Source organism: Ahaetulla prasina, chromosome 1 (assembly GCF_028640845.1).
Source record: "Ahaetulla prasina isolate Xishuangbanna chromosome 1, ASM2864084v1, whole genome shotgun sequence".
NCBI lineage: Eukaryota > Metazoa > Chordata > Lepidosauria > Squamata > Colubridae > Ahaetulla > Ahaetulla prasina.
This window is the reverse complement of record NC_080539.1, coordinates 375,512,022-375,652,097: the sequence shown is the minus strand read 5'-3', so window position 1 is coordinate 375,652,097 and position 140,076 is coordinate 375,512,022. Positions and strand designations below refer to the sequence as shown.

The following is a 140,076-nucleotide window of genomic DNA, read 5'->3' as shown; positions in this document are numbered from 1 at the left end:
CTCACCCGCAGGTCACAACTACCAGTTCACCCGAACTGGTCTGAACCAGCTGAATCCCACCCCTGACCGTGACTCGGACGATTGAGAATCTCCGTAGACAATGCATTGCAATAATCTTTCTGGGAGATGGACCTGAGGCAATTCCTCAAGTTTTGAAGAATTCAGATCTTCCCAGAAAGGTTAAAAACTATAAGGACGCCTCCAAATTGAAAAGCAGAAGAGACATTTTCTCTGAGAGAAGTGAAGCTGGTGCAATCTGTCAAATCCTCCTCTCTGTTCCTAGCCTCCCCTTCACCTTTGTCATCCTTTAGATAAGAAATTGAAAATGAACAAGAAAACGGTTGAGCTTCGATCTTTTAACTTGGACTCCTGTGAAAATGCTCTGAAGGAATCCATTTCCACAAGGCCTGCCTTTTTCTTTGGTGTCACCCACCTTCCTGAATGGAGATGGTCCCCTCCGGACAAGGAATGCAGTCGTAGCAGCAAACTGGCTCTCCTTCTCGAGCCCTCTTGACAAATCCAGGCTGACAGTTTTCCACACATTTGGACTGAGGCAGAGACTAAGCAGAAAAGAAGGAATGCCGAAGTAAAACCTCAGAACTCACCATCCATGGAAAAGGGAGGTAGACATAAACCTTAGGGAAGTAAGTAGTCTCTGGCCTTCGGTTAAATAAATATGAAATATTACCTGGATCTCATCTGTCAAAGAAAGGTGTTGGTGAGGTGCAGGAGAAGAGCTTGATCTCCTGTGGCCCACACCCTCCGGAATATTCTACCCTTGGAGGTGGGGAAGGTCCCCACAACACTGACCTCCTGGAAGAACCTTAAAACCTGACTTTGCTGGCTAGCATGGCTAGCCTGGGGCCTCCGTGCTGTTCTTAGGGTGGGCTGTTGTGGGCTGTTCATAATATTGATCGTATTGATAGACATGATTGTATTAACTTTTTAATCTTTCTATCATTTTGTAAGGTGTCCAGAGTTGCTGCAATAATGAGATAGGTGGCATATAAATTTAATAAATAAATAAATAAATGTCTCACTTGCTCCAAAGGGTTGTAGGAGATACAATTACTGGCAGATTTTTTTCATTTATTCCCTTCCTTTTGCTTCTGGCACATTACATTGAAACAAACTTTAGAAAAAGTTCAGAGAAGAGCAACTAAGAGGATCAAAGGCCTGGAGACTAAAACATAGGAAGGGTTTGGGCAGTCTAGAGAAAAGGAGGACCAAGAGTGACATAATTGCAGGATTCCAGTATTTGAGGGGCTGCCACAAAGAAGAGGAGGGGTCAAGCTATTCTCCAGAGCACCAAAGAGAAGGACAAGAAGCAACGGATGGAAACTAATCAAGGAGAGAAGCAACCGGGAATCAAGGAGAAACTTCCTAACAGTGAGGACAATTAACCAGTGGAAAAGCTTCCCTTCAGTAAAACTGGAGCTTTTTAAGAAGAGACTGGACAGTCACTTATCTGAAATGGCAAACATTTTCTAGCTTGCGCATGGGGCTGGACTAGAAGACCTTCAAGATCCCTTCCAGCTCATTCTATTCTAATCTATCCTATCCTTTCCCATCCCATCCCATCCCATCCCATCCCATCCCATCCCATCCTATTCTATTCTTTATTCTATTCTAAATTTCATTCCATTCCATTCCATTCCATAATTCCATTCCATTCTTTAATTCTATATCCTATCCTATCCTAAAGGTCTTTTCTACCTGATAAAGTCTGGAGTGATGGAACTGAGAAAAGATTTTTTAAAAATTCAGTGACAGACAAGGGGCTTCCTCCTATGGCCATATTAATATGGATTCCTCCATTCTTCTTATAGCCATGATTTTCAAGGATGATGGTCTATCCATTAAATTCTATAATAAAATTTATTCTAAAGGCTTTATTAATTTTTGTTTTATTAGGTTTTCTTTAAAAAAAATAAGTAGAACAAAACAGTGATGAAGAAAGGAAGTTCTGCCCAGCAGGATACTAAATTGCAGAAGGGACACACAAGGGCCATGATCTATCTCATAAAGTTTAGTCACCCAGCGTCCCATGTTGGACACAGCTGAATCAGCTGAAAACAGTGTTCTGTACTAGAGCATCTGAAGGACACCTTGGTCAATAGCATTGAAGCTTTCTAAGCCACCTAACAAAATTATAAAAGGACCACTCCCCACATTCAATTCTCCATCTTGGGGACTAGGCTTAGCCCACGTGAAATGGGTTCTAGGGCTTTGGACACCAGAGAAAAGTCTCCAATATTTTCCCCACCTTGTTGAGCGACTTTAGCCTTGACAGAGCATCTTGGTTGATAATTACTCTCTCTCTTTCTAAGCTCCCAAGTTTCAGTTGAATGGGATCCTCCTCGGAGAGAATCAACAAGCACACAAAATCCAGATCTGCTGTTACATCTCCATTTTCGTCCAAGTAGAGTTTAAAGTGGGAAAAATTCCAAAATTCATTCTTCTCAAGGAAAGGGTGGAACTGGAAGGAATTCATTCCCATATTTTAATAATAGAACTTTTTTTATCCCATGTGATCTTTTAACATTTGAATCTTTCTTCAAGTTACAAATATGGTCGGGGGAACAGTGTTACCATTATCTTCAAAAGTTAAAAGAAGGTTCAGCAACATTTGTCAACCACATATTGAGAAAATACAGATTGAGAAAATAAATAAAGTTTGTCAATTACATGGAACATTCTTGAGCAGCTCACAAATGAATTAGCAAACGAAGAGATTATGTATACATTCCCTGAAAACAACAGGATGATTACAAGAAAGCAGGGATTTGTCAAGAAGAAAATTGCCAATCTAAATTTCTCTTTGATAGTTGACAGAAAAGACACATCCTGGTGAGCTAATTCTGCATTATTGAAAAGCTACATTAATAGAAACTTGCAAGTCTGAAATTACAAATCTCCAACCATCAGTTTTGATTGCCTGAAAAGTTCGGGATGGTCATTTCTGAATTCCTTTATTTTTGCCTGTTATTCAGATGTTGGCTGCCCCTACTTATCTGATTGTTCTGAGGAAATCTTCCCCATCATTCCTTAAGATCATTCTGACATGTCATTGCATTTCTTTAACGAAATGTGGGGATGGCAGTAATAAAACATGATTTTAGCAAAGTACTAACAAATTACTTCCTGCGTTATGATTCAGTAGCTACTCACGTAAGATCTGAATTGTGATCATTAAGTGGACAAAAACTGTCTCGAGATCAAAGGAGCTGCTCTAGCCATGAAGAAAGACAACAAGGGAAAGAACTATGTTGGTTTCTGGCAGCTGAAAATCAGAAGATGCTTCTAGGAGCACCAGTTTCTCTTTGATGGAGAAGGGAAGATGGAAGATCTTCCAAGTACTAAAAAAATGTAACATAGAAGATTAAGCGCTGGCTGTTTATTGTGATTCCATAGTTTATAGATATGGAAAAATGAACTCAGTCACAAGATTGAGGAGATTCTGGCTGAATAAGAAGAAAAATGTCATAAAAGGAGGAGCAGTTTTAGCGCTGAGAAATTCAGTCTCCTCTTGTCTTAATGCAAAGACTGAGCAGATATAGGCCAAAGAAGCTTCGGCTGGGATTCATGCAGAAAGGAGAGGTTAGGCTAGATGGCCTCAAGGTCGCCATTAAATTTATAAAGGTAAAATTCTACAATGCTAATCACAAACCACATACCTACAGAAAATTATTTAAAACTGTAAGCATTCTTTTAAAATTAGCAGTGTTTAATATCAAATATTATTAAATATTAATATTTATCTACCATGGTAGCTCTTTGGAATATTAACCCCAATTAGATTGGCCAAAAGTATTGGACTTTTGTAGCATAATTTATTTTATTTATTTATTTTATTTATTTATTTATTAGATTTTTATACCGCCCTTCTCCCGAAGGACTCAGGGCGGTGTACAGCCAATATAAAACAATAACAATGTACAATTAAAACAGAAAATTAAAAAACTTATTATATAATTGGCCAAAATTTAAAATGTTTAAATCTAAAACCCTTAAAATTCGTATAAATTACAACCCCAGTTAAAATTAATATTTAAAATTTAAAAATTAAGAGTTTAAAAAGTTTAAGCCAATCCCGCTAGAATAAATAAATACATTTTCAGCTCGCGGCGAAAGGTCCGAAGGTCAGGCAATTGACGCAAATTAGGGGGGAGTTCGTTCCAGAGGGTAGGAGCCCCCACAGAGAAGGATCTTCCCCTGGGGGCCGCCAACCGGCATTGCTTGGCGGACGGCACCCTGAGAAGTCCCTCTCTGTGCGAGCGTACGGGTCGGTGGGAGGCTTGAGGTAACAGCAGGCGGTCCCGTAAGTACCCGGGCCCTAAGCCATGGAGCGCTTTAAAGGTAGTAACCAAAACCTTAAAGTGCACCCGAAAGACCACAGGCAGCCAGTGCAGTCTGCACAGGAGCGGTGTTACATGGGAGCCGTGTGCGGCTCCCTCTATCACCCACGCAGCTGCATTCTGAACTAACTGAAGCCTCCGAGTGCACTTCAAGGGGAGCCCCATGTAGAGAGCATTGCAATAATCCAAGCGAGAGGTGACAAGAGCATGAGTGACCGTGCATAAGGCATCCTGGTCAAGGAAGGGGCGCAACTAATTAGGTTGAGATGGTTCCCCTCTTTCTCCATTAGACGTTTTCTCAAACAGAACTGAGATGAGGGGACTGGAGATTAAAACCTATGAAGAACGGTTGTAGGAACTGGGCATGGCTAGTCTAGTGAAGAGAAGGACCAAGGGAGACACGATAGCTGTCTTCAAATATTTGGGAGACTGCCACAGAGAGGAGTGGGTCAAACTATTTTCCAAGGCAACTGAAGGCCAGACAAAGAATTATGGAGGGAAACTGACCAAGGAGAGATTAAACATGGAAATAAGGAGAAATTTTCTGACAGTAAGAACAATCAACCCATGGAAGAGAAGTTTCCTTTGGAAGGAATTTGTGGGAGTTTCATCATTGGAGGCTTTCAAGGGGAGATTGGACTGCTGTTTGTCGGGAATGGTGTAAGGTTTCCTGCTTGGGCTGGGGGTTGGACTAGATGATCTACAAGGTCCCTTCCAACTCTGTTAATCTAATCTAATTAATGGATAATAGATACTTAGCAGAGCCCCATACCTGCCATGGTTGTAGCCTTGGAGCTCCCAAACTCTCTTTGCCCTCCTTCCTTCTCCTCCTGTATCTGGAGGAATATGCAGCATTCAAGACATGCACCAGACTCTTAACGATACTGTAAACATGTTTGTTATTTGAGATCCGTAAAGTGTTCCTTCCCTGTTGGGTCTCCATTGATGCTTTCTGGGTGCATCTTCTCCGACCATTGGCAGAAGAGACACGGTTTGAAAAAGAACAGCGAAAATACTGATCTTCATACTGGACATCTACAAACAAGTAGGGCTCAAACCCATCTTCTTTTGGCCATTGTTTCCTCTGAAAACTAGGGGACCAAATACTATGAACATGTTTGAAACGTCTGTTTTTTCTCAATGAATATGTTCCCAAATTTGTGGTGATCCAGACTTTCCCTTCAATGGGTCCTGGAAAACCTTGAAGTGTTTCATGGAAAGGAAGGATTCTGTCTGAAATGGAAACATATTCTAAGAAGTGAACAAAGACGTTGACTTGTCTCCACTTAGAGAGAACCTTTCTGAGGAGGGCTGGAGGTCTAGTCATCGAGAATCGTTGTGATATAACCACACAAATTCCATTCCTGACAAACATAGGAGGGAAAGTCCTCATGAAATTCTCTCCCTTCTCTGTGTCTGAAGCGAAGAGGCCAATCAAGGTCCATCTGAAATGGAGAAGCAGATGGACAATTGCTGGGTCCTGGATCCCTCCATTGGGGAGCATCCGGTGGTAAAAAGGGAATTGAGTTTTATCACTCAGAGCCTCTGAAGCAGTTTGATAACTGATCTGAAAAGATAATGAAGAATACTTATATTTGGGTTCAGATCAAGTCTGAAACATCAGCTTTTAATAAATCCAACTTCATTCTCTTGAACATGTTAGAATAGTTTATGGTTGATTAGTCTTGAGGCCTACAAAAATACAGAATATAAAACACAGAACATTAAGAACACAATATATAAACACAGAATAAAAAACGTAAGGAAGCAAGAATATGAATAAAGAATGAAAATCATACTTCTGTATCACCCTTATAATTTCCCACAATCCCAGATATACAGATTTTAGGTGAAGCTTTTTGTTCCAATAAAGTGCCATATTATATGTAATTTTTGAATTTTCATAGCATAGGAAATAAGTTGTTCTAATATAAGGATCACAAGAGGTTGTTTTTATAATGTGCAGTCCAAGCTACTGAATGCTTTCTTTCATATGTAATAGAGATTGAAACGATGAACGTATTATGTCTCTCTGGAGCTCTGGAGTTGGGACTTGGTTAAATCTTCCATATTTAACCATTGTGTCCAGCACACTCACACTAAAATAAATATTACCCTAAGGCATTTTGCATTTAAATTCTTGCTTTTTAATGGAATTTTTACCTGTTAAAAAAGACAGAATTTTGAAAATTAGGGCCTCTTGTGGCTCAACAGGCTAATGCAGTCTGTTATTAACACAGCTGCCTGCGATTACAATTACTGCAGGTTCGAGTCCCACCAGGCCCAAGGTTGACTCAGCCTTCCATCCTTTATAAGGTAGGTAAAATGAGGACCCAGATTGTTGGGGGCAATAAAAGTTGACTTTGTATATAATATACAAATGGATGAGACTATTGCCTTACACAATGTAAGCCGCCCTGAGTCTTCGGAGAAGGGCGGGATATAAATTTTTTATATATATATGTATATGTATATGTATATGTATATGTATATGTATATGTATATGTATATGTATATGTATATGTATATGTATATGTATATGTAGGTCTTTGGTTATTCGGGTTTTCTCCCGCGTAAAATTGGAAATGTCTTGGCAACGTTTCGACGAAGTCTCATTCGTCATCTTCAGGCTTCAGCTTTGTGCTTCTGGGAGCAATGTGTGATTGCAGCTGTTTCTTCCTTTTTAACTGCTAGTGGGGGTTTGAACTGATTGGGTGGGAGCTTGGCTTCTTGATTTTCTAACTCAATTTTGTCTTTGGGGTTTCCTAGGATGGTGGATATTTTTCGGTTTGTGCAGAATGCTGTCTTGATGTTGTGTTTTGTTTAGCAGAGTGACGGCCTTCGGGAAAAAACTGTTCTTGTGTCTAGTTGTTCTGGTGTGTCATTCACTGAATAATAACGGTACAAGTATGCACCCTTCGTGAGTTTTGGTCCTATTTGCTACAAGAGTCCAGCAGAATCCACCAAAGCCATGAAGATGGTGTCATGAGAAGATACAGTTGCCTCCTTCTCAATACGGATCCCAATCCCCAGCCATGAGACCTACAATGGCTATGGTGAAAAACAGCTCCTGAGAATTCCATTGAGAAGATGTATTGATCAGCCACCACCTCTTCACTCACTTTACCAGAGACAGAAACACACACACACACACACACACAAACCTGTGGGACTTTGTAGGTGCCTACTAAAGTTGACATCTGGATGGAGATGTCCCTTCTAGCTGCATCGAGAAGAGTCAAAAGACTGTCCTTCTTCCCACAGCTGTAGTTGGGAACATTGGCTTCTCCGGTAGAGAGCATGTCCAGCAAAGCATCTGAAGTGACACGGGTGCTCAGCGAGTTGTCATGGATGTTGTAGCCAAGTGTGAGATTGTGCAGGAGCTGTGGATTCTTGTTAGCCACGTGAATGGCAAAAATGAATCGGACAATTCTAAACTTATCAGCAGATAACTTACCCGAATGTGCCCACCTGTAGAAAAATAGTCAAAGTATCAACACCACCATCGAAAGCAATAAGAGAATATTGTTTAATGTATATACTCTTTGTCACACAAACCCATTGAATCTTAAGCCAATACTGACCCAAAACTAGAGGCAAAAAGCAAACCATTCAATAAGCATCTATAGATAGTTACAGATACAGATTAACAGAGTTGGAAGGGACCTTGTAGGTCATCTAGTCCAACCCCCCAGCCAAGCAGACCCTACACCATTTCTGACAGATGGCAGTTCAGTCTCTTCTTGAAAGCTTCCAGTGATGGGACTGACACAGGAAACTGCAACCTTTTCAATAATTATTTTAAACAAAAGTCAGTTTTCAAACAGATGAAGTCAGGGCTGGATGGGGAGGAAGAAATAATCTGGAGTTCTTTTAGCTGTTTCTCCATCTTTGGATTTGAGTCTCTTCCAGGAAATTAGGTGGGTCTTGCCCTACAGGAGTAAGTGAAATAAGGAGGAAAAAAAGGAGAATATTACAACTGCAAATGGAAGGAGTGAAAATCCATCATCCTGAATGACTTACGAGATAGACTGACTAGAAGGAGCCATGTTGAAAGGCAATGTTATATTTGAGCTCAGTGTTGCCGTGGTGACCATGCTAACAAGATGGTCTCCTGGCCTGTAATAGCTTGGTGGATTTTTTCCATCCCGGTGCTCCAAATTCATCCGGCACTTCCTCCTCAGCTTTCCAGAGACCGGCTGGAACACCGGCAGCATCAGAAGCACCAGGAGCAAAATCAGGAGGTCCATCATTCATTGGGCTGAATCAACCCCTTTCTAAACACCTGGAAGAGACGGAAGAGTTCCAGGGTCTCCACAAGATGGCAATGCCAGCGGTTCTCCTGGTTCAGACAGAGACAAGCCGAGCTTTATCTGGAAAGGAGAGAAAGTACATTCAAGAGCCGAGCCCCCACCTGTCCCCAACCTTGTGCCACCAAAGAGCCTGCCCTGAGGCATTGATCCCAAACACCCAAAACTAGGTATGCACGCCCCTTACCTCTTCAACACCAATCATATCAGATCTCAAATGCAAATTGATAAATGCAAGAAGCATAGTCAACAAATTACCTGAATTTATCCTCTTATTAAACAGTGGCACATTTGATATCATTTTTGTTTGTGAAACATGGCTGAATTCATCCCTTCCTGACTCCATTATCTCAAACAAAGAATATCAAGTCTATCGATCAGATCGGGAAAACCGAAGAGGTGGTGGAGTGGCTATCTTTTACAAAAAGACACTGAATCTAAAAAATATCCAAGTAGCACATAAACTCTCTCTTCCTGAAACTATAGTATGCGACCTATCCCTTGACACTACTCTTCGATTCTTACTATGCTACAGAGCCCCCGACTATGACATTACCCACGCAAATATGCTAACCTCAATGCTAACATGGACTACCTCTTGCCCATACCCTCTTATCTTCCTGGGTGACTTAAATCTACCTCTCATTAACTGGACAACTAATGAATGTTCAACTGACCCAATCCATACTACACTATACAACGCTGTTACAAACCTAGGTCTTGAACAACTTGTAACTAACAATACAAGACTCAACAACTGCCTTGACCTCATCTTCTGCAACAATCCAAACTCAATTTACGGACTACAAATTAAAGAACCTTTTTCAAACAGTGACCACTGCATGATTGATTTTCGTCTCAATATCGTCCATACTTAAATCGTCATAACACCAGAACTCCCAACTACAACTTCAAGAAAGCCAATTCGACCTTATAAACAACGATCTTTCATTTCTGAACTGGCAAAATCTGTTTGCAACCTGCATAACCGCTGATGACCTCTATAGAGTCTTCCTACTTGAAATCAATAGAGTCATTAAATTATATGTACCACGAATGACTACCATGTCCAAGAAAAACAAACTACCCATATCAATAAAAAAGCTTCAATCAAAAAAAAAATCCCTCTGGAAAAGAAACAAAAAAGGCTATGTTACAAACTTCAGAAACCGCTACAGAAACATATGCAACCAAATAAAAACTGAATGCACAAATTACCACACCAAGCAAGAAGAAAACCTTCTACGCACAAATTCCAATCGTGCCTTTTATAATTTTGTCAACAATAAACTTAAAGATTCAAGATCCATCCCACCACTAAAAGATTCTAACAACAAAGAATGCAATGACGAAACAGTCAAAGCAAACCTCTTCAACATTTTCTTTGGCTCAGTTTTTGTTAACTCCGATAACACATATCCAACATTCCACAAACGAACCAGCAATGACTATGATGATTTAACTCATATAGATTTCACAGAAGACAACGTTGGTAAAGCTCTTCACAACTTAAAACCATCGCTTTCTATTGGACCTGATGGTCTATGTGCATATTTCTTAAAAAAACTTTCCATTAATATAGCTGAACCCCTAAGTATTATCTTTGATAAAGCTTTCACTACCAGTTCTCTTCCCAAACTTTGGTCACTAGCCACAGTCATCCCCATCTTCAAAAAAGGAGACCCCAGCTTAGTCGAAAACTACAGACCGATCTCCCTTTGCTCGTCACCTGCAAAGTCATGGAATCTATCATCAATCAATCCATTACCTCACACTTAGAAACTAACAACCTACTCTCCAACAAACAATTTGGTTTCAGGAAAAAGTTATCATGTAACTTACAACTTCTCCACTGCAAAAACATATGGACTTCAAATCTAGATCAAGGCAAATCAATAGATGCAATCTACATAGACTTCTGCAAAGCTTTTGACTCAGTAGTACACGATAAACTTCTCCTTAAACTAACATCCTATGGCATCTCAGGACCCCTCCACAAATGGATATCTGCTTTTCTGTCTAACAGACAACAAGTGGTCAAAATTGGCAATGCTTTATCAAATCCTGTTCCTGTCAAGAGTGGCGTTCCTCAAGGCAGCGTCCTTGGACCAACACTCTTTATTCTATACATTAATGATCTTTGTGACCATATCTCAAGTAATTGTGTTCTCTTTGCTGACGATGTCAAACTATTTAACACCACAGACAACACTTCTATCATTCAAAACGACCTTGACCATCTAACCGCTTGGTCTAAAAATTGGCAGCTCCAAATTTCAACCAGCAAATGCTCAGTCTTACATATAGGAAAAAAGAACTCTAAAACTAAGTACATACTAGATGGACATTACCTTACAGACGACCCCCATCCCGTTAAAGACCTTGGAGTTTTCATGTCAAATGATCTAAGTGCCAAAGCCCACTGCAACTACATAGCAAAAAAAGCTCTAAGAGTTGTAAACCTAATTTTGCGTAGCTTCTTTTCCAAAAACACCACACTACTAACCAGAGCATATAAAACATTTGCTAGACCAATTCTAGAATACAGCTCGCCTGTCTGGAACCCTCACCACATCTCTGACATCAATACAATTGAACGTGTCCAGAAATATTTTACAAGAAGAGTTCTCCATTCCTCTGAAAACAACAAAATACCTTATCCCACCAGACTTGAAATCCTAGGCTTAGAAAACTTGGAACTCCGTCGCCTTCGACAAGACCTAAGTTTAACTCACAGAATCATCTATTGTAATGTCCTTCCTGTCAAAGACTACTTCAGCTTTAATTGCAATAATACAAGGGCAACCTCTCACCGACCCGTGCGCTCTCATAGAGAGGGACTCCTCAGGGTGCCGTCAGCGAGGCAATGTCGTCTGGCGACGCCCAGGGGAAGGGCCTTCTCTGTGGGGGCTCCCACCCTCTGGAATGAACTGCCCCCAGGACTTCGTCAGCTTCCGGACCTTCGGACCTTCCGCCGCGAGCTTAAAACATACTTATTTAATTGCGCAGGACTGAGCTAGATTTTAATGTATGGGTTTTAACCTGGGTTTTATTTTTTATATTTTTAATTATTAGGCTTTTGAATAAGTTTTTTAATTGTTTTTAGATTGTATTTATTTGCTTTTAAATGCCTGTAAACCGCCCTGAGTCCTTTGGGAGATAGGGCGGTATATAAATATAAACAATAAATAAATAAATAAATAAATAAATAAACCAATAGATTTAAACTTAATGTAAACCGCTTTAATCTAGATTGCAGAAAATATGACTTCTGCAACAGAATTATCAGTGCTTGGAATACTTTACCTGACTCTGTGGTCTCTTCCCATAATCCTAAAAGCTTTAACCAAAAACTTTCTACTATTGACCTCACCCCATTCCTAAGAGGACCATAAGGGGCGTGCATAAGCGCACAAACGTGCCTACCGTTCCTGTCCTATTGTTTTTCTTTTCTTCTTCCTATATATGTTTATATGGTTATATACTATATAATCTTTTTGTATGATGTTGTGACAAAATAAATAAATAAATAAACCAATAGATTTAAACTTAATGTAAACCGCTTTAATCTAGATTGCAGAAAATATGACTTCTGCAACAGAATTATCAGTGCTTGGAATACTTTACCTGACTCTGTGGTCTCTTCCCATAATCCTAAAAGCTTTAACCAAAAACTTTCTACTATTGACCTCACCCCATTCCTAAGAGGACCATAAGGGGCGTGCATAAGAGCACAAACCTGCCTACCGTTCCTGTCCTATTGTTTTTCTTTTCTTCTTCCTATATATGTTTATATGTGTATATACTATATAATCTTTTTGTATGATGTTGTGACAAAATAAATAAATAAATAAATAAATAAATCCTCTTCTGATGCAAGATCCCTTCCACGCACCTTCAGTCCGATGTTTACATCAAGGCAGTCGCTGGAGAAGTGACAGAAGAGGTCACAGAGAAGAGGATGGTGACCATCACACTGTGAAGCAACTTCTCCTCTGGGAACCCTGAAGTTCTACCAGGGCTCCATGGGAGGAGGGATGGCTGGAGAAAAGAATTAAAATCACTCATACACCCCTAGGGACATTATTCTGTAATGGTTGTGGTCCTTCCTGTCTGGACATGCCCAGAAAATGATGCTGGATGAAGGAAATTGACTTCTGCTGTACTTCAACTTGGCATCTTGTCTCCAGAGATCGCTGGGAAAGATTACCATAACTATAGATTGTGGTGCCACTCTGGGTTTGATGACTTAACTCCAATATTGTCTGTCTTCTAATGTCAATACCCTTGAACCCTGACTAATTTTAGAGTAGGGTCTGTTCATCATATATATGTTTTCCTATTAGATCTCCATATGTTAATCCTAAATTGAGCTGATTTTATTTATTTATTTATTTATTTATTTATTTATTTATTTATTTATTTATTTATTTATTTATTTATTTATTTATTTATTTATTTATTTATTTATTGAGATTTTTATACTGCCCTTCTCCCGAAGGACTCAGAATGGTGTACAGCCAAATTATAAAACAATAAAGTATACAATTAAAACAAAGACTTAAAACAAGCATATTCCATAAATGGCCAAAATTTAAAACAATCAAATTTAAAACCCTTAAAATTCATAAATAGTAGCCCCAATTAAAATTATTTAAGATTAAAAATTTAAGCCAGTCCCGCTTGAATAAATAAATGTGTTTTCAGCTCACGGCGAAAGGTCCGAAGGTCAGGTAATTGGCGCAAACCAGGGGGAAGTTCGTTCCAAAGGGTGGGAGCCCCCACAGAGAAGGACCTTCCCCTGGGGGCCGCCAGCCAACATTGCTTGGCGGACGGCACCCTGAGAAGTCCCTCTCTGTGTGAGCGTACGGGTCGGTGGGAGGCGTGAGGTAACAGCAGGCGGTCCCGTAAGTACCTGGGCCCTAAGCCATGGAGCACTTTAAAGGTGGTAACTAAAACCTTAAAGCGCACCCGAAAGACCACAGGAAGCCAGTGCAGACTGCGCAGGAGCGGTGTTACATGGGAGCAACGTATAGCTCCCTCAATCACCCGCGCAGCTGCATTCTGAACTAGCTGAAGCCTCCGGGTGCACTTCAAGGGGAGCCCCATGTAGAGAGCATTGCAATAATCCAAACGAGAGGTGACAAGAGCGTGAGTGACCATGCATAAGGCATCCCGGTCAAGGAAGGGGCGCAACTGGCGGAACAAGCGCACCTGATAAAAAGCTCTCCTGGACATGGCCGCCAAATGATCTTCAAACGACAGCCGTCCATCCAGGGGAACACCCAAGTTGCGCACCCTTTCCATTGGGGCCAATGACTCGCGGTTGCAACTGACTGTACCGGGGTGCCGGCATCCACAGCCACTCCGTCTTGGAGGGATTGAGCTTGAGCCTGTTTCTCCCCATCCAGACCCGTACGGCTTTCAGGCACCGGGACAGCACTTCGACAGCTTCGCTGGGGTGGCCCAGGGTGGAAAAGTACAGCTGCGTGTAATCAGTGTACAGATGGTAACTCACCCCAAAGCCACTGATGACCTCGCCCAGTGGCTTCATATAGATGTTGAACAGAAGAGGCGAGAAAATCGACCCCTGAGGCACCCCACAAGTAAGGTGCCTCGCGGTCGATCTCTGCCCCCCTGTCAACACCGTCTGCAACCAGTCAGAGAGATAGGAGGAGAACCACCGATAAACGGTGCTTCCCACTCCCAAACTCTCCAACTGGTGCAGCAAGATACCATGGTCGATGGTATCAAAAGCCGCTGAGAGATCTAATAGGACCAGGGCAGAGGAACAACCCCTATCCCTGGCCCTCCAGAGGTCATCCACCAACGCGGCCAAAGCTGTCTCCATATTTAAAAATACATATGCCTGAAATGAAATTTCATTTCATGCTTCAACAGTTCATTTGATGTCCTTGTTGTTGTTAGTTGCAAAGTCATGTCTGACCCATCACGACCCTCATGGACAACATTCCTCCAGACCTTCCTATTCTCTACCATCCTCTGGAGTCCATTTAAGCTCACGCCTAATGCTTCAGTGACTCCATCCAGCCACCTCATTCTCTGTCATCCCCTTCTTCTTTTGCCCTCAATCTTTCCCAGCATTTGGCTCTTCTCCAGGGAGTCCTTCCTTCTCATTAGGTATTTCAGTTTCATCTTCAGGCTCTGACCTTCTAAAGAGCAGTCAGGGTTGATCTCCTCTAGGACTGACTGGTTGGATCGCCTTGCAGTCCAAGGGACTCGCAGGAGTCTTCTCCAGCACCAGAGTTCAAAGGCCTCAATTCTTTGGTGCTCAGCCTTTCTTATGGTCCAACTTTCACAGCCATCCATTGCAACTGGGAAAACCAAAGCCTTGATATACACACTTTTGTTGGCAGGGTCCTAGATGTCCTAGTGAGCATTTTTGCAGAATCACTTCAGTTTTTCTCAGAATTAAAGGCACACAATTCAATTCCTTTTAATTTGAATTCTGTTTCTGCGACTTAGCATCCTGTGTGACCTCTTTGTTCAGTTTGCCATTGGTTGTATTGTTCATCTTATTTTATTTATTTATTTATTTTGTCAGGAGTGTATTAGGTAATAAGTATAAGCATGGCTTGGGTACATAAATTAGATACAAATAGGGGAAACATTAGGATAGGGATAGAAGGCACACTGGTGCTCTTATGCACGCCCCTTAAAGACCTCATAGGAATGGGGTGAGGTCAACAGTAGACAGTCTTAGGTTAAAATTTTGGGGGTTTGGGGATGAAACCACAGAGTCAGGTAGTGCATTCCAGGCATTGACCACTCTATTGCTGAAGTCGTGTTTTCTGCAATCGAGTCTGGAGTGGTTTACCTTAAGTTTGTATCTATTGTGTGCTCGTGTGTTGTTGTGGTTGAAGTTGAAGTAGTCATTGACAGGTAGGACATTGTAGAAGATAATTTTATGAGCTACATTTAGGTCATACTGAAGGAGGTATAGTTCTAAGTTTTCTAAGCCCAGAATTTCAAGTCTGGTGGCATAAGGTATTTTGTTGCAAGCAGAGGAGTGGAGGACTCTTCTAGTGAAATATTTCTGGACATGTTCAATTGTATTAATGTCCGATATGCAGTGAGGGTTCCAGACAGATGAGTTGTATTCGAGAATTGGTCTAGCAAATGTTTTATATGCTCTGGTTAGTAGTGTGATATTTCCGGAGAAGAAGCTACCCAAGATTAGTTTTACAACTCTTAATGCCTTTTTGGTGATGTTGTTTTATCTTGTATGAAAGTAGTTTCTGCCAACCCTCCTAGCTCCCGCAGGAGGTCTCAAAGGGGTTCTAATGGGTTCCTGGTCTGAAATCCATCAGACTTTTCTGCATCAAAAGATATATCTTTTGATGCAGAAAATTCATATCCAAATTCATTGGATATGAAGATCTTGGAGTCTTTATATCCAGTGACCTAAGTGCCAAAGCCCACTGCAACTACATCGCAAAAAAGGCATTAAGAGTTGTAAACCTAATCTTTTTATTATTATTATTATTTAATTTTGTCATAACAGTATATATAAACATTGTCATAAGTAAAAAAAATATCATGAAGAATATATATATATATATATAAGTAAAGAATATGCATTAGCTATATTAATTTGATATAATAAAGGGAACAATAGGACAGGAACGGTAGGCACTTTTGTGCTCTTATGCACGCCCCTTATAGTCCTCTTAGGAATGGGGTGAGGTCAATAGTAGACATACATAGCTTCTTCTCCAGAAACACTATACTACTAACCAGAGCTTACAAAACATTTGCTAGACCAATTCTTGAATACAGCTCGCCTGTCTGGAACCCATACCACATTTCAGACGTCAATACAACTGAACGTGTCCAGAAATATTTTACAAGAAGAGTTCTCCACTCCTCTGAATACAATAAAATACCTTATGCCACCAGAATTGAAATCCTGGGTTTAGAAAACTTAGAACTCCGCCGCCTCCGACAGGACCTGTGTTTAACTCATAGAATCATCTATTGCAATGTCCTTCCTGCTGAAGACTACTTCAGCTTCAATCACAAAAATACAAGAGCAAAAAATAGATTTAAACTTAATGTTAACCTCTCCAATCTTGATTGCAGAAAATATGACTTCAGTAACAGAGTTGTTAATGCTTGGAATGCACTACCTGACTCTGCGGTCTCTTCTCAAAGTCCCCAAAGCTTCAACCAAAAACTGTCTACTATTGACCTCACCCCTTTCTAAGAGGTTTATAAGGGGCGTGCATAAGAGCACAAAAATGCCTACCGTTCCTGTCCTACTATTGCTTCATGCTTATGCTTATGTATGCTGTTATGACAAATAAAATAAAATATAAATAAATAAAAAATAAACATTGGATCTCTCTGGACAATGAAGTGACAAACTAGGAGAGCCACTTCCTTCCACATGGATCCACTTGGTTAAATCTTGATCAGATTAAATGAATGGTCTTCAAAATTTAATATTGAAAGAAAAATTTAAAATTGAATTTGTCAAGCTTGTCAAAGAAATTACAATAGATGGGAGTAAGGAAAAGGTAGTAGAAAGGCAGGGTTTGGATAGACACACAGGCAAAAATTATCTGGGTCTTCAGAGTGGGAAAATGAAGAATACAAGCTGTAAAAACAGGTGCAAGAGGAGCTGCAAGACTCTTCGCAACGCAATCTCATCCCGTAGAAGAAACTGAAGCTTTACAAACACCCACCATAACTAACATCTGCTTTTTGAGGAGGGGATGAGAGTCCAAGGAGACACCCACATTATACAGCAGTACTAAGCAAGTCATGCAAGACCAAAGAAGGAAAGTCTTCAGTACTGGAAGCACCAATCATCCACAACTGCTTGATTTTGCTAACATTAAAACTGAAAATCTTCCTCCAAGCAATAGAATTCAGGCACTAGGACAAAACCTCGATCGCGTTCCTTGATCAATTCATGGTTGTATAATTCATCAAGATAAGGATGATACTTGACCTTGAAATGAAAAGGCCTCACTGAGAAAGGTGATTCAGAGGAGATTCAGAGGTTTGAGCTCCATGTCTTTTGAGCTCAATGTCTTTCTTCTAAGCATCACAGAATGGTAAGTTCTTCAGAGAATCGGGAGAATCACTTAACACCATGTTGTGCTACCCTGCTCACACGTACACAGATGTAACTGTGGTTTAGTGCAGGGATATCCAACCTTGGTCCCTTTATTATTATTATTATTATTATTATTATTATTATTATTATTATTATTATTATTATTATTATTATTATTATTATTGTTATTTATTAGATTTTTATACCGCCCTTCTCCCAAAGGACTCAGGGCGGTGTACAGCCAAAAGATAAAAACCCAATATATATACAATTAAAAAAAGACTTTAAGACTTGTGGACTTCAACTCCCAGAGTTCCTCAGCCAGACCCCTGGTTTAGTGAGTTTATTAATATGCCCCAGAAATTCCCTACACCAAAAAATCCAGACCAATTAAATCCAGCCAGCCACGAGCAGCCAATCCACAGAGGAATGGCTGAAGAATCCACAAAGCACCTGAAAGTTTCTCAAATGAAATAAACCCACCAGGCAAATTCAAATCCACAACACTAGAAAGCTCACAAGTCAAGAAAAGTCCAGCATTTCCAAGGCACGATTCAAGTCAAGGCATGGTGTCAGTCCAAAGTGAGGCAGGAATCACAAGGACCAGAAAACACACAGCTACGAAACAAACACGTTGTTCCCAGCAACGCCTCTCTCTGTCTGCTCTGCTAAACAGCCACCTTCCGGTGCAGCCCATCAAGAAAGGCAAGGCTTTCTCCTCTCAAGTAGTCTGGCTGACCTGGTCTGCTCCTGCCTTTTCTCTGCCCTAGGTGTTCTTGGATCAGGGTCAGAAGGCAGATCCTCCTCCTCTTCACTGACCATCTACAACTGTATGCTTTTCCCAGCTGGAGCTTCAGCCAAGTCTCTTCCAGACGCTACTTGGAGCCATCAATTAACTCAGCTCCTGATGTGCCAAGAACCGGTTTATCCTCCCCCAAGTTGACCTCTAGAGAGCTATCTGGGAAATTGTCTGGGGGAGACATCACACATCTACCCATTCTTATTACTACGCCAGTCCAGAGGTTTGCCATGGCTGATGGGATCCTTCCCACACCACTTCACAGTTCTGGAGACATACTTGACAAGAGAAGCACAGAAGAAAACTCTTTCTGATTCCAACAAGTTGTTAGATAGGCCACCTGTAGAGTTTAAATTTGCCTAACACCTTGGGAGATCTTCCTGCTGATTTTTAAATTCAGTGAGAGAAATTAGTGTCTAATTTCATCCCCTGCCATGTCGGGATATATAAACTACTTATTCCATCTAAGCATTGGTAGGTTTGCCCAGACTTACTAGGGTTGCCATATAACACCAGGCCCAGTGGTGGGTTTCAAAAATTTTTACTAACGGTTCTGTGGGTGTGGCTTGGTGGGTGTCGCATGGCTTGGTGGACGTGGCTTGGTGGGCATGGCGGGAGAAGGTTACTGTAAAATCTCCATTCCCTCCCCAACCCAGGGGAAGGTTATTGCAAAATCTCCATTTCCTCCCGATCAGCTGGGACTTGGGAGGAAGAGAAGAGATGGGGGCAGGGGCAGTCAGAATTTTTACTACCGGTTCTCCGAACTACTCAAAATTTCCACTACCAGTTCTCCAGAATTGGTCAGGGCCTGCTGAAACTCACCTCTGACCAGGCCTCATCAACACTTATAGTATCCAAACAAACTATGGAAGGGGCCAGACTCCATCTAGTGTGCACTTATGCTCCGTTTCACATAACTCAAATACCCAACAGATGACTCTCAACTGCATCTGACCTGGGGATTAACAACAAGAGACCCAAACTCGTTTTTCTCCATCTGGTGTATAATGAGTGGCTATTGCTAAGCAAATAGAATTGCTTTTCCATGAAATTACCAGAAGAACACTAATTTCTAATGTATCCCCTATGGATTTCTACCCACAAAAATCTTCAAAGATAAAACCTGTTTTGATTATATGCTCAGAGTTCTCCCGGTGGGTGCAGGATATATCACCTTGCCTTGTCTTGCAGAGTGAACGCCTGAGTTTGCTGATCCAACTGGGCTTATTTTCCTCTTTGGTCACAGCCCAAATAGAGGTTAGGGGAGGACATGCATTGGTACTGGAGGCATGCAAGTGGCACAGTCTCTCTCTAAAGTTCTGGTGGTATTTCAAGTGCTACCTACAAATTCATCTTCTTCACAAACATGGATTTCTGATCTAGGAAGGAAGGTGAGAAGAATGACTGGGCTGCCTCTCCTGCTGTTGTTGCTGCTCTTCTGGCTCCTGCCTCCAACTTCTGCTGAGAGGATGCAAACTGGATGTGTGTTGACAAACACTTTACAGACTAAGAGAGAGTTTTACAGGTCTGGTGATCTCATTATTGGGAATTTTCCCATAGGAACCGTACATGCCTTCAGTAGCCAATCCTACAGAAAAAAACCATTTCTGCTTCGAGAGAATGTTTTGTAAGTTTCATCCAGAGGGGCAAAATATAAATAATTATTTGGTTTGCTTTGTGTTCAGGGATTGCTTTCAGAAATACTTGTTCTTGTGATGTTTGCAATGCCCTTGCATAGTTCAGATCTTTGTGCTTTTCTCAGTAAAGAACTGAAGTCATATAACAGGCTAGAATTATCGATCTTTCCAGAACTCTTGATCAGGAAGATCATAAATTTAAGGGGCCTGCATAAGAGCACAAGTGTGCCTACCGTTCCTGTCCTATTGTTTCCTTTCGTTATGTCCAATTAATATAGTTATTATATACTCATACTTATATATATGATTATATATTGTATAGTTATTTCATGCTTATGCTTATATATACTGTGTGACAAAATAAATAAATAAATAAATAAAATAAAATAAAATAAACTACCAAAAAAGTGAGGAGGGGCAGCACATTAGAAATTCTGCAAAAGAAGAAGTTGACTTACAATATGGTAGAAAACTCAGTCTTCACTTGTTGATTGTTATATTCAAATTACAGAGGACATTGGGGGGAAAGCAGGATAAACTCCATCAACACACACAAGATTTCCTTAAAATTTCCCCAACGATTTTCTACTCATAGAGTCGTACCCAAGAACTACCAGCAGTTCATGGCCTTGGTGTTCACAGTCAGAGAAGTCAACAAGAATCTAATTCTCCCCTCCAACATCACCCTTGGCTTCCACATCTATAGCAATTTTCAGACTGAGGTGACAACTTCCACAATCAACCTCTCTCTGCTCTCCACTCAAAGCAAAATAGTTCCAGGTTACAAATGTGACACAAAGGACCCTCTGCTCTCTGTCATCGGAGGTCTCAACCCCAAATCCTCAAGGCAGATGGCCTCCATCTTCAGCATCTTCAAGGTCCCACAGGTAAGGGGGCTTTATTGGATACAGTGTCAGATAGTCAAAGAACAGAAGCACACACAGAAGCCCAAGATGATAACCTAATGTGTTTTGAGGGGCAAATGAGCAGTATATGACCTAGAGAATTTGCACTATAGTTGAATTTGTTTTTATATTTTATGTGTCAAGATATGTTTTTATTGACCCAAAAGTGTTAGGCAATGAGTTAATTTGAAATGCTGCACTTTCCAAGGGGAATTCCTTCCTTCCTAACCTAATCTTCATAAAAAGGTAACCATCCATTCAGTGCAATCTATTCTCCGTATACAGTTGATGAATTGTGCCCTTATAAACGGTGGCTCTTCCTAAGAAGGCAAGAAAGTTAAGCTTGCCACTCAAGTGAGACAGCCTAACTGGTGAGACAATAATCCTTGTCATGGTGGCTCCTAAAGTCACCATAAAATGTTAATCTATCAAGAATCTCACTTTCTCCAGCTTGGTGTTGGCTTTGAGTCAACTCAGGGAGTCAGAAGAGTTTATCCTTCCTTCTTCCGGATTAATCCCAAGGAATTTCCAGAGTATGAGGGTTTAGTCCAGCTTCTCCTCCATTTCCAGTGGAACTGGATTGGGCTGGTGGCCCCTGAAGATGACAATGGAGAACATTTCATCTCATCTCTGATGCCAATGTTGAAGGAGAAGGAGATCTGTTTGGCTTTCACTGAAATATTGAAATCAAATTTTCTTGATACTACAATGTTGAAATTACTTCATGTTTTGGAGACTTGGTTTAAAGCTGAAGTGATTGTTCTATTTGGAGATCCCAATAGTATTAAAAATGTACAGGTGGCAATCAGTGTATATGAACATTTGAGGAAGATGTCATTTCGGAAAGTTTGGATCTTAACTTCCCATTGGAAACTTAGTGTGACCAGGAATCAAGACATCTTGAAAGCAGTAGAGCCCTTCCATGGGGCTCTGCATTTTAGGCCCCACACTGGGGATGTCCCAGAATTCAGTCCTTTCCTCCTGTCTTTAGACCCCTTGAAGCCACAAGGGGACGTCTTTCTCCCGCTGTGTTGGGAAATGTTGTTTGGCTGCAAGATCCACAATCCAGGCAAGGTGCTTCCACAGGGGGGGAAACCATGTACAGGAAAGGAGAATCTGCAGAATCTACCTTCTTACGTTTTTGAAACAAGCATGGAAGGTGAAAGTTACAACATCTACAATGCCATTTATGCTGTGGCACATGCATTGCATGCAATGTATGGATCAAGAGTGCAACCAACCATGATGAGGCTTGGAAAGAGGGTCTCCAATGCCCACCCGTGGCAGGTAATCTCTGCAATTTCTTATCTAGTCCACAGATCCTTAGAGGGGAAGCTTCCCATATGCATTTCTTGAATTATTGATTAAATATCCCTATGGTAGAAGGAGAAAGGAGAAGTAAACCAAACCAGTTGTCCGTTTAGATCCACAGAGGAAAGATTTTCCTCTAAATCCTTGAAAGATTTCAATAATTGCCTGAGGTTCAGGGGTGACCATTCCAGGAAGGATGTTTCAGCCCAGAGCAAGATGACAATCTGGGTGTTTTTGTGCAAGATACACAAAACATGCAGGTCAGATGAAGTCTTAGTGGACATATTTGCAAAGATAGATAGCTAAGATAATTTTATCGTCATTTTTTTCACTGCTAGCTCACCAGCCCACATTAAAAGAGAAATTCTGTTGCCAGCTCTCAAGAGAAAATGTATATCCACCCAAATACATACATAACACACATATACACAAGATATATAGAGATAAATATATACCTGCACCATACATATATATGTCTTTGGAGATTCTCAGTCATGGTTATCCTAAAGGTGCTTTTTTTCCAAAGACAACTGGACTTTCTGGTTTTTCTCTGAAGACATTTTGCTTCTCATCCAAGAAGCTGCTTCAGGTCTGACTGCATGGGGGGGAATGGAAGGATTTCAATTCAAATGAGACTAGAGATGAGACTATTGCCTTATACACTGTAAGCCGCCCTGAGTATTCGGAGAAGGGCGGGATATAAATGTAAATAAAAAATAAATTTAAAAAAAATCCCTCCATTCCCCACCATCCAGTCAGAGCTGAAGAAGCTTCATGGATGAGAAGCAAAACGTCTTCAAAGAAAAACCAGAAATTCCAGTTGCCTCTTGAAAAAAAAAGCACCTTTGGGAGAGAGAGAGAGAGAGAGAGAGTGAGAGAGAGAGAGAGAGGGAAGGAGGGAGGGAGAGAGGGAGAGAGATAGATAGATAGAGATAGAGATATATTGAATATGTAGTGGAACAAGGAAACTTGAGAGTTCACAAGGTTGATGCTATATGGAATAAAACTGTGACTGAATCTGGATACCATGAGGCCCTCTCCCAGAAGGTAACAAGGAAAACAGGTCATGGAGAAGATCTGTAGGGTCCCAGACAATATTGTGGACTCTGCTCAAGCATCACATATGTGCTTTGTCCTAGATAAAAGGAAGTGAACTACCAATGATCTTTTCTACCGTCCTCACCACTTTCTGCACTGCCTTCCTGTCTGAAGTAGTACTGCTTCCAAACCCACCTGTCGTCTCCCAGTTCATGAAAGTAGTGTGGGATTTAGTAATTTTATTTCAGAACTAACTCTCCCAGGGCATTCCCCAAAACCCCAGATCAATTTCTCACAGTTTGTAGGAGCCCAAAAGTAGTGACCTCAGTGACCAGATGTCTTCCAACAAGGGCAACAGGAGTTCCCCAATGGAGCATGGCTAACAGAGGCAGTCTAACTGTCAGAACTGGCATCTTACACTAAGGTTCACAAAAGTTAGCTGCCAGTCTGCCATAGACTAAAGTGGGGAGAGAGTTGGATAGGCGAGTAAAAACAGACACATCATCAAGGTTAAATTATGGAGGTCAAGTCAAGGTCAAATTATGGAGGTTGGAATGTAACAGCTAACAACTCACCAACTAACCACTCAAAATAATTTATTAAAAGTTTATAGGATAGAATGGGTCTGAAAAGGGGAAGAACTGGGAAGGGTCTTACTGGAGAAAAGTTAACAGGGGAAATTTGGCACATGAATATTAATTCTGGTTTTGCTTTACTGTAATCCACTTGGCTTTTAATAAAAGTATAACTTTCACTACACCATGGAGTTGAGGGTTTTTCTTTGCTAATGGACCAAGTTGGGGCTGGTCTGACACTGACATCTGAAGCACAGGCAACAAGGAAGTGGCCAGCTAGCTGCAAAGTGGTGGGGCTAAAGGGTGAAGCAAAGGAGAAAGAAAAGGACATCAACAGTGTGGCTGGATGGCTCCAAATAGAGCAAGGAGCAGGTCTCCCCAAGAAAGTTTGAGTTCCAGGAAGGAAGTCAAGGCAGCAAAATCCTCCTTTTTTTTTTTTTTATTCAAAAAGTTTTACAAAAATTTTTTTCCCCCTTTCCCCCTCCCCTCCCTTCGCAACCCCTCCCCCGACTTCCCGGAACGAGCACAAGGTATAGTTAAAATAAAACAAACATATGCTAAAAATTTTCGTCCCAACTTAATTATACCCCTACAATCATCAATTCCTAACTTCCCCAAAAGCAATCAAAATAATACATCATAATCATTCAAAACAGTCTGATAACTCTTAGTCTGATATCTACGTTGAATATAGTCAATCCATTTTTCCATTCCTTTAAGTATCTTTCTTGCGTATTGTCTTTCAAAAGGCTGATATCTTCGCCATCTCAGCCAAATTGGCAACTTTCAATATCCATTCTTCTATTGTTGGTACTTCTTTTTCTTCCAATATTGTCCTATTAGTAATCTTGCTGCAGTTATTAGATTTAAAATCAATTTAGTCTCAATTACTGTACAATCCGTAATAATTCCCAACAAGAAAAATTGCGGCAGGAACTTTATCTTCTTTTCAGAACATTTTGTAAAATCCACCAAATTTTTATCCAAAAGGCCTTTATGTCCTTACAAGTCCACCAAATGTGAAAATATGTAGCGTCATCACAATTACATCTCCAACATTTTGCTTGCATTTCTGGATACATACACGATAATTTTTAGGATCTAGATGCCATCTATAAAACATTTTATAAAATTTTCCTCAGATTCTGTGCCTCGTGAATTTAACATTTCTAACCCAAATTTTTCCCACGTTTCCAATAATATTGGCTCCTGAAAATTTTGTGCCCACTTTATCATACAGTCCTTTACCAAGTCCCTTTCAGAATCTATTTCAAGTAACACATTATACAATCTCTTTATATGCTCCTGAGACTGGTTTCTAATTTGCTTTACCAAATTTCCCTCGTTCTGCTCTATACCAATTTTCTGATCTCCTTCCATCTAGCACGTAGTTGCTCATATTGAAACCAAGTATAATTTTTCCCTTCCTCTCTTAATACTTGCAGAGATTTTAACTGCAAATTACCTCTTTCAGTATACAAAAGATCTTTATATGTAATCATTTCCTGATTCTGTTCTATGTTTATATTTTCTACTGTATGTCTAGGACTTGCCCATATAGGAACCTTATAATTTAGTTTATAAGAGTATTTTTTCCAAACACGCAGAAGGGCATTTCTTAGCACATGATTTTTAAAGGCCTTATCCGCTTTTTGTCATAAATTAAATATGCATGCCATCCATATAGCAAATCATAACCTTCTATATTCAAAATTCTGTCCTCTGTTAAATTAAACCAATCACTTATTGCAGAGAGAGCAGCTGCTTCATAATATAATTTAAAATTAGGCATTTTAAACCTCCCTTTCCGAGAATCTTGAATTATTTTCATTTTAACCCTAGCTTTTTACCTTCCCATATAAATTTGTTAATTCCCTTCTGCCATTCCTCAAGATTCTTATCTTTCTTAATTATTGGTATCATCTGAAAGAGGAATAAAAATCTAGGTAAAACATTCATTTTAATAGCAGCAATTCTCCCCAGCAATGATAATTGCAATCTTTTTCAAACAATCAACTCCTTCTGAACTTTTGCCATAAAACCTCATAGTTATTCTTATACAATTTCACATTTGACGTAATATAAACCCCTAAATACTTAACCTTCTTTACAATTTCAAATCCTGTTACTTCCTCTAGTTTTTCTTTCTGTTGTCTGACCATATTTTTTATTATCACTTTTGTCTTTTTCTGATTTACCTTAAACCCTGAGACATTCCCATATTGATCAATTATTTCCAACAAAGATTTACTAGAATTTATAGGGTTTGTTAAAGTAATCACCAAATCATCTGCAAAAGCTCTTAACTTATATTCATACTGTCTAACTCTAATTCCTCTATCTCCTTTACTTCTCGTATTTTATCCAATAATGGTTCTAGAGTTAAAATAAACAATAATGGTGATAAAGGACATCCCTGTCTTGTTCCTTTGCAATCTTAAAAGGTTCTGTTAAGCTACCATTGATTATAATCTGTGCTGTTTGCTCTCCATAAATTGCCCTAATTATTCTTAAAAAACCATCTCCAAATTGCATCTTTTCTATTAATTTAAATAAAAAATCCCAATGCAATCGATCAAAAGCTTTCTCTGCATCGAGAAAAATAAATGCTGCTGGAATAAAATTTTTCTTTTCTAAGTACTCCAGTAAATTAACAATCTGCCTAACATTATTCCTCATCTGTCTCCCTTTTATAAATCCAGATTGATCATTATGAATTCTTCGCTGCAGAATCAACATTAATCTATTAGCTATTATTTTAACAAAATCTTATAATCATTATTTAAAAGTGAGATTGGCCTATAATTCCCAGGTTTAGAACAATCCTGTTCCTCTTTGGTATCAATGAAATAAAGAGGTTCTCCATGAGAATTCCCCTCCTAGTTGTATCTGATTAAATAATTCCTTAAGTGGACCTAACATCTCATCCTGTAAATTCCTATAATAACTAACTGTGAGCCCATCTGTACCAGGAGTTTTCCCCATTTTAATTGTTTAATTACCAAAATAATTTCTTCCGAGGTTATAGGCGATTCAATTCATCCGTTTGTTCTAAAGTTAAATTTTAACCTTATATTCCTTCAAATAATTATCAATATCCCTATTCAATATATTATCTTTAAGATATAAATTTGTATAATATTCTAAAAAGCTTTTTAATTTTATCCTGTTGATATCTCTCTTTACCTTTGTATTCTATTTTTCTATAGTACGTTGTTTTGTCTTTTCCTTAAAGTGTATGCTAACCACCTACCAGGTCTATTTGCGTTACAAAAGTATTATGTTTGGCATATTGTATATTTGTTGCCACCTGATCAGCCATTATCATATTAAATTGATTCTGTAGTAACTTTATTGCATCTTTAAGTTTTTGATCATGTGGATTATGTATTAATAATTGTTGTTTCTTATAAATTTCCTCTTCTAAATACCTCGCTGTCTTTGTTGCTTATTTCTCTGTCTATTATTAAGATATATTAATACACCTCTCATAAAAGCTTTACTGAGTCCCAAACCATTTCTATCGATGTTTCATTATTCAAATTATAATCAAAAAATTCTTTCATCTGCTTTTTACATTGATTTACATTATCCTGATATCTAAACAAATTTTCATTTAATCTCCAAGTTCTTCTACCCTCTTTTCCATATTGCAATTCCATCCAAACAGGACTATGATCAGACAAACATCTTGGAAATATCTTAGTTTTCTTCACTCTAAAAAGCAAATCATTAGAAATTAAAATAAAATCAATACGTGAGAAGGATTGATGCCTATCAGAGAAAAAAGTATAGTCTCTTTCCTCCAAATTTCGCAGTCTCCATACATCTCTTAACTCAAAATCTTCTATCATATCAAAAAAGGATTTAGGCAGCTTTGCATGTGCAGGTATCTTCTTGGAAGAAATTCTCTTGTCCTTTCGTGTATCTATTACTCCATTCCAATCTCCCAATATAATGCACGATTTATAATCCCATAGATTCAACTTATCATATAACATTCTATAAAATTTTTCTTGTTGCTGATTGGGTGCATATATACCAAGCAAGAGAGTCCTTTTTGTTTCTATTGTAAGTTCAATAGCAATATATCTTCCGTGAATATCTGCCTCTATTAACTTGGCTGGTATATCTTTTCTCAAATAAACCACTATGCCATGTTTTTTCTCCAAAGCTGAAGCAACAAAATGTTTACCTAACTTTGAGTTTATTAGGTACTTTTGATCTGATAATTTAATATGCGTTTCTTGTAAGCAAATAACATCATTTTTAAATTGTTTCAAATAATGAAATATTTTTCTTCTCTTCTGAGCTGAGTTCAAACCATTGACATTCCAAGTCAAGATTTTATTTGCCATTACTGGGCTGCTGAAGCCTTTGAGCAATCAACTGAAGATCGTCCTCCCGTATCTTCGGCCGTGCTCCTCCACCGCTTCTGTAGCAGAATCCTGAACTTTACTTTGAGTTTGTTGCTCCTTTTCTTTACGCTTAAGGGCTCCCCTCGTCAGTCTTTGTTCTTGTGGTTGTTCCTCTGATGGTAACATCACTGGAATCACCTCAGCTTCCACACCCATTTGAGTCTCTTGAATTCTTTTTTCTATTATTTCTATTTCAAATTTCAACACTGTAGAAAGAAAATCTTTGGCCTTAAGCACTGTGTCAATACGATGTCTCCTTCCTTGATAATACACTGTCAAGCCAACTGGAACCTCCCATCTAAATTGAATCTGGTATTTCTTAAGTTCTTGAGTGAAAAATGTAAAGTCCTTTCTATCCCTTAACATCTTGGGAGGAATCTCTTTCAAAACCTTCAACTCCTGTTCCCCTATTTTCAAGTTTTTCTGAAAAGCAACTTGCAAAATTTGATTCCTCACTGTTCTTTTCAAAAAATAAACCACAATGTCTCTAGGAAGTTTCTTTTGCCTAGCAATCCAAGAATTAACTCTATAAATTTTGTCAATTTGATAAGCAACCTCTTGTGGATCAAGTTCAATAAATTCAGCCAGAGCTTCTGATAAAAAATTTTTTAAATCTTCCCCTTTGTCCTCATTCAAACCTCTAATTTTTTTTTATTTTTTTATTTTTATTTATTTGTCACAACATCATACAAAAAGATTATGTAGTATATACACATATAAACATATATAGGAAGAAGAAAAGAAAAACAATAGGACAGGAACGGTAGGCACGTTTGTGCGCTTATGCACGCCCCTTATGGTCCTCTTAGGAATGGGGTGAGGTCAATAGTAGAAAGTTTTTGGTTAAAGCTATTAGGATTATGAGAAGAGACCACAGAGTCAGGTAAAGTATTCCAAGCACTGATGATTCTGTTGCAGAAGTCATATTTTCTGCAATCTAGATTAAAGCGGTTTACATTAAGTTTAAATCTATTGGTTGCCCTTGTATTATTGCAATTAAAGCTGAAGTAGTCTTTGACAGGAAGGACATTACAATAGATGATTCTGTGAGTTAAACTTAGGTCTTGTCGAAGGCGACGGAGTTCCAAGTTTTCTAAGCCTAGGATTTCAAGTCTGGTGGGATAAGGTATTTTGTTGTTTTCAGAGGAATGGAGAACTCTTCTTGTAAAATATTTCTGGACACGCTCAATTGTATTGATGTCAGAGATGTGGTGAGGGTTCCAAACAGGTGAGCTGTATTCTAGAATTGGTCTAGCAAATGTTTTATATGCTCTGGTTAGTAGTGTGGTGTTTTGGGAAAGAAGCTACATAAAATTAGGTTTACAACTCTTAGAGCTTTTTTTGCTATGTAGTTGCAGTGGGCTTTGGCACTTAGATCATTTGACATGAAAACTCCAAGGTCTTTAACGGGATGGGGGTCGTCTGTAAGGTAATGTCCATCTAGTATGTACTTAGTTTTAGAGTTCTTTTTTCCTATATGTAAGACTGAGCATTTGCTGGTTGAAATTTGGAGCTGCCAATTTTTAGACCAAGCGGTTAGATGGTCAAGGTCGTTTTGAATGATAGAAGTGTTGTCTGTGGTGTTAAATAGTTTGACATCGTTAGCAAAGAGAACACAATTACTTGAGATAAGGTCACAAAGATCATTAATGTATAGAATAAAGAGTGTTGGTCCAAGGACGCTGCCTTGAGGAACGCCACTCTTGACAGGAACAGGATTTGATAAAGCATTGCCAATTTTGACCACTTGTTGTCTGTTAGACAGAAAAGCAGATATCCATTTGTGGAGGGGTCCTGAGATGCCATAGGATGTCAGTTTAAGGAGAAGTTTATCGTGTACTACTGAGTCAAAAGCTTTGCAGAAGTCTATGTAGATTGCATCTATTGATTTGCCTTGATCTAGATTTGAAGTCCATATGTTTTTGCAGTGGAGAAGTTGTAAGTTACATGATAACTTTTTCCTGAAACCAAATTGTTTGTTGGAGAGTAGGTTGTTAGTTTCTAAGTGTGAGGTAATGGATTGATTGATGATAGATTCCATGACTTTGCAGGTGACGCAGCAAAGGGAGATCGGTCTGTAGTTTTCGACTAAGCTGGGGTCTCCTTTTTTGAAGATGGGGATGACTGTGGCTAGTGACCAAAGTTTGGGAAGAGAACTGGTAGTGAAAGCTTTATCAAAGATAATACTTAGGGGTTCAGCTATATTAATGGAAAGTTTTTTTAAGAAATATGCACATAGACCATCAGGTCCAATAGAAAGCGATGGTTTTAAGTTGTGAAGAGCTTTACCAACGTTGTCTTCTGTGAAATCTATATGAGTTAAATCATCATAGTCATTGCTGGTTCGTTTGTGGAATGTTGGATATGTGTTGTCGGAGTTAACAAAAACTGAGCCAAAGAAAATGTTGAAGAGGTTTGCTTTGACTGTTTCGTCATTGCATTCTTTGTTGTTAGAATCTTTTAGTGGTGGGATGGATCTTGAATCTTTAAGTTAATTCTCAGAGCTCCTTCCATCATTCTATACTGCATCACCACCACTTGATCTTCATTTTTATCCAATTTGATTTGCATTCCCCCCATTCTATTTTCTATTTGTTGATTTGACTGAACAATTTCTTGCACCTCCTCCTCCACCACCTCCAGTCTTTTTACCAAACCTTGAAAAGCCATCAAGATATCTTCTCTTATTTTTTTATTATTCTCTTTTATTTCTTCTCTTATTTTCTCATTATTATCCATAATCTCCTTAAACCTTTCTTCAGACACTTTCCCTTGCTCTTTAATCAGATCTTCTAAAGCTGGTTCAGAACCCCTTCTGCCCCCAATCTTAGGTGGTTTAGTAGCCATTTCAGTTTTAAAATTCACAAAATATAAGTCTAGAAACTTCTCTTTTCCCCTTTAAGTATAGGAGAGCTCAGTTCACTTCATTAAAATCCACACATAACATTTCTTATCTTCTTAGTTGGACAGACTGTTTAAAATTCCATTCGTCACTTTCACTCCCGTTCAGGCGCCATCTTTAAGAGTCAATTAGAACAAAGGGGAAAAAAAATTTCTCTTTTTTAGAAGGTAGAAGTCAGGAAGTCAAAAATACTTGCAATCCAATAATTGTCCGCTGGCACTCATTCCGTCTGCTTAAAGAGATCCATAAAGATAAGACAATTAGCAGAGATGGACACTTTCTTCTTTTCCTGCTTTTGCAGGAGCGCACTGAAGTCGGAGAATGGCAGGAATATTTATGGGACCCATCAACCCTTCGAAGCTCTGCTTAATTAAAACAAAGCCTCTGGGGAGGTCTACCAACATTTCCTGCTGCTCTTATCTTTCCTCTTTCATCCAGAGAAAAAGATTAAAGCCGGCTTTTCCTGGCTTTTACGATGTTCAGTGCGGAGCCCCTTTAATTAGGGCTCAGCGAAGAGGTGGAGCCACCCGGAAGTCTTCAGTCTCAAGCTTTTTTGTATAGTCTGATGACCAAAACTGGACGCAGTACTCTAGGTGTGGTCTACGAGCCTTGATGGTTGTGGGGCTTCCCCCAAAGGCTGCCTGTTGGGAGACCGGTGGGCTTCCTTGGGTGGTCGGTGGGCCACATGGAAGATAGGCTGATGGACTAGACAAGAGATTCTCAAATTTATTTATTTATTTATTTATTTATTTATTATATTTGTATACCGCCCTTCTCCCGAAGGACTCAGGGCGGTTCACAGCCAATAAAAAACACAATACATAGAATACAAATTAAAAACTATATAAAAAACTGATTCAATAACGGCCTAAAAATTTAGATACAATTTAAAACCCCATTTAAAACCCCCAATTAAAACCCATAAATTTAAAAAACTAACCCAGTCCTGCGCAGATGAATAAATGCGTTTTAAGCTCGCGACGAAAGGTTCGGAGGTCCGGAAGTTGACGGAGTCCCGGGGGGAGTTCTTTCCAGAGGGCGGGAGCCCCCACAGAGAAGGCCCTTTCCCTGGGCGTCGCCAGACGACACTGTCGCGCCGACGGCACCCTGAGGAGTCCCTCTCTGTGAGAGCGCACGGGTCGGTGAGAGGTATTCGGTAGCAGTAGGCGGTCCCGTAAATAGCCCGGCCCTATGCCATGGAGCGCTTTGAAGACGTTCACCAGAACCTTGAAGCGCACCCGGAAGGCCACAGGTAGCCAGTGCAGTCTGCGCAGGATAGGTGTCACGCGGGAGCCACGAGGGGCTCCCTCTATCACCCGCGCAGCCGCATTCTGGACTAACTGAAGCCTCCGGATGCCCCTCAAGGGGAGCCCCATGTAGAGAGCATTGCAGTAATCCAGACGAGACGTCACGAGGGCGTGAGTGACTGTGCATAAGGCATCCCGGTCTAGAAAGGGGCGCAACTGGCGCACCAGGCGAACCTGGTGGAAAGCTCTCCTGGAGACGGCCGTCAGGTGGTCTTCAAAAGACAGCCGTTCATCCAGGAGAACGCCCAAGTTGCGCACCCTCTCCATCGGGGCCAATGACTCGCTCCCAACAGTCAGCCGTGGACTCAGCTGACTGTACCGGGATGCCGGCATCCACAGCCACTCTGTCTTGGAGGGATTGAGCTTGAGCTTTAGCAACTTTTAAAGTGGGTGGAGTTCAAACTCCCAGCATTCTTCAGCCAGCATGGTTGATGTGTGGACTTCAACTCCCAGAAATCCTTCTGGTTGGGGAATTCTGGGAATTGAAGTCCACCCATCTCAAAAAATGGCCAATTTTGAACACTTTTGAATCTTAGCTGGGCCTAGCTGCATATATATTGTTGAAGGTTTTTCCTCCTTGCCACTATTTTGTGCCATTTCTGGATTCTGAGGGTCAAAACCTGAACAAAGCCCTCAAGAATTTAAGTGGTGCAAGCTATTCTACTTCAACTGCAAGACAATTTAAAAATGTTAGACAAAATTAAATGGCAAGATAAAGAAAAGAAGAATTAGGAGCAACATGATTGAGGGGCTGCCACAAAGAGGAGGGGGTCAAACTATCTCCAAAGCACCAGAGAGAAGGACAAGAAGCAATGATTGGAAATTAATCAAAGAGAGAAGCAACCTGGAATTAAGGAGAAACCTCCTAACAGTGAGGACAATTAAGTGGTGGAACAGCTTGTCACCAGAATTCATGGATGCTCCATCACTGGAGGTTTTTAAGAAGAAACTGGACAGCCATTTGTCTGAAATGCTATAGGGCTTCCTGCTTGAACCGGGGCTGGACTAGAAGACCTCCAAGGTCCCTTCCACCTCTATTCTCTATTCTAGTCTAAATAACAGAACAGCAGTACTGTATAATTTAAGTCAGGAAGCACAGAGAGAAAATATTTTGCCAAGGAGAAAAATTGAATTCTCAAAAATGTGGGGGGTTTTTTTTTGGTGGGTATCCAGGAACGCTGGACTGACCCGTTCGGAAGCCGTGTGCCCAGAAGGAAAGACCGAGGTGCTGCCCCCGTCTTCGCCTGTCAAGGAAGACCCTCCGAAAAATCCCTTTGTATAGAGCCAGTTGTGTGATTTGTACATATGCGGTGTTATTTTCTCTTAATACATGTATTTTTTCCATATCCATTTTGTAGTCTGGATTTTACATGGCTCTGTAAATGTGACTCTGTGGGAATCCACCAAGGGCGAGGCCTGGCCCCAGGTGCCCAGATCTAGGGGGTGAGGGAAGCGAGGGGGGTTTTTTTTTTGGGTCAGGCAGCCCAGTTGCCGCTTTCTTCCTCCTCCACCCATTTCCCCTTTGGATGCCAGTGGGCAGCTTTGCTCTGCATTTGCTGGGTCTCTCCATGCCAGCAGGAATATTGATTGGGGTAGTGAGGAAGACGGGCATGTCGCTACTGCCACCCTCCGAGAAGCCTTGGCGCTGCTTGGAAAGTGATGCCATCTCCCCTGGTTCTGCCTGCAGGGAAAAGGCCCTATGTGGGGAGGGGGCTGTCCCTTGGCTTTGAAACCCTCTTCCTCTGGGGCAGGAGGGGGCCTGTAAGGGAGGGGAGGAACAAAGAGCCCATCATTGGCATAGCCTTCTCCTGCTGCGGGGTGGTAGGGTCTAGTGGTAGGGCACCAGGGTCTAGTGGTAGGGCACCAGGCAAGAAAGCCAGAGATCGGGAGTTCAAGTCCCACTTTATCTTTAAAATGTTAATCTCATCTGGGTGACTTTGGGTCAGTTACTCTGTCAGCCCAGCCCACCTCACAGGGTTGTTGTGGGCAAATAGGAGGAGGAAGGTGTGTTTGATAGGTTGGGTTATTTGTAGAAATACTAAAAGAGGCATAACGATATGAAAGAAAGAAAAAGAAAGAAAGAAAGAAGACGGAGGAGGAAGGGAGGGGAGAGAAGAAAGAAAGAAAGAAAGAAAGAAAGAAAGAAAGAAAGAAAGAAAGAAAGAAAGAAAGAAAGAAAGAAAGAAAGAAAGAAAGCTGCAGTTTGGAGAAAGCTGCTCAACCCTGGGAGTGGAATAGTGAGGTGGGTCTCCAGGGGGCTCCTGGCAAGTGTTGCTGGGACCACCCTCAAGTCCCCCATGAGAAAATCCACCAAGGAAATGCCCACCCTCCTCCTGATGCCGCTTCTCCAGTCACACACAGGGCAAAAAGAGCCCCTGGTACTTCTCGGGCAGTGCTGTTCAACCTTTTAAGAGGGGTGGGCTTCAACTCCTGGAATTCTCCAGCAAAATCCTCCTTGAAGAAAAGTCATGTTTCACGGCATGAAGTAGGAGCAAAAATCCAGTGTCGCCACACTGAAAAATGATAATTCCCTCTAATCACTTAAATCTTTCCTAACCAGAGATTTTCATTAGGAAGAGCAAGGCTGTTTCTTAGCAAGTCACCTCGCTGATCTCCACTGTGCCTCTCAGCATTCTGATCTCCTTGTCCAAGGATCAGGTGGGGACAACAGCTGCTCTTCGTCAGAACTGACCCACTGCCACTGGGCCTCATTGACCTCTCTCTCTCTCTCTCTCTTCTGCTTGCAAAGGCACCTCTCATCCAGTCGATTGCTCACCTCGCTTCTCAAAATTCCCATGACTGCATTGCTTTCCACCAAGGAGCCCTCCGCAATCTCCAGACCTAATATGTATGCACAGTAGGAATCAGTCTGATAAAACTGGAATTGAAGAAGCCATGATAGAAGAGAATGTGTTGTCATTTTGGGAATGGAGTTAAATATTTGAAGTTACTCCTTGATGCTCAGATCTACAACAAGGGAAATTCTCCAGCTTTCCCAATTATATGCCCACTTCTCAAGATGATGGCCATCACGTTATGATTTTGGCTTTCTGGCACTGACTCTGATGTCTGTAGGTCTCTTTCAGATTCTTCCCTATCTGAGGGACGTCCACTTCAACAACAGTGCCGGAGAGGAAGTCTCCTTCTCAGAAGATGGACTGGGATCTGCTCGTTATGATCTTCTCAACTGGCTTTTTCTCCCCAACCTATCATTTGTCCCCATGAAGGTTGGGCAAATAGATCCCGGGGCTCCGCCAGGCCAGCATTTCACCATTAACTCTGATGGGATCACCTGGGCCACAAAGGTGAGTTGAAAGGAACTCTTATACATTCAGGGAAGCCTTCATTTTCCCCCTGGAGGGGCAGAACATCCTTCTAACTGGAAAACAGCTCTATTGAGTCGGAAAATATTTCAGGAATTTGATGTAAAAACTGCATTCAAGCTTAACACATTGGAGATTTGATTTCTGAAAATTCCAAGATGAGGGTAGGATAGGGAAGAATCCTGTTTGAAAGACAAATTTTCTTTATTTTTATTTATTTTCCTTCAAGATACTTAGTGAACAGTACATTGTCTGAGTCAATTTACTTTATACAAAATCTTGGTAACAATAATAGTATTAATTAAATATACATAATAATACTCTTTCAGCTTCTCAGATTTACATATATACTGTAATTATAATATATTCTATTTTGTAGCAGTATACAAAGTAGTGTTTTTCCAATTTTCACTTTCTCTCTCTTATTACTAACCTCTGATACAACAATTCCCATATTAAGAGGTATTATGTATTTATCCATCATGCCTTATTTTTTACTCTTTAAGCCTCCATAATATTAGTCTTAACTTCTAACATTTACTTATACATATTAACTATAATAATTTCTATTATATAACAATATGCATAATAACATTTTCTCAATTTTTAGTTTCTAGCTCTATTTTTTAGTCTTTAATAAAACAAATCCCATATTAAAATCCATTCTATATCTATCCATCATCTCTTGCCCTAATAATAATATATAATAATATCAGAGTTGGAAGGGACCTTGGAGGTCTTCTAGTCCAACCCCCTGCCCAGGCAGGAAACCCTACACCATTTCAGACAAATGGCTATCCAACATTTTCTTAAAAATTTCCAGTGTTGGAGCATTTACAACTTCTGCAGGCAAGTTGTTCCACTGATTAATTGTTCCAACTGTCAGGAAATTTCTCCTTAGTTCTAGGTTGCTTCTCTCCTTGATTAGTTTCCATCCATTGCTTCTTGTTCTTCCCTCAGGTGCTTTGGAGAATAGTTTGACTCCCTCTTCTTTGTGGCAACCCCTGAGATATTGGAACACTGCTATCATGTCTCCCCTAGTCCTTCTTTTCATTAAACTAGACATACCCAGTCCCTGCAACCGTTCTTCATATGTTTTAGCCTCCAGTCCCCTAATCATCTTTGTTGCTCTTCTCTGCACTCTTTCCAGAGTCTCAACATCTTTTTTACATTGTGGCAACCAAAACTAGATGCAATATTCCAAGTGTGGCCTTACCAAGGCATTATAAAGTGGTATTAACACTTCACGTGATCTTGATTCTATCCCTCTGTTTATGCAGCCCAGAACTGTGTTGGCTTTTTGGGCAGCTGCTGCACACGGATGGCTCATATCTAAATGGTTATCCACTTGGACTCCAAGATATCTCTCACAGTTACTACTATTGAGCAAGGTACCACATATACGGTACCGGTGCATTTTGTTTTTTTGGCCTAAATGTAGACCTTTACTTTTTTCACTGTTGAATTTCACCCTTTTTAGTATTTCCTTTTGGTATTTCCAGGACACCATTAAAGCAGGCACAGATGATTTCCATGGACCATTCCCATTCAGTTGGATCCTCCCGATTCTTTCTTTCAGAAAAGCTGTAGGTTTTTTTTAATGTCACAAGGCTTTCTTTGCATTCTGAGGTCCCAGTTCCAATCTCCAGCATCCATTCACGGGTCAGGATTGCCAATGGCCTGAATCCCCCTGGAGCTTATTCCCCTAGTTCGCCCTTCAAACCATTTCTTATGAAGACCTTCAAAGATGGAAACAGAAATGTAGAAATAGACAAAGGAAGTGTACTTATTACTTAGGCCTTCTCAAATAGTATTTATTACTTAGGCCTTCCCTTTTCCCTTTCAGAAGGTGCCCTTTGCCAGGTGTGGCATGAAGAGGTGCCAGGCAGGAGAGAGGAGGAGAGTTCCAGAGGGAGAGCAGGTCTGTTGCTACCAATGTGCCCCTTGTCCAGAAGGGACCATCTCTAATCAGACAGGTAGAGCAAATGTCAAAGGTAATGTCTTCCAGGAAGTCATTCAGTGTTAATTTTGGCATCAGTTTTGATAGGATGCTTTTCACACTTCAATATATTCATACTTTTCAGCTGAATTTAAACTGTACTATCCCACAGGCCATTTTTCATGCTCCTGAGAAATTTAATATGGGATAGTTTTGGGGCACAATTCATAGGCTCCCTATTAGGCTTTCTGCTCCTACTTTTACATCCCTTCAGGGAAACCAGCTATCAATCTATTTGTGAAAGAATGGAACGTAAGATTCAAGCTTTAATTTTTATTAAGGACTCTTTTATCAGAACGTTCGATCTCCCAGGAAATTGACAGACCTGTTGGAGACAGAGCAAATCCATCGATCTATGTCTGCTAAACTGTCCCTGCATAAAAGATTGAATGACTGGATTTGAAGCATAAAGCAGAGAAGTTGAGCCAGAGAAAAGATCTGGGGTTTTTTTTTGGCTAACTTATTCCCAGCATCGCCAATAAGGGTGGATGATTTGCCTTTGTTGATTCACTCTGACTCTTGATTTCAGATGCAGCTCACTGTGACCCCTGTCCAGAAGACCAATATCCCAACAAGCACAAGGACCATTGCATGGCCAAGAAGATCCACTTCCTTTCCTATCAAGACACCCTGGGATATTCTTTAGCATCTCTAGCGCTTTCTCTATCTGTGATCACATCTGCAGTCCTGGTGATTTTCCTTAAGTATTGTGACACACCAATCGTCAAGGCCAACAACCGAGATCTCACCTACCTCCTCCTGGCCTCCCTCCTGCTCTGCTTCCTCTGCTCCTTCCTCTTCATTGGTCGGCCCAGGAAGCTCACCTGTCTCTTCCGACAAACTGCCTTTGCAATTCTCTTTTCCCTGGCAGTTTCCTGTGTATTGGCAAAAACTGTCATGGTGGTTCTGGCCTTCATGGCCACTAATCCTGGGAATAGGACAAAGAAATTCTTAGGAAAACCTCTGACCAACTCCATTGTCTCAGTCTGTCCCCTGATCCAAGGAATTCTTTGTGCCACCTGGCTGATAACCTCTCCCCCATTTCCTGGCATGGACTTCCATTCCTTGGTAGGAGGGGCCATCTTGGAATGTAATGAAGGCTCAGCTTCAATGTTTTATGCTGTCCTCACCTACCTGGGTTTCCTGGCCCTTGTGAGTTTCACAGTGGCTTTTCTGGCCAGGAAATTGCCTGATAGTTTTAATGAAGCCAAGTTCATTACTTTCAGCATGCTGGTCTTTTGCAGTGTTTGGATCTCATTCCTCCCCACCTACCTGAGCACCAAAGGGAAGTCCATGGTGGCCGTGGAGATCTTCTCCATCTTGGCCTCTGGGACTGGTCTCTTGGCTTGCATCTTTTTCCCCAAATGCTACATTATCCTACTTAGGCCTGATCTGAATTGTAGGGAAAATATAATGAGGCACAAGAATCTCTGATTTTATTATTTATTTATGAAACACAGTTATATTGCCACCTAATTTACACACAGGTAACTCCAGTTGGACTACAACATTTAAAATCACAACATAAAAACCCATTAAAATGCCCTTATGCAGGGATTGGGAGACATTATTTTGATTTGGGACATTTTTCATTTTGCTCTTATTTATCAAAAAAAGTAAGGAACTGAGAGATGACCTTGTCCATTAAACAACTGGAAATAAGTGATGTGAGTAATCACAGAATGACTGTTAATCTGCAATAATCACCCAATTTTTTCAATAATGCTAGTTGTCCCAAAGATCCAAAGATCAATTTGATAATAAACATTGTTATCATATGCTTGGATATTAGTTTCCAAAATTAGTTTCCCACTTTATTAATTTTAATTAAAATCATATTTAAGAATATGTTGGGTGTGTTTCACTATCAGTGTTTTCAAGCTCATTAATTTCAATTGGTTCGTGAGGCTTTGCTGAATTCTCTTTTTGTTTCAATTGATTATTCAAGGTTTTTTTGATTAAATGAACTACATTGTTTTATTCTTTATTAACTTACTAGAGAAACATTATTAATGAATAAGATCATGTGAAATGGATATTGATGGATATTTCCTACTCCTGCTATTCTTAATATTTTTGGCAATTATTATGAAGAAGGAAGTGGGATGGAACAATTAAACTGTCAGGGTTCCAAGGAAACACCCCCAACAAAATAAAACTCTGAGGCTTGAGGTTCCTCAAAGTTCTCCAATTTATTAGAGTTGTCAGCTGGGAAAACCCGAAACTGAAAGCTTCCAGGTTTTCCACACCCAGTTGACAGTTCACAGCCCTGCCCCACACCCACAAGTTCATCACATTGTCCAATCAACTCTTCACACTCAATTGGATACAATCTTCAGGCAGTCTCCATCAGACACAGGATGTCCTTGAATAGAGAATGTTGTTATGACTAACTTTCTACCGCTCCAACAACAACCCCCTCCCAATATGTGGCAGTTAAGAAGCAAAAAGAAAATTGCCTTTCAAAACTGACATAAACAGTGAGAACAATTAACCAGCGAAACAAATTGCCTTTGGAAATTGTGGGTGCCCCATTGCTGGAGACCTTTAAGAAGAGACTGGGCAGCCAGCTGTCAGAAATAATATAGGTCACCTGCGAGAGCAGAGGGTTGGACTATATGACCTCCAAGATCCCTTCCAACTCTGTTACTGTTAAAGGAAGGAAGGAAGGAAGGAAGGAAGGAAGGAAGGAAGGAAGGAAGGAAGGAAGGAAGGAAGGAAGGAAGGAAGGAAGGAAATAAATGCAATCCATTATGACTTATTTATAATTGAGTAGTGAGGAACTCATAGTTGTGTGATGTTTTCTGCTTGTTTAATGAACTTAGAGACAAGAGTGCAGGAAATGTTTAGAAATTGGTTATTTGGGTACACAAATGTCTGTGTATACTTTTCTATACACATGATAGTGTTATCTAGGAACTAAAATGATTTGCAAAACAATGTGCCTAGATTTGATGTACATGCTCCTGGTGAGTACGTATTTGAAAATATAATATATCCAACAGTAAGACTAACAGAGAAAGGGAATGAACAATTTGCCAGAAGCCCTTGTCCAACAACCCTACAACTTTTTGTGTCTAAATGACCATGTAGAACAATTCAATCTTTAACAATAAGTGGATGATGTGTAGAGTGTGATAGAGTATTGAGTGAAATCAGTGGTGGGATTCAAATTCTTTTACTACCGGTTCTGTGAGCGTGTCTTGGTGGGCGTGGCAGGGGAAGGTTACTGCAAAATCCCCATTTCCTTCCAATCAGCTGGGACTTGGGAGGCAGAGAATAGATGGGGGTGGAGCCAGACAGAATTTTTACTAGCGGTTCTCCGAACCACTCAAAATTTCCGCTACCGGTTCTCCAGAACTGGTCAGAACCTGCTGAAACCCACCTCTGAGTGAAATGGAGTGAAGATGGGGAAATGAGTGGAACATTTATAAAGTGAGCAAATGGATAATGAAAGATAGGAATGATTCAATAGAGTTAAAAAGGCTGGAGAGACAATTTTTTCTGACTCCCACATATTTTTAGACTACTGCAGAATTTAAATTAGCCCAATATCTTGAGAGACCCTCCTCCCTATTTTTAAGCTCTATGGCAGGGGTCTCCAACCTTGGTCCCTTTAAGACTTGTGGACTTCAACTCCCAGAGTCCCTCAGCCAGCAAAGCTGCCTGAGGAACTCTGGGAGTTGAAGTCCACAAGTCTTAAAGGGACCAAGGTTGGAGACTCCTGCTCTATGGGACACTTGAGTTTCTATTTCTATCTCCCACCTTGTGGCTATAAATAAACATTTAGAATAGAATAGAATTTTATTGGCCAAGTGTGATTGGACACACAAGGAATTTGTCTTGGTGCATATGCTCTCAGTGTACATAAAAGAAAAGATACGTTCATCAAGGTACAACATTTACAACACAATTGATTGAATTTATCCCATAGAATCATTGGTTTACTGCCAGCACTTTCATTTTGTGTATGGAGAACATGTTGATGTTAGCAAAATTGAAAGATGGAAGGAATCTGTGCAAATTGGGTGAAGTTCTCAACATTTCTGTGGCAACATAACTGATAGGTTTCTTTCTATTAAGATAACAATTCTTCCTGGAAGACAGTAATGGAAGGACAGGATGTAAACTGAGAGCTATTATGTTATTTCTTACGAATATTTATCCATGCATCCTTTGTGCCCTCCTTTCTGAAGTGCATAAATAGGGGTGCATTTAATCTGCAGGGGTGTGTCTCCCATTATTCTTTTGGTGGAGAGCTTTGCATTAAGTACTTTCTAATAAACCACTGCAGTGGGCCTGGGTTATTTGCTTTGGGTCCTGCGTTCAGATTCCATGTATGGCACCGGCCAAGCTCCATTTTGTGTATGGAGGTCAAACACTCAACTTCACCTTCACTCCAAAGTCTGTATGAACTGTGGATTCACAACAAGAGACACAAGGATGTTTCTTCCCCTTCCGGTGTGTGAACCAAACCCAGGGCTAAGTGGGTAGGAAAGTTGCTTTCCCTTCCAATTATCATAAGGACAGTAATTCTGAATGTATCCCCTTGTGGGAATTACCCACAAAATGCTTCCAAGAGAAAATCTGTGTTAAAAAAATAGGCTCTGGCTATTCCAAGAGGAGGGGAAAGGACATGTCAGCTTACCATATCTTGCAAAGGACTAGCTACTTGGTTTGGTGAGACTCAGTTGCCCTCCGTTTTCTCTTTGAGCCCGAGCACAGGTTAAGAAGAAGCATAGCTGCAAGAAAGTTGCCCTGGAGACATCCAGGTGGCATGGTCTGTCTCTTTTCTGCTGAAACCCTGCTGAGATTTGAAGTGCTACCTGCTATTCAGCTTATTTTTATTTATTTATTTATTTTGTCAAACACAACAGTATATACACTGCTCAAAAAAAATAAAGGGAACACCTATACAGCACAATATACTGTATTTAATAAGAATATTTCATTCCTTCAGATCTAGGATGTCTTACAGTATTTTTGTGTTCCCTTTACTGTATACTGTAAGACATCCTAGATCTGAAGAAATGAAATATTCTTATTAAATACAGTAGATTGTGTTGTGTGGGTGTTCCCTTTATTTTTTTGAGCAGTATATAAGTATAAGCATGAAATAACCATACAAATTGGATACAATCAAAGGGAATATTAGGACAGGGACAGTAGGCACACTTGTGCTCTTATGCAGGCCCCTCACAGAGCTCTTAGGAATGGGGTGAGGTCAATAGTAGATAGTCTTTGGTTGAAGCTTTGGGGATTTTGGGAAGAGACAACAGAGTCAGGTAGTGCATTCCACGCATTAACAACTCTGTTACTGAAGTCATATTTTCTGCAATCAAGACAGGAGCGGTTAATGTTAAGCTTAAATCTATTGTGTGCTCGTGTATTGTTGCGATTGAAGCTGAAGTAATCTTCGATAGGAAGGACATGATAGCAGATGATTTTATAAGTTATACTCAGGTCATGCCAAAGGCGGCGGAGTTCTAAATTTTCTAAACCCAGGATTTCAAGTCTGGTGGCATAAGGTATTTTGTTGTGATCAGAGGAGTGGAGAACTCTTCTTGTAAAATATTTCTGGACACACTCAATTGTATTAATGTCCGAAATGAGGTGTGGGTTCCAGACAGATGAGCTGTATTCGAGAATTGGTCTAGCAAATGTTGTGTATGCTCTGGTTAGTAGTGTAATCTTTCTGGAGAAGAAGCTACGCAAGATTACGTTTATAACTCTTAAAGCCTTTTTGGTGATGTAGTTGCAGTGGGCTTTGGCACTTATATCGTTTGATATGAAAACTCCAAGGTCTTTGATGGGGTGAAGGTCATCTACAAGGTAATGTCCATCAAGCTTGTATTTAGTGTTCTGATTCTTTTTTCCAATGTGTAAGACAGAGCATTTGCTGGCTGAGATTTGGAGTTGCCAAGTTTTTGACCATTCTGACACAAAGTCAAGGTCTTTTTGAAGGGTAGCCGCATTGTTGGTAGTGTTAAATAGTTTAACATCATCAGCGAAGAGAACACAATTACTTATAATATGGTCACAGAGGTCATTAATGTATAATATGAAGAGTTTTGGTCCTAGAACGCTGCCTTGGGGGGGACACCGCTATTGACAGGAGCGGGACTTGATAGGGCACTGCCTATTTTGATTACTTGTTGTCTGTTTGACAGGAACGCTGTTATCCAATTATGGAGGGAAATATTATAATTATGGAGAACTCAAGGTTTATGGAGAAGGTTTACGCCAAATACCTGACCTTCGGACATTCCGTCGCGAACTGAAGACACATCTTTTCATTCGCGCGGGGCTGGCTTGAATTGAATTTTATTAATTTTAAATTTTTATTAATTAATTTTAAATGGGGTTTTTAGTTTATTGTATATTTTTACTTCTCAGGCTAATTTTAAAATAAGTTTTTTAATTACATTTTAAATTGTACATTGTATTATCTGTTTTATTTTTGCCTGTACACCGCCCTGAGTCCTTTGGGAGAAGGGCGGTATAAAAATCAAATAAATAAATTTTTTAAAAAAATCTTCTCATCGTTTCCATCACCAATCTCTTTCCACTTATGACTGTATGACTGTAACTTTGTTGCTTAAATCCTTGTGATTTATATTGATATATTGACCATCAATTGTGTTGTAAATGTTGTACCTTGATGAAGGTATCTTTTCTTTTATGTACACTGAGAGCATATGCACCAAGACAAATTCCTTGTGTGTCCAATCACACTTGGCCAATAAAATTCTATTCTATTCTATTCTATTCTATTCTATATTTGCAATTACGACACAGAGACACAATGGGACCCTGCCCCACTCGCCCCTGGCAACAGCAGCAGTGAGAGAGAGAGAGAGAGAGAGAGAGAAGAGTGAACAATACACCTGAGGCCGGGTGTGGCAAGAGGTGGCTGGGAGGGGAGGGCGAGGCAGGGCCGGGTGGGGCAAATAATTTAACAACTGGTTCTCTGCCCAAATGACCATCTGGGTAGGTGTGGCGGGGGGATCATGTGACTGGGTGGGAGTCAGTGATGTTGAGTTGGCCACGCCCACCCAGTCATGCCAGTTGTTAAATTATTGGCTCCTGGTGTTTTCCCTTCTGTGGGAAATGGGTCCAAATGACTCTTTGAGTGTTTAAGGTTGCAGACCCTTGTCCTAGACTCTACACCTATTGGTAATCAATCACTCGATCAGAATAGAGCTGAAAGGAGCCTTGGAGATCTTCTAGCCTGGACTCTGCCCAAGCAGGACATCCTAGAAGACTGGCTCAAGATCCAGATGGATCATGACAGAGTTGAACACTGGGCCCTATCTAACAAAACAAAATTCAATGTAGAGAAAAGTAAAGTCTTACACTTAGGTAAGAAAAACCAAAAGTACACATATAAACTAGGGAAAACCAGGCTTAATAGCAGTAACTGTGAGAGGGATCTTGGAGTCTTATCCGACAACCAGCTAACTATGAGCCAGCAGTGTGCAGCAGCAGCTAAAAAAGCCAATGCAATCCTAAATTGCATTAATAGAGGGATACAATCAAGATCAAGTGAGGTACTAATACCACTCTATAAAGCCTTAGTAAGGCCACACCTGGAATTCTGCATCCAATTTTGGTCACGACACTATAAAAAAGATGTTGAGACTTTAGAAAAAGTGCAGAGAAGAGCAACCAGGATGATGAGGCGACTGGAAACTAAAACATACAATGAATGGTTGCAGGAACTGGGTATGGCTAGCCTAGTGAGAAGGACCAGGGGAGACATGATAGCAGTGTTCTAATATTTGAGGGGCTGCCAGAGAGAGAAGGGGGTCAAGGTATTTGCCTTGGAGAACAGCTTGATCCCTCTCTCTGTGGCAGCCCCTCAAATACTGGAAGATGCTATCCTGTCTCCCCTTCCAAGGCAGACAAGGAATAATGGATGGAAACTGAACAAGGAGAGATTCAACCTGGAAATAAGGAGAAATTTTCTGACAATGAGAAGAATCAACCCAGGGAACAGAAGTTGCCTTCGGAGGTTGTGGGAGCTTCATCACTGGAGGCTTTCAGGAAGAGACTGAAAAGCCATCTGTCAGAAATGATGTAGGGTCTCAGGTGACTCTGAGGACACAGATAAACCTCCAAGTGCTTCAATGACCCTCTAAAATGATGCAAGAGCTGAAGAAGCTTCTTGGATGAGAAGCGAAACGTCTTCAAAAGAAAAAATCAGAAAGTCAGTTGCCTCCTGAAAAAGCACCTTTGGGACAACCAGGACCTGGAGGACCGAGAATCGCTACAGTCTTTTAGCTATACAATTTGGGATGAACACCCTTTGAATGGTGTGGGAGTAGGAATGGATTTCCAGAGGGAAAAAATGCAGATTAAGGAATCAGGAGCACCACTCGGGTGACCTTGAGGACACAGACAAACCTCCAAGATGACCCTCTAAAAGGATGCAAATGACCAGCTTTGTCTGCAAGGAGTATCAATCCTTCCATTCCCCACCATCCGGTCAGAGCTGAAGAAGCTTCTTGGAGGAGAAGTGAAACATCTTCAAAGAAAAAACAAAGAAAGTCCTTGTTATATACCATATAAGGAGTGTCTTATAGTTTTCACTCAGGTCCTCCAAAAAGGCGGGAAAGTACTTGAATCTCATTGGTTAAGCCGTCTGGCAGCCCTTTATAAAAGAGGACACTGCCAGACTAGCTCTCTGTTGGGTTAGTAGACTCTGTACTGGTCTACTAATAAAGAGCTGTTGTTGCTGAAAGAGCTTTGTCCGTCTCTTCCATCATCGGATCCAACAGTCCTGTTGCCTCCAGAGAGAGCAGCTTTGCGACAACCAAAACTGAATGTTCACAGACCAACGCCAGGCGCTAAGCCCAAAGCCCCAAATCTGACTCAAAAGGGAAACAGGCTTAAATGGCAGAAAACGCAGGCCAAAAACTCCAAATAAAAACAACTCGCACCGAAGCTGTGGCTTTCATTTGGGCCATTCAAGCCCTCTGCACTTCAGCTGAGCAGGGAAGCGGGTTTTGGCAGAGCGAAGCCACTTCACGGAAACCCCAAGGAGCCAAACGGCGGTCACGGGAAGGAAGGGGATGAAAGCTCTCGTAAATGAGGGGGCGGAAGGATGAATGACAGGATTGTTGTCCCCACCAAAGAAAGGGCTTCTCACAAAGATCGGAGTCTTTAATTTATTTTTTTTCCACTCCCCTAATGCTGCTTTTTCCTGGCAGGACATCCCGGCTCGAGGAGAGAAAAGCGGTTTTATTGTGGTGAGGCCTCGGCTCTTTGCTCCTTGCCTGGAAAGGCCAAAGGGAACCTGTGGTCAAGATGAGCTAAGCCTGGGTTTTCCCTGCCAGGGCACTCCCGGGCAGTTGGGCAATGCCAGGGAAAGGACGCCGGGCGTGGGCGCGACTGCCCTCTTTCAGGCCCTCAAGAGGAAAGCAAAAAGCCATGTTATTTTCTGACAAGCTGAAGACGTTTCTTGGATGACAACAAGTGAAACTTCTTCAAAGGAAAACCAGAAAGTCCAGTTGCCTCTTGAAAACAAAAAAAAGACCTTCGGGATTTTCTGACAAGAATACAGGAGGGGGTCCCTGCCACGGTGTGTCGTCATCCCCCCCCCCATCTTTTTCTGTTTTACTTCCCAGTCTAGCTACGATCCTAAGATTACCTCACGATTGTCTGTCCCGGGACTGTCCAGATCCACCCCTGCTTTGGTTTTGGATCTCAGCCGAGGTTGGGAGTGAATAAAAGCTGCACCATGGTTATCTCAGAGTCGTTGGATACGAGATAGGCGACAAATTTTATTACTAAATAAATCTCTGGTTTGGCTTCTTTGAAGGATGATGCGATTATTTGACTATTGATTATTTGCTCCTGAGCATGGAGGAAGGCAGAAGATCCTTCTGAGACGACTGAACCTGAGCAACTTAGAAGATGGGGGAGCTTCTACATGAGTTGTTTTCATGGCTCCAGGATTGATTCTTCACTTCTGGGTCCTCTCGTTGTTGTCTGAAGTGATTTACTCCAAAGTAAATCAAAGTGACTTTCCAGGAAAGTCGGAAGAATCAGAATCAGAATAGAGCTGGAAGGGACCTCGGAGGTCTTCTAGTCCAGCCCCCTGCTCAAGCAGGCAATCCTATCCCATTTCAGACAAGTGACTGTCCAGTCTCTTCTTAAAAGCCTCCAGTGATGAAGCACCCACAAAGTCTGGTGGCAAGCTGTTCTACTGGTTAATTGTCCTCACTGTTAGGAAGTTTCTCCTTAATTCCAGATTGCTTCTCTCCTTGATTAGTTTCCACCCATTGTTTCTTGTCTTGCCTTCAGGTGCTTTGGAGAATAAGTTGACCCCTCCTCTTCTTTGAGCAGCCCCTTAAATATTGAAATATTGCTATCGTGTCCCCCCTAGTCCTTCTTTTTTTCAAGACTGGCCAAACCCAAATCCTGCAACAATTTTATTTATTTATTTATTTTATTTTGTCACAACAATATATGTAGGTATCATACAAAAAGGTTATATAGTAAATAAACACATATATGGGTAAATGATAAGGAGGTATAAGCATATATATAGGAAGAAGAAAAGAAAAACAATAGGACAGGAACGGTAGGCACGTTTGTGCGCTTATGCACGCCCCTTATGGTCCTCTTAGGAACGGGGTGAGGTCAATAGTAGAAAGTTTTTGGTTAAAGCTGTTAGGATTATGGGAAGAGACCACAGAGTCAGGTAAAGTATTCCAAGCACTGATGATTCTGTTGCAGAAGTCATATTTTCTGCAATCTAGATTAAAGCGGTTGACATTAAGTTTAAATCTATTGGTTGCCCTTGTATTATTGCAATTAAAGCTGAAGTAGTCTTTAACAGGAAGGACATTACAATAGATGATTCTGTGAGTTAAACTTAGGTCTTGTCGAATTCTTCCTGTGTTTTTATCTCCAGGCCTTTAGTTGCTCTTCTTTGCAAAATCTCAACCTCTTTCTTGTCATGTGGTGATGAAACCTGGATGCAGGTATTCCAGGTGTGGCCCTTACTAAGGCTTTATAAAGCAGGACTAATACTTCACATCAGTAGTGGGTTCCACTTACCTTCCCTACATGTTCAGAATCGGGAGTGCACCCGTGGGGGGCTTCTGCACATGCGCAGAGCGTCCGTGATGATGTCTGGGTGGGTGGGCGGAGCCTCCAACCACCGCCACTTCCGGTTCGCCCAAACCGGGGTGAAATGGTAGAAACCCACCACTGGTTCAGATGCTTTTGATTCTATGACTCTGTTTATCCAAGAGGGTGAGGAAGGGTGAGGCCATTTTCCCACCGAATAGATCCCTTGTCTGACTCGGTCCAAAATTTTGAGTTTCGGCCTCTTTGCTAAGTGGAATGCTAGCTTGGCAGCTTGGCGGCTTCCGTTCAGTAGCTCCCTAGAAGAAGCACCCCGGTGTTTCCAAGAGAAGAGAATATCTGCAGCTCAGGGCTGAAGCACGGAGCCATTGGTGCTCTCGGGCCTGGCATCTTTGCTTGCAGGTGTTTCGCTACCCGACTAGGTAACGTCATCTGTGTGAGTGGTGTTAAGGTTGCCCTGATGAGGTTACATTTGCAAGCAAGCAACTCAGGTCAGAGAGCACCAAGGAGCCCACCGGTGGCTTTAGCTGTTGTATTTTTGAAGAAAAAAAAGTTTTTCTCTCCGCAATTTCTCTCAGCCAATTCCACTCTATAGAAAAGAGAAGGGATTCAAATGAACCAACTCTTTGCTGAAATCAAAGTACATGAATCCCACATCATTCATTTCTTCTACTAAGAAAACTATCTAGTAAGGAGGGAGGGAGGGAGGGAGGGAGGGAGGGAGGAAGGAAGGAAGGAAGGAAGGAAGGAAGGAAGGAAGGAAAGAGAAGAAAGAAAGAAAGAAAGAAAGAAAGAAAGAAAAGAGGGAGGGAGGGAGAAAAGAGAAGAAAGAAGGAAGGAGAAAAAAGTAAGAAAGGAAGGAGGGAGGGAGGAAAGAGAAGAAGGAAGGAAGGAAGGAAGGAAGGAAAGAGAAGAAAGAAAGAAAGAAAGAAGGGAGGGAGGGAGGGAGGGAGGAAAGAGAAGAAAGAAGGAGAAAAAAGAAAGGAAGGAAGGAAGGAAGAGAAGGAAGGAAGGAAGGAAGGAAGGAAGGAAGGAAGGAAAGAAAGAAAGAAAGAAAGAAAGAAAGAAAGAAAAGAAAGGAGGGTGGGAGGGGGAGAGAGAGAGAGAAAAGGGCAATGCAGCAAATCTTATTAATCCATACTGATCTCTAGTTATAAAAAACCTTTGTGTTTGAAAATAATTGCTTATCTTTTAAAAAGAATCTTTATTAAAATTCACAATACAAATAAAAACAAAGATAACAGGGGAAGAGGTGAGAGAAAAGAAGGGAAGATTATTACTAAGTAAAAGAAAAAAAAATAAAGCAGTGATTTCCAACTGTTTTGGGTGCAGTAAAATACAAAATACAGTTACAACCTCAACTTTTGACTTTATGTATTTAGCAAATCCCAGCCATTTCTAGACTCACCAATTAAGGTCATCGTCAAAACCCCAAATCAAAGTTTTGAGTTGTGTTTTTTTTTCTATTTTGAGATTTTTTTTAAAAAACTGCTTATTTTGAAATACTGTCTAAATTCTCTTTCCTGCTGAGAGTTTTAAACCTCTGGGGTTGGATTTCGATCTGTTCTTTGCAATATGGTTTTGCACCACATGGGGGCGTGTGTTTCCAATTGTGGTGTGGGAATGGAATAGAATAGAATAGAATAGAATAGAATAGAATAGAATAGAATAGAATAGAATAGAATAGAATAATTGGAAGGGACCCTGAAGGTCTTCTAGTCCAGCCCCCTGCTCAAGCAGGACATCCTGACCTGCACCATTTCAGATAAGTGATTGTTTAGTAGTCTCTTCTTAAAACCTCCAGTGACGGAGAGTACCCACAGCTTCTGCTGTTCCACTGGTTAATTGTTCTCACTGTTAGGAAGTTTCTCCTTAATTTCAGGTTGCTTCTCTCCTGGATGAGTTAATTATTTTAATCCTTCTAGCTGGCTCCAATTCCTTTCCACTTCACAGGCTGAGGGTTGTTCCCCTCAGACTGTGGTCGGGGGTCTCAGACCCACCAGTCACCCACTAACCTCCTTTTGCATTCACTCCTCTTCAGGGGTCTCCCCTTCTGCCTTCTTCTTCCAAAGGAAAAGTTTCAGAGACGCCCACCCACAGAGGAGACGCTGCCAGGATTTGGGGGGGTGGGCACGGGGTCCTTTTCCCCCTACGTTTTTTTTCCCTTTAAAGCATTTTCGAGGAGACTTATTTATTTATTTATTTGATTTTTATACCGCCCTTCTCCCGAAGGACTCAGGGCGGTGTACAGGCAGAATAAAACCAACAAGGACAATATACAATATACAAAGTTAAAATCAGTTAAAAACTTATTAAATGAGCCTGAAAAATTTAAGAAATTTACCATAAAACCAAAAACCCCATTAAAATTGCTAAAAATTTGAGTTTAAAATTCCATTCAAGCCAGCCCCGCGCGAATAAAGAGATATGTTTTCAGTTCGCGACGGAATGTCCGAAGGTCAGATATCTGGCGTAAGCCCGGGGGGAGTTCGTTCCAGAGTGTGGGAGCCCCCACAGAGAAGGCCCGTCCCCTGGGGGCCGCCAGCCGACATTGTTTGGCGGACGGCACCCTGAGGAGTCCCTCTCAGGGGTGACACGATAGGATTAGAATTTTAAATTTTAAAATTTAAGCCTTCCGAATTGCGTTTCTGTCCTTCCTAAAATCCTGAGGGTTTTTTTTTTTAACGGGGGGGGGGATTGCTCTGGGATCACAAAAAAGAGATTGCGAACCAGATGCGAGTTGTCACCTCTGGCTGACCCAATATATTCTGCATTTCCAAATCAAGATGGGCCGCACCGTTGAGTTTTGCTTGGGTGGGGCGGGGGGGCGAAGGGGGGGAGGTTTTATCCCAGCAGGACAAAGGATTTACAGGCCAGCCCGGGGCGGGCGGGCTGAAAAATTCGGATCTGCTCCTTCACATAATAACAGGGTTGGAAGGGACCTTGGAGGTCTTCTAGTCCAGCCCCCTGCTCAGACAGGAAACCCTATAGGATTTCAGATAAGTGGCTGTCCACTCTCTTCTTGAAAACCTCCGATGACGAAGCACCCACAGCTTCTGGTGGCAAGCTGTTCCACTGCCTAATTGTCTTCCCTGTTAGGAAGTTTCTCCTTAATTCCCAGTTGCTTCTCTTCCTTCAGGGGCTTTGGAGAAGAGGTGGACCCCCTCTTCTTTGGGGCAGCCCCTCAAATATTGGAACCCCGCGATCTTCTTTTTCACCGCTTCTCATGCTAGCAGCGGAGACCCCGGTGCGGACGGCCAGGGCTCTCCCCAGGCCCGCCAATCCAAGAGCTGCGGGATGGGGGGCGGGAGCTGGAGGTTTGAGCCCCGAAAGAGCCGGGCCAAAGAGGCGCTTTTGGCTTTTCCAAGGCTCCTTCCCGGCCGCCCCAGAGCTGCCAGGACTGAGCCGGGGCTCGGCGGCGGCTCAAAGAGGAGCGGCAAAGAAGCGCGACTCCGCTCCGCTGCCAGATGTTTCCCCGGCAGCAGCCCAGCTGTTTCGGCGTCCGGGAAAGACCGGCAGCTGGACGTCCGGACGGGGCTTGGGGGAGCCGAGCCATCCCACGGACGGAGACCAGGGCATCGCGGCGGGGCTTCCGTGGAAAGGAGCCGCGATCGCGAGGGGAGCACCGCCTGGGAGAGAGCCCCGCATTTGCCCCGAGGATCAGCCGCAGGTCTGTCCCGATCCGGAATAGAGGGCTGCCGGGAGCCCGCTTAAGTCTCTGGGCTCCCCTTGGGTGTAAACGCGCCGCGATGCGAGCCTCGGTTTCCAAAGCGGAGCAGCTACAGAGGAACTTACTCCTAAGTAACGTTAGCAATGGGCAGTGAGTAAGTTGGGAATATTGATTATAAGGGGCGTGCATAAGAGCACAAAAGTGCCTACCGTTCCTGTCCTATTGTTCCCTTCATTATATCAAATTATTATAGCTGATGCATATTTTTTTACTTATATATATATATATATATATTCTTCATGATATGTTGTTTTATTTATGACAATGTTTGTGTATACTGTTGTGACAAAATGAAATTAAAAAAAATTGTTGTAAGCCGCCTATAACAGCCTGGCGGCGAGAAAGGCGGCACATAAATTGAACAAATAATAAGGAGGCTGTTGAGCCGACGGGTTTGAGTTACTTCGTAGTACGTTTTCGTGGAGACTTTCTCTCCCAGGGAGGGGGGGAGCGAGTTCTGCGCTGTCACTGGGGGATCTTGGGGGTTTCCCCCCTTTCTCAGCTTCACCTACCTCACAAGGTTGTTGTTCGAGAGAAAGCAAATGTGGGGAGAGGAGAGGCAGACTAAGTGAGGATCCGTCCAGGGGAATCCAGAGCGGTGCCTGGTTGGGCAACGGGAGCAGAGAAGGCGAGGGGGGGTTGGGGTACCCCACGATCCCCCCAGCCACGATCCCCCCCACCCAGCAGCCAAGGGTGTGCTTCGGTGACCCCTGGTGTCGCTCCAGCTGATTGTCTAATTTAATGAAAAGAAGGACCAGGGGTGACACGATAGGATTAGAATTCTTTATTGGCCAAATGTGTTTGGACACACAAGAAATTTGTCTCTGGTGCAAAAGCAACAAGTGGATACATCATGATTGTAGTCATGGTAAAACTACATTCTTCATAAATCATAAGATACAACATAGGATACTAAATGAGCAACCAACATAAATCATAGTAGGATGCTAAATAAAACAATACAAATCATAAGATAAAAGCAAAAAAGTTAGAGTCAAAAGAAGACAAGGAAATAGGTAATAGGTAATAGGAAAGATGAGAAGAATAATAGAAATACAGACTTACTAGATAGCTTATAGCAGTCTTCCAATATTTGAGGGGCTGCCACAAAGAAGGGGGGGTCAAGCTATTCTCCTGAGCACCTGAGGGCAGGACAAGAAGCAACAGGTGGAAACTAATCAAGGAGAGAAGCAACCGGGAATCAAGGAGAAACTTCCTAACAGTGAGGACAATTAACCAGTGGAACAGAAGTTGCCTCCAGATGTTGTGGGTCCTCCGTCACAGGAGATTTTTAAGAAAGGACTGGACAGGAATTTTGTCGGGAATGGTAGAGTCTCCTGCTTGAGCAGGCGGTTGGACTAGATGACCTCCAAGGTCCCTTCCAACTCTTGTTATTATGATGGCAGCCTTGATCCCACAGTTCAAACCACTCAGGTATTGGGGTTCCGGCTTCTTGTGGGTTCCGGCATCAGAAGTCGGGGTGGGGGGAGGGCCCAGGCCGGTCCCTAACCATCTGGGCTTGGAGGTCACTTTCCCCTCCCCCGGGCCAGGCCTCTTTCCAACAGAGGCACCTTTCTGGGTGGCAGGTGCCCTGTTGTGCTTCTAAATGCCACAAGGGGGCAGAGGCAGCCGAGCTCTCCCTTGCTGGACTCTGAGAACTGCACCCGAAGCTGGAGGCTTCACTCTGCCTCCCAGCTCTGTCCTTCCCCAGGGTCTGAGCTGTGGGAGGTCCCTGCAGGGGGGTCCAGACAGGGAGGAGGAGGGGGATGGGTAAAGATAACTAAGGATAGAAATTATTTGTAATAAAAATATATCAGGCACAGCTTTGAGGAGTCCTGAGTGTTCCTGAGCTGGGTTGTTTCCTCACTGACTGGGCAAGCTACTAGAACATAAACAGAAAGCAAGCCCCATTCTTTACCAGCACTGATGATGTTACCTAGTTCGGTAATGAAATGTCTGCGAGAAAACAACAGAGCTCAGAGAGGTCATCTAGTCCAGCCCCCTACTTAAGCAGGAGAGCCTGTATACCATTTCAGGCAAATGGTTGTCCAATCTCTTCTTAAAAACCTCCAATGTTGCAGCACCCAGAACCTCTGGAGTCAAACTGTTCCACTGATTTAAGTGCTGAGATTTGGGATCTCTTCTTGTCCCTCCCCCCACCCGCACAAGTCCTGGGAGAAAAGCAAAGCTGATCCGTTCTGGAAACGGGGCCCAAAGGGATCCTTTTTTTTTGCAATCCTGGCTCTGATCGTCTGTCCAGCACGAAGGGAATGTTTGGAGCCAAACTCCGGATTGCGTGGGAATCTCAGGGCGTTTGTGTGTGTTGCCTTTGTTGTGGTTGCTTTAGAGCCAGGTTCTATTTTTCCTTTCTTTCCTGGGGGCACCAGATGGTTCATTTGCCTTGGCCGCCTTTTGCTCTCCCTGCTAGGAAAGGAAGTGGAGGCTTCCCCTTCTTTTGGGGCTGGACCAGGCCCAGCAAGGCCAGATAAATCAGACTCTCTCCCAGCAGAAGAGGCTGCCCCCCCCAGCAACATCTGTCTTTCCCTGGCTCTCGGCTTGACGGGTCCAGCTTTCTCACGCTCTTTGTGACACCCCCAGATTAACACCCAAACGTGTGGGCCACAAGATTGTCCGGAGGTGGGAAGCAAACCTTGGAGTTTGGGAACCGAAGTTGGGTTTGCAAGATTGGGAACTCTGCCTTGGCTGCAGGAGTGTCGAGTTGCTTAGTCTGCACGACACACACACACACACAGAGAGAGAGAGAGCTTTGTATCTTCTGGCAAGTAAAAAGTTTCAGAGTGGCAGGACATGGAGCTGAAAATCCCCCTGAGATCATTCATCCCAACCCTAAGGCTTCCAGGCAGGGTCTCACAAATTTGAATCTCTCATTGAAGGTGTCCAGTTTGCCAAAGAAAAGGAACACACACACACCCCTTTGTATCTTCTGGCAAGGGAAAAATTTCAGAGTGACAGAACAGGGAGCTGAAAAGCACCCTGAGATCATCCATCCCAACCCCAAGGCTTCCAGGCAGGGACTCACAAAGTTGCACCTCTGATTGAAGGTGTCCAGTTTGCCAAAGAAAAGGCACACGCACACAGACACACACACACAAGCAGTCAGAATATAGGCTGTCTCATCCCAGAACAGCTTGTGCCCTTGAGCCAGCTTGGCTGACGTGGGTGGGTTCCTCTGTGGCTTCCCATCTCGCAGAAACCCGTTTCCATCGGTTGTGGGAATCAGGCCCACTTCATGGTTTATTGGTTTGGCATTTTGTGCCCTGTTTGTTTCTAGATTTGCAAGAGCAGAAAAGGGAACAAGGAATTCTCTCCCAGAATCTTAGCTCAGAGCCAAAAACAGTTCCTGGGAGACTGGAGGCTTCGGGCTGATGTTACCCCCTTCCAAATCATTAACAGAACAGAACAGAGTTGGAAGGGACCCTGGAGGTCTTCTAGTCCAGCCCCCTGCTCAAGAAGGAGGCCCTATACCATTTCAGACAGGTGGCAGTCCAGCCTCTTCTTAAAACGCTCCACCCACAACTTCTGGTGGCAAGTCATTCCACTGGTTAATTGTTTTCCTTGTTTGGAAGTTTCTCAATTCCAGGTTGCTTCTCTCCTGATCATTCATCATCTTCCATTCATCATTCCCTCTCGCCTTCTGGTGCTTTGGAAAATAAGTTGACTCCCCTCTTCTTTGGGGCAGCTCCTCAAAGGCCCTGGAAGATTGCTACCATGTCCCCCCACCTCTTGTCTTTCTTTTCTGTAGACTGACCAAACCCAAATCCTGCAGCCGTCCTTCATATGTTTTAGTCTCCAGGCCTTTGATCCTCTTACTTGCTCTTCTCTGCACTTTTTCCAAAGTCTCAATCTTGTAACATGTTTATTGTCTGGGGTTTTTTTAAAGATATTTTCAAAAGACAAAAGTTCTGGATCTCTGTGATCCTTTTGCAACTTGGGGGGCCCCGTTGTTTCCCTCACACCCTCCTTTCCCGGGAAGTCTGCCCTTTGCGTGGGGGAGGGGGGAAGAAAAGCCGATTTGGCCGCATCCTCCTCTGGGGGGACTGAGAGCAACCTCTGTCCTTGTGGCAAACGGAGCCGCCTTCCCCTTTCGGCTCTGGAATGCAGGAATCCAGGAAACGGTCCCAGCCCTGAATATTTTGGCCGTGCCAATTTGGCGTCTGTGCCGATGCCAGGCGGCCAACTTCTGCGCCCAGGATCTGAATTTCGATCACGTGACCATGGGGATGCTGCAACGGTCATAAATGTGAAAGTCACTTTTTCCCATGAAAAGGGAATCTAACATACACACTTTTTATACCTCTTTTTATTTGTCACAACATTATATACAAGCACATACAATGAAAGAAAACAATAGGACAGGAACGGTAGGCACTTTTGTGCACTTATGCACGCCCCTTATGATCCTCTTAGGAATGGGACTGTAAGGGGCGTGCATAAGTGCACAAAACACACACACACACACACACACAACATCCCAGATTCAGTCTGCTTTGCACTGCTGTTTTTTCTGGACATAACACACACTCACACATGGCCAGATGTTTGATTTGTGCTCTGTTTTGGTCCCAGCCACACCCTCTTTTTGCCAGCTCTGGATCTCCCGCCGGTTCCTCCCTTCGGTGACCTCTGTGCGGTGGTGGCTTCGCCTTGGCTCCCCCCCCACCGGCTTTTTGCCCTCCCGGCCTGGAGGCTGTCAGGACATCCGTCAGGCTCTCGGCCCCTGATGCCCAGCCAGCTTGATTCCAGGAAAGCTTCTGCGGTGCCAGCTGTGCCAGGAGGGAGGAAGGCACGTATGGAACAGGATGTGCCGTGGTGGGAATGCCCCTCTCCAGTTGCCAGCTCTGCCCCCTGCATGTCCCAGCAGGAGAGTCAGCGGTTCTTCTGGGATGCAAATAACACAATAAGAAGAATTGGAAGGGACCTTGGACGTCATCTAGTCCAACCCCCTGCTCAGGCAGGAGCTCTTATACCACGTCAGACAAATGGCTGTCCAGTCTCTTCTTAAAAACCTCCAGTGTTGACACGTCCACGACTTCTGGGGGGAAGCTGTTCCATTGATGGATTGTTCTCACTGTTCAGAAATTTCTCCTTAGTTCTAAGCTTGCTCTTTCTTTGGTGAGTTTCCATCCCTTATTTTTGTTTTGCCTTCAAGCGCATTGGAGAATAGCTGGACTCCCTCTTCTTTGGGGCAGTTAGTCTAGGGAAGAGAAGGACCAGGGGTGACAGGATAGCAGTCTTCCAATATTTGAGGGGCTGCCCCAGAGAGGAAGAAGGGGGTCAAACTATTCTCCAAAGCCCCTGAAGGCCAGACAAGGAACAATGGATGGAAACTGAACAAGGAAAGATACTATCTGGAAATAAGGGAAAAATTCTGACAGTGAGAGCAATCAACCAATGGAACAGAAGTTGCCTTCAGAACTTATGGGAGCTTCGTCACTGGAGGCTTTCAAGAAGAGACTGGGCTGCCCTCTGTCAGAAATGGTGTAGGGTCGCCTGCTTGGGCGGGGGGTTGGACTAGATGACCTACAAGGTCCCTTCCAACTCTTAATCAGTAAATTCTATACATTTTAGCCTCCAGTCCTTTAATCATCCTAGTTGCTCTTCTCTGCACTTTTTCTAGCCATCTCAACACCCTTTTTATAGCGTGGTGACCAAAACTGGATGCAATATTCCAAGCGTGGACTTCCCAAGGCCTTATAAAATGGAACTAACATGATCTTGGTTCGATCCCTCTGTTAAAAATTAAAAATTTAATTAAAAATTTAATTAAAAACTATAAAAATTAAATTATTATTATTATTATTATTATTATTATTATTATTATTATTATTATTATTATTATTATTATTATTATTATTATTATTATTATTATTATAGCAGCCTAGGAATCCTGGCTAGGATCCCTGAGGTTGCCAGGGAAGGGAAAGTGCCAGGCGTGGCTAACCAGGAATAGGAGCTGGGTTCAAACTTCAAAGGGGTCGGGAGAAATCAGGAGTATCTGCTGTTCTTCTGGCTGTGGGTTACAGGCCGACCTTTGACCATCAAACGTTGCAGAGATGTTGCTTTCCACAAACGGACGTTTTCTGTGGTCCACGTGGATTTCCTCTGGTTGAGGGATGTGATTCTCTTCTTTCATCCGCTGCCTGCTGCTCTCCAGGAAACCGTCTGTCCCGTCCTTGGCTTGTGGTGGGGCAGGACAATGGACGTCTCCCCAGGGAAGGCAGGCAGCAGGCAGGCGCTCGGTTCCCTTCCTTCCCTTCAGGAAGTGCAGCCGGGAGGCTTCCCACCTCCGACCCTCTTCCTGAGACAGGATGCGCTGATTGTCTTGGAGGTGGGTGGCCAGCCCTGGATCCCAGCTGGAGATCCCCTTTTGGTTCTCAGGCGTGGTGACCCAAGGTGCAAAAAACCCCTAGCAGTTAGAAAAAGTAAGGACAAGACCTAGCAATGGTTTAGAGCAAGAAAATGTAAGATATAGATTCAGAATAACAGAGTTGGAAGGGACCTTGGAGGTCTTCTAGTCCAGCCCCCTGCCCAGGCAGGAAACCCTGCACCACTTCGGACAAATAGTTATCCAACATCTTCTTAAAATCTTCCAGTGTTGGAGCATTCACAACTTCTGGAGGCAAGTTGTTCCACTGATTAATTGTTCTAACTGTCAGGAAATTTCTCCTTAGTTCTAAGTTGCTTCTCTCCTTGATGAGTTGCTTCTTGTCCTGCCCTCAAGGGCTTTGGAGAACAGCCCGACTCCCCCGAGATATCGGAACCCTGCTATCATGTCACCCCTAGTCCTTAGACAGACCCAATTCCAACGTTCATTCAGTGGTGTTTGACTGACAGCAGTTTTAGAAACCAGCTCTCTCTGCATGGCTTCTTTTGTTTCCTTTTTGCTCTGGTTGGTGTCGGTGTTGAGGGTGTCCAGCCATCCAGAAAGAGTCCGAGGGGCTAATTCTGGCTGCCCAGAGAGGAGCCTTAAGTATAAATGCATACAAAGCCAGAACTGAGAAGATGGCAACAGACAGCAAATATTACCTGTGCAAAAAAAAACAAAACACTTTTGTGTAGGGTTATTGTACTATTTGTAAGCTGCCCAGAGTAGCTGTGTCTGAGTGGGAAGCCATATAAATTCCAAATAAATAAATAAAACAGCTGGTTAGCTGATGCCAGAAGATTGCCCGGATCGACTACAAGCAGCAGCATGACAAAGTGGCAACAAGTGGAAAATCTGCAAGAAATATCATTTGTCTGCAGGCAAGAACTGGTGGGACCATAAAATAAAGTCATAAAAAATGAAGGAGCTGAAGTGCTCTCAGACTCTGGAATTCAAACAGACTGGCACCTGTCACGTAACAGCCCCCAGACTTAACAACTGTTGATAAGAAAGACAAAAAAGATCTGGATCCTGGATGTGGCAAGTAGCTAGAGATAGGGGAGGGGAGGGGAGGGGAGAGGAGAGGAGGAGAAAGGAAGGGAGAGGAGAGAAGAGAAGAGGGGAGAGAGGAGAGGGGAGAGGAGATGAGGAGAAAGGAAGGAGAGGAGAGAGAGAGAGGGAGGGAGGGAGGGAGAGGAGAGAGGAGAGAGAGAGGAGAGGGAGAGGAGAGGGAGGGAAGGGAGAGGAGAGGGAGGGAGAGGAGAGGAGGAGAGGAGAGAGGAGGGAGAGGAGAGAAGGAAGGGAGAGGAGAGGAGAGAAGAGGGGAGAGGGAGAGGGAGAGGGGAGAGAAGGGAAGGGAAGGGGAGACGAGATAAGAGACAGAGAGGAGGGGAGAGGAGAGGGGAGGGAAGGGGAGAGGAGATAAGAGACAGAGAAGAGGGGAGGAGAGGAGGAGCTGAAGAGGATAACAAAATACAAAACCTGCAAAGAGAAATAGAAATAGGACTGCAGCCAAAGCGAGCAAAGGCAGCACCAACAGTCCTAGGTGCCTCGGGTGCAAATCCCAAAACCACTTCAAGACCATCAGCCACGCCCCCTCCGCCAATTGCAATTCCATCCTTTTATTTATTTATTTATTTTGTCACAACAGTATACACAAACAATTGTTATAGATAAAACAACATATTTTGAAGAAAATATACATATATGTATAAAAATATGCATCAACTATATCAATTTGATATGATGAAGGGAACAATAGGACAGGAATGGGAGGCACTTTTGTGCTCTTATGCACGCCCCTTATAGCCCTCTTAGAAATGGGGTGAGGTAGACAGTTTTTGGCTGAAGATTTTGGGGTTTTGAGTAGAGACTATGGAGTCAGGTAGTGAGTTCCAAGCATTAACAACTCTGTTACAGAAGTCATATTTTCTGCAATCAAGTTTGAAGCGGTTGACATTTACCTCTGGCGTTCCTTTAGAGAGCGAGACCTTTAACCTTCTCCTCCAACAGGAACTCCTCTCAAGAAATGGACAGAAATGTCCAGTCCCCTCTGAACAGCTGACTGGCTCTGCAACCATCCGTAATGGGGGGGGGGGAACTGGGACATAGCCGCAGGCTTTCTCTGCCAGGCTGACTTCTCTTTCCAAATAAAAAATAAATATCGGGAAGCTCCTCATAGCACTTTCTCAATCAAATCTGATCAGATTCCTGCTAATCCTTTGCCCCCCCCCCACCTTCCTGGTATGGGGGTCCCCAAAAATGTCTCTGGGGAGGCATTAAATGGGGACCTCCCCCCCGCTTCCTGGCTTCCCTGGCTGATCCTGGGTGCAGGACCTTTGTAAAACCTGGGTAAGACCACACACAGAATATGCCATCCAGTTTTGGTCACCCTGCAGGTAGTCCTAGACTAACAGCAGTGCATTTAATGACCGTTCAAAGTTACGACGGCACTGAAAAATGGGACCTACGACCTTTGTAGCATTTCCACCACCACCACTCTGGTCATGTGATTTGTATTCAGGTGGTTGCCAACTGACTCACGTTTATGACGGCTGCAGCGTCCCAGGGTCACGTGATCCTCTTTTACGACCTTCCCACAAGCCAAGTCAATGAGGAACCCAGGTTCCCTTTAAACAACCTGGGTTACTAATTTAAGAACTGCCGTGATTCACTTAACAAAAGAGGTGAGAACAGTTGTAAAATGGAGCAAACTCGCTTCACAAATTTCTCACCTAACCACATAAATGTTGGGCTCCGTTGTGGTCGTAAGTTGAAGACTAGCTGTATTACATGTGACATATTGGACTCAATACAGAAAAAAAGATGTAGAGACTCTGGAAAGATTGGAGACAAGAGCAACAAAGGGGATTTAGGACAGGGGTCTCCAAGCTTGGCCGCTTTAAGCCTGGCGGACTTCAACTCCCAGAATTCGCCAGCTGGCTGGGGTGGCTTAAAGTGACCAAGGTTGGAGATTTCTCATTTAGGAGACTGGAGGTTAAAACATATGAAGAATGTTTGCAAAATTAGATATGTCTAGTTCTCCAACCTTGGCAACTTTAAGCCTGGAGGACTTGAATTCCCAGCATTCCCCAGCCAGCTTTGTTGGCTGGGGGATTCTGGGAGTTGAAGTCCTCCAGGCTTAAAGTTGCCGAAGTTGGAGACCCCTGGTCAAGTTTAATGAAAAGAAGGATTAGGGGGTGACATGATAGCAGGGTTCCAATATTTGAGGGGCTGCCCCAAAGAAGAAGGGGTCCACCTATTCTCCAAAGACAGGATAAGAACCAATCGATGAAAACTTATCCAGGAAAGAAGTCAATTCGAACTAAGGAGAAATTTAGAACAAATAATCAGTGGAACGACTTGCCTCCAGAAGTTGTGGAAGTTTTTAAGAAGAAACTGGAGAACCCCTTGTCCTGGAATAATATAGGGTCTCCTGCTTGACCAGGGGGCTGGACTAGATGACCTCCAAGATCCCAACCAATTCTGTTATTCTGTGATCTAGCCTCCGTTGGCAATCTCTTGGCTCAGAAGCTGAATCGGAGCACCAACACAGGGGTGAGGAGGGGACACTGGCTTCTATCCGTAACTCCCTTCCCCGCTTGAACCCATTTCCCAATCTCCGTTGGGAATTTTCCCACCCTTCCTAACTGGAGAGAGGTAGCCAGGCCAGGGTCCACCCAGGTCAAGCCTGCTCAGGCCACATCGAGGGCCGTTTCACCCGGCAACGCCCTGCAGTCGCTTCCTGCTTCTTTGGTTGGTTTCCTGAGGTTCTCATGAGTCTCTTTGCTGCAATCCTGCAGAAGGGAAAGTTGGATTCTGCATTAGGGCAGGCTGGGTTTTAAAACCGTACTGCAGGGGTCTCCAAAACTTTAAGACTCGTGGATTTCAGCTCCCAGAATTCCCCTGGACAGCAATCTTGGTAACTTTAAGACTTGTGGTCTAGCTGGCTGGAGAATTCTGGGAACTGAAGTTCACAAATCTTAAAGTTGCCAAGATTGTAGACTCCTGCTACAGTGCATCTGAAAGGTGTTTATTTTTTTTAAAGAGATATAAAGTCATCCTTATCTTTCTCCATTTTTTGCTTGAAATATGATTTAGTCAATTTTTTCATTGGCTTTTAGCACCGGAACAAGCCATCAACTAGTTTCTTGAATGTTTCTTAGAAAGTTTATGGTTTGCTTTTAAAAACAACTTTTCAAACAGCTAAACAAAAAGCAAATATTATCCAGAAGCATGAAATACCCCGTTGTGTGTTAATTTCTTTTCATGGATTCTTTCTAGATCAGATAAAAGTTAATCTAGCCCAGAGGTCTCCAACCTTGGCAACTTTAAGCCTGGCAGATTTCAACTCCAGCTTTGCTGGCTGGGGAATTCCGGGAGCTGAAGTCCTCCAGGCTTAGTGGTGCAAAGTTGCCAAGGTTGGAGACCCCTGGACTAGCCTACTGTGCTATTTCCAACCACAGCCTGTTAGAAGTCATTAAATCCCTATTGCAAGTTTACAAGACGAAGAGGGTAGAAGGATCTTGAAGGTCTTCTAGACCAACCCCCTGCCTCAGGCAGGAATTCTGGACTATCCTAGCAAATGGCCACCCAACCTTCTTCCTGAAAACTTCCTGTCTCCAACTGAAGGCCTCTCACCCTCTAGAAATGCCTCCTTGTTTTGAGACTTGCAAAGCTTTTCCCTGGCTGCTCTTCGAACTATGACTTCCACAGTCTTGTCCCTGGGACACAAAAGAGCCTTTTTTTTCAAGAGGCAACTGGATTCTCTGGTTTTTCTTTGAAGACGTTTAGCTTCTCCTCCAAGAAGCTTCTTCAGTTCTGACTGGATGGAGGGGAAGGGAAGGATTTTTTGTTTATTTATTTATTTATTTTGTCACAACAGTATACACAAGCATCAACATAAATCAGCAAAATATCATATAAGCATATATATGAGCAAAAGTATGTAATAAGTGTATTAATTTGATATAATGAAAGGAAACATTAGGACAGGAACGGTTGGCACTTTTGTGCTCTTATGCACGCCCCTTATAATTTAAACTCCTTGCAGACAGCTGGTCATTTGCATCCTTTTTAAAGAGCTGTTGAGGCCGCTTGGAGGTTTATCTGTGTCCTCAGGGTCATGTGAGTGGTGCAAATGGGTGTGGAGCCTTCTTGGAACTTCTGATGACATCATCTGTCTCCAGTCTACAACAGGGTCCTTTCAGCAGTTCCAAGAAGGCTCCACACCCACTCCTCTTTAGCCAGATTCAAGAGGCGTGTTCCCATTTGGCAGATCTAGTGTTTTCTGAACCAGAACAGAGCTGGAAGAGACCTTGGAGGTCTTCTAGTCCGGCCCCCCACCCCACCCGCTCAAGAAAAGACTGGCGTCCAGTCTTTTCTTAAAACACTCCAGTGATGGAGCACCTACAACCTCTGGTGGCAAGCAGTTCCACCGGTTGATTGTCCTCACTTTCAGGAAGTTTCTTCTCAATTCCAGGTCGCTTCTCTCTGGGCCAGGATCAGTTGGGAACAAGCAACCTCTAACCGGGATGTTTCTCCCCAATTGAACCCCTAAGCTTTTCTCCAAGCCAGAAAGCTGCCGATGCCCAACCCCCCACCCCCACTCAGACGGAGAAGTCATCAGCCCACTAGGGTCGGTGGGACTTCAGGGACACGCCCGCTCCCCACGTGTCTCTTCACACTTCACACATACAGCCCACCCAAAAGGGGCCACGCGGGGCTAGGCAGGGGAAGGGGATCCCCCGGGCCCCGAAGGACCGGGAAGAGAAGCGCGGGGCTCCCTCACCCTCACCACCACCTCCGCTCTGCCCCGGACGGGCTCCAGCAGGGGCGGCAGCGGGGAGGGCGAAAGGCGGACCACTCCCCGATCCGAGGGTCCCGCCCCCGCCTGCCCCGGGCCAGCTCCAGATGGGAAGCGGCGCGGCTCCGCTTGGAAAGCGCTGGAGCGCATCCGTCGGCACTGACTCACGCCGCGGCCCCCGCCAGAAGGGAAGGGGCGCGCCCGCTTGCTTCCCTCGCTAGCCCGCAGCCGGACCTGCTTGCTGGGCGCCGGCCGAAGGCGAGCCCGCCGCCCGCCGCCCTTCGGAGGGGAGCCCGGCGCTGGAACTGAGCGCGCAGGCAAGTCGGGTGCGGGGCGGACGGGCAGGGGTGGGCAGGACTCCGGAGCAGCCCGATTTCCCCCCCACGCCCAGCCCAGACTGAGGAACTCTGCACATGCTCGGGGAAAGGGCGCTGGAGAGCCTGCGAAGAATGCGGGAAAGGGGGAGGCAGGCAGAAAAAGAGTCTGGGAGGAGGGTCTTTGCCCGAGTCCCCAAGGAGAGCCGGCACTTTCCACTTGTCTCGAGGTAGTAAAAGGACAAGTCAAGTTGCTAGTCCTCAGGACACCTGTCGGCACCTGGGAAAGAGGAGAAAAGGTCCGCGTGGGGGCCTCCCAATATTAGCCCTGCCTTCGGGACACTCTCGGAGACAAACAGGAGAAGCCTAGTAGTTCGCGAATAGCCCCGGCCCCCAATTCAAAAGCTGGCGTCCAGTCGGAGTGGGGGGGAGACTTGCGGGAGGGGGGCGTCCGGCAGCCAGCCAAGGCCCGGACCCCGGCTGGGTCGCCTGCCAACCGGACAGCCGCGGGGCTGCTGAGCAGCTTGGCAGAACCAACCAGGATCCCCCAAGTTTGTCTTGGAGCGGTGGGGGGGTGGGGGGGGGGCTTTTGTGCCCCCCCCACCGGAGGGGACCGCTTCGAATCACGAGTCCGGCGGGACTTTTCCAACTCTCGCTTTCAGGGCGAGGTTTGTGGCGGGGCCGATTGACCGCCCCCAGAGCCTCGCGGGGTCCCCTCCTCCGCCTCCGCCTCCTCCGTTGTGTACGCGAGGATTGTCTGACTCACAACTGCGGCTGGCCCAAATTTGGAAGCGCTTTCCTGTGTCCCGTCGCGGAAAGGAGGAGTTCCAAGTTCTCCTCTGCACGTGTGTGTTCCGTGCGTGTGTGTGTGTGTCGCCTTTCGAGCACTTGGCATTTCCTCGGCCGTTTCCTGCCTTTGTATGGGCTCCTTTCAAGGCAGAAGGGGGCGCGGGGGACGCTGCCTCTGTCATGCGCCGCTCCCCCCCACCCCATCCACACACACCCCGCCTTCCTCCGGCCGCTTCTTCTGGGGCGTCGCCTGGGCATCCTGTCGAGAATCCGCGGGCTCCTCGCATTGCCCTGGTCCGCTCTGCACCGGCCTCTCCGCCCAGCAGCTGAGCGTCAGGCAGCCCTGCCCCCCCTCCTTCCAGCTGTTTCACCAGGCAGGACCCTCTGCACATCTGCAGCTGCAGTTGCTTCCCCTTGTGAGCCCCGCGGCAGCAACTAAGTCTTCTCTAGTAATAGTAATAGAATAATGTAATGTAGTGGAATAATATAATTAATGTAATGTAATATTAATATAATATAATATATAGTATAGTATAGTGTCATGTCATCATATATCATATATATCAATCACATATAATTAAACATAACAATGTAACATAAATAAAATCAATCTTTTTAGGATTGTAAGCCGCTTAGAATTACCCGACACAACCAATACCTTTTACAAATAACATAACATAACATCAGAGTTGGAAGGGACCTTGGATATAAATAAATATCAGACTTCTTAGAGGGGGGCCCATGTGACCCAAAGTCCTTGCTGAGGCTTGTTAAATCCACCTTGGCCACTTCCGCTCCCCTGCCTTTCCACCATAGTCCTTTTCTGCTGAGAAACTGAAGGTGGGGAGGTTGCTTGAGGCCATCCAATCCAACCCCCTGCTCAGTGCGAGCATCCTAATCCAAGTGCAGCCTCCCTTTCACCCATCACAGCTCTTCCCGTGGGAACGCTAACACCGGAGGATTTTAAGAAGAGATTGGACAGCCACTTGTCAGCAATGGGATCGGGTGCCCTCCGTGAGCAGGGGTTGGACTAGAAAACCTTGGAGGTCCCTTCCAGCTCTGTCATTCTGTTATTCGAACCATCTTGGCCTCCTCTGCAGTCAGTGGGACTGATGATGATGACTCACGTTCAGCTGCTGATCAACTGCAGTTCCTCATTTTCGGATCTCTGATGCTGGGATCCAAAGAATCAATTTACGACCGTAATTCAGCCCAGATTTACGGTCATAAATCATGTGGGTCATTAAGCAGGTTATCACACGACCAACCTGATCTTTCAACTCAGGTGCTCTTTCTCTGCAGGTCGACCCCACCCTTGGGGAGAGCTGGGCTTTGGGAGACCCCGGAAGCAGGAATGGCCCGGGTGCCACACCTTGACCAGGGCTCTACAGGTAAGAAGGAAGGACAGATGGTGACGATGAAGGTTTCACAAGTAAAAAATTAACGGCTGCTTCCAAAACTTGGAATCTGGCAATAATGGAGTGGGGCAGTCCTTGGAGGGTCCTGTTCTGCAAGGGGGAGGGGAGAGACTTTGTCTGTTGCTTAGTCTACGCTCGGCCAACAGGAAGGGAAATGGGCAGGTGGACAGCAGCCGAGGGCCGGACTTTGGCCTTCCTGGACCCAGTCACGTCCCTGAGAAGGGCTGCTCCTGGATGGCCCTCTCCTGGAGAGGTGTCTGCCAGGCAGGCCAGGAGCCGGGTGGTGGCCTGTCACGGGCAGGGAGGGGTGGTGCCATTATCTGGTCTTTAACACATCCCTTGGGCTGAAGGACTGGCTCTTCCTCTGAAATGTGGGGAAGTCCCAGGGGGGAGGGAGGGAAGGAAGGAAGGAAGGAAGGAAGGAAGGAAGGAAGGAAGGAAGGAAGGAAGGAAGGAAGGAAGGAAGGAAGGAATCAGTCAGTATCAGTACTTGGGGTACCTGTGGGGGTTTTTGCACTTCTGAACCAAGGTTTATTTCCCCAAGAACGATACACAGGTACTCCCCAAGCATTCACGCTGTCTCTGTTTGGCTCCCAGGTGTGGCTCGTCCTTTCTTGTACCCGGATCAGGACCAGGGCAGGGAGAAGATGCCTTACTCGGTGGAAACCCCCTACGGCTTCCTGCTGGATCTAGACTTCCTCAAGTACGTGGACGACATCGAGAGAGGCCAGACCCTCCGGAAGCTGCCCCTCCATCGCAAAGTTAAGGGGTCCAAGCAAGCCCAGAGCTTCCCCCGCAGCCAAATGGGGGGCTGGGCCTCCACCGAGTCCCTTTCCTCCACCACCAGCGAGGACGGGAAGCCCGCCTTCTCCCCACGACCCCAAAATGCTTCCTATGAAGCCAAGGACCTCGCCGGCAAAGATGGCTCCTTCCCGTTGTCTCCTGCATCCGCCGCCCAGCTTCTCCCTCCAGCGTCTCCCGATTCAGTAGGGAGAAGCAGCCGGGTGGAGACCACCTTGCTGGAGACCAGCAGGAGGCTGGAGGAGGCACAGCTGAGTTTGCTGACCGGTGGGGGGCCTGCGGTGCCCAAGAGGACGGACGCTTCCAAAAACATCACGTGTCCCCCCAACTCTGTGTCCTCTCTATCCGGGGATAGCCAGGCTGAGCCTGTGAAGACAAGCCCCCCTAATTCAGGAAGGAGCACTCCAGTTCCGGCAGTGAGCCCTGCGCACCTCCATCACGTCCGGGAGCAGATGGCCACTGCTCTCAAACAGCTGAAGGAGCTGGAGGAGCAAGTGAAGATGATCCCTCTGCTGGAGGAGCAGATCTGCCAGCTGAAGCAGGAGAAGGAGCAGCTGGTGGCTGGCTTGGGGGAGAAGGGGGAGGCCGAAACTGATGAGTCGGGGGTCTTCCGCTTCCCCCCAAGACAAGCCCTCAAAGACGGGGCTGCTTGTCTGGACACAGGAGGGCCCCAGCCTGAGAGTGAGGGAAAGACGATCAAAGGGAGGACAAGTAAGATTGCAGAACTGAAGAAACTGACCGAGAGGCTGACCGGTTTGGAGAGGGCTGGGAAGAGCAGAGAAGGGGGGCGCCCCACAAAAGCAGAGCAGCCCGGCCAGAGGTCCATCGGAGTCGGAGGGGAGGTGGACATGAGTGAAGTCGTTTGCTACTACCGGAGCCAAAGACCGTGCCGGGAAGTGGCTGTTGGGTGCGAGACAGAGACCTGCGACGCAGAGGTGTGGGTGATGGAGTCCTTCCTTGGGGTTTCATCGGCCGCAGAGGAGGAGATGCAGCTGGTGCAGCAGAGAGTCCAGCATCAACAGGCCATCATTGCCATGCTGGAGGGGCACCTCAAGGAGGCCACCGAGGAACTGGAGGAGTTGAGGGTAGAGGTTTGCTCCCGCAGGCCAGGCAGCCTGGTCAGCCAAGCGACCTTGGCCTGTCCGGAGATGGCTGAAGCCTGCGTGGAAGCTGTGACGCCCACCCGGTGCCAGGCTGTGGGCAGCCACATCGAAACAGTGGAGGCCGGCGTCCAGAGTTTTCTGCAAGTGTCCCATGTAGGAGTCGGTTGCAACTTGCAAGGAGAATCCAATGCAGAAGCAACGGCTGCCAAGGACTCACAACAGAAGACATCACCGAGCCCCCTGGGGACAGAGCAAGAGGGCCGGAAAGGGCACCTCGAATCCACCGTGGCAACACCTGATCACAGCACGGCTGGGGAAGGGTCCGGCTCAGAAGATGCTAGGCAGCCCACAAGTGACAAGGAAGGGATGCCGGTCCAGCAGGCTTTGCAGACCACAGAGGGTGAACCGGATGCTGGGCCAACTTTGCCCCTGGGAATGGGCAGCCATGAGCCAAATGGGGCAGAGGGGGTCTCAGGGACTGGTGAGTGCCACCATCACATGCAGCACACAAGGTCCAAGCTGAAGCCCCCCACTCACTCCTGCCCTACATCAGTCGAGGCTCCCTGAAGACACACGTTCACAATGTAGCTTGAAATGTCTTCTACGTTTTGTTGGTGCCGCTGAAAATGTAGAGAAGCTTTCCTCCCCACACAGAGACCCCCAAAACCCAAACACACACACACACACACACGGCTCAGGAGAAGGACCAAGTTTCTTACTATAGGCATATTTTCTGGATGCTCATAATATAAGCCCTACCCCCAAAATAAACCCCAGTTAAGATCATCAGCCAGATGGTTGATAAGACCTAATGTATCTTTTGGAGCAAAAATTAATACAAGACCTGGCCTTATTTTCAGGGAAACACGGTTTCCATAAAGGCAGGATATCAATCTAGTAAGAACATCATCGTGATGAGGGGCGCTCCCCTCCCCCATCCACTCACCCGCCCCTCCCCTTCCTCTGCAGGTGCTCTGAAGTCCATCATGAAGCGGCTGGACAGCTCGGCCAAGGCGGAGCCGGGAGGCAGCGGGAAGAAGACCCTCCAGTTTGTGGGCCTCCTGAATGGCGAGTACGGACCTCTCCTTTCCTTTGGGGGTGGGAGAAAAAGCTGAAGGGCCCCACACAGCCTGCGGGGAGAGGGAGGATGTGGCTGATGGTCCCCTTGCTCAGCGTTGCTCCCAACTCCTTGGCAGCTTGGTCTCCGCCACAGGGGCTTCCTATCCCTTTTGATCTAGCCTCCATGACCAGAGGCAGTCTACCCCCGAATGCCAGCACTTGCAGAACCCTGACCCGGAATAGACGCTTGGGTCCTTCGGAGGGGAGTGGGAGGCACCAGAGGGGCCTAGGAAGAGACCCCTGCCCTGTTCAGGAGCAGCTGGCAAGAGGAGGGCTTTGGCTTCCCTGCCTTGCTTGTGGGACTCTGTTGGGGGTCTTGATAAGATTGCAGAGGGGTGGACAAGATGGGTCGGGAAGGCAGCTACGAGCCTGGGGTCACACCTGGGGCCATGGCAGGTATCCAAGGGTCCTGGGACCCTGGCCCTCCTCTGACACCCTCTCTCATGGCAGGTATGAGAGCACTTCTAGTGAGGAGGAGGAGGAAGAGGAAGAAGATGAAGAAGAGGAGGAGGAGGAGGAGGAGACGGGGTCCCCAGGAGAGGGATCTCCCCACAGCTCCTTCAGTGAGACCGTCGGTGACTTGGAGGGCGATGTTGCTGCCAGCCCAGATGTCAGCGACAGCAGTGAGGATGAGGAAGAGAGCCCGGGCACAGAGGCAGCGCCAGGCCACCCAAGGCTGGGTCCTGATCCTGAAGATGCTGCCGGACATGGAGGAGCAGCTCCCAAGGTCAAAGAGAGGTAAGAGCGGTGAAGGACCCCAGACCCTCAAACCGTAGAGTTTCCTGCCTAAACAGGGAGTTGGACTAGAAGACCTCTAAGGTCCCTTCCAACTCTGTTATTCTAAGATTCTAAGACCTCTTCCAGACCTTCCTTGCAGGGAATGGTCTGGATTTTCCCACCCTCACCAAGAACTCCAGGCGTGTTCTTCTTCCAGCCTCAGTTCCTCTTTTCTGTAAAATGGGTGCATCCAACTGCAGGGCTGGAATCATAAAAGCAGCCCCAGGGGCACATATGTCCTCTCCTCCCTAAATCCAGCTGCACTCGGCTGGGATGCTTCACCCCCCAGCCAGCTGGCGGGGGAATTCTGGGAGTTGAACTGCCCCCGCCCGAGAGGGAAGAATATTGGACTGGGGGATAGAAAAATCACTTCTGACCCCTTTTGGTCTGCAGCAGGGGTCTCCGACCTTGGTCCCTTTAAGACTTGTGGACTTTGCTGGCTGAGGGACTCTGGGAGTTGAAGTCCACAAGTCTTCAAGGGACCGAGGTTGGAGACCCCTGCGATGAAGGACTTTCTGGAAAAACTGGAGGAGGCCCTGGTCTGGATCTGAGCTAGAATCTGGAGAAACTTTAAAATCTAAAATAAACTAAAATCTGGAGAACATGCCACGCCAGCCAATCACAAACCTTAGCATCTCTCAAAAGTAGAAGAGGAAGACCCTGGCTTTTGGGAGATCAGAAAAGGGGGGAGGCCCCCTCTGTTTTCCCCCAAAAAAGAGGCTTTCGGGGGGGGGGGGGTTGGAGATCTGGCAGAGAGGGACCATTAAGCTGGGAATGGCCACTCCTGGTTTTGCGAGTCCATCTTGAGGTGTCGGTCAGTTTTCTTGCACCGGCTGCCATCCGTGCCAGATGCGTTGCGCCCCCCCATCCCACAAAGGGTCACTCAGCCGGCTGACCCCACTCGGCCTCTCCGGCAGGTTTGAGCTGAGCCCGTGGATGAGAGAGGCCTGCCTGGTGGTGAGGACCCATCTGGGGCACGGCAGAGGGGCCCCAAAGAGCAAAGAGCTGGTGAGTAGCCACAGGAGCCGGGCCCTTGGGGTTGGGGGAGGCGGAAGAGCTGGCAGATAAGAGGGTCTGGACTGCCTGTCTGGCAGAAGCCGCACTGCGCACTGTGGTGGGACACCTCATCCTTGCACAAATAGCCCGAATTAATTCATCTGATTTCCGAATTGATTTTTTTTTTGGGGTGGGGGGCGGCATTCGTGTTGGGCCCCCCAGGGCTGCTTTGCGCCCCCAAACCGGCTTCCGGGAGTCACGAGGTTTCCCCCCCATCTCTGGGCGCAAAGGGAGCCCCAGAAGCGGAAACCTCCTGCGAGGCGGGGGGAGCCGAGTGGCGCACTTTGACCTCTGCTCTGCTTGGCCCCCAGCTGTCCAGCAGCAGCCTGGTCCTGCGGGAATGGTTCCGGGTGTCCAGCCAGAAGACCTCCCGGGCCAGTAAGGTGGCCAAGTACCTGCAGGCCCTGGATGAGCTCTCCCCGGCGCTCCTGGCGCACGTCATCAACCTCTCCGACGGCAACGGGAACATGGCGCTCCACTACAGCGTCTCCCACTCCAACTTCGACATCGTCCGGCTCCTCCTCGACACAGGTGACCCACACCCCCAGCAGGTGCCCCCTTTCTCAAATCTGCCCTATAAGTGAGGCGGGTGGCTCTCTAAAGGCCCACGTACAGGATCCCTCACACTTCCAACTGGCCCCTGGAATAGGAAGGGACCCTGGAGGTCTTCTAGTCCAGCCCCCTGCTCAAGCAGGAAACCCTATACAGCTGCAGGCAAGTGATTGTCCAGTCTCTTCTTAAAATCCTCCAGCGATGGAACACTCACAACTTCTGGAGGCAAGCTGTTCCACCGGCTAATTTTTCTCTCTGTAAGGAAATTTCTTCTTAGTTCTACGTTGTTTCTCTCCTTGATTAGTTTCCATCTGTTGCTTCTCGTCCTGCCTTCAGGTGCTTTGGAAAATAAGTTGACACCCCCCACCTCTTCTTTGTGGCAACCCCTCAAATACTGGAATATAGCTATGTCCCCCCCCCCCAGTCTTCCTTTTCTCTAGACTAGCCAAGCCCAAATCCTGCAGCCGTTCTTCGTATGTTTTTGTCTCCAGGCCTTTGATCATCTTAGTTGCTTTTCTTTGCACTTTTTGCACAAATTCTCAACATCTTTTTTATATTGCGGTGACCAAAAGTGGACGCAGGTATTCCAGGTGTGGATTTACTGAAGATTTATAAAGCATTATTAATACTTCACGTGATTTTGATTCTATGCCTCTATACAACCCAGGATTGTATTAGCTTTTTTGGCTGCTGATGCAGACGCCTGGCCGATACTTAAGGGATCATCCACTAGGACTCCGAGGTCCCCCACATAGTTCCTGTTTCTGAGCCAGTCCCCAAACAGACTGGAACTGATGGAGCCTCGCTCTCCCCCCACCTCAAAGAAAGCCCCCTGCCACCAGTCTCACCTGAACGATTGGGAGCACCTCCACCTTCCCCAATGCAGGGCCTGTGGGCCACTGGAGGCAAGAAAAGCCACTTAGGGTTGATGGGGGCTTCTCTCCCCTCATGTCCTCACCACCAATTTCTCTCTCCCCCCCCTCGAAAAAATAAAGGTGTCTGCAACATCAACCACCAGAATAAAGCCGGTTACACGGCCCTCATGTTGGCCGCGCTGGCAACCATGGAGCGGCAGGACGACATGGCCGTTGTCCGGCGCCTCTTCGACCTGGGCAACGTCAACGCCAAGGCCAGCCAAGTAAGTATCTCAGGGGGCAAGGCGGCTCCCCTTCCCGCCCCCTCTGGGACTGGACAGAGTTCAATGGCAAGCAGGGCGCTCTGGGTATGCTCGGAAGCACTCTCTCCGAAAGCAAAGCCCTTGTACCCGTTTCCATTGGGGTTGCAGGCCGGCCAGACGGCGCTCATGCTGGCGGTCAGCCACGGGAGGCAAGAGATGGTCGAGGCCCTCCTGGCATGCGGGGCAGACGTCAACCTGCAGGACGAGGAGGGCTCCACTGCGCTCATGTGCGCCTGCGAGCACGGCCGGGCAGAAACCGTGCAGCTGCTTCTGGCGCAGCCGGCTTGCGACGCCTCCATCACAGATCATGTAAGTCGCTGCCTCCGGCCGCTACTATTTCTTGTCTCAAGCTGCTAGTCCTCAGCATGGCAACGTTCCCAAAGTAGGTTCACCCAAACCTTACAAACTCAATAAACTCTTACTCTTTGTAGATGCCGGTTTGGAATTGGCTTTTTTTTTTAAATATAGTTTTTATTGGTTTTTTTTCTTTTTATACAATATATCGCTTAAAGCCTGGGTCAATTTGTTTACATCTTAACCTCCTTAGGGACCACTGAGCTACACGATAGGAAAAGTATTTAAAGGATCATCTTTTGTTAAAAAAAAAAAATCTTCATCCATGTTGTTTTCTTCTCTCTAGTTTCCCATTTTGGCATTAATTCCAAAATGCAAAAAAAAAAAAAAAACACCCAAAATTTCTGGTTTTCCCTCCTTTTAAAGTTTTGGGAACTAAGAATTTGCAGTAGCTTTTCATTCAGCCTGCTACCCACATGGCCATGGTGCTATTTAATGGACCCCAATTCCAACCACAAACTCTTAGGTGAATGAACATCCATATCCTTGATTTAGGACCAATTATTTAGTGGCCGTTCGGAGTTACGACAGGCCTCCCCAGGGATACTTACGACCTACTTCTTGAGTGTCAGTGGCCATCACCCTCCGGCCACCATCACATGGCTGCCTTTCTGAATGTTTGCAGCATCCCAGCTCATGTGACCGCATTTTAATAGGTTTCTGTCAAACAAAATAGCGTTTCCAACTTTCAGCAAAACCAGCTCATAGCAAAGAATTGATTTGCGTAACAAGCTGCTCACTTCGCGGCCACAAAAACGGTCATAAAATTGAGTCGATCGCATGAGTGACATAGTTTACAGCCATCACAAAGTGCGACCATTATGGAGCAGAGGCTCCATTGTGGTGCCAAATCGAGCAGTCCCTGTACAATTATTTCAGGGACCCCTTCTAACCTGTTTCTCTCCCGCCCACGGAAGAGATCTCCCAGCCTGATTTAATGATCCACGTGATTTAATCATCCACGAGGTGAGAAAGAAATGAAAATCGCCTCAAAAGTGTGAAAGTCGTTAAAACTCTGGGCGTTCCAAATTCAAATGTCAAGGAGCAGGATCAAGAGAAATTAAAAAACATTAAGCATGTTCATAAAAATTAATAGCTTCTAGACTGATTTATTTTGTAATTTTGGAAACACAGAACTGCCCCTTCTGGTCCAGCCGCCACTCGAACTTTCTTAACACTCTCTTACAGGACGGCAACGATGCTGTGGCCATTGCCTTGGAGGCCGGACACGACAACCTCGCGGCTCTGATATCCGCCCACCTCAAACAGTCCGCAGACAGGTGAGGGCATCCCCTTTGCAGAGCTCCAGCTCTCCCCACCGGCCACGGTCCTCCCTTAGTTTCACTGGAACTATGGTTTGTCACCTGTTAGCTGCCAAAGATGCTTTTTTTCAGGAGGCCACTGGACTTTCTTGTTTTTTCTTTTGAAGACTTCACTTCTCATCTGAGAAGTTTCTTCAGCTCTGACAAGATAGTGAGGAATGGAAGGCTTTATATTCCTTGCAGGGAGCTGGTCATTTGCATCCTTTTAGAGGGTCGTTGAAGCACTTGGAGGTTTATCTGTGTCCTCAGGGTGCTCCTGATTCCTGTAGTCTGCAATTTTTCCTCTGGAAATCCATTCCTAACTCCCACATATACCAAAAGGTATTCATCCCAAATTGTATAGCTAAAAGTCTACAGAGATTCTCAGTCACCTGGGTCCTGGTTGTCCCAAAGGTGCTTTTTTTTCAAGAGGCAACTGGACTTCGTTTTTTCTTTGGAAGACATTTTGCTTCCCATCCGAGAAGCTTCTTCAGCTCTGACTGGATGGTGGAGAATGGAAGGATTTATATTCCTTGCAGACAGCTGGTCCTTTGCATCCTTTTGGAGAATCCTTGAGGCCACCTGGAGGTTCATCTGTGTCCTCAGGGTCACCTGAGTAGTGACTAATGCCTCCTGTAGTCTGCAATTTTTTTGCAATGTTTGTAGTCTGCAGGGTCTTCAAAAGAAAAAACAAGAAAAGTCCAGTTGCCTCCTGAAAAAGCATCTTTGGGACAACCAGGACCTGGATGACTGAGAATCGCTGGACACTTTTCACCTGTTAGATGTTAGCGTGTTGACACCGAGCACAATCGCAGAGGCTGCGTCAAAAGTTTTAGAGAATGCCAACTCCTTGTTTTACCGAACTCAGGGGTCAGCAACCTGAGGCTCTTTCACCCCTCTGCTGTGGCTACCTGTCACTCAAAAGATGCGTCACAACTGCCAATGTGCGACACCCGCCAGCATGTGATTTATTGAGCTTTTCAACCCCCAGCAGGCCAAGAAAAGAAGTTTCAGAAGAAAACAGAACATTTCATTCAACTACATAGGCTGGTTTTGTGGCCGCTCAAGAAATAGTCAGGCACGGGAAAGGTTTTGTGGCTCCCGGTGTTTTCTTTTCTGTGGGAAACGGGTCCAAATGGCTCTTTGAGTGTTTTAAGGTTGCAGACCCCTGGCCTAACTGAACAGAGAGCTTACATCAAGAGGGTCTTCCCCCCCCCCCCCCCCCCCCCGTTGGCTGGACAGCCTGCCTCTTCAACAAATGTTCAGGGTTCAGCCTCTTCAACAAATGTTTTTGTCTGTTCGCAGGACGGCCCCGTGACAGAATTCGGCTGCAATCCTGGGCAGCTGAGCCCTCCTATCCTGCCTGCAGCTGCCTCCCCCTGGCCAGAAGGACCCACAACCAAAGAGAAAGCCCCCCACTCCAGGAGACGCTTCCTGCACCACTATCAACCTCTCCGTGCACATGCTCTGGCGGGTGCTTGGGATCCCTTTGGGGGTGAGGCTCACCCTGGGCCGGCTTCACTATTTTGGGCCACCCACCTGGTCAATCTGACCGTGTCCTCAGTCCCACCAACAGGAAGTCAACCGGGAAGTCACCTGTTTTATCGCACAAAACAAGATTTGCCACGTGCAAAATTCTTGCTCCGCACACACGGAGAGAAGTTGGACAGCAGGGGCTGGGGGCCAAGGCCTCTTCCCAAGCGAGGGGGGAGGCATCCGCCAGAGAAATCCCCAACAGTAATCAAAACTGAGTGGAGTGCTCCATGAGGACTAGAAACTACCTATCCCAATTTTTATCTGGCTAGAATAAAATCCCATAACACTTTATTCCTGTCTCTGGCGATTCCAGCAGATGGTAGTCAAACTTGGGAGGAAAAAGAAGATATTGCTGGACATTTTAAGCAATGCATTCACAGGCTGTTAGGTGTAAAATATTTGTTGTGGGTCGTTTTTAAAGATGGCTCCGGACTCACCGAGACAATTAGCACACAAAAGAAACAGAAACGAGACAGGTGGTCACTGGAGCAATTTCCAAATGGACTAAGTTGGAGGGCGTGAAAGGAAACTTTTAAGAAGTAGACAGACTTGCAATCTGTCAAAGTTACAATCCCCCCACAAAAAGGTACTTATGAGACACATTTGCAAAGATCTGACGGCCATTGGCGCCACCAATACCTTGCAGTCACATGGCCCCATTTTGGGGGCTCAGCAGCAGCTCCATATTTGCAGCATCCCACCCACCACATAACCTCAATTTATGACTTTTTTTTTTTGCTGAAACCGGGCATTTACTTCCTGGTTTTTTGGCAAAAATTGCCTCATTGCAAACAATGGCTTTACTAATGTTTAATTGCAGTGTCATTTAATATTGATTTGCTTAAGGACCTCCACATAAAATTGGGTCAGATACAAGACTCATTTTATGAACATCACAACTAATGATCGTAAGGGCTCCATGATTACCTGTATTTTACTGAGCTAATTTTCTAAAGCGGTAGTGACGGAGTGGCCGTCTCTATCATTCTGCCATTTCAAATGGGGGCCCTGCTAGAGGTCAGATTCGCCCTATATCTCTCCACAAGGCGTATCAGCAAGGAGTGTGACCCCAACTCAGCTTCTCCAATAAAGACGGATCTGCTGAGCGAGACGTTTGTGAAGCTTTGATGTCGCACAAGAATGCAACACAGCTATAAACAACACAGGCCCCTTCCTTCCCTGAATGGTGTCCTTCACATGTGTTGACGGCTCCCGAGGCTGAAAGCCAGAATTTCTGGGGAATGTTGGAGAAGGTGGCACTAACTGTGCCGAAAATTAGGAACAAACTAGCAACATCCTTTGTGACCAACAAACGTCATTAAAAGGTAGACATGTTTGTCAGTTGGTGCCTTTTAATAAAATGTTAGCCAGAAAAGGCATCCCCCCCCACAAAAATGATCCTGGGTGCTCTCTGAGTTTTCCTTGTTTTCTTGCAGACGTTTCATGACCCAAACTAGGTAACATCATCAGTGCTAGTGAGGAGCAGGGTTTGGTCTCACCAACCCCACCAACACTGACAGAGCAAGGCAGGAGAACATTAACTGTGTCAATTTTGAAAGGCAATTTTCTTTTTTGCTTCTCAACTGCCACATCTTTTAGCTGGGGAAGTTGGGAGGGGGGTGTTGTTGGAGCGGTAGAAACTTAGTCGTAACAACATTCTCTATTCAAGGACATCCTGTGTCTGATGGAGACTGCCTGAAGATTGTATCCAACTGAGTGTGAAGAGTTGATTGGACAATGTGATGAACTTGTGGGTGTGGGGCAGGGCTGTGAATTGTCAACTGGGTGTGGAAAACCTGGAAGCTTTTCAGTTTTGGGTTGTCCCAGCTGTGCCAACGTGACATCTCTAATAAATTGGAACTTTGAGGAACCTCAAGCCACAGAACCTTATTTCGTTGGGGGTCTTCCTTGGAACCATGACAAACTGACAGTAAACTCCACCCCCTTCTCGCACTGATGATGTTCCCTAGTTGGGTCATGAAACGTCTGCAAGAAAAACACAGCAAGCTCAGAGAGCACCAGGGACCCCTCGTTTCAGCCCTGAGCTATAAATATTCTCCTTTCTGGGTGCCAAATGATCCTTTTGTCGCTTTGGACTAACTTAGTCTGACAGGGCCAGTCTCCCAATGAATCCTGCCCAGAACAAGCGCTGTTGCCAGGAAATGCAAAGGAAAACCTCACACACAAAGGAAGACATTGTAAGGGTATCTTTTCTTCTTTCTACACTGAGAGCGCATGCACCAAAGACAAATTCCTTGTGTGTCCAATCACACTTGGCCAATAAAGAATTTGATTCTAAAAAAAAAAGCATAGAAGCCCAGATGTGACGAGGACTCAAGTCAGGAAACAGCCCTTTGCTGGCTCGGTTTGGTCTCGAAGCCTCTTTTGGATAGTGGCTCTTCTAGCAAACAGGGCTTCTTCAAGCCGTCCTCAGGAGGGGAATAAGAGTTTGAGAATGACTCCGAAGAACATCTAGTCTAATCCCCTGCACTGGGCCACTTAAGCCATCCTCGAGAGGTGGAGATGAAGAAGCCACGAACCCCTCAGGGAGGCAGTTCTTAAAACGTTTTTGCACCAGCAGGTTTTCCTCCCTGGTGCTCCTGCCAAAGCAGGCCAAAACTTTCCCATCAGGCTGCAAACTCAATGGGAACCCCAGAGAGGGCCAGGCGGGGAGGAACCAGATGGGGCTGAGCAGCAGCAAGCAGCCTCCACCTGGGAAGACACCTGAAGGAACGTATCCATCCTCCCCAGCCGAGGGGGTGCCGGCAGCCTCCCTCTCCTACATCCAATGAGACCATCCCCTATTTCTCCTTTGGATGGCCAGGACCCACTCCCACTCTTGGAAGCCTTTCTCTGCCCCCCCCCCCAGGCTCTCCAGCTCACTCCACCCCCTGCCTCTGTGGAGGGTGTCTCCCCTTCCCTCCTGCAGAAGGATGGAGAAAAGGCCACCCAAGGCCAAGTCAGAAACCTCCAGTCAGGAAAGGCCTTCTCTCCTGCCAAGCTGCCAATGCCGCATCCAGCGATGGGACCCCTTTGGATGGCCTGGTCACACTCCCACCCTTGGAGGGAAGCCTTTCTTTGCCCCCTTCCAGCTCAGTCCATACCGGCCTCTCTGGAAGGCAAGATGGTCTCTCCTCCCCTTAGAACCAACAGCAATTTCCTGAGAGCTAAGAGCCATCAGCCAGTGGAAGGGTTTTCATTCAGGTTTTGGTTGCTCCATCACTGAAGGCTTTTAAGAGGAGACTGGTCCACAGTCTCCTGCTTGAGCAGTGGGGGTTAGACTAGAAGACCTCCAAGGTCCCTTCCAATTCTTGTCATCCTATGTTCTAAAATGGGGGCTAAGTTAAAGAACTGAACATTAATTAGGATCCAAACCATAGAGAACCAGTCTGGTGTTGGGATTAAAGGCCCTGAATTGGGGGAAAGTTCCAGTTCCACTTTGGGTACAAAGCCAGCCGGGTGACTTCAGACTGGTCCTTCTGAAGAGGAGGAAGGGGCAAACCGCTTCCAAAAAGCTTGAGGATAAAACCTTTAAGGAATTCTCCAGAAAGTCACCAGAAATATGCAATTGATGGGAGGAAAAGAGGGTAACAGCAAAGCAAAGTAAGGCCTTAAAATAATGACCGTCCTGCACTTCCCTTTGCAGGATAGCTCAATTCCTTCAAGGCCATTGGTCTGGGATGGTACAGGGTCTCTTGCTTGGACTAGGAGGTCCCTTCCAACTCTATTCTGATTAATCAAGGAGAGAAGGAACCTAAAAATAAGGAGAAATTTTCTTACAATGAGATTAACCAGGTTGTTCCAACATGCCACCAGAAGCTGTGGGTGCTGGAGGTTTTTAAGGAGACGAGACAGCCACTTGTCTGAAATGAATTAGGATCTCCTGGTTGAGCAGGGGGGTGGACTAGAAGATCACCCAAGGTCCCTTCTAACTCTGGTATTCTGATTCATCAAGGAGAGAAGCAACCTGGAATTAAGGATAAACTTCCTGATAGTGAGAACAATTAACCTATGGAACAGCTTGCCACCAGAAACTGTGGGTGCTCCATCCCTGCAGGTTTTTAAGAAGTTTTTAAGCCAAGTACAGGGTCTCCTGCTTCATCAGGGGGGTTGGACTAGACGACCTCCAAGGTCCCTTTCAGCTTTATTCTGATTAATCAAGGAGAGAAAACCAACCTAGAAATGAGGAATTTCCATACATCGAGAACAATTAACCAATGGAACAACTTGCCATTGTAGGTGCTCCATCACTGGAGGCTTTAAGAAGAGACTGACAGCCACCAGTCTGAAACGGTGTAGGTTTTCCTGCTTGAGCAGGGGGTTGGACTAGAAGACCTCCAAGGTCCCTTCTGTTATTCCCTTTTCTCCACTTCTTTCCCACTGAAAGCTGTGTGTGTGAGAGAGAGGACTCTCACTCCCAGAAAAGGGGGGGGGTCTTCAAGCAAAGAAAAAAATCCACCTGAGGCCGAGTCAAAAACCCAGATTTTCTTTTATTTCCACACATTTGGTGGCTCGTCGCTGGTCAGCCAGGCAGGCGGAGGGGGGGGGGAGAAGAGGCGGCTCTCCGTCCTTCGACCTGCAGGGAAAAGAGATGGGGGCAGTCAGTCTCAGGCTGGTTGACCCCTCAGAAGCCCCCAGAACATCCTGCCTCTCAACCCTCATAATAACCCCCCAACCCTATTGCCTCTCTCTAAACCCCTCCCTCTCCCACTCTTACCCCCCCGCCTCGGCTCCCTCCTCCCGGCCCCCATCCCTTCCCTCTTACCCGCCACGTCCTCCTGCTGTCGACCCCCTTCCCTTACGCCCTCCCCCATCCCTGCCCACTCGACCTCCTCCCTCCCTCTTACCCTGCCCCCGCGGGCCTCAGCGCAGCCTTCGGGCCTCTCGCTCGGACTCGAGCAGCGTCAGGACGTCCCCCTCGCGGACGGGGCCCTTCACGTTGCGGATGATGGAGCGGCTGGTGTCGTCCATGAACTCCACGCGGACCTGAGAGAGGAAGAAGGAGGGATGTCAGGTAGACCGCCGCCGCCGCTGGAGGCTCCACCGCCTCGCCTCGCCCCGCGGGCCCTCCGCCGCCTACCTGCGTGCACTGCCCCTGGGAGCCGGTGCGGCCGAGCACTTTGGTCACGCGGGCCAGCTTGATGGGCTGCACGCGGCTGGTATCCATGGCTGCTCAGGCGGCGGCGGCGGCGGAAACGGAAGAAGATCCCGGCGCTCGGGCCGCGCCCTTATATAACCTCGGCGGGAAGTCTCGCGAGAGGTCCGCACTCCGCGTGAAGTGTTCCTTCCCGGCAAGCCCCGCGCGGGATAGGTTTTTGGTTTTTTTTTCTTTCTTTTCTATGGCTTTCTTTGGAGGCGGAGCTGATGGTTCGGCCCCGCCCCCCCCCCGCACGGATACGGGCTGCTCTGCCGCGCACGGCCGCAGGGGGGCAGCAGAGAGAGAGAGAGAGAGGGGGGCCTTATTCCCGTGACTCGACTTTTTAAATTTTTATTATTTTATTTCATTTTTATAGCTACTCCCGGGCCTTGGAGGCTTTTATTCTGTTATTCACATTTTTTTTAAATTTACAGGTAGTCCTCGACTTACGACCACAGTTGAGCCCAGAATTTAGAATAGAATTTAGAATAGAATAGAATTTTATTGGCCAAGTGTGATTGGACACACAAGGAATCTGTCTTGGTGCAGAGGCTCTCAGTGTACATAAAAGAAAAGATACGTTTATGTTGCAAAGTGAGAAATTTTGTCTTTTGTCCCATTTTACGACTTTCCTCACTGTATTTGTTAAGTGAATCACTGCAGTTCTTTGTGAAATAAATCTGGATTCCCCATTGATTTGGCTCGTCAGGTTGCAAAAGTGACCCTGGGGACACAGCCACCCATCGTAGGTCTGTGGCTTTTCTCGCGGCCAGCGGGCTCGCCACGAAAGGGTCTGGGCAATCCCCGCGCCAGACGGAGTGAGAAATGAATAAGCAGAGTCCAATTCTCCTCGGGGTGAGCGAGCCCCGAGCTAGCCCGAGACAAACTCTTTTATTGTGTATAGGTAAAAATGGGTGGTTACAAAAGGTAAGCAGGGGAGGTTACATATTAGCATATATTCAACACGTGAACACGTGACTGCAAGCACATCCACAAGCCTATGATTTTGGGAGAAAGATCATGATTCTTGGGAGGAGTTTTACCATGAAGTGGTTCTTTGTTCTCTGCTTTTGCCTCGTGGTACAGCAAACAGAAATACATCTTGAGACATCCTGACTACATACTAATAAATCTCATATAATTGTGTGTAGGAGCAAACTTCTTTTGAAGCTCTGTGAAGTTGACCTTATCAGAGAAGGAATGTTCTGTGGCTATCTCATAGGTGTTGTTACATTTACTGGCAAACATCTTTGTAACCTTGGCATCAAACAGATTTCTGCTTACATGATAACAATTAGCCAGACTTACCTATGCTGATATTTTTGCACATAAGCAATTTCTCAAAACTTGCTCATGCTTATATTTGCACATAAGTAATTTCATAAACAGTTTCATAAAGGGGTTCATATGGCATAATATCGCAACATAGGTCAGTGGCCAAGCATCCAAATGTTTATCCCGTGACCTGGGGGATGCTGCAACGGCCATAAGTGTGAAAACTGGTCGTAAGTCACTTTTGTTCTGTACTGTTGTAACTTCAAACTGTCACTAAGCAAACTGTTGTGTGTTCATTCATTCATTCATTCATTCATTCATAATTGTTAGTGGTGCTGAGCCAGCTTCCTTGAAATGAATGTAAATGAAAGCCTGAGAAATGAACATTGGCATTGCCTGTATTGATTTGTGTCTATTGCAATGTATGATGTTGTGACAAAATAAATAAATAAAATAAATAAAATAAATAAACTCTGGGCGGCTTCCTTACCAGCAATGGCATCAGAGCAAATGGGGAATTCTGGAGTCCACCCATTTCACCAGTGGTTGAGAAACACTGGCATAAGTTTGGAAATAAAAAAAATAACATTTTAAATAGAGAAAGAAAAATACAGGTATTTAAAAAAAACCTGCATTTTGCTTTCTTCTCTCTCCCCTCCTCCCAGCATGCACCGCGCGAGGCCGCGCTCCGGCTTTTCCGCCCTTCTCCCCGGCTTGCCACTTAGCCCCGCCCATCAGGGGGCGGGGCCTGGCGTTCCCTGCGTGCTCCGCGCAGCGCGTAACCTTGAAGCCAAGATGGCGTCGGCCACCGGCATCATCCGCCTTATCCGCAACTTTCTGGCCGGGGTAAGGGCGAGCGGACGCGACGGCCGGATTCCCCAATTCCGCCTCCTATGAAGGTCCGATGAACGCCTGGTCGGCCCCGCCGGGCGTATCCCCAGCGACCCTGAGCCTGGGGCGGGGCCTCGCGGCTTAACCCCGCCCTTTCCCCGCGCGAGGGCTTCTGGGGTTTGTAGTTTCCGCGCGGCAAAGGCCTTCCGGCTGGACCAATCAAGCAGTGGCCCCTTTTAGACTTAAACTCCCAGAATTCCTTGTCAGCTTCGGGCATTCTTGGAGAGTGGCTAGATGAGGGATTCTGGGAGTTGAAGTCCACCTACCTTAAAAATGGCTGCCTTTAAAGAAACACTTACATTGGTTGGACTAGATGACCACAGGGTACCTTCCAACTCTTGTTATTCTGTCATGGTATAAAATGTTCCAAATTTGAGAGCTGGGATATTTATTTCCAAGATTTGCATCCTGCCCGCTTCCACAAACTCTGGGGCATGCTGGGAGTTAAAAGTCCACATTCTTAAAGTTTGAGGAACTCAGGTGTAGAAGGCCAGGTGTAACTATTAATTGTATTTAAATGTTTCTAAATGGCTTTTTTTTTAAAAAAAAAAAAGATGTAACTGGACTTTCTGATTTTTCTTTGAAGATGTTTCACTTCTCCTCCAAGAAGCTTCTTCACTTCTAAGACATTTCTAAATGGTGGAATGAGAGCTAAGGAGTGGATGCTTGGATGAAAGGTGGGAGAGAAAGGGAAGGAAGGAAGGAAAATAAATAAGGAAAGAGAAAGAGAGGAAGGAAGGAAGGGCACCTCTATCTGCTATTTGGTCTTCCCATCCCCTGGCCATAATTTTAGGGGTTTTGCTGATTTTCCTGGACTGGGAGCAGGATTATGTCTTACATGCCCCTCCCATCTCTCTGTCCACAGCGACTCTGAATGGCAGAGGGTTAATCATGCTTCACACCAAAGTTCAGGAAGTCCTCAGCTTATGACCCCACTTGAGCCCCATTTTATGACCTTTCTTGTCTCGGTTGTTAAGTGAATCACTGCAGTGGATAAGTTAGCCACACAGTTGTTAAGTGAATCTGGCTTCACTTATTAAGTGAATTGACTTTGCTCATCAGAAGGTCGCAAAAGGGGATCACGTGACTCTGGGACACTGTGACCGTCATAAATGGGAATCAGTTGCCAGGCGTCTGAATTTTGATCACGTGACCATGGGGAGGCTGCAAAGGTCATAACTGTGAAAAATGGTCTTAAGTCACTTTTTTTTTCAGTGCCGTTGTAACTTTGAACAGTCACTAAGCGAACTGTTGTAAGTCAAGGACTACCTGCATTCTTATTTAACGGCTCTCAGTTGAGAATGTATCTGTTTATTCTGACACTTGAATAGACTTTGTGTTTTTTAATCGTTACTAGGAATGCAGTGGCTCAGATATAGAATAGAAGGTTCTTTATTGGACACACAAGGAATTTGTCTCCGGTGCAGACGCTCTCACTGTACATACCAGCAACAAAGTGATAGATCATAGTTACAACCGTTAATCATGATACTGTGGGAAGAAATATCCATCTGGTTCTGCCAGTTCCAAGCTGGGAGAAAGAGACTGGAAACATGGAGGCTGATTGGAAAGAAGGTTTAATGATGAAGCACATGGGTGATTCTGGGCAGCTGACCACATGGAGTTGAGAGTAAGGTGGGGGTTATACCTTCTCTTAAGCTTTGCACTTGAGCTTCCTGTTCTTGTGCAAGAACATGTAATCTGTTGGCTGTTGCCAGATTCTTATGGGGTCATGTAGGGGTCATAGCTGGCTCTATAGGTAAAAGAGGAAATGTAAATCCTAGGTGTTTGTCTGAGCTCCCAGATTTGGTGAAAGATTGGACTGCTCTGAGATGATGCAATGAAGAGGCTTCTGTTCTGAAAGGATGTTGGGCAATTCCTATTGTCCCTGAATGGCTTTCCTCCTGTGTTGGCTCTTGAGTGAGGGGCTAATCCCACCCTTCTGCCTTAGTTCAGACTTTGCTGCAGGGTGTTTCAAAATATCCTGTCTTGAAAGGATTTCTGCCTACAGTATTTGATTTGCCTATGAATAGAGCTATCTAGATACTTGTCTTCCTCTTTCAATAAGCTCTTTATCTCTTAAGTGCTGGCATCTGCTGTGGGCTATAAAGAAAGACTTGGGGGCTGCTTCCTGCCTCTAAAAAAACATGTTTCTTCATTTCTCATTTAGGGAAATATAATATTCTGCCTTTTTTAATATTCCTCAAAATAGTTCTAGGAGGGAGGGAGGTGCTGACTTTCTACAATACAACAAGTGATAAATCATAGATACCACTAGAAGGTACTAATCAATGAGAAGATAAGAAGGATAATAGCAGTATAGCCCTACTCCATGGGTAAATATCTTTAGGCCTAAGACAGTGCTGTGGGAATCAGGTGTTCAGCAGAGTGATGGCACAGGGTGGGGGTGGGGGTATAACTATCTTTGTGTGTCATTGTTTTGGCATGCAGTGCCCTTATAGCGGCATCCAGAGCGGAGAATTTAAAGCAATTTACGTCCAAGATGTGAGGGGTCTGTAAATATTTTCACGGCCCTCTTCTTGATTCGTGCGATATACAGGTCCTCAATGGAAGGCAGGTTGGTAGCCATTGTTTTTTCTGCAGTCCTAACTATCAGTTGAAGTCTGTGTCTGACCTGTTTGGTTCGTGTACCAAACCAGACAGTTAGAGGGGTTTAAATAACAGACTTTATGATTCCTTTGTAGAACTGTATCTGCAGATAGTTGGGGGTTTTTTGCATTTGAGATATTGCACTTAAGATGAATAGCTTCTCTCACTCATTCACACTCCCACTCATTGCTCCACCACTGGAAGTTTTTAAGAAGAGACTAGATAAACCATTTGCCTGAAGTAGTGTAGGGTTTCCTGCCTAAGCAGGGGGTTGGACTGGAAGACCTCCAAGGTCCCTTCCAACTCTGTTATTCTATTCTACTCTTCAATCTCTCTCTCTCTCTCTCTACAGCGAGACATCCAAGCTACACTGCAGCTGCGCTACACAGAGATCTCCAAGAGGTAATTCTCGGCAGGACGTTAGAAAAAGCTCTGGACTTCAGCTGTGGCTCAAGCCTCCACAAGGGAGCAGCTCCAGATCAGAGAGTTTAAAAGCCTCTGTATAGTGTGTGGGTTAGTTACAGTGCTACTGGAGAAAGAATGTCCTGATTTAAACCATTTATAGTTGCCCAAAATCATTTACACAATTGGAACCTTAGATAACCATAGAGTCTAGAAAAAGAACAGAGAAGAGCAACCAGGAGGATTAGGGGACTGTAGGCTAAAACATATGAAGAACGGTTGCAGGAACTGGGCCTGGCTAGTCTAGGGAAGAGAAGGACCAGGGGAGACAGGATAACATCTTCCAATATTTGAGGGGCTGCCACAGGGAGGAGAAAGTGGTCAAGCTATTCTCCAAAGCACCTGAAGGCCAGACAAGGAATTATGAATAGAAACTGATGAAAGAGAGAGATTCAACCTAGAAATAAGGAGAAATTTCCTGACAGTGAGAACGATCAACCAATGGAACAGAAGTTGCCTTCGGAAATTGTTGGAGCTTCATCACTAGAAGCTTTCAAGAAGAGACTGGATTGTCATCCTTCAGAAATAGTGTAGGGTCTCCTGCCTGAGCAGGGGGCTGGACTAGAAGACCTCCAAAGTCCCTTCCAAGTCTGTTAATTTGTTTATCTCTTTATAACAGGGGTGCCTGTGTAATTGTCTATGGAGATTCTCGGTCATCCAGGCCATGGTTGTCCCAAAGGTGCTTTTTCAGGAGGCAACTGGACTTCCTTTGTTCTTTCTTTGAAGACATTTCACTTCTTATCCAAGAAGCTTCTTGGGCTCTGACTGGATGGTGGGGAATGGAAGGATTGATACTTGCGGACAGCTGGTCATTTGCATCCTTTTAGAGCAGGGCTGGGCAACTATGGCCCCTTTATGACCTATGGACTTCAACTCCCAGAATTCCTGAGCCAGCATGCTGGCTCAGGAATTCTGGGAGTTGAAGTCCATAGGTCATAAAGGGGCCATAGTTGCCCAGCCCTGTTTTAGAGGGTTGTTGAGGCCACCTGGAGGTTTACCTGTGTCCTCAGAGTCATCTGAGTGGTGCAAATGGGGGTGGAGCCTTCTTGGAATCGCTGAGGACATTGTCTGTCTCTGGTCCACAACAATGGTTCCTACAGTCTGCAATTTTTCTGGAAATCTATTCATACTCTTACACCATTTGAAGGGTGTTCATCCCAAAGTGCATAGCCAAAAGTCTCCAGTCAGAACTGAAGAAGCTTTTCGAATGAGAAGTGAAGACATCTTCAATGAAAAAAACAAGAAAGTCCAGTTGCCTCCTGAAAAAGCACCTTTGGCTCTATTCTGATTGAACTGAATAGAGTCGTAAGTCTCTATTCTACCTGCACAATCATTTTATGGGTTCCATGACTCTGATCCCCCCCCCCCAGGCCAGAGGGCAAAGCCCAGTCTTTAGGAAGGCCATCAGGGACAGTCCAGCCAAGAGGAATCCTCTTGGAAGACCATTGAACGCTTTGGATGCAGCCCTGTAGCACACCGTCCACTCGGCTCAAGGGTGTTGATCAAAGTCCCAGCTTCCATTGTCCCAAAGGTGTTTTTCCAAAAGGGCAACTGGACTTCCTTGTTTTGTTTCTTTTTCTTTGAAAATGTTTTGCTTCTCAACCAAGAAGCTTCTTCAGTTCTAACTCAATAGTTAGAACTTCATTTAGAACTGAAGAAGCTTCTTGGGTGAGAAATGAAACATTTTCAAGGGGGGGGGAAAAAACCCAAGAAAGTTCAGTTGCCTTCAGAATAGAATAGAGAAACAGAACAGAACAGAAGGTCTTTTAGTCCAACCCCCTGCTCAGACAGGAAGCCCTATCCCATTTCAGACAAATGATTATCCAATCAGTTCTTACAAACTTCCACTGATTAATTGTCCGGACTATCAGGAAATTCCTCCTTCGTTCCAGGTTGCTTCTCTTCTTAACTTTGGAAAAATGCCTTTAGGATAACTGTGACCTGGATGACTGAGAATCTCCGTAGATGCCCAGTTATGACAGCTGGCGTCTCCTGATAGTGTTAGGATAGAATAACTTTATTGTCACTTTGAATGTGCACCCATTGGCATACATTAAAATGAAATTTCATTTTTCCTTTTAATTGGGGAGCTCCCTGGCTGCTTCGAACACCAGGCGTTTAGTGGGTGCAGGGTTTGGGGCCGTCCAAGGCCCCTCCCCCGCCTTGGAAGTCCCTTTTGTGACCCCTGGATAAGGATGTGGCCCAGCCTTTGCAGAGAGGATGCAGCCTCTTGTTTCTAGCCCGGTCAAGCCAGGACGTTCCTTCAAGCGCCTCTTACTTTGGTGGATTTTCCATGTTGACTCTTCACACTTTGATCGTCTCCTTCTGATTCCTGCTTGGTAGGACCCAGCCGCCTCCCCGCCTCCCCGTGGGACCCAGCCACAAGCTAGCCAACAACTACTACTGCACCAGAGACGGGCGCAGGGAGTCCTTTCCGCCCATTGTCCTCATGTCAGCTCAGAAGAAGTTGGCTCCCAGAGCGGAAGCGGGAAGGTAAGGCCCCCTTCGGCGATACCTGCAGAGATCCGACGGCCTTAAAGAGCGCAGCCTCCCTTCTGGAAAGTTCCTAAACACATCCTTGTTTGTCATCGCCATTTCCGCTTCTGAACAATGACCCGGCTGGCTAAAGCTCCAAAGCTCTTAGCTAGTTTGGCGTTTTCAAAAAGGATGCTAAAAGCCAACTCCACTTGCAATAGAAACGTGGTTGCGGGGCGGGGGGGGAGGATGTTTAAAGGCCTTTTCCGCTCCTGATTTTCCCCTGCTTGGTTCCCAAAAGCTGTGAAGTTTTTTTCTCCTCCCGAGGAGGCCTTGAAAGAGTCCAGCCGGAAAAGGCCTGGCTTCCTCTCCTCCCAGCGAGGTCTCTTTCCTAGGAAGCTGGGAGAGGGAGGGGGGAGACACGCCTTTTGGAGGCCTTTTATTTATTTAATTTATCACAGCTGGAAACCGCCCTTCTTCCTTATGATGTGCCATAAAATAATTACTACATAAGGAGATCTATAAAAGTTAAAATTTAAGGAGAAGAAGAAGAGGCAAGGATGATTAAGAGCAGTGTTAAAAATTAGTTGAAAGGTGAAGGGGAGCCTTTCAGGGTGCTCTTCTTTTAAAGGTCCTTTTGCACCTTTATATAGAGACCAGGAGAGTGGGGAGGGGGGCTGCCTCACCCCCAGGAGGAGGGGAAATATTCCCCAGGGCGACTTGGGCAGAGAAAGCTCCCTTCCTGGACCCCACCAGTCTTTAACTGAGGGGGCTCTGCAACATGCCTTCCCTGCCTTTTTCTTGGCCTGCTGAGCTACTGGGAGACTGGGGTGTGAATGGGAGGCTTCCTCTTATAATTTTATTTCATATGCCGCCTTTATTATTTTTATAAATAAGTCAAGGTGACAAAATGTATCCAATACTCCTTCCTTCTCCCATTTTCCCCACATCCGCTACCTGAGGTGAGCTGTACTGAGGAGAAAGAACTGGCCCAACCACTCTTACTTATTTTATTAAATTTATTAAATTTCTATGCTGCCCATCTCCCCTACAAGGCGATTCTGGTTAGCCTTTCATGCCTAAAATGGGACTAGAACTCCTAGCAATTGGCCCAAAATCACCCAGGCAGCTTTCATGCCTAAGGCGGGACTAGAACTCACAGTCTCCTGGTGATTGGCCAAGTCTCCCAGCCTACTTTCATGCCTAATGTGGGACTAGAATTCACCTTCTCCTAGTGCTTACCACCCAGCTGCCTTTCATTCCTACAGCGGGACTAGAACTCGCCTGGTGCCTTAACCACTAGACCAAACTGTCTCTTTTTAATGCGAGTTGACAGCCTGGGGACGTCTCCAGCTTGGGGAAGGTGTTCATGCAGCCTCTAACTGTCCCGTTTCTGACCCACAGCTCGGACTGTTCCGTCACAAGGACGGAGAAGCTGCCTGTGACCCCTGGCGTGCCCCCTCGGAAGTGGGAGCTGTCCAAGGACGAGCCCTATTTGTGAAAGCGCCCCCGAGGCTCCAAGGCAGGGTTGCCATAGAGCAGCCAGTCCGGCCTCGGTCCTTGCCAGGAGGATAAGCAGCAAGACAGAGGGACTTTTTTCTCCTCCTGGGCTAATTCAATAAATGCCATCCATAACGTCACTGTCAGTTGTACGTGATTTTAAGGGGCTTGTTGGGCTGGGAAAACAGAATTTGAGGAGCAGACGTTGGAATTGTTAACTCGGATACAGCCAGAATAAATGAAGGCAAAGATGTTGGCTAAGAGTGGATTTCTTTATTAAATTTCTACCCCACCCCATCTCGCCTATCTCTGGCTGGGTGCTCTGTCCTCCTCTGCCTCCGTCCGAATGATGGCTTAATTAGCCGGCACTATCAGCTCTGGTGGCAAAAGAGCCAGCGTCTGCCAAGAGCCCTCGTTATCTTCCACGACGCTGGTGAGTCACAAACTTCAGCTCTAGTCAATCAGTGGATTTGCCTGTTACAAAGAGACACAGCAGCTCTGGCTGCCTTTTATATCCTGTGGGGTGTGGCTCCATGACTCAGCACTTCCTAGGCCTGCCCCACCCTTGCTTCTGTTGTTCCCTCCTCTCCTGCCTACGAAACCTAGGGTCCAGCCAGGCCTGATTGCCATCAGCTGGGTCTGGAGGTGTGGCCTGGGGGGGGGAAAGAGTCAGGAGACGGAGGCCTCGTTATCTCCTCCACCTGGCCTGCCTCTGGCTCCTGGAGCTGAGCCAGGGAAGCCGGTGCTCCCGAGGTAAGTCCTGATGGCCCTTCCCCCTCACTGTCCAAATCACTTTCTGGCAGCAGGCCTGGCTCCAAGTCACTTCCGGGCATAGGGCCAAGGTCGGTGGCTGGAGTCACAACACTGGGAGACAGCATCACCAGTCCTATAAATACAAGCACAAATTCAAAACAGAATCCAAACAGGTTACAGGGAGTCCTCGGCTTAGGACCACAACTGGGCCAGAATCTATCTTGTTCAGTGAAACATTTGTTAAGTGAGCTATGCCCCATTTTACGACCTTTCTTGCGACAGGTGTTAAGTGAATCACTGCAGTAATTAAGTTAGTGACACGGTTGTTAAGTGAATCCAGCTTCCCCAATTGTCTTGGCTTGTCAGAAGGTCTCAAAGGGGGATCATGTGACACCCCCCCAGGACACGGAAGCCGTCATAAATATCAACCACCTGCCAAGCTTCTGAATTTTGATCATGTGATCTTGGGAATGCTGCAACAGCTGTGAAAAAACAGCTATGACTCACTTTTCAGTGCTGTTGTAACTTTGAACTGTCACTAAATTGAACTGTTGTAAATTGAGGACTATCTACAACTTTCAAGAGAGAGATACAAAATAGGTAGGTAATAGAGATAAATAATGTATAGATGGATGGATGGATGGATGGATGGATGGATGGATGGATAATAGAGAGACCAGTGGTGGGTTTCAAAAATTTTTACTACTGGTTCTGTGGGTGTGGCTTGGTGGGCTTAGCAGGGGAAGGTTACTGCAAAATCCCCATTTCCTCCCAATCAGCTGGGACTCAGGAGGCAGAGAATAGATGGGGGTGGGGCCAGTCAGAATTTATATACATATGATAGATAGATAGATAGATAGATAGATAGATAGATAGATAGATAGATAGATAGATAGATAGATAGATTTATTGTTTGTTTGTTTGTTTGTTTGTTTGTTTGTTTGTTTGTTTCAATTTCTATACCGCCCTTCTCCCAAAGGACTCAGGACGGTTTACAGCCAAAGTAAAGACAGTTAGTACAAATAGATAGATAGATATGTGGATAAATAGATGATAAATAAGATAGAGAGTAGATGATATATATCATGAATGACTACAGACCAGTTGCTCTAACATCTGTAGTCATGAAAACCTTTGAAAGGCTAGTGCTGTCCCACTTGAAATCCATCACGGATCCGCTGTTAGACCCCTTGCAATTTGCATACTGAGCAAATAATCAACAGATGATGCTGTTAATATGGCTCTGCACTACATCCTACAACATCTTGAGTCTCCAAAGACCTATGCAAGGGTCCTTTTTGTAGACTTTAGTTCAGCATTCAACACCATCATTCCAGACATTCTTCTAAGCTCAACCAGCTACAGGTACATGAACACACTTGTAAGTGGATCGTAGCTTCATAAATCATAAAATCATAAACAGGAAGCAGCAGGTGAAGCTAAGCAGAATCACATCAGGCACCTGTACAATTAGCACAGGGGGCTAAGGCTGTGTGCTCTCCCCACTTCTCTCTGTATACCAATGACTGCATCTCTTAATGATCCATCTGTCAAACTACTGAAGTTCACAGATGATACAATGGTGATTGGTCTCATTCGAGACAATGATGAATCTGCATATAGACGGGAGGTTGAACAACTAGCCTTGTGGTGTGACTGGAACAATCTGAAACTGAACGCTCTCAAAACCGTAGAAATGGTGGTAGACTTTAGGAGAAACCCTTCCATACTTCCACCTCTTACAATACTAGACAACACAGTATCAACAGTAGAGACCTTCACATTTCTAGGTTCTACCATACCGCAAGATTTAAAATGGACAGTTAACATCAAAAACATCATCCAAAAAGCACAAAAAAAAATGTTCTTTCTGTGCCATCTCAGAAAGCTCAAACTGCCCAAGGAGCTGCTGATCCAGTTCTACAAAGGAATTATTGAGTCTGTCATTTGCACCTCTATAACTGTCTGGTTTGGTTCTGCAACCCAACAAAAAAGACACAGACTTCAGAGGATAATTAGAACTGCAGAAAAAACAATGGCTACCAACCTGCCTTCCATTGAGGACCTGTATACTGCACGAATCAAGAAGAGGGCCGTGAAAATATTTACAGACCCCTCACATCCTGGACATAAACTGTTTCAACTCCTATCCTCAAAACGACACTACAGAGCACTGCACAACAGAACAACTAGACACAAGGACAGTTTTTTCCCGAAGGCCATCACTCTGCTAAACAAATAATTCCCTCAACACTGTCAAAACTATTGACTAAATCTGCACTAGTATTTATCTTGTCATCGTTCCCATCACCCATCTTCTTCCACTTACGACTTTATGACTCTTAACTTTGTTGCTTGTATCCTTAAGATTTATATTGATATTGTTTCCTGATTGCTTATTTGTACCCTGTGACTATCACTAAGTGTTGTAAATGTTGTACCTTGATGAAGGTATCTTTTCTTTTATGTACACTGAGAGCATATGCACCGAAGACAAATCCAATTTTACGCGGGAGAAAACCTGAATAACCAAAGACCTACATACAAACACCCGCGAAAACCATATATGAGAGCGAGAGAGATGGATAGGTATGCGGATGGATGGATAGAGAGATAATGGATAGATAGGTATGGAGAGAGAGATAAGGTAGATGATATAGTTTTAATAGAGATGATGAATAGAACATAGTTAATAGACAGATGATACAGAACCACACAAGCAGAGTCTCCCAAAATGTCTTTCCCAAAAGCATTCAGCTGATGCACCAAAATGCGGGGGGGGGGGGCCTTCAGATCAGTCGGGTGTAGGCCTGGGATTGACAAAAGCAAGCGGCCCAATTTCTGACACGCCAAATCGACAAGGTTAAGCCTCCCTCCAGCTGAGCGTTTCCTTTCCTGCAGAGGCGGCTTCTCACGCGCCCCTAAGCCCCCCAACCGACGAGGAGACCTCCCCCCTTACTAAGGCACTCTGGGAGTGCCTTTTCCGGCCGAAACAATGTCCGTTCACGGGCAAAAGCTTGGCTCGGGCCGTTTGGAAAGGCGGCTGACGGTTGCAAGTCGAACGGTCTTTATCGGTAGATTGCTCCTGAACCAGGAGGTTCTTCTTTGCTGTTCCCCACCCAACCCCAGCGAGTCTGGGGAATCGGCTGAGAGGAGGGGGGGCAGCAGCTGGAGCCCCCTTCCCCCGCCTGGTTTCCAGCCGGCCTCCCCAGCCCCGATTTGCAGCCGGCAGCCCCCTCCTCCACTTTCCGGGACTCCGCCTTGCAAAAGACCCGCCGCACGTGCCGCGGATCTTTTCCCCGGGAGACTGCGCATGCGCCTTCTGCCCGGGTGCCCACTTCGTCCCCCCCTCCGGCCGAGCCTCGTCTTCTATTCCTGCACATGCGCAACTCGGTGGTGTGGCTCCTCCCCCGTCGCTTTCTTCTTCTTTGCGCAGGCGCGCTCCTTCTTCGGCGGGTTTCATGCTCGCCGGGCGTTCAGTCGGGCTGGCGGCGTCCGCGGAACCATGACGCGCCTTCTCCTCCTTTTGCTGCTGAATTGGGAGGCCGGTGAGCGGAGGGAGAAAGGGAGGGGAGGAGGGAGGGTGGAAGGAGGAGGAGAGAACCCTGTCCACACAACGGGCTCATTCATGCCCTTCAAACACGTCCCATGGCCGCCGATTGGTCGAGCGCCACTCCAGGCCCCGCCCAACAGGCGGCTATTGGCCGTTCTGGCCTCCCGCCCCGCCACACCTCCTCTGGGCTCGCTTTCCACGCCCCCCGGGCCGCACGTGCGCCGATATCCCCTCGCGCGCCCCCCCTCCAGCCCTTTTACAAGGTCAGAGGTGAGGCCGTTGCCAAGGAGACCGGGCCTACCTGCCCAAGGGGGGAAGCGAGCCTTCCTCGAGTTAAAGACCCCCAAAATCTCTGAGTCAAACTGCAGCAACCTTACCCCACTACCCCGGCTTCTCTTTGCAGGTGCATTTGTGCAATATTTGGCCTGACTCCTGGCCTGACGCTGGTTATGCCCTCTTCCCATGCAGGAGTCCTTGGTTTGGCTCCTCACACTCTTTTCATTGGTCCCAGAAGCCACAGCCAGGGCCCTCTCAGCCCAAACTTCCCCATGGAGGCCCAGGATTCCCCCTGTGTCCCCCCCCCACTTTGGATCCTTTGTGTTTCAGACATTTGCCTGGAATGGTCTAGGGGTCTCTTAAGCAGTGGGTTGGACTAGATGACCTCCAAGGTCCCTTCCAGTTCTGTTATTCTGTAAAATTTAATACTTCTGCATTTCCCTCTACAGATGAGGATGGACTCTTGGCCTGGATGGGGGGTGGGGGGGGTCTCCTTTGGACCTTGGCTTATAGCCCCCCCCATTGGCCAAAGGGGGCTGGGACTCCCCCCTTCTTTTAAGCTCCCCCCCTTGCTTAGACCCCACCCAGGAGGCTTTTCCTTCCCCAAAGCATCAATGGGGAGCGATTAAGCCACTGCAAGGTAATTAGCAGCTGAACCTATTTAGAGATTAAAATGGAGCAGCAAAAGCTTTGCACGCATTGGTTGTGTGCCCCCCTTCCCCCAAAAAAGATTTTCCCCAAGTCTGTCTCCAAGGAGGGCCGCCCTTGCCCCTTCCCCATTGATGCTGGTCCCTTCCACCTTTTGCAGCCCGAGGGGCTTCCCATAGGAGTTTTGCATTGATTGACTGATTCCCATCAAGTTGCTCTTGACTCTTAGCAACCGAGCAGGTGGATCCTTCCCCAGGAAGATCTCCAGGTGTGCCACTGATGTTTCGGGGGATCCAGGATCCAGCCCAGGACTATTTTAGGAAAAACCCACATTGGCACAGTAGGAAGACTTGTGCTTGTGAGCTGCCCAGGATCACCGTGGGAGAAGGCGGCCGTAGAAGTTCTCTACATAAATACAGCCCTACGACCTCTTGTAGAGTCACACTCTGACTACGATTTGGATTGCTCCACAAAACATTGTTTTATTTCACCCCCAAAAATAAATAGTGGTTAGTTAATGATTACTTCCCCGGTAAGGATCCAAGGTCAGAGTCTCAGGAGTTGCTTTTCTTAAGGAACTGATGGTGTGTTTCTGCCAAAGCACTGCACTTATACAGGCTTCACCGTTCATTTGAGCAGGTGGCTGGACTAGAAGACCTCCCTCTTCCAACTCTTACTCTGAAAAGAGTGAGTCACTGGGCTGAAAGACCTGCAATAAGAAAAAAAAGCAAAGAATATAACTGAATTTTTTCTATTTATTCCGTTTTATTCTTTCACTTCCATTCTTTTGACACCTTTGCCTCTCTTTGAACATCTGATCAGCCTCCTCCGCTCACTGTTTTTTCTCTTGCTTTCCACCTGCAGGATTCTCCTCTTCTTCCTCCTCCTGCCCTCTTGAGAGCTTCCAGTGCCAAGAAGGGGGCCAGGTGCCACAGTGCCTAGAGTACGAGAGGCAGCCCGGCTGCCAAGACGACACAAACGGGTGCCAGCAGCCAAGAAGCATCTGCAGGAATCACACCTGTCGGTGCAGCAACACCAGCGGGCCCTGCCTGCCCTTTGAGCAGTTTTGCGACCAACGTCAGGATTGCCCGGATGGTTCAGATGAGGCCGGGTCCCTTTGCGCGTCCCTGGTGGGCCCGCCTGAGGAGGACGATTGCGAAAGCGACGAGTTCCGATGCCACCCAGGGGCCGAGTGCTTCCCCCTGTCTTTCAAGTGCGATGGCCATCCGGACTGTGAAGACAGAACCGACGAAGAGAGCTGCAGCACGGATTTGTCAGAGACTCCAAGGACCCCACAAATAACCCCAAAAGGTGGGCTGAGCTGTGGTCCGATTTTGGGGTGCCAAACGGCGCTTCTGCTGGCTGTTTTTTCTTTGAATTGCAACTTCATTTTATAGGCAAAGAGCTATCTTTGCCCTCTTGATGTCTGCTTGCTAAAGCTGCACTTCGCTTGCTGTTCAGTTATATTTTGTATTTCGCTGTACGCTGCTTGTGATTATCTGCTGTTTATAACTCCCAATCCACCAGGGCAAAGTAGTTTGTAGATTAGAAATATACCTTGTATAACTGGCTGAGAACGAGAAGAGGTTGAGTGCAGCTCTAGCAATATTTTTTGCTCTTTTTCCCCCGCATTTTGCATTATATTTAACCAGAAAGAAATTAGCAGGATGGGACTCTGTTGCTTCCTCTGTTGTTCCTGCCTATATTTCCACCCTGTGCTTCATTTGGAAAGATTAAAAAAGTTTAGAAGGTCCCGTGAGAATCCCACCCTCCACGGTGGTTTTCCTCTTTTTCAACTTAGAGATGGACAAAGCTGTGTCCTTGGCACTTGGAAGGGCACCAATGCCTTCTCCGGCATTTCCTGGAGGAAGCTGGAGAAGAATCCGGGCTGCCAACAAGGTTATGCCAAGGTGGGCATAAGGCCTAAGTAATCTTAGAATTACTCTGAGATTTCAAGGTATTGTGGGGGAGTTTGCAGAGGTTACAAAATCCCTTTTTTTTTTTTAACCAGTTAACAGCACAAAAATGATGCGTGCCTACCCTGCCTCCAGTTATATTGCTGAAATAAAGGAAAACAGCATTTGGGCATCTGACTTCTGTTCATTCTCGTCTTCAGTGCTGATTTTTGTTTGTTTGTTTTGTTTTTTGTTTGTTTTGTTTATTTGCATTTATATCCCGCCCTTCTCCAAAGACTCAGGGCGGCTTATATTGTGTTAAGCAATAGTCTTCATCCATTTGTATATTATATACAAAGTCAACTTATTGCCCCCAACAATGTGGGTCCTCATTTTACCTACCTTATAAAGGATGGAAGGCTGAGTCAACCTTGGGCCTGGTGGGACTTGAACCTGCAGTAATTGCAAGCAGCTGCTGTTAATAACAGACTGTCTTACCAGTCTGAGCCACACAGGCCCTTTTTTGGGATCAGTTCTTCCCTTCTGTAAATCTGTTATCTTTTGCATCGGGTTGATTTTAAGAATGCTGGGAGGAAAAAAAATTAATCGCTCAGACCTAAAGCTTGCTGTGTTTTGCTCTGGGGGGTGGGGTGTCCTGAATTTTCAGCCTCTGCACAGGGGTTCTGCCTGGGCCAGAGTCACCCAAGGGATCCACAGTGGGGAGTTTGCCACTCTGAGCCAGAGGCGTCAATCACCACAGCCCACTCCCCTTACGTTCTGACCCTGGCTCTCCCACCTCCCCACTTTCCTTGGGATGACTTCTGTTGTCTTCTGCTGCTTCTAATTAATTGGGAAGTTTAATTCAGTATCTCTCTAATCTTAATGCCGTTAACTCTTAATCCACGTCTGTCGTCTGTTAAGCTTGGTGTGGGTGTAAATTGGACTTGACAGCATTCCCTTTCCCAATACCTTTCATTTCTTGGCCTCATTTCCTACCCCCCTTGCTGTGCCAAATGCCGCTTGTCCCACGGATGTTCAAACGGGCAAGCGTGTTTTGCTTCGGTCTCTCCCGTTTCTCGCATGTTCTCTTATGTACGTCTTTAAACGTGCCCTCCTCAAAAGTGTTCCCAAATGTTTCCTTTAGCTAAAACATATCAGAATACTTTCAGGACACCCCGAGGCAAATAAAAATCATTTCTTTACGAGATGGGCAGCAAATGAATTTAAGAAATGAATAAATGAAATCAGGAGAAGTCTGGTAGCACCTGTTCTGATTCCTTTTTTTTTTAAATTTAAAAACGAGCTGCAGTTCAAGGAAGTTCTGCCTTTTCATAAATGTTGGAAAATTAAATTAAATCCTAATTAAATTAAATTAAATGCTATTAAATCCCTTTGGAGGTTTTTCCCACCCTAGACTTAATCCAGCTCTCTGCCTTACACTGAGATGCTTAAAATACACTGGCCGCCTTCTCCTCTCCAACAGGGGTCTCTTGACTAAAATGTTCTGGCAGAATCAGAACCAATATCTACGGCAGGCGTGTCCAACCTTGGCCGTTTTAAGTCCTGTGGACTGCAACTCCCAGAATTCCCCAGCTGGCCATGCCGACTGGGGAATTCTGGCAGTTGCAGTCCACAGGTCTCAAAGGGGCCAAGGTTGAACACCGCTGATCTAAAGGTTGCATCCCCAGATGTGGATAACCCCACAGGTAGCCAGTCCCCATAACCCACCGGTGGGATGCGCCAGAACCTTCCAGGGAGGCTGCTCCTATCCTGTCTGCCTGAGGCAAAGAATCCAGGGGGAAGGGGCTTCCCTTGGAGGGTCTGACTATTTATCGCCTCTCCAAGTTGCGTAACCCTTCCGGTTTGGGCAAACCCTCCCGGGCTGGTCCGACTCCCCCCAACATTCCCAACCCATAAATAACTGCTTCCAACAATCTTGAGTTCCTTCCAGGATGTCTGTTTTCTGAGATACTTCAGTGAAGCAAGTTTGGTTTTTTTGTGTGTTTTTGCATCCTGATGCTCTGGTTTGTTTTGTTTCCTGCGATATGTTTTCCTACGGGACTCTGCCCTTCGCAAAAGACTTTCTGAGTTTTATCGTGTCTTGATTTCTCAATGTTTCAACCCCTCTCTATTGCCCTGCCTTTCTTTCCAAATTGCTTTGCAAAACTGTTTGTGTTTACTTCTTTCAAAGAGCTAATTATTTCTTCAGTAAGTTAGCCCATTTGAGGTATCCAGTGCTTCACCATTTTGCCCACTGTTGCCCAGTTAAAGGTTATAGGAATAAGAGTTTTATAGAGAAGATAGGTAGGTAAGGTAGGTTAGACAGGCAGACAGATGATAGAGATGATGGATGGAGACAGAGAGAGAGAGAGGATAGGTAGAGATAGACAGACAGATACAGAGATGATAGATGGATAGATAGATAGATAGATAGATAGATAGATAGATAGATAGATAGATAGGATTGATAGATAAGATTGATTGATTGATTATTAGAAATGATAGAGATTATCTTAGAGATAGAGATAGATGGAGACAGATGGTGAGAGAGGAGAGACAGATGGAGACAGAAGAAGAGAAAGATGACAGGTAGAGGGAGATGGAGAGAGAAGAAGAGAGAAAGATGTTAGATAGATGCAGATAGATGATAGACATAGATGGAGATAGAGAGAGAGATGATAGAGAGGTAGAGATAGAGATAAATAGGAAGGAAGGAGAGAGAGAAAGAACGAAGGAAAAACAGATTAACACAAGTCATGAACGCAGCACATTTAAATGCAAATCTGTGCCCATCTCTTCAGCTTTTTCAGCAAGTCACCTTTAACCCCATCCTACGAAATAAAATTCCCTTTTCATTTATTTTTCCCCCCACGTGTATTATATTAACATCTTTCTTTTTCCTTCCCCTTTTCTTTCACAGGCAGCCGTGCTCCCCCAGAAACTCCGGCCTTGGAGCCCTTGACAATCACTGCCATTGTCGGTGAGTAAGACTGGACAAGTGATCCCCATCTCCCCCAACGGAATTGGGGGGATTAGCAGGGAAATCAGCCGGTTCCACTGCTCCGGTTTCCAGTGGCGAAATGGCCTCACGAAATCCATGGGTACAGGCAGTCCTCGATTTACGACCACAGTTAAGCCCTTGCTAAGCAAGACAATTAGGAGGTGGGTTTGGCCCCGTTTTGCAACCTTCCTTGCCACAGTTGTTCAGTGAATTGTTCAGTTAGTAACACGACCGTTGAGTGAATCTGGCTTCCCCGTTGACTTCGCTCATCTTAAGGTCGCAAAAGGGGATGACGTAACCTCGGGACAGGGCCACCGTCACAAATACAAGTCAGTTGCCAAGCTTCTGAATTGTGATGACGTGACCACGGGGATATTGCAACGGCCGTAAGCGTGAAACACGATCCTTTTTTCAGTGCCATTGTAACTTTGAACGGTCACTAAACGAGTGTTTGTTCAGTCAAGGATTACGCAATTGATTTCCATCAACGTGGCATCAGACAGAGGACAGGAAAAGCCGTTTTTGGTTCGCTCAAGTGCTAGAACACCCTGGGAATTCCTGCTTTTGGGGGTCTCCCTCCCGCGGCTATTCCAGGAAGGAGGCCAGATTCTGATGTTCACCTCTCTGCCTTTCTCCTAGCACTCCTGATCACCATCGTGGCCGCAGCAGCCCTCGCCCTCTGGGTCTCTAGAAAAGCCAAGCCCCTCCTTGCCCGTCTCCCCCCCAAAGCAGCCTTTAAGCAGCTAATCCTAGTCGAACAGCCTTGAGATTGGCCGGCCAGCCAGGTAAGCCCCAAATCTGTTTTGATGGACTTAGCTGGGCTTCTGTCCCTGGGAAGCTTCAACACAGGGACCCCTCTGATTCTCTCTCCACCTTCTGTACCTGCTTCCCCCACCCCACCCACCCTGGTGTAAATTGCGAGGTTTGCATTACTTGGGGTTGAACAACTTTTCTTTACGTTCTCTTTTGCTAAGCCGTTACTTAACGTATGTTCAGCTCGCCCCTCGCGATCTCACAGACAGGTGTCACAAACCGAGAACGATGTTGAAAACAGTACTTTCCTGAGATGGGCACTGGGAGAACTTGGCAGTGTTCCAGTTCTGCCCTAGACCAGGGGTCTCCAACCTTGGCAACTTTAAGTCTTGTGGACTTCAACTCCCAGAATTCCTCAGCCATTATGAAGTATAAATAAATACATATCTTTGACCCCAAACACTTCTGTCAAAACCTTTCATAATTTTTGCAAGCGGTCAACCACCCCCTACCCTGCTTCTTCTCTGACCCCCCCTGGGGCTTGGCTGTGACTCCTAAGCCATCTTCGGACATGCAGCTCCACGAGTGAATTTTCAGGGCTCCTCCTTTGGGTTTTGGAGAAGTAGAGGTGTGTGGTTTTAGCTCAGGTAAAACTAGCAACAGTAACTCCAGAGGTCATATTTTCAATGAGTTTTGGCCAAGGTCCTCAAGAAGACAGAAAGCCTCACAGGTATCAATCAGGAAGGAATATCTCCACAAACTTCTTGAAGAGAGATGGGTTGCAAATAAATTTAATAAATAAAATAAACTTAAAGCCATTGGTCTGGAAGTAGCCAAAAATGCAGTTTAGAACAGGGGTCTCCAATCTTGGCAACTTTAAGACTTGTGAACTTCAACTCCCAGAGTTGCTGTCTGAGGAATTCTGGGAGTCCACAAGTCTTAAAGTTGCCAAGGTTGGAGACCCCTGTTCTAAACTGCATCAGCCCAGCTTCTTTCGGGGGTGGCATTCCAGAAAGCAAGGCCCAGAGGTGGTTTGCTGAGTTTTGCCCTTTCCTTTTGTAGGGTGGAGGAAAAAATATGGCTTCCCTCTCCATAGTTTCCTTTTGGGGCGTCCATGGAGATCCTCAATCATTGCAGGTCAAACATGTCGCTTCTCATCCAAGAAGCTTCTTCAGTTCTGAAGCTCAAGAAGCTTCTTGGAGGAGAGAAGTTTATGGAGATCCTCAGTCATCTGATTGTCCCAAAGTCTCTGGAGCGTCTCCGTTGCCCCAAAGGTGCTTTTTTCAAGAGGCAGCTGGGCTTTCTGCTTTTTTTCCTTGAAGGCATTTCTCTTCTCATCCAAGAAGCTGCTTCTGCTCCCCCTGAACAGTGGGGAAAATCCTAAATGCTTCCCTCTTCCACTGTTTGTTCTGAACTGAAGAAGCTTCTTGGATGAGAAGCCAAACGTCTTCCAGGAAAACCAAAGGAAGTCCAGTTGCCTCTTGAAGAAGCACCTTTGGGGCTTCTTGGATGGGAAGGGAAAGTTTTCAAGGAGAAAAACCAAGGAAGTCCAGCTGCCCTTTGGGGTGCAGAGCCCAGCCTCCCCACTCTGCCGTCTTCATTCTTCTTCGCATGTTCTTTCCCGCCAGAAACTTTCAGGAGCCCATGTTCCCCTCTTCTCATGTTCCTTTCTTGCAGGAAGTTTCTCCTTGCTCCCTCAAGCGAGGGACTCCGTCACCTGACCTTCCCAGGAACCTCGGGAAAAATCCTTCGATCTGAAGAGCTGGCGGCCCCGCTGGGACTCCTTGCAGGAGCTGAGGCTTGGAAGCCACTCGGCCTGCAGGCTGTCGACAGAAGTCCACCTCCTCCGGGGAGAAATTAAAATAGGTTTAATATTTAAAATATTTCCGGGTGTCTCTCGCTGCCTGCTTGGGCCTTGTCCTTCCACAGCCGCTCTGCCACCTGCCCATTCCGGCAGAAGCCCTTCAGCCCAGCTCACTCTGAGGGAGCATCTCCAAGCAAAATGGCCTTTGCGTCCCTCAGACCAGACCCCGAGCTGGGATTCTTCCAGCACGTGGAAGCAGTGGGATCCCAGCTTCCTTTCTGGGGGGGGCTCCTGTTGGTGCTTCCCCTGTCCGGTGCTTCCAGCTGCGTTGGACAAGAGCTCTCCGGAAGTCGTGGGTGCTCCATCACTGGAGGTTTTCAAGAAGTGACCGGACAGCCATCTGTCTGAAATGGTGTTGGGGTTTCTGCTTGAGCAGGGGGTTGGACTAGAGGATCTCTAGCGTCCCTCCCAGCTCTGCTCATTCTGGAGGTTTGGGAAGGCTGAGGGATCCCCCATATGACAAAAAGTCGGTTTTGGCTGCTCCCAGATTTTTCCTGTTGCCGTTGCATCTGAACTGGTTGTGGAGAGTGACGCTTCCTCAGATTGGGTGGTGGGTGAGAATGTGAGCTATTTTAGGGCAGGAAAGCCCCCCCTAATTTTTTTCCGTCTCTTGTCCAGCCTGGGGGCTCTACTCTTGCAACACTGGGATCAACCCCCTGTCGTGAGTGCAAACATTAAAAATCGTTTCCCAACCTTCCTTTATGGGGGCCTGGCTTCTTTTGTTCGTTTGGAATCTCTGACCACTCATTAAAATGCCCCCCTCCCCCCCACTTCCTCCAGAGCCCTCCTCTTTCCATCTTTATTCCCGGCTTTCCTTTCCCCCCTGGTCCAATAGCTCATCCTTACACCAGCCTTGAGAAGGACCCCAAGCAGAGACACTGCTGTTCTCTGGGACTTGAAAACCTGAGGGTCTGCAGCCGTGGAATATCCTGCTAGCCCCACCCACCCACCCACCCCTGAAGGACTAGTCATGGTCCAGCCCCCACCCACCCAGTTTGTGAGCCCAGGCAAAAGTGCCGCCTTATTTGAGCATCTAAAGCAGGGATGGCCAACCACCTCGATGTTATGGCCTGTGGACTTCAACTCCCAGAATTCCCAAGCCAGCATGATTCACAGATGTGAACAAACACAGGTCCTCACATTGACATGGTTGCTCGCCCCGTGTCTTGAAACATCTTTAAAAAAAAAAAACTGATTTGAGATCAGACCGGCCCAACCCAACCATCCAGATTAGCTTCTTAGGTTGACATCTTAAGAACATAATCTGATTAATGCTGCAAGAAGCTCAGAAGCAGCTACTTCCAGTTCCATCCAGTCCCGTAACTGGGATTCAGTGGCTTTGCTGGTGCCACATGAGCTCCAAGGAGCTGCTAAGAGCAACCCGGGTGGTCCTCGGCCGTTAACACAGCCCCGGTTCCCTTCAAGGCCTTCGGCCGCAGATGGTGGCTGCCAGAGGACCCCTCGGCCACTACCATGAGGCCGACCGTGCAAAGGAGGGCCAGCCTCTCGGCCAACATGAAGCTTGGGGTCTGTCAGAAGTGCTGCCGGACCCCCAACAATGTGGACCTCTTCATCCCCTTCTCTCAGGAGAAGCTGGTCAAGCGGTGGAGCTCCATGGACAATTTGGCCAACTGGGCCCAGGACAACGGCGATGAACTGTCCCACCCGTGGGATCCGTGTTTCTTGACCCTCAACGTTGGAGGCCAGCTCTTCCACATTGCCCTCCGAGTGGCAGCCAAGTACCCCCTCACCAGGATCGGGCAACTGGCCACCTGCACGGATCCCGTGAAGAAACTGGAGCTCTGCGACGACTACTCGGTACTGAGGAACGAGTATTTCTTCGACCGAAACCCTCTGGTCTTCAACCACGTCTTCCACTTCTACCACAGCGGCGTCATGTGCATCCTGACCGAGTTCTGCTCAGCCAACTTCCTGGAGGAGATCGAGTACTGGGGGATCCACATGAAGTATACCCAGCGGTGCTGCCGGATCCTCTTCGAGGAGCAGCACGACGAGATGGTGGAGTACCTGAAGATCCAGCGGATGCTGGAGGCCGAGCTGGAGACGGTCGAGAAGGAGGAGCACTTCGAGGGGAAGTTCCTGGGCCAGTTCCGGAAGGCCGTCTGGAACCTGATCGAGAACCCGTACTCCTCCACCCTGGCTAAATTCACGGCCATCCTGTCCAGCTTGTGTGTCCTCTTCTCAGTCGTGGGGATGACCCTCAGCACCGTGAAGGAGATGCAGGACCAGACCACCAAGCAGTTCATGCAGCACATGGAGACCGCCTGCGCCATCTTCTTCACCCTGGAATACTTCATGCGGCTGGTCTCCACCTCCAGCCCCCAGCAGTTCTTCCGGGCGGCCTTCAGCGCCATCGACCTGGTGTCCATCCTGCCCTTTTACATCCAGGTCATCTTCGAGTACCTGGGCGGGGAGGACGCCGAAGACAACGAGGAGATGCACCAGATGCGCAATGTGGGGAAGCTGGGCAAGGTCCTGAAGCTCATCAAGCTGATGCGGATCTTCCGTATCCTCAAGCTGGCCCGGCACTCTACGGGGCTGAGGGCCTTCGGCTTCACCCTCCGGCAGTGCTGCCAGCCGGTCTGCTGCCTCCTCCTCTTCATCGCCATGGGCATCTTCACCTTCTCCGCCCTCATGCACTCCGTCGAGCACGACATCCCGAACACCAACTTCACCAGCATCCCTGACGCCTGGTGGTGGGCGGCCGTAAGTCAACCCTTCCACACACACCCCACACCCCACACCCCCACCCCCATGATCATACGTACACCCTCCACGTAAGAATAATCACAATAGCCCAGCTGGAAGGGACCTTGGAGGTCTTCTAGTCCAACCCTCCTACTCAGGCAGGAGACCCTATCCCATTTCAGACAAGTGGCTGTCCAGTCCCTTCTTGAAAGCCTCCAGTGATGAAGCTCCCACAACTTCTGGAGGCAACTTCTGTTCCATGGGTTGGTTGATCTCACTGTCAGAACGTGTCTCCTTATTTCCAGGTTGAATCTCTCTCTTTGATCAGTTTCCATTTGTTGCCTTCTGGTACTTTGGAGAATAAATGGTCCCCCTCCTCTTTGGGGCAGCCCCTCAAATATTGGAAGGCTGCTGTCGTGTCTCCCCTGCTCGTTCCCTCAATGGCTCATCCTATGGCTTGGCCCCCAGGCCCCTCCTCCTCCGTGGGGTTGAGGTCTTGTTTGGGACGGAGTTTGCTTCAGCTGAGGAGAACCTCTTGCTCTTCTTCCTTCCTCCTCCTCCTCCTCCTCCTCCAGGTGAGCCTCTCCACCGTGGGCTACGGGGACACCGTGCCGGACACCTTCCTGGGCAGGGTGGTGGCCTTCGGCTGCATCGCCTTCGGCATCATCCTCAACGGGATGCCCATCTCCATCCTCTACAACAAGTTCTCCGACTACTACGCCAAGCTCAAGTCCCAGGAGGACAAGACCAGCGTGGCCCTCAAGACCCCCCGGAAGCAGACCCTCAAGGAGAGGTTCTGGAACAAGATGAACCAACGCTGCTGACCCCAACGGCAGCAGCCGGGCAGCCCTGACCCCGGGCTCAGCCCAAGCCCCCCTCACTCCCCCACCCCGTGGCTTCCCACCCCCCACCCCCAGCCACGCCTCCACCCCGTCAGATAGGTCCTGCCTCCGTGCCAGGCTGGCCAGTCAGGCCATCTTTGCTCCCTCGCACCCGGGACAGCCAGCCAGCCTTGCCCTCCTTTCCCGGCCGACGCTGGGGGTGGGGGGGGGAAGGGAGGGGGCAGAGATGGTGGGCAGGGGAGATGGCGGATTCCCCACCACCACCTTCCTTCCGTCTATCCAGAGCTGAGCCGGCTGCCATAAAAGCACAGGTAGTCCTTGACGTACAACAGTTCGCTTAATGACCGTCCAAAGTTACGACGGCACCAAAAAACGTCACTTATGACCGTTTTCCACAGTTGCGACCTTGCAACACCCCCGTGATCAAAATTCCGATGCTTGGCAACTGACTCATATTTATGACGGTTGCAGTGTCCCGGGGATAATGCGACGATTCACTTAACAACCGGGTCACTAGCTTAACGAATGCAATGATTCACTTAACAGCTGTGCCAAGAAAGGTCGTGAAATGGGGGGAAACTCACTTAAACAAATGTCTCACTTAGCAACATAAATTTTGGGCTCGATTGCCGTCGTCACGGGAGGGCTAGAAGCCCCTGTAACCCCAACGTCTGTTTAGTCCTGGGTGGTTCAGCTTCGGCCTGGTCTTCTGAAGACCCACCTGGCAGCCAAGGGTTGGGATTCGCTGGCAAGGCCCTGATGCCCAAAGGAGCCTCGGAAACCGCCTGCCCTGGGCTTTCCCTACAGGCAACGAACCTATCTAGCCCTCCTTCCTCCTCCTCCTCCTCTTTTCCCCACCACAACAACCCTGTGAGGTAGATTGGGCCGAAAAAGAGGGGGGGTTGGGCCAAAGTCTCCCGGCCGGCTTTCACACCAGCTAAGGTGGGACTGGAACTCCCCGACTCCTGGCTTCCAGCCTGGCAAAAACTGGGGAGGGGGAGGGGGGTTGGCAGGCAGAGCCAATCCTGAGTCCTAAGGCCGGCTTTTAAAAGTGAGCTTTGGGGAGGGTGACTGGGGAGAGTTGGCCCTGAAGGCTGTAGTGTAGGCCCTGCACCAGCCTTTTCCAACCTGGGAAACTGAAGAACTTCAGCAGTGGGTTGGACTAGATGACCTACAAGGTCCCTTCCAAGTCCTAGTCTGTTCTGTTCTATTCTACTACTTTACTTGCAGTAAAAAGATTTGCCAAATCGGTTTGCCCAGCGACCGTCCCAGGGAGCCTTCAGGAAGGACTGTCTTTACAGTCCTTCCTGAAGGATTGTAAAGCTGGGGACCACACAGAGAAGAATTCTCCCAGCGGGAGAATTGAGGAAAGTCCAGACTCCCCTGGCTCAGAAAGAAGACGGGCATTGGTGGGGGGGGCAGCCCTGCCCACCGTCTCTCCCTCCACCCTCGAAATCCACCTTTCCCAGCAGAATGAGCTGATCCTGGGAACAAAGCCCTCCCCCTCCCCTCAGCCCCTCCTACAAAGATCACATTTTCCTCCCCCAGATGTTGGCAGCAGCCAGCGGAGCACAGGTTGTGATTGGGAAGGTTGGGGGGGGGAACCTATTTGTTGAATTTCCCATTTCTTCCAGCCTCCCCCCCTCTTTCCATCCGCTCTCACCTTCCTGGGGAAATGCCATTTGCTGGTGCCAGGTGAGCGGTAGGTAAACTCTCCATGCCCTGCAGTTCTTTCCGTGCCCAGATGCCATCTTCAGCATAAGGCTGCTGGACAGGGAAGACACACACACACACACACACTGGCTTTTTCAGAACTACACCTGTTTCCTCGCCAATTTCAGGGCCGCTGGGAACTGGGCAGAGCGGGGCTGCAGGCAAATCGCAGCCACAAAACTTTGTGCAACAGGAGCTGGAAAGAGTTTTTGCAACTCTTCCCTGGCTCGTTGGCAGAAGGACCTGCCCCTCCTCGGCGCCCCCAGCTGGCACCCCGCTTGGCACTAAAAGGAGCAACACCACCAGACACTTGGAAGCAGTTTGTGCGTTTAATGTGGAGACAGCAAGGAAGCACTTGGCAAAATCATAATAATCATAAAAAACAAAATATTTACAAGTCGCGGGAAGTTTGTCATATATATATATACATACATACACACACATATTTATAGTTATTTATATAAATTAAAAGAGTTTGACTATCTACAGTATGGTACATTCCGCAAGGCGCAAGTTTGAGTTGGGCGCAATTCGAACACGCAACTTTTCTTCCCAGGAACACGGCATCCACTGCTGCACCCCAAATCTGGAGAACTTGATGCCTTCGAGGAGGCCACGTGGAAATTGAAGGCTTCTCTGTGTGGTCCCAGCTGTTTGCTCTTCAGAAGTAGACTGCTGCGGAACAAGGACGCTCGACGTGTTTCCCATGACACTTAGCCGCAGCGAATCCTAAATATATTTTCTTCTTTTTTTAATCAGCGTTGGGCTAACCTCGTTCTTCCATGAAAGTGTCGCCCTTTAAATCAGAAGTCTCCAACCTTGGTCCCTTTAAGAGTTGTGGACTTCAACTCCCAGAGTCCCAAAGCTGGCTGAGAAACTCTAGAAGTTGAAGTCCACAAGTCTTAAAGGGACCAAGATTGGAGACCCCTGATTTAAATCATTTTTAAAGCTGGCAAGACACTTTTCTTGTGGCAGTCAGTTCCACAGGTTCAGTAAGTTTTGTCTTGTTCTCCTCGGTGGCTATAGTCTTTTCTTCTTCCAGCAGCGGGTGGGCAGAGAGGGTCCAGGCTGCCTCTTGGCAGGGGGCATCAGGGGGGGCTAATCAAAGCAAGACACTCCCCCTGCAAACTCCTCAACCCACGTTTCTAGAAATCCAGGGGAAGGAATTGAAATCACACCACAGGGGCTGCAACGATTCCAAAGATCATCATTTGTGCCCTCCACAATTCAGAAAAAAATGTTATATTACAGGATTGTCCATTTAGGGGTTGGGGGGTGTCCAACTTTGCAACTTTAAGACCGGCGGACTTCAACTCCACAGAGCCGGCTGGGGAATTCTGGGAGTTGAAGTCCGCCAGTCTTAAAGTTGTAAAATTGGACACTTGGTTTACGGAGAAAAGGTCCAGGCTGTTGGTTCCCCCTCCCCTTAAAAAGTCCTCCAGGAAGGCCCGGAGGAACCAAGGCCAGGGTTTGGATGTGGGAGGGGGCATCACTGTGCCAGCCTCTCCCCTTCTCCCTGCCCAGTGCCCGGGGAGGGGTGGCAGCTTCAGTGGCATCCACAGCTGCCGGCCACCATGCTGTCGTACTGTTTCAGCACCACCGTCTCGTCGTCGTCGAAGTAGAGCAGATTGATGGAGAAGAGCTTGTCCGGGACGCAACAGGGGGTGTGGACCTCCGGGCTGAGCTTCAGGGCGTGGATGATGGACTGGACGGTGGCGTGGTTGGTGGGCCGCATGCTCTGGCCCAGGGGGAAGTGGCAGGTGCCCTTGCAGTGATAGGCGTTGTAGCCGCGAGGAGAGATGACCCAGCCCGTCCAGCCGATCTCGTCGAAGTCCACCGGGAGCGGGTAACGCTGGCAGGGCAGGGAGCTCTCGGCCGAGCGGGGGCCGCGGGTCCGGTTGGAGGGGGCCTCGGGGACAGACCCCAGACCTGCGAAGGGGGGCAAAGAGGCAGTAGAACCAGCTCACGTCCCCCCGCTTGGCATCTCAGCTTCAGGAGCAAAGGGGGGGGTGTCCCAAGGGAGGCCACGACGCCCCCTCCCCAAAATGCCTGGCAGGGGGTGACTCACCGGGGAAGCCGCTGGGCAAGGCAGCCGCCCGCCGCCCGTCGTCCGTGAACAAGACCAGCATGGGCTTCTTGCTGGCGTGGTGGTCCCTGCCCGAGGCAAACTGCACGGCGTGGGGGTCCAGGGGGGCCCCTCCAAGGCCCTGCACCGTCACAAGCAGGCCCTGGTTGCTGCTCTCTTCGGCCACCCAATCGCGGACCTGGAAGGGGAGCAATCGGTTGGCATCCCGCTGGGCTCAAGTGAGTCCTCAGCCTAAAGCCCCCCTCCCTTGTTCTCAGCCCCCCCACACACATGCAGGTCGAACCCAGGAGCATCCAAGTCCCCCCCCCCATGACCTCCGGAAGGTGGCACTCACCGCCTGGGTGATGGAGAAGACCTCCCAGCCGAAGCCCTGCAGGGCCAGCAGCCGGGCGGAGAGCAGCTTCTTCCCCTGGGGGGCTTCTGGATGGCCCTTGTCCAGCACCTGATAAATGCTGACCTGGGGGAGGAGAATGAGGAAGGGGGGGGAGTTAGGATTAGCTGAAGCCCTACAGGGGGGTTGAGGGTAGCTCCTCTCCCCAGCAGAGCCTTTCTCCCTAGAGATTCAGGGCACTCTGCACATGCTCGCCTAACCTGGTCACCTCCCCTCTCTTTCGCTGACTGTACTCGCTCAGTTTTTAGCACAGCCTTTGCAATCTGGTCACCTCCAAAATATGATGGGACTACTACATCTCCCAACATCCCCAGCGGCCCTACTTGATGGGATGTGCGTGGAGTTCAGGCAGCTTTTGAAAAAGGAAGAGGCCATGGTGGGTGGAGGAGGGAGGGAGGGGAGGGAGGGGGGAGAAGGAAGAGGAGGAGGAGGAGGAGGAGGGGAGGGGCAATGGGGAGAAGCCACAGGAGGAAGGGAGGGAGGAATAGAAGGAGGTAGAGAAGGAAGGGTCCCTCAACAAACAATAGGAGCAAAAAGGAGCCTCCATTGTCAGGGGCAGTCTACCTTGGAGGGCCAGGAGAGCACAGTTCCTGCCCCACAGGCAGGGCTGGTCATGAAGAAGGAGGCCAGGACCGAGATCAGCTGGCACCGAATGTGGGGAGGGGGCACCCCTGGGGATGCTTCGTGCCCACTGATTCCAGCTTTAGAGGTCGGGGGTGGGGGGGGAAGGACCCATGGACCGAAGTCTGGCCAGACCAGCAGCAGCCGGGAGCCACTCCGCTGGGCGTCAAGAGTGCCTCTGAGCATACCTGGCAGTAGTGCTGCCTCTGCAGGACAGCCCCCTCGGCCCCGCTGGGTCGCATCTTGAAGAGATGCAGTTCAGCCGACAGCACAATCTCGTTCTTGGCCACGCTGGACAGCAGGAAGAGCAGCTGCATCTGGTCGCTGTGAGCTGAAAGGGAAGGCGAGTTGGCACCGGGCAGCCCACAACAGCCCTGCCAGGTAGACCAGGCGGAGGAGGAATTGGGCGTATGCCCTGGCAATCTGCCTTGAGTTTGCGGGTCCACCATTGGTTAAATTGGGGCAGGCTCTCCATCTGATAAATCAATATTTTTCCAACCTTGGGAACTTGAAGACAGATGGACTTCAACTCCCAGAATTCCCTAGCTGGTTGCCTGGGGAATTCTGGGAGTTGAAGTCCACCGTCTTCAAGTTCCCAAGGTTGAAAAACACCACTGGAAACAAATAATCTTCCATTTTAAAGCATCAAGGTTTTTGGCACCCCTGAAAAGAGGCAGAAGCTGATCTTAGCCAAAACTTTCCCATCTTTAGGGTGTCCCACCGAAGCCAATTTACAGAGCTCCCCCACACCCCAAAAAGCCCACCCCCATTCTTGAGAAGGAAAAAACAACCAGTGAAAAACTATTTCTTTAATTAACATTCACAACTGAGGAAGGGGAAATTAGGGGGGGGGGAAACTTTCTGCCAATCCTTGGGAAGGAGAACCAATAAAAGTCAAAACAAACAAGGGGAAGTGAATCCATCTTTTTCAAAGTTTAAATATTCAAACACACACACACAGGTTATTCTCATGGGCTTTGATAGAGACTTGGGGGTTGGACACACCTGTTAGCAAAATTGAGGGGGGGGGCAATTTTAAGGCAGAAAGGGATTAAATCCAAAGCATCTCACACTGGAGGGAGAATTTGCTGCAAACACACACAATTTGCTTCACAAACACACACAGACACAAACACACAGGGAGGGAGGGAGAAAGAAAGAGGGGGGGGAGATAGATAGAAAGAGAGAGAGAGAGAGAAAATGGGGGGGGACTCCAGGATTTTAAGACGCTTTGTCAGTTGCCAACTCTGGGGGCGAAGTAGCCCCCCACCCATCTGCACAACAGAAGACGCCCCCTCCATGGCATGGGCACCTGGCATGGGGGCGCAGGAGGTGGCATCACCCGAGCTCTGCCACCTTGTCAGAAGGGACTCCAATTCCCATCCGAGCCCCTCCCTGGTCCTGATCCAAGGGTGCCCTGGAGAGGCCAACCCAGTTTAAAGAGAATCAGCTAAACTGGGAAGTGTGGGGGGGGCAGGTTAGAAGACAGAAGCATCAGGCCCTTCTAGATGGCCTTAGGCATCCCTGTGGGAAACCTCCGAGACCCCCAGCTGTGGGGAATCCCAGAATAACAGCTGGAAGGGATCCTGGAGGTCTTCTAGTCCAACCTGCTGCTCGAGCAGGAAAAAAAATACCATTTCAGACAAAATGGTTCTCCCAAAAACGTCCAGGGTTGGAGGAAGCCCTTCACAAAGGGGTTGGGGGGTTGGAGAAAGAGAGGGGCATGGGCTTCTTCAATGCCTGCCCCACTGCTCCCTCTCTAGCGAGGGGGGGGGAGTCTATTTTGAGATTCCAAGCAGCAGCCCTTGGAATTAAATCCCCCTCCACGCAGCCTTTCCCTCCTCCCATCCCCCCCTTCCAGCAGCAAAGCCCCCTCCCCACTCCAGGGACTCACTCCTGTCCAGGAAGCTGCGCACGGTGTTGCCTTCCAAGAGGTGGGGGTCTTTGGTGACCCCGTCAGCGTCGGCCACGGTGTTGTAGAGGTCCACCATGTACTGGGGGGGCTCCTTGAAGTAGAGGGGGGTCTGCGGAGGGTCTTCGATGCCAAAGACCTCCAGAAGCTGCTTCAGAGCCTGGTCCCGGGTGTCCTCGGAGCCCCAGGTGGGCTTAGCGGGGCAGGCAGGTGCCCAGGTGAGCAGGAGCAGCAAGGACAGGAGCTTCTTCATCATCTCGGCTTCTGGGATTCCTCAAGAGGACTAGCTCCTCTGGGATGGCCCAGGCCTCCTTTATACCCGGGGGCAGAAGGGGCAGAGGCTGATGGGCCATCAAGGAAGGGCAGGGGATTAATGGGCCGGCTAACAAGGTGCCAAGCAGCCCATTAGCTCAGTCCACACCTGGCAGGGCTGTGGATTCCTCCGGAGGGACCCCCCATGCTCCAGGTGTGGGGGGTGGGCTGTGTGTTCGTGGTTGGGGCTGAGCCAGCCTGGGCAGGAAGGAGAGGGGAGAATTGCCCCCCCCCACAGGCCTCCCCAAAGTTTATTGAGGGTCCGAGGCTGCCAGCCAGATGAGTTGGTTCTCTGCAGGGGGCTAATGGGCATCTAATGGGGAGCAGTGGGGGGCCATTTGCAGACAGGAATTAGAGGCTTCTGGGGGGGGAGAGGGGGAGAAGCAGCAGAATGGAGGATCCCTCCATGGGGCAGCGCCCTTCACCCCAAATGGTGACCCTCCTGCCTTTCTCTCCTGGGGCACCAGATGTGAGCAGCCCCAATGATCGGAGCCCCTTGGCCCTGCAACCCCAGCCCAAGATGGGTGGGGCGTGGCTGGAAGCATGGGAGAAATGGGGGGCCTGCAACTGAGCCGCTTGGAGGCCAAACAGTGTCCTGCCCCTGTGCCTTTCTAAAAAGCACAACACGATTCTAGTCCTCATGGAATTTCAAGGGCTCACACTGAACCATTGAGCTCCTGCACCCCTTGAGCCCCATGTTTTACGGGAACCGGGGCAGAAGACACCTGCTCCCCTCCACAACCTGCCCCTAATTGCTTCTCCCCCTTTCTTGGTCTGTTTCAGCAAAGACGGAGCCCGGATAGATGGCCTCTGGTTACTCAGGTGGGTGAGCAGCTTTCACACCACTTGGTTTGCACCAAGCTGAGCGGGTGCCCTTGTGAACGCCACAAAGGTTGGTTTGCAGGGAAGCTTCCACCCTCGCCTCCTCGAGCCAATGGGGCCGGAATAGCTCAGGCTGTAAGCAGCCTATTATTAGAACACAATAGCCTGCAATTACTGCAGGTTCAAGCCCGGCCCAAGGTTGGCTCAGCCTTCCACCCTTTATAAGGTAGGTAAAATGAGGACCCAGATTGTTGGGGGGGCAATAAGTTGACTTTGTAAATATACAAATAGAATGAGACTATTGCCTTATACACTGTAAGCCGCCCTGAGTCTTCGGAGAAGGGCGGGATATAAATGTAAATAAATAAATAAATAAATAAATATTAGTGGGACCCAGGAAGGGGGTGTCCTCCATCACTGCCCCCACCCTCACCAGGCCCCCAAGATTCAAAATCCCCCATAGCCTCCCCCAGCAGGCTTCATTTCCGAAAAATCCTTAGAAGTCTTTTTCTTCCCAGCCCCATCAGATCTTCAGCAGCACTCAGTCAGGATAGAACTAAAAGGGACCCTGGAGGTCTTCTATCTAGACCAACCCCGCCCCCCTCAAGCAGGAGGCCCTATACCATTTCAGACAGGTGGCTGTCCAATCTCTTCTTGAAAACCTCCAGTGTTGGGAGTACCCACAATTTCTGGTGGCAAGCTGTTCCACTGGTTAATTGTCCTCACTGTTAGGAAGTTTCTCCTTCACTCCAGGTTCTTTCTCTCCTCAATTGCTTTCTATCCATTGTTTCTTGTCCGGCCTCCTGGTGCTTTGGAGAATAATGTGACCCCCTCTTCTTTGTGGCAGCCCCTCCAATACTAGAACCCTGCTATCCTGTCCCGTCCCCCCATCCCCAGTCCTTCTTTTCTCTAGACTGGCTAAACCCAAATCCTGCAGGCGTCCTTCCTATGTTTTTGTCTCCAGGCCTTTGATCGTCTTAGCTGCTTTTCTTTGCACTTTTTCCAAAGTCCCAACTTTGTTTTTTGTAGTATGGTGACCAAACCTGGATGCAGTACTCCAGGTGTGGCCTTACTAAGGCTTTACAAAGCGGTATTAAGACTCCACGTGATTTTGATTCTATGCCTCTGTTTATTCAACCAAGGATTGTATTCGCTTTTTTGGCTGCTGCCACACACGGCTGGCTCTAATTGTGGGTCTAGACCAAGTTCTCCTTTCTCAATTATTTCCTACAGATGTTCTTTTTGAAAAATCTGTTTGTAGCCGGGTGGGCGAGCCAGACCGCTTCTGAAGCAGGCAGCCTTATAAATGTAATAAATTGCAATCTGTTTTCCCGCAGTTTGTTGGCCATCCTTCCTGCCACCCGTGCTCCACCCAAACTGTGCCCGGCTCTCCAAAGGGCAGGGCATCTGTCAGTCCAAGGTGTCTGCCCCCCCCCTTGCATCTGCATAGCTTCTCAAGTTTCCAGATTCCCTCCCCACCCCCCCACCCCGCCCAGAAGACATCCCTTGGTCCTGCATGAAAGGGCTAGTTTTTATTCCTGTTGGCCAACACCATTTGAGCAGGGGGTGGACTAGATGACCTACAGAGTTCCTTCCAACTCTGCTATTCTAGTCTAGTCTAGTCTATATTTTCTATTTTATTCTATTCTATTCTCGTTTCTGTTTTATTCTATTCTATATGTTCTATTCTGTTCTTTCCTCCTTTTCCAGGTTCTGGGTGCTGGATCTGCCAACCGATCAGGAAGGGAGATTTTATTTTTAGGAAAATTATTTCTCCCCACCCCCCATTCTAAGCTCTGGCCAGATAGGAAAAGCTGGCAGTCTGCCAAGGAAGACCCCACCCCCAAAAAGGGGGGACAGTTCTGCCCAGTGACTAGGCTGAGTCCACCCCTCTTCTGCAAGACCCCACCCAGGAGAGGTTGCCTGGGTGATGGATGGAGAGCCCCCCACCAACAGAGGCTTCCAAAGGGTGGGTGCCATAGTCAGGTGGTACCATAACATCCTGGCAGGGCTGCAGCTATCCAGGTGCCCCCCCTCCCCCCACGCCTCCAGACTTCATTCTGGAAAGCTGTTGATGCTGAACTTCTGGGGGTCCTCCAAACCTGGCTTGGGGACCCCCAAGACACCCCCAGGGCATGTGAGGCAGTCCCACTATCTTTAACATCCCTTCATCTATTGCCCTTTGCTTTCAGTTGGTTTTCATCCTGTTTTAATGGATTTATTAACTCTTTTTAGCCCTGTTGTATGGCCTGCAAGCAAGAGTCACTTATATGAGAGATGGGCAGTTGCTGTATAAATTGGTTTAATAAGAAATAGTAAATAAAATTTGGGGAGGGACGGAGTGTCTTGAGGCTGCCCATTTTTAATTTTGCACAATTCTAAGGTACAACACTTAATGATAGTCATAGGGTTCAAATAAGCAATCAAGAAACTATCAATATCAATATAAATCATAAGGATTGCCAGCAACAAAGTTACAGTCATACAGTCATAAGTGGAAAGAGATGGGTGATGGGAACGATGAGAAGATTAATAGTAGTGCAGATTCAGTAAATAGTCTGACAGTGTTGAGGGAATTATTTGTTTAGCAGAGTGATGGCCTTCGGGGAAAAACTGTTCTTGTGTCTAGTTGTTCTGATGTGCAGTGCTCTATAGCGTCGTTTTGAGGGTAGGAGTTGAAACAGTTTATGTCCAGGATGCGAGGGATCTGCAAATATTTTCACGGCCCTCTTCTTGATTCGTGCAGTATACAGGTCCTCAATGGAAGGCAGGTTGGTAGCAATTATTTTTTCTGCAGTTCTAATTATCCTCTGAAGTCTGTGTTTTTCTTGTTGGGTTGCAGAACCGAACCAGACAGTTATAGAGGTGCAAATGACAGACTCAATAATTCCTCTGTAGAATTGGATCAGCAGCTCCTTGGGCAGTTTGAGCTTTCTGAGTTGGCGCAGAAAGAACATTCTTTGTTGTCCTTTTTTGATGATGTTTTTGATGTTAGCTGTCCATTTTAGATCTTGTGATATGATAGAACCTAGAAATTTGAAGATTTCTACTGTTGATACTGTGTTCTCTAATATTGTGAGAGCTGGAAGTATGAAAGGGTTTCTCCTAAAGTCTACCACCATTTCTACGGTTTTGAGTGTGTTCAGTTCAATTTGGATTGCTGTGCAAATTCAGCCATCAGCCCTGGATTAAACCTGGAGAAAGAGGTTGTGTGAATAGAGAGCTAGATCTGGGTTACCCTATGAAGGACGATTGCACTCCGGGACGGGGCAAAAGACAGCCTCGCCTGCCCCAGCCTCGGTCTTTGCAGCCCCCCCAAGGTGGAAACGCAGCCCGGTTGGAGTTGCAAGCAAAATCCTTCTGGAACATTTGCTTCGTGATATGATTGTGTCCGGGACCCAAAACCCACCAGCTGGGCCCTCCCATTCTGGATAAATTTTATTTGCACATCCTCTCTCTCCTTTCAGGATGGTACAGGAGTTCTTGGGAGGGGAGGAGCTGGCAGCGGCTGTTGCCTTCAATTCTTTCGGCTCCAGAGGTGGGGCAGCATGGGGGCTCCCAAGCGTTTGGGTCCACATTTGCACGTCTGGATGACAAAGATGGTGCGTAGCTGCCCGGTCCGGCTTTGGAAAGTTTTTGTCTCGTAACCATCAGGGATGCAGTGACTGGCAGTGGCTCTTGGCCCCCCTGGCTCCCTGGGAAGGAAGAGACACAGGAGCAGTGAGGCAGGGCAGGGCAGGGAGGGAGGGAGGGAAAGGGAAAGGGAAAGGGAAAGGAGAAGAGAGGAGAGGGAAGGGAAAGGGAAAGGGAAAGGGAAAGGGAAAGGGAAGGGAAGGGAAGGGAAGAAAAGGGGAAGGGAAGGGAAGGAAAGGAAAGGAAAGGAAAGGAAAGGAAAGGAAAGGAAAGGAAAGGAAAGGGGAAGGGAAGGTGAAAGTATTCTGGCAAGGCAGATGAGACTAAGAAAAAGTGATAAACATAAAAAGCAGCAACGCCCCTCCCCCACCACAAAGAGAGTGATTACAGGGAGATAAAGAGAGAGAAAGAGAAATATATGACAGATGGAGATATCAGAACTGATCCAAAGGAACCCAAATTGCATTTTGAAAAGTTCTCCACTTCGTCTCTTTCTCCATTCTTTCTCTTCCTCCCCAGATGTTGAATTCCCAGCTATTCACACATCCCTGTCCTGGCCTTCCCAAAGGATGGTGGTGAGGTGCCCACCCCCCCCACCCCGCAGTCTCTGGGTGGGGGTTGGGGGGGCTAACAGCACTCTTGACACCTCCAGACCAGGAGCAAATGGGGCAGCTGTCTGTCACTGCTCTAATCCCAGGACCCCAATACACACCCGGGAGGAAATGAAAGGGAGGGAGGGCTGGCTGGCTGGGGCTGTGTGTGTGTGTGTGTGTGTTTTTGTGGGTGCCCCTGTCTATGTGCCTGTGTTCCCCACCCCACCCCCTGCATCTGGGCTGCCTTACCTCTGCTGACATCTTCCTAAGCACCTTCCCAGGTCAATTTCCTGAAAGATTTGCAAAACAAAGAGCAGGAAAAAAAACTGTTTCCTTTCACTTGGTTGGGGCGGGTGGGGGGGGGGGCTATCTTTGCAAGAAGCTGGCCTGGCCTGTGGGGTTCCCCCCCCCCCAAATAAAGGGTGTCAGTCCTTTTTTTGCATCATCCAATTCTCAAATTCCCCTTGGCGCATCTGTCACCCTGGCTGGGGAGGATGGGTGAAGCTGGCAGCCCCTTGGACAAAGGCCCCTTTCGATGGGCGCTTCGCCAGCCTGCCAGTCTTAAACATTACTAGCCGCTTTTTTGAGCTTGGGACCAAGTTCTGTCCAGGTGCCCAGTGTTGGGGAGCTGTGCCCTTGGCCTTGCCCCAGGCCCCCCAGCCCCAGGATCTCAAAACTTGCCAACCCAGCAGTGATATTTGGGGGATTATTATTTTGAACAGTTGGGGGGGGGCTATCTTGCTTTTTATTATTTTTATCAATGTCAAGGTGGCGGAGAGATCTGATCCTCCTTTCTCCTCTTTCCCTCCCCCCATCACAACAACCCTCTGAGGTGGGCCGGGCTGAGAGATAGAGAGAGAGAAAGGGAATTGTCCCAAGGTCAACCAGTTCAAGCCATCCACCCCTTTTCCCAGCTGGCATTCATGCCAACAGATCCAGGAACAGCCAGGATAGCTGAGGACTGGGCCTCTTTGAAGATAGACCCTGCCTGAATAAGGGAGCTGACACCCCTCCGTGGCCCACAGTTCTTAGCACATCACCAATTTGTTTAAAATTTACTCCAGACATTTAGAGTAACCAAAAGCCCAAAATTGCCCTAAGGAGATGTCATAGTTGCTGTAGGAATTCTAGGTTTCTACTAAATTATGGGGATGGGTTTTCCTAGGAAAACCAGCTGTAGGAGAGATGCTCCTTTCATCCCACCTGGATCGGTGTCCCCTCCCTCCTGCTCCTCCCGCAAACTAACCCCGAGACCCTTTGCTGTGGCTCCGGTGGGGAAAAGCTAGTGGGGAAAACTGGGGCTCCGGTGGGGAAAAACTGGGGCAGGGGGCAACGGGGAGGGGAGGCACACAGGAACAACAGACCTTCCGTTGCTCTCTCTTCCTCCCTTCAACGTTCAGCACCACCTCCGAGTAATGTTCCCAGTGGGGCACCCGGTAGCAAGAGGCCCCTTGGCCCTGGCAGCCCCCCAGCGTCCGGATCAGGCGCTTCCCGTTGGGGCCCTGCAGGAGGATCGAGTCGAACCCCGTTGGCACGCAGAAGGGCCCACCTGGCAGAGAGAGAGAGAGAGTCACCCAGCAGACACCAGCTGCCCACACCCTGGGGGGTCAGTGGCAAAGCCCCATTTTGCACAAGTAAACGTGGTTCTTTTCTGTGTTTTTTCTGGTGGACAGTCAGTCAGTGGGGTGAGCCCACAGTTAAAAAAATGACAATAAAGGTTATCTTTTATCATCTTATCTCATCTTATATTTTATTGTATTTTTTATCCTATCCTATCCTATCTCTTATCTTATATCCTATATCCTATCCTATCCTATCCTATCCTAGCTTAGTTTAGCTTATATCTTATCTTTTATCTGATATTCCTTTCTATTTTATCTGATTCCTTTCTATTGTCTATCTTCTGTCTTCTATCTTATCTTATCTTGTCTTGTTTTATCTCTTATCTCTTATAAGATCTTATCTTATCTCTTATCTTAATTGGGCCGCAGTGGAGAGGCAGCCTGGGATAGGAAGTTAAGGCATTCTTTCGTGTCCAGAGCTCTGCCTGGTTTTATGGGGAGGGGGAACAGCTCTCTGGCCCTTGCAGGCCAGCCCTCCCCACTCTGGGACCCCAAGCAACTCCCTGTTGTGTCTGCGCCCCCCCGAGCCGGGCCCCCTGCCAGAAAGTGACTTGGAAAGTGAGGGGGAAGGGCCGTCAGGACTTATCTCGGGAGCACCGGCTTCCCTGGCTCAGCTCCAGGAGCCAGAGGCAGGCCAGGTGGAGGAGATAACGAGGCCTCCGTCCCCTGACTCTTCCCCCCCAGGCCACGCCTCCAGACCCAGCTGATGGCAATCAGTCCTGGCTGGACCCTAGGTTTCATAGGCAGGAGAGGTGGGAACAACAGAAGCAAGGGTGGGGCAGGCGTAGGAAGTGCTGAGTCATGGAGCCACAACCCACAGGATATAAAGGCAGCAAGGGCTGCTGTGCCTCTTCATAGCAGGCAAATCAACTGCTTAACTAGAGCTGAAGTACTGTTTGTTCCTGGGTGACTCATCGGCATTAAGGGAGATAACAGAATCACTTGGCAGACGCTCGCTAGTTTGCTGCCAGAGCTGATAGTGCTGGCTAATTAAGCCATTGCTCGGACGGAGGTGAGGGGGGACAGAACATCCCCATGCTCCCCATCCCAGCCGGGACCCAGCTTGGCAAGGCTGAACTCCACACTGCTGGATGCCCCAGCTGGCTCACCTTGGGAGGGCGGGGGGCCAGCACACCTGCCCACGTCCAGGGTCTGCTCCAGAGGGGAGTCAGGAAAGAAGGTCTTCAGGGTGGGCAACCGGAGGCACTCGGCCGGGCTGGCATTGCACTGGCAGCTGTCCACCACTTCCACCTGCCGAGGGCCGTCCCAAAGCCAGCGATCCTGCACCAGGAGGCGGCTGGGCTCGCAGCGAGATCCAGGTGGGCAGCAGCCTTCAGAGTGGGGGTCTCCCCTGGGCCTGGCTAGCCACTGCGGGGGCCTCTCCTGCAAACACAAGGGGGGGAGGAGGCTAAGTTAATGCCCAGGCATCAGGTAGAAGCCCAATGGTGCCAGGGGAATGAGGAGCTCAGGATGCCCCAGGCCTCCCTGCCCCAAGAGCCCATTCTGGAGAAGGAGGGGGAATTGGGGGCTATGCAACCTCATTCCTTTTATTATTATTTATTATTATTATTTATTTGATTTTTATACCGCCCTTCTCCCGAAGGACTCAGGGTGGTGTACAGGCAAAGTAAAAAATGAACAATACAATATACAGTTTAAAAATGCAAATTTAAAAAACTTATTATAATTGGCCTGAAACTTTAAAAATATATAAAAACTAAAACCCCATTTTAAAAATTAGTGGTAGAAAATTTAAAATCAATAAAATTTAAGCCAGCCCCGCGCGAATGAAAAGATATGTCTTCAGTTCGCGGCGAAAGGTCCGAAGGTCAGGTATTTGGCGTAAACCGGAAGCTCGTTCCAGAGTGGGAGCCCCACAGAGAAGGCCCTTCCCCTGGGGCCTGCCAGCCGACATTGCTTGGCGGACGGCACCCTGAGAAGTCCCTCTCTGTGAGAGCGAACGGGACGGTGGGAGGCATGTGGTAACAGCAGGCGGTCCCGTAAGTACCCAGGCCCTAAGCCATGGAGCTTTAAAGGTCGTAACCAAAACCTTAAAGTGCACCGAAGGCCACAGGTAGCCAGTGCAGTCTGCGCAGGAGCGGTGTTACATGGGGCTACGCTGGCTCCCTCTATCACCCGCGCAGCTGCATTCTGGACTAACTGAAGCCTCCGAGTGCACCTCAGGGGGAGCCCCATGTAGAGAGCATTACAATAATCCAAGCGAGAGGTAACGAGCGCATGAGTGACCGTGCATAAGGCATCCCGATCAAGGAAGGGGCGCAACTGCCGAACCAGGCGAACCTGGTGGAGGGCCCTCCTGGAGACGGCCGTCAAATGATCTTCAAACGACAGCCGTTCATCCAGAAGGACACCCAAGTTGCGCACCCTGTCCTTTGGGGCCAATAACTCGCCTCCAACAGTCAGCCGCAGCTGCAGCTGACTGAATCGGGATGCCGGCATCCACAGCCACTCCGTCTTGGAGGGATTAAGCTTGAGCCTGTTTCTCCCCATCCAGACCCGTACGGCTTCCAAACACCGGGACAGCACTTCAACAACTTCATTGGGGTGGCCCGGGGTGGAAAAGTACAGCTGGGTGTCATCAGCGTACAGCTGGTATCTCACCCCGAAGCCACTGATGATCTCACCCAGCGGCTTCATATAGATCTTGAACAGGAGGCGAGAGGATCGACCCCGCGGCACCCCACAAGTGAGGCACCTGCGGTCGACCCCTGCCCCCCTGTCAACACCGTCTGCGACCGGTCGGAGAGATAGGAGGAGAACCACCGATACACGGTGCCTCCCACTCCCAATCCCCCCAACCGGCGCAGCAGGATACCATGGTCGATGGTATCAAAAGCCGCTGAGAGGTCTAATAGGACCAGGGCAGAGGAATAACCCTGTCCTGGCCCTCCAGAGATCATCCACCAATGCGACCAAAGCTGTCTCCGTGCTGTATCCGGGTCGGAAGCCGGACTGGAACGGGTCTAGATAGACAGCTTCATCCAGGTATTGGGGTAGCTGTCGCGCCACAGCATTTTCTACAACCTTCACAGCGAAGGTTGGAGACTGGACGATAATTACCAAAATAGCTGGGTCCAGGAGGGCTTCTTGAGGAGGGTCTCACCACCGCCTCTTTCAAGGCGGCAGGAAAACCCTTCCAACAAAGCGTTGATAATCCTCTGAGCCAGCCTCGTGTCACCTCCTGAGTGGCCAGTACCAGCCAGGAAGGACACGGGTCCAGTAAACATGTAGTGGTGTGAAGCCGTCCCAACAACCTGTCCACGCCCTCGGAGCCACAGGGTCAAACTCATCCCAAACAGACTCGACAAGGCGTGCCTCCTCTCCCTCGCTTGGATCATCCCAATGTCGGTCCAGACTGTCCCAGCTGAGCGATTTTATCGTATAGATAACCACTAAACTCCTCGGCACGTCCCTGCAAGGGTCATCCCGCACCTCCTGATGAAGGAGGAGCGGGTCACCAAACAGGGCGGCCGGGCGGTTATCTGCCGACGCAATGAGGGTGGAGGCGTGACGCCTCGCCTCCCTCATTGCCACTAGGTAGGTCCTAGAATAGGACCTAACTAGTGTCGATCAAGCTGAACGACTGGACCTCCAGGTGCTCTCTAGGCGTCTTCTCCGGCGTTTCATCTCCTTAGCCCCTCGGAAAACCAAGGGGCGGGCGAGATCTGCGCCGGGTCAGAGGTCGCAAAGGCACGACACGGTCCAAGGCCCCCAGCCGCGCCTGTTCCCAGGCCACGACTAGTTCCTCAGTCGTGCCGTGGGCCAGATCCTCAGGAATGGCCCAAGCTCCGTCAGGAACCTCTCGGGTCCATCAGGCGCCTGGGACGGAACCAACGTAGGTTCCGTCTCCCTGCGATGGTGAGTGGCGGTTCGGAAGTCTAGGCGAAGGAGAAATGATCGGACCATGACACGGTTCTGTTACTAAATCATCTAATTCCAGATCATTTAACCACTGTCCAGAGATATAAATCAGATCCAGCGTGCCTCCCCATGTCGTGGGGCCATCATTTACTCGAATCAGGTCCAAGGCCGTCATGGAAGCCTGGAACTCTCGAGCTGCTGTAGATAACAAGCCAGCTGATGGCAGGTTGAAATCCCCCATGACTATCAGTCTGGGGGTCTCTACCGCCACAGCGGCTAGAACCTCCAACAGCTCGGGCAGGGCTGTGGTCACGCAGCAAGGAGCCAGGTACGCGATCAACAAACCCAACTGATTCCTATGGCCCCACCTCACATAGAGGGATTCACAGCCGGCAATCTGAGGAACAGTGGCCTCCCTCGGCTCTAGATCTTCCTTAATGACAACCGCCACCCCCCCCACCCCTACCTTGGGCCCTCGGCTGATGAAATGCTCGGAAACCTGGAGGGCACAGCTCAACAAGGGGGACCCCCCCTCTGGGCCCAACCAGGTCTCCATAATGCCCATAAGGTCCGCGGACTCCTCCTGAATAAGATCGCAAATCAGGGGAGCTTTATTGACCACGGACCGGGCATTACATAACATCAACCGAAGATCCAAGCTCTGAGGATCATGGCCGCCGGAGGAACGGGTAGGGACTGAGGGGCCGGAGCACGTGATCGCTTTCAGACATCGAACACGTGCTCCCAACTCTCGATACGCCCCCCCCTCCGCCATATCTGCCTCTCCCACTTACCGTACAGATTGAACAACCCTCTAGTCCTGGAACAAGACCCTCCCCCCCTGCCTTCAGACCAGATGTAGAAGTGTCATGAATAGCACAGGGCTGATCCTCCCCGACGGGTTAATCCCCCCACCCGTCGTATCCCTCCCTCCCCTTAAAAAACCCCTTTTTAAAAACCTATCTAAAAATCCCCAAAAATTCTTCTTGGCCGCATGCCACCTCTCTGCCTTTGGAAGAGCCACAAGAAGAATTCCTGCCTTTGGAAGAGCCTCAAGAACCATCCCCTCCCTCCCTCCCTCCCTCCCTCGCTCTCTTCCTTCCTGGCAGGAGGGGTGTGTGAACATCTGGTGAGGCCAGCTGAGCCTTATCTTCTTCTTCAGTACATTTTGAATAATCCACCAAATTCTTATCCAAAAGGCCTTAATTTTCTTGCAAGTCCACCAAATATGAAAATATGTAGCGTCATCACAATCACACCTCCAACATTTCGCTTGGATATCAGGATACATACGTGATAATTTTTTGGGATGTAAGTGCCATCTATAAAACATCTTATAAAAATTTTCCCTTAAATTCTGCGCTTGTGTAAACTTAACATTTCTAACCCAGATTTTCTCCCATGTTTCCAACATTATTGGTCTTCTATCTTATCTTATCTTGTCTTGTTTTATCTCTTATCTCTTATAAGATCTTATCTTATCTCTTATCTTAATTGGGCTGCAGTGGAGAGGCAGCCTGGGATAGGAAGTTAAGGCATTCTTTCGTGTCCAGAGCTCTGCCTGGTTTTATGGGGAGGGGGAACAGCTCTCTGGCCCTTGCAGGCCAGCCCTCCCCACTCTGGGACCCCAAGCAACTCCCTGTTGTGTCTGCGCCCCCCCGAGCCGGGCCCCCTGCCAGAAAGTGACTTGGAAAGTGAGGGGGAAGGGTCATCAGGACTTACCTCGGGAGCACCAGCTTCCCTGGCTCAGCTCCAGGAGCCAGAGGCAGGCCAGGTGGAGGAGATAATGAGGCCTCCATCCCCTGACTCTTCCCCCCCAGGCCACGCCTCCAGACCCAGCTGATGGCAATCAGTCCTGGCTGGACCCTAGGTTTCATAGGCAGGAGAGGTGGGAACAACAGAAGCAGGGGTGGGGCAGGCGTAGGAAGTGCTGAGTCATGGAGCCACACCCCACAGGATATAAAACCAACGAGGGCTGCTATGCCTCTTCGTAGCAGGCAAATCAACTGCTTAACTAGAGCTGAAGTACTGTTTGTTCCTGGGTGACTCATCGGCATTAAGGGAGATAACAGAATCACTTGGCAGACGCTCACTAGTTTGCTGCCAGAGCTGATAGTGCCGGCTAATTAAGCCATTGCTCGGACGGAGGCGAGGAGGGACAAAACATCCCCATGCTCCCCATCCCAGCCGGGACCCAGCTTGGCAAGGCTGAACTCCACACTGCTGGATGCCCCAGCTGGCTCACCTTGGGAGGGCGGGGGGCCAGCACACCTGCCCACGTCCAGGGTCTGCTCCAGAGGGGAGTCAGGAAAGAAGGTCTTCAGGGTGGGCAACCGGAGGCACTCGGCCGGGCTGGCATTGCACTGGCAGCCGTCCACCACTTCCACCTGCCGAGGGCCGTCCCAAAGCCAGCGATCCTGCACCAGGAGGCGGCTGGGCTCGCAGCGAGATCCAGGTGGGCAGCAGCCTTCAGAGTGGGGGTCTCCCCTGGGCCTGGCTGGCCACTGCGGGGGCCTCTCCTGCAAACACAAGGTGGGGAGGAGGCTAAGTTAATGGCCAGGCATCAGGTAGAAGCCCAATGGTGCCAGGGGAATGAGGAGCTCAGGATGCCCCAGGCCTCCCTGCCCCAAGAGCCCATTCTGGAGAAGGAGGGGGAATTGGGGGCCATGCAACCCTCATTCCTGCCTTTGGAAGAGCCTCAAGAACCATCCCCTCCCTCCCTCCCTCCCTCCCTTCCTTCCTGGCAGGAGGGGTGTGTGAACATCTGGCGAGGCCAGCTGAGCCTGGATGGCGAAGCCTCACCTTGAGAGTCTGGTGGAAGTCCAACAGGGAAAGCTCTCTGGGAAGACCAGGACATCCTGAAGGGGGGGATTTCCCCCTGCCACACAGGCTCCTGCACAGCCCCACATCAACGCTCACAGGGCTACCCGAAAGATCTGGGGAGGGAGAGGAAAACCAACAGGGTATTTTCTGGGTCAGGGTCTCACCCAGCCCCCCCAAAAGGCTTCCATAGCATCCCAAGACCCCCAACATTTTACCAGGAGTGAACTTGCTATGTAGGGCAGATTTGTCCCCTTTGTGGATTCAGATTAATTCTCAAAAAGTCTTGCTGGCTGTAGGACCATTTGCAAGAAGAGACAAAGGGAACAAGCCACGTTCCTTCATCCAACATCTGGGAAAGCGGAAGGTGTGCCAAGGACCAGGTTGTCCCAAAGATGCTTTCCCAAAAAGCAACTGGACTTTCTTGGGATTTTTTTTTTTGTCCTTGAAAACATTTCACTTCTCACGCAAGAAGCTTCTTCAGTTCTGAAATGTTTTCAAGAAACCCAAGAAAGTCCAGTTGCCTTTTGGAAAAGCACCTTTGGGACAACCATGACCTGGATGAATAACAAAAGAGTTGGAAGGAACCTCAGAGGTCATCTAGTCCACCCCCACCTCATCCAAGCAGGAGACCCTACACCATTTCTGACAGATGGCCGTCCAGTCTCTCCTTGAAAGCCTCCAGTGATGAAGCTCCCACAACTTCTGAAGGCAACTTCTGTTCCATGGGTTGGTTGATCTCACTGTCAGAATTTTTTCCTTATTTCCAGGTTGAATCTCTCCTTGGTCAGTTTCCATCCATTATTCCTTGTCTGACCTTCAGGTGCTTTGGAAAATAGCTTGACCCGCTTCTCTCTCTGGCAGCCCCTCAAATATTGGAACATTGCTATCATGTCTCCCCTGGTCCTTCTCGTCACTAGACTAGCCATGCCCAGTTCCTCTAACCGTTTGTCATATATTTTAGCCTCCAGTCCCCTAATCATCCTGGTTGCTCTTCTCTGCACTTTTTCTAGAGTCTCGACATCTTTTTTATAGTGTGGTGACCAAAACTGGATGCAGGATTCTAGGTGTGGTCTTACTAGGGCTTTATAGTGTGGTATAAAGTGATACATAACCACGAGATTCAGTCTCCTCCTGCTATCTTATCCATTTCTCCACAGTACTATTATTCCAATTTTCATCCCTCTTTTTGTCCAAAAATTACTTGTGTAGTTTTGTTGCTTTTATCTTTGGACACACACACACCCCTGCAAGGTAAGTTAGTCTTTCCTAATTCTAAAGTCGAAAATGATCACAATTGATTCAACATTTTATCCCTTGCAAAATTCAGCCTTTATGTAGCTCCAAGTGTAAATCTGTATATAATAAAATGTCTGTCAAACAGGCTGCCTCTTTTTTGGCATTCCCAGACACCTAGCTGGATCTCCAATTTTGCATCCCATTTAAGGGAATAACCGATTGATATTTCTCTTTTCCCAAACAGCCTCCTGCTGAATGGATATTCAGAATTTGACTCTCAAAGCAATTTGTAGCCTGCAAGCACAGTCTGCCCTCCTAGCGCTAATCACTATTACTGTCTCATCACATTATCACCTCCATTATCCCTTGCTAATTGCACCAATTATCACACCATTACTGACCCCACATAATGGAGGTGGGCTGATTAGCGCCCTGAAGCCCCTCCCCCACCTTTTAATTAACCTTTAGTGTCAAATTTTAACTATCTTGGCCTCTTATGTTTTAAATTTAATTAATTAATTAATTAATTTAATTAATTAACCTTTAGTGTCAAATTTTAACTATCCTGGCCTCTTATGTTTTAAATTTAACCCTACAACATCTTGAGTCTCCAAAGACCTATGCAAGGGTCCTCTTTGTAGACTTTAGTTCAGCATTCAATACCATCATTCCAGACATTCTTCTAACTAAGCTAAACCAGCTACAGGTACCGGAACAGACTTGTAAGTGGATCACAAGCTTCCTAACAAACAGGAAGCAGCAGGTGAAGCTAAGCAAGATCACATCAGATACCTGTACAATTAGCACAGGGCCCCCCACCAAGGCTGTGTGCTCTCCCCACTTCTTTTCTCTCTGTATACCAATGACTGCATCTCCAATGATCCATCTGTTAAGCTACTGAAGTTCACAGATGACACAACAGTGATTGGTCTCATTTGAGACAATGACGAATCCGCATATAGACGAGAGGTCGAACGACTAGCCTTGTGGTGCAACCAAAACAATCTGGAACTGAACACACTCAAAACCGTAGAAATGGTGGTAGACTTTAGGAGAAACCCTTCCATACTTCCACCTCTCACAATACTAGACAACACAGTATCAACAGTAGAAACCTTCAAATTTCTAGGTTCTATCATATCGCAAGATCTAAAATGGACAGCTAACATCAAAAACATCATTAAAAAAGGACAGCAAAGAATGTTCTTTCTACGCCAACTCAGTAAGCTCAAACTGCCCAAGGAGCTGCTGATTCAGTTCTACAGAGGAATTATTGAGTCTGTCATTTGCACCTCTATAACTGTCTGGTTCGGTTCTGCAACTCAACAAGAAAAACACAGACTTCAGAGGATAATTAGAACTGCAGAAAAATATTTCCTACCAATCTGCCTTCCATTGACGACCTGTATACTCCACGAATCAAGAAGAGGGCCGTGAAAATATTTACAGATCCTCGCATCCTGGACATAAACTGTTTCAACTCCTACCCTCAAAACGACGCTATAGAGCACTGCACACCAGAACAACTAGACACAAGAACAGTTTTTTCCCCAAGGCCATCACTCTGCTAAACAAACAAATCCCTCAACACTGTCAAACTACTTAGTATCTGCACTACTATTAATCTTCTCATCGTTCCCATCACCAATCTCTTTCCACTTATGACTGTATGACTATAACTTGTTGCTGGCAATCCTTATGATTTATATTGATATATTGACCATCAATTGTGTTGTAAATGTTGTACCTTGATGAACGTATCTTTTCTTTTATGTAAACTGAGAGCATATGCACCAAGACAAATTCCTTGTGTGTCCAATCACACTTGGCCAATAAAAAATTCTGTTCTATTCTATTCATTCTATTCTAAATTTTTATATCCAGTTTTTATGTTTTTAACATTTTATTTGGGCGCCAGCCAAATAAAGAGTCCCTGTGTGTGAAAGAGGCAAGACAGACAAGGTTTCCTGCTTGAGCAGGGGGATGGACTAGAAGACCTCCAAGGTCCTCTTCCAAGCCTAGGATTCTATATTCTAAATGTGATCAATCAATCAATCAATAATCATCCAGCACTGAAATGCCAAAGGAAGAAGATAAAACACCATCCCATTTTGCTACGTAATCAGTTTTTTAAATTGCAGGAGGTGATAGACAGGTAGATAGATGATAGATAGATAGACAGATAAAGATAGATAGACAGACAGACAGACAGATAGATGATATAGATAGATAGATAGATAGATGAAAGATGATAGATAGATAGATAGATAGATAGATAGATAGATAGATAGATAGATAGATAGATAGATAGATAGACAGATGAAAGATAGATAGACAGACAGACAGACAGAAAGACAGACGACAGATAGATGATATAGATTACATAGATAGATGAAAGATATAGATAGATAGATAGATAGATAGATAGATAGATAGATAGATAGATGAAAGATGATAGATAGATAGATAGATAGATAGATAGATAGATAGATAGATAGATGATAGATAGATAGATAGATAGATAGATAGATAGATAGATAGATAGATAGATAGATAGATAGATAGATAGAGATAGATAGATAGATGGATGGATGGATGGATGGATGGATGGATGGATGGATGGATGGATGGATGGATGGACGGATAGATAGACAGACAGAGAGACATCTCCCTCATACACCCATAGGGGAAAGAGAAAAGGTTGCAATGCAGAAGCTACATTCATATTTTCCATATGGTTATTGTCCCAATGGTGTACAGTAGAGCAATGCCAAAACCGGGCAGAACCCAGGAATAAAAAAAGGAGATTTTTGCAGGAGGAAGGGCAAAGCTTCTGTCCAGGATGGGAAAAGGCTGGGCTGAATCAAAGGACCGTGGCAGCCAGGAAGGAAGGACCGAGATGGGTTAAGGGGGTGTTCTTCCATTAGCAACTGGGGGGGAGGGGAGGGGGGGAGACAGGCCATTATCAGCAATATACAAAATCATGGCTGGAGGGTGGGAGGGGGTGGGGAAAAGGAGGGAGACCCAGAGGAAGGGGGCAGAGGCGGGCAGGAAGGATGCCAACAATGCAACCCTTGGTGGTCCTTAGCATGCAAGGCTGCAGGAATAATAGCCCTACTAATTGGTTTGCTGTCTCTCACCCCCCAAAAAGGGGGGGCGTTTATCTTTGGAGGCAAAGATTCCCTTCCTTTGGGAGAGAGGCAGGAAACTGGCCCTCACCCCAGCCCCTCTGCAGAGATCTTGGCCCCCTTCAGCTCTGCCCTCTCTTCCCCAACCCCCCATTGCCAGTAACCATAAGGCTATCTGGGGTTCACTTTTCCTGCCCCACAACCGAGGGCCTTTCCTTGCCACGATGCACTTTCTGCACTGTCAGCCTAAACAGTGCAGGGCCTATGCTTTAGGGGAGCAAGAGGGAGGTCTGGAGGTCACCTAGCCCACCCCTTCAGCATCCCCAACAAGTTCCCGTCCTGGCTCCATTAGGAGGACCCCCTTCCCCTTTCAGGCACCGCCTCCGGCCAGGGCAAAACGTCCAGAAGACCTCCTGGCCCAGCTTCAGACGGTCATCCCTTTGCAAGGATGATGAGGGTCCCTGGAGGTCTTAAGGTCGTGTGGCCAGCCTGGTGGGAGATGAATGGCAGAGCCGGTCATCCGCCACGTTGCCCTTCTGGCCCGGCTCTCTCCTCTCGGTGCTAAAAATCCTGTTTCTACCCCAAATCACAGCCGGGACCACCTTCTAACTTTTTCACTACCCCCCAATCAAGTGGTTGGATGGTTTGTGTTCCTGATGCCAAGGACAAGGTGGGGTTGTTACATTGTGGAGTTTTAACCTTCTTGTAAGCTGCCCAGAGTCATCTTTGTGTGAGTTGAGCAGCCCCATAAATTGGTGGAATGAATGAATGAATGAATGAATGAATGGCTAATAATCACCCATGCTGGCTTTGAGGCCTGGGAGTTGCAGAGGGCTACTTCTCGGAGACCCTTGGAGGGCGATGGGGACTCAGCTGCCAAGATGGGGCCAAAGGGCAGCCAAGGGGACCCTCTTGAGTTCTGCTCTTGCCCAGACCCTCTGCCCGCCCAGCCCCATGGAGAAAGCCCCACCAAGGTTTTACTCTGGCGAGGAAGAAAACAAATTGAATTAAATATGGCTAGCCTATAGAAAAGGAGTAGTAGGGGTAACGTGATAGCAGTCTTCCCAAATTTGAGGGACTGCCATAAAGAAGAGGAGGGGGTCAACCTATTCTCTAAAGCCCCTGAAGGCAGGACAAGAAACAATGGATAAAACTAATCAAGGAGAGAAGCAATCTAGAATTAAATAGAAACTTTCTGAAAATTAGAACAATTAACCAGTGGAACACCTTGCCACCAGAAGTTGTGGATGCTCCAACACTGGAGGTTTTTAAGAAGAGACTGGACAACTATCTGGTTAGAATGGTATATGGTCTCCTGTTTGAGCAACTGGTTGGACTAGAAGATCTCTAAGGTCCCTTCCTGCTCTATTCTGATTGAAATCTTGGAGGTTTTCTGGGGTCTCCCATGCATCCCCGCCCAAAAAAGTCACCTTGAATTCTGAGATGGGCAGCAAATAAATTTGATAAATGAAATAAAATATTTTTTCTTTGCCTCCAGCAAGGCTCCTGCAAAAAAGATGGGGGGCTCTGGAGGAGGGAAAGTGGAGGGAGAGAGGATTTGGGGTGATGTCAAAGGTCATCCTTTCCAAAGTCTTGCAGGGAGATTTGCAAGGCTTGTCCGGTTGCAGCTGACCAATGGGTCAAATGACGGATGAATAAACAACCCCACCCCACTTTCTCTATCTTCATCTGGAGTTATTTTTCTTTCAGCCTTTCTCAGTTTGGGTGAAGAAAATAAAGGCAGGAAAGCTTCTGTATTGTGGGAGGCTTCAGACAGAGCCTCCTCCTCCAGGAGATGTTGATTGGCTCCAGGGTTTGCAAATTTCGGAGGGTCCGTTAAGGCAGAACCAACACCCCCCTCCCAAAACCCCCAGTTCTCTCCGGCCTCCCTTGATACTTGAATTGGCCATTTAGTGAGTTTGGGGGAGAGAAAGGGTTTGCACTTCAATCAGAACAGAGCTGGAAGGGACTCTGGAGGTCTTCTAGTCCAACCCTCTGCTCAGGAAGGAGATACCATTTCAGAGATTCCAGTCTCTTCTTCAATCAACTTTGATCTTTTGATCTTCTTAAATTCTTTGATCTTTCCCGCCCAACCCTCCCAGGAGAGAGAGGGGAGGGCCTTGCGAAGGAAACTCCCAGGAGCAAAACTGAGGAGGAATTCAGTTTTATCAGGATGGGCTTCGTCCCAACTCACCGTGTCCGAGGAAGACCAGGCGACTTTGCCTCTTGCAACAGCCTCGCTCGGCCGGCAGGTTTCGGCCACCTTGTGGCCAGCTGGCCATTCCAGCACCTGGGGGCACAAATGGCAGATTTATAGCTTGCAGGGTGGAGCAGTTCAGAAGCTCAAGGAAGAATTTCTCAGAACAGAACAGAACAGAACAATAGAGTGGGAAGGGACCTTGGAGGTCATCTAGTCCAACCCCCTGCTCAAGGCAGGAGCCTTACACCACCTTGGTCAAATGGCTGTCTGGTCTATTTTTGAAAATCTCCAGCGATAGAACCCCCCACAACTCCAGGAGGCTCTTCCATTGATTAGTTTCTCAATCACAACAGCATACACAAAATATCATAAAATAAGAGAGTTGGAAGGGACCTTGGAGGTTTTCTAGTCCAACCTCCCTGCTCAAGTGGGAGACCCTGTCCCGTTTCAGACCAATGGTTGGCCAATCCCTTCTTAAAAGCCTCCAGTGATGGAGACACCCACAACTTCTGAATTTTGGGGGTGTCTTGGACAGGCTGCCCCCCCAAAACCACTTTTTTCCTCCAGCAAAAATTCTCTTTTTCCTCCGGAGGCCTTTCCTGTCGTCCTGCTGGGCTTTTGACCCTGGCCAAACAGAGAAGGCTGGGTCCCTGGCCCCAGGGGGGCACCACCGATTCTTGCCCCCAATGTTGACATGCAGAGCCCAATTCTTGCTTTCCACTTGTTTATTTATTTACAAAATTTATTGGCTGCCCATAGGTAACTCAACTCTGGGAGTCTTACAAACACTTAGCCGTTTTATCTGGTCTGATAAACAGAATAGAATAGAATAATAGAACAGAACAGAACAGAACAGAACAGAACAGAACAGAACAGAACAGAATAGAATAGAATAGAATAGAATTTTTTATTGGCCAAGTGTGATTGGACACACAAGGAATTTGTCTTTGGTGCAGATGCTCTCAGTGTACATAAAAGAAAAGATACCTTCATCAAGGTACAACACTTATAATACTTAATGATGGTCATAGGGTACAAAGAAGCAGGATGTTTCCCTAATAGACTGCAGGTTCATTTAGCGACCATTTACAGTTACAATGGCACTGAACAAAGTGTCTTAGGACCATTTTTCACACTTATGACCGTTGTAGCATCCCCACAGTCGTGTGATCAAAATTCAGACACTTGGCAATTGACTCATACTTACGACGGTCGGCGTGCCCTGGGGGTGACGTGATCCACGTCTGCAACCTTCTGGCCAGTAAAGTCAAGAGGGAAGCTGGATTTGCTTAACGACTGTGTGACTAACTTAACAACTTCAGTGATTCACTTAACAACAGTGGCAAGAGCAGTTGTAAAACGGGCCAAAATTCATTTGACCCATGTTTCACTTAGCAACAGAAATGTTGGGCTCAATTTTGGTCATAAGTGGAAGACTCCCTGTATATAACCAAACTAAAAACACCTGGCAAAGTAAAGCTGTGCAAATTCTGAATATATTCCAAGAGCTAAGATCGCAGCTGGTTAAACAGGTGAAGAAAAATAAAAAAGAGCTGCATATCTGAAAAAAAGAAGAGAGAATTCTGGCCAGAAATTAAATCGTTTGCACCTCCCTGTGTTTTCATTCCTGCAGACCCGAACATCCGTCCTGTGTGTCTCTCTCTGGCCCTCGAAAGTCGCTCAGCATGTCCTGGATTGGCCCTAATGTAATTTGTTCTTTTAAAAAAAAAAGAATCTGAAAACTTTTAAAGGCAACCAGTGGATTGGCAATTAGTAATAGAATAGATCATTGATGAGGATAAATTCTGTATTTCTCTGTCGCCAAAGGGAACTCTTTTTCTGAAGCAGAACTACAGTAGAAGGACGTTTTAAACCAGATTCTCCTCTGCCTTGTTTGTTGGTTTGCTTGCCTTAGTTAGACTGACAGCCAAGGCAGGGACTGATTTCAAAGCAAGTCCTGGCCGAGAGATGCCTTGAAGCCAGGCAGAAGGCGGCTGGGCAAACCAGGTGAAGAGGCAGATAGAATCCCCTGCTGGGATCAGGAAGGTCGCTAAAGGCCCATTTTTTCCCAACTCCTCCTAAACTGCTCCCTCCTGAATTCTTTAAGGATTAAGGAATGGAGAAATTCATTTATTTGGGTGCTTTGCTCTGAGAGGTATAGTTTGTAAAAAAAAAAAATACAGTGTTTCCCCAAGAATAAGACCCTGCCTTATATTTTTTGAACCCTGAAATCAGCGCTGGGCCTTATTGCCATGTGCTCAAAAGCCCGATTGGGCTTATTATCAGGGGAGGTCTTATTTTGGGGGAAACAGAGTAGTGTGAGTCTTCTTGTCTAGCCCTCTCCTCAAGCAGGAGACCCTTACAGAATCACAGAATAGGTGGAAGGGACCTTGCAGATCATCTAGTCTAACCCCCTGCTAAAGTAGGAGACCCTTACGGAATACCAGTTAGAACAATTAACCAGTTTAAATAACAACCTGCCACCAGACGTTGTGGGTGATCCATCACTGAAGGTTTTTAAGAAGAGATTGGACAGCCACTTATCTGAAATAGTATAGGATCTCCTGCTTGAGCAGGGGGCTGGACTAGAAGACCTCCAAGGTCCCTTCCAACTCTGTTCTTCCGTTCAGTTTTTCTCAAAAGGCAGAACAGCTGACATCCTGCCATGGTATCTCTAACACCATCAAAGCTCCACCTCTGCCTAGGCCAAAAATGCCCATCTGGCTGACCCACCTCCAGGAAAACCTCCGACTCTAAATAATTTCCACAAGGACAGAAGCTCCAGCTGCATCTCCCATCATCCCCAGCCATCTGAGCGTGCTGGCTGAGGAGCATGGGCAAGGCAGTCGCAGCCAACTGTGCTCAGAGGGCCTCTTGCAGTCTTCCTGCAAGGAAGGTCTCCCCCCGTCCCCCCGTTCTGCAGTAGCCCTTTGAGTGCCTTGCCTTTGGGGCCCTCCGGACCCCTCCATATTTCCCAAATGGGTTTGGGGGAGCCTGTCAGGGCGAGGACTTACCCAGGAGGCCGGAGAGACAGGTCAGCCAGGCCAGGAGCTGCATGGTTCCAGCTAGGAAGGTTCCCGGCTGCTTGTGTCTGGGGGTCAGTCCTGGGAATTTATACTGGGGACCAGTTGAGGTGGGGGGGTGTCATTCAGCTCTGGAGCCGACACAGGACACCCCCTGGCAGGATTGGGGGATGGCTGGGCAGGGGGGTACTGGCCCCACTTCAAAGCCTGTCCAGGTGACAGGGGTCTGCAGCTCCCCAGGGGGTGGTCGGACTGACCCCACCTGGACCCCCCCATGCCTTTCAAGTCCCAAAAAAGAAAGACAGGCTGGGGGGGGCTGAAAGTGTCTCTTTGATCACCAAAAGATAAGAAAGAAAAAAGGGACTTCAATTACCCCAAACAGCTTATGCAAATGTGCCAAGAAAGGGGTCACATCCTCAGATCCTCTGGCAGAGGGTTCCCCCCCCTTCCAAGAGGGGAGAGCAGCCCCCTCCCCAGTTCTGCAAGGGGAGCTCCCACCCTGCTTGCCCCACCCAAAGGAAACGCTCCCCCTCCCCCTTTCAATAAAACTCAGATGGAGCTTTTTAAAATGCACTATTTTATTTTATATATTTTTTATTTTATATTTATTTTATTTTATTTTACTTTATTTTATTAGTTATTTATTATTTATTTCATGATTTTATTTATTTTACTTTATTAATTTTTATTTTTATTTTTTTTTATTTCATTTTATTTTTTTGTTATTTACTTATTTTTTACTTTGTTTCTTATTTATTTTATTTTGTTATTTCACTTCATTTGCTTATTTGGTTATCTGAGGACTGCCCCAAGTTTTGTGTTCAGTGAGATTTCCTTTGGGTTTCTCAAGACAAGGGGGGGGCTCCCCAAAAGATGCTGCATGGCGAATAAACTGGGTTGGTGGGGGAGGGGGGGGCTATGGTTTTCAGGCTGCCCGTGCCCTCCGCAGAGGCTGCACTAAAGCGATGGGCTCAAGATGGGCTTCGGAGGCCTTGCCCGCTGCCCACATTGATGCAAGCATGCTGGGCATAAAAATACGAACTAAACAGGCAGCAAGTCAGGAACTTTCCAAACATTCTCTGTGTGTGTGTGTGTGTGTGTGTTTTCATCCGTCTGTCTGTCCTGTGGCTGCTGAGAACCAGCCTCCTCCTTAAGTCGCCCCAGCAGGAATGCCAATCATGGAGTGGAATTAAACTAGGGGGCTCTTTGGTCAGCCAACCTTCCTGAGCTTCTGCCTTTTGAATCAAATTTGGGAAGTCGGAAAAGAAACTCTGGAGGTTTTGCCGTCAACCTGGGCCCCATTTCAGAAGAGGAGGGGCTTCAACTCCCAAGGCTGGCTGGAGAATTCCAGGAGTTGAAGCCCACCCCTCTTAAAAGCTTGAACAGCACTGCCCGAGAAGTACCAGGGGCTCTTTCTGCCCTGTGTGTGACTGGAGAAGCGGCATCAGGAAGAGGGTGGGCATTTCCTTGGTGGATTTTCTCATGGGGGACTTGAGGGTGGTCCCAGCAACACTTGCCAGGAGCCCCCTGGAGACCCACCTCACTATTCCACTCCCAGGGTTGAGCAGCTTTCTCCAAACTGCAGATTTCTTTTTCTCTTTCTTTCTTTCTTTCTTCTCTTCCCTCCCTCCCTTCCTCCTCCGTCTTCTTTCTTTCTTTCTTTCATATCTTTATGCCTCTTTTAGTATTTCTACAAATAACCCAACCTATCAAACACACCTTCCTCCACCTATTTGCCCACAACAACCCTGTGAGGTGGGCTGGGCTGACAGAGTAACTGACCCAAAGTCACCCAGATGAGATTAACATTTCAAAGATAAAGTGGGACTTGAACTCCCGATCTCTGGCTTTCTTGCCTGGTGCCCTACCACTAGACCCTGGTGCCCTACCACTAGACCCTACCACCCCGCAGCAGGAGAAGGCTATGCCAATGATGGGCTCTTTGTTCCTCCCCTCCCTTACAGGCCCCCTCCTGCCCCAGAGGAAGAGGGTTTCAAAGCCAAGGGACAGCCCCCTCCCCACATAGGGCCTTTTCCCTGCAGGCAGAACCAGGGGAGATGGCATCACTTTCCAAGCAGCGCCAAGGCTTCTCGGAGGGTGGCAGTAGCGACATGCCCGTCTTCCTCACTACCCCAATCAATATTCCTGCTGGC

General features: G+C 46.9%; 8 protein-coding genes across 9 annotated transcripts; 5 read left to right on the top strand and 3 right to left on the bottom strand.

Moving 5' to 3' along the window:
- The first annotated feature begins 17,707 nt into the window (after positions 1-17,707).
- LOC131188431 (vomeronasal type-2 receptor 26-like) lies at positions 17,708-39,401 on the top strand. The gene is made up of 6 exons (XM_058163701.1): positions 17,708-17,751; positions 18,524-18,583; positions 20,785-21,076; positions 35,732-35,950; positions 37,815-37,944; positions 38,497-39,401. The coding sequence occupies exons 1-6, from the start codon at positions 17,708-17,710 to the stop codon at positions 39,399-39,401; spliced, it is 1,650 nt and encodes a 549-aa protein (XP_058019684.1).
- A 12,802-nt stretch (positions 39,402-52,203) lies between these two features.
- On the top strand, positions 52,204-77,573 carry KANK3 (KN motif and ankyrin repeat domains 3). 2 transcript variants are annotated; one of them, XM_058163687.1, is made up of 11 exons: positions 52,204-52,734; positions 67,391-67,479; positions 68,104-69,891; positions 70,380-70,482; positions 70,980-71,267; positions 72,224-72,314; positions 72,674-72,893; positions 73,910-74,052; positions 74,200-74,400; positions 75,634-75,725; positions 77,052-77,573. In XM_058163687.1, exons 1-11 carry the CDS (start codon positions 52,532-52,534, stop codon positions 77,062-77,064), a joined length of 3,231 nt encoding a protein of 1,076 aa, XP_058019670.1. In that variant the 5' UTR covers positions 52,204-52,531; the 3' UTR covers positions 77,065-77,573. The 2 variants fall into 2 exon arrangements, with proteins under 2 accessions (XP_058019670.1, XP_058019671.1); XM_058163688.1 differs by lacking the exon at positions 52,204-52,734 and adding an exon at positions 65,144-65,302.
- Positions 77,574-82,121: 4,548 nt separating this feature from the next.
- RPS28 (ribosomal protein S28) lies at positions 82,122-82,520 on the bottom strand. The gene is made up of 2 exons (XM_058173228.1): positions 82,363-82,520; positions 82,122-82,268 (listed from the first exon to the last, which is right to left on the bottom strand). Exons 1-2 carry the CDS (start codon positions 82,447-82,449, stop codon positions 82,146-82,148), a joined length of 210 nt encoding a protein of 69 aa, XP_058029211.1. The 5' UTR covers positions 82,450-82,520; the 3' UTR covers positions 82,122-82,145.
- A 1,911-nt stretch (positions 82,521-84,431) lies between these two features.
- NDUFA7 (NADH:ubiquinone oxidoreductase subunit A7) lies at positions 84,432-91,772 on the top strand. Its single transcript, XM_058163686.1, has 4 exons — positions 84,432-84,540; positions 87,548-87,597; positions 90,001-90,150; positions 91,537-91,772. The coding sequence occupies exons 1-4, from the start codon at positions 84,490-84,492 to the stop codon at positions 91,631-91,633; spliced, it is 348 nt and encodes a 115-aa protein (XP_058019669.1). The 5' UTR covers positions 84,432-84,489; the 3' UTR covers positions 91,634-91,772.
- A 3,593-nt stretch (positions 91,773-95,365) lies between these two features.
- CD320 (CD320 molecule) lies at positions 95,366-105,075 on the top strand. The gene is made up of 5 exons (XM_058163684.1): positions 95,366-95,933; positions 97,727-98,173; positions 101,678-101,737; positions 102,398-102,543; positions 104,189-105,075. Exons 1-4 carry the CDS (start codon positions 95,381-95,383, stop codon positions 102,523-102,525), a joined length of 1,188 nt encoding a protein of 395 aa, XP_058019667.1. The 5' UTR covers positions 95,366-95,380; the 3' UTR covers positions 102,526-102,543; positions 104,189-105,075.
- A 471-nt stretch (positions 105,076-105,546) lies between these two features.
- LOC131188420 (potassium voltage-gated channel subfamily V member 2-like) lies at positions 105,547-108,896 on the top strand. Its single transcript, XM_058163685.1, has 2 exons — positions 105,547-107,102; positions 107,660-108,896. Exons 1-2 carry the CDS (start codon positions 105,849-105,851, stop codon positions 107,906-107,908), a joined length of 1,503 nt encoding a protein of 500 aa, XP_058019668.1. The 5' UTR covers positions 105,547-105,848; the 3' UTR covers positions 107,909-108,896.
- Positions 108,897-111,185: 2,289 nt separating this feature from the next.
- On the bottom strand, positions 111,186-114,905 carry LOC131188423 (bone morphogenetic protein 2-like). The gene is made up of 5 exons (XM_058163691.1): positions 114,632-114,905; positions 112,926-113,068; positions 112,060-112,182; positions 111,708-111,903; positions 111,186-111,601 (listed from the first exon to the last, which is right to left on the bottom strand). Exons 1-5 carry the CDS (start codon positions 114,903-114,905, stop codon positions 111,186-111,188), a joined length of 1,152 nt encoding a protein of 383 aa, XP_058019674.1.
- A 3,267-nt stretch (positions 114,906-118,172) lies between these two features.
- On the bottom strand, positions 118,173-135,058 carry LOC131188413 (uncharacterized). Its single transcript, XM_058163680.1, has 7 exons — positions 134,895-135,058; positions 128,316-128,449; positions 127,793-128,032; positions 122,741-123,014; positions 121,374-121,558; positions 120,259-120,299; positions 118,173-119,478 (listed from the first exon to the last, which is right to left on the bottom strand). Exons 1-7 carry the CDS (start codon positions 134,980-134,982, stop codon positions 119,301-119,303), a joined length of 1,140 nt encoding a protein of 379 aa, XP_058019663.1. The 5' UTR covers positions 134,983-135,058; the 3' UTR covers positions 118,173-119,300.
- Positions 135,059-140,076: the final 5,018 nt, after the last annotated feature.

Bases quoted from the DNA above. Each gene is read 5' to 3' on its own strand.
- NDUFA7 (XM_058163686.1), top strand. From the start codon at position 84,490: ATGGCGTCGGCCACCGGCATCATCCGCCTTATCCGCAACTTTCTGGCC. The intron at 84,541-87,547 runs GTAAGGGCGAGC...CTCTCTCTACAG, and splicing joins TCCGCAACTTTCTGGCCGGG to CGAGACATCCAAGCTACACT. The intron at 87,598-90,000 runs GTAATTCTCGGC...CCTGCTTGGTAG, and splicing joins TACACAGAGATCTCCAAGAG to GACCCAGCCGCCTCCCCGCC.
- KANK3 (XM_058163687.1), top strand. From the start codon at position 52,532: ATGTTTCCCCGGCAGCAGCCCAGCTGTTTCGGCGTCCGGGAAAGACCG. The intron at 71,268-72,223 runs GTAAGAGCGGTG...CCTCTCCGGCAG, and splicing joins GCTCCCAAGGTCAAAGAGAG to GTTTGAGCTGAGCCCGTGGA. The intron at 74,401-75,633 runs GTAAGTCGCTGC...ACTCTCTTACAG, and splicing joins ACGCCTCCATCACAGATCAT to GACGGCAACGATGCTGTGGC.
- LOC131188413 (XM_058163680.1), bottom strand. From the start codon at position 134,982: ATGGCCAGCTGGCCACAAGGTGGCCGAAACCTGCCGGCCGAGCGAGGC. The intron at 123,015-127,792 runs GTGGGCAGGTGT...TTGTGTTTGCAG, and splicing joins CTCTGGAGCAGACCCTGGAC to GAGAGGCCCCCGCAGTGGCT. The intron at 121,559-122,740 runs GTGAGCCAGCTG...TCTCTCTGCCAG, and splicing joins TGGCCCCCCGCCCTCCCAAG to GTGGGCCCTTCTGCGTGCCA.
- LOC131188431 (XM_058163701.1), top strand. From the start codon at position 17,708: ATGTCTTTTGAGCTCAATGTCTTTCTTCTAAGCATCACAGAATG. The intron at 35,951-37,814 runs GTGAGTTGAAAG...TTTCCCTTTCAG, and splicing joins GGATCACCTGGGCCACAAAG to AAGGTGCCCTTTGCCAGGTG. The intron at 37,945-38,496 runs GTAGAGCAAATG...TCTTGATTTCAG, and splicing joins GACCATCTCTAATCAGACAG to ATGCAGCTCACTGTGACCCC.
- LOC131188420 (XM_058163685.1), top strand. From the start codon at position 105,849: ATGAGGCCGACCGTGCAAAGGAGGGCCAGCCTCTCGGCCAACATGAAG. The intron at 107,103-107,659 runs GTAAGTCAACCC...CTCCTCCTCCAG, and splicing joins ACGCCTGGTGGTGGGCGGCC to GTGAGCCTCTCCACCGTGGG.
- RPS28 (XM_058173228.1), bottom strand. From the start codon at position 82,449: ATGGATACCAGCCGCGTGCAGCCCATCAAGCTGGCCCGCGTGACCAAA. The intron at 82,269-82,362 runs GTAGGCGGCGGA...TTCCTCTCTCAG, and splicing joins CCCAGGGGCAGTGCACGCAG to GTCCGCGTGGAGTTCATGGA.
- LOC131188423 (XM_058163691.1), bottom strand. From the start codon at position 114,905: ATGATGAAGAAGCTCCTGTCCTTGCTGCTCCTGCTCACCTGGGCACCT. The intron at 112,183-112,925 runs GTATGCTCAGAG...CTCCTCCCCCAG, and splicing joins AGAGGCAGCACTACTGCCAG to GTCAGCATTTATCAGGTGCT. The intron at 111,602-111,707 runs GTGAGTCACCCC...GGGGGACGTGAG, and splicing joins CTTGCCCAGCGGCTTCCCCG to CTGGTTCTACTGCCTCTTTG.
- CD320 (XM_058163684.1), top strand. From the start codon at position 95,381: ATGTCCGTTCACGGGCAAAAGCTTGGCTCGGGCCGTTTGGAAAGGCGG. The intron at 95,934-97,726 runs GTGAGCGGAGGG...TTCCACCTGCAG, and splicing joins GCTGCTGAATTGGGAGGCCG to GATTCTCCTCTTCTTCCTCC. The intron at 101,738-102,397 runs GTGAGTAAGACT...CCTTTCTCCTAG, and splicing joins GACAATCACTGCCATTGTCG to CACTCCTGATCACCATCGTG.